Source organism: Moschus berezovskii, chromosome 23 (assembly GCF_049115385.1).
Source record: "Moschus berezovskii isolate FMDL1 chromosome 23, NW_MosBer_1.0, whole genome shotgun sequence".
Taxonomy (NCBI): domain Eukaryota; kingdom Metazoa; phylum Chordata; class Mammalia; order Artiodactyla; family Moschidae; genus Moschus; species Moschus berezovskii.
Genome location: NC_142482.1, coordinates 45,986,543 through 46,099,327, shown reverse-complemented (window position 1 = coordinate 46,099,327; position 112,785 = coordinate 45,986,543). Strand labels below are relative to the sequence as shown.

The 112,785-nt window shown below is 39.3% G+C and overlaps 1 protein-coding gene, 2 non-coding genes and 1 pseudogene across 3 annotated transcripts; 2 read left to right on the top strand and 2 right to left on the bottom strand.

Annotated features, from left to right (window-relative positions):
- Window positions 1-48,830: 48,830 nt before the first annotated feature.
- LOC129543400 (placental prolactin-related protein 3-like) lies at window positions 48,831-61,487 on the top strand. Its single transcript, XM_055406492.2, has 5 exons — window positions 48,831-48,885; window positions 56,261-56,442; window positions 58,629-58,736; window positions 60,488-60,667; window positions 61,299-61,487. The coding sequence occupies exons 1-5, from the start codon at window positions 48,831-48,833 to the stop codon at window positions 61,485-61,487; spliced, it is 714 nt and encodes a 237-aa protein (XP_055262467.2).
- On the bottom strand, window positions 53,574-53,682 carry LOC129543930 (U6 spliceosomal RNA). The gene has a single exon (XR_008683385.2). It is a non-coding gene; the product is annotated as a U6 spliceosomal RNA (small nuclear RNA).
- Window positions 61,488-90,060: 28,573 nt separating the features above from the next.
- LOC129543304 (placental prolactin-related protein 3-like) lies at window positions 90,061-101,434 on the top strand (annotated as a pseudogene).
- LOC129543916 (U6 spliceosomal RNA) lies at window positions 94,197-94,305 on the bottom strand. The gene has a single exon (XR_008683373.2). It is a non-coding gene; the product is annotated as a U6 spliceosomal RNA (small nuclear RNA).
- Window positions 101,435-112,785: the final 11,351 nt, after the last annotated feature.

The window sequence follows — 112,785 nt, the reverse complement described above, 5'->3', positions numbered from 1 at the left end:
TCCCATAACCATGGGAATCAGGACTTCATCATATGAAATTTCTGGGGACACAAAGTTTGAGGCCATAGCAGATACAAACGTCAACTGGCTCCATCCTCCTCCAGTGGCTGTCTTCACCCACACTCCACTGCATCCTCATTTCCTGCATCACCATGCAACCATTCCATACATTCTATCTCTCTGGGTTTCACAAATTCAGGTCAGTCAAGTGTCAACTCCACCTCGAATTCAGCCTATTCAATGTTTTCCTCTCTCCTGCTGAGGCCCAGGGAACCTACCAGGAAACATTGATGTGTCCATTTCTGCAAAGTTCCTTCTCTCTCCCTCTCTGGATCTTCATTCCTTGGGCCATGTTGGAACAGGGTACATGGTAACGAGATGGGAAAATTCTGACATCACTGACTTACATGGCGGTGTTGTAGCCTTCTCTTGGTCCAGATGGACTGGTCAGAAATTCTCCCTGACTAACAAGTGTTTCTCTTATGGGGTATCCTTGTGAATTTCCAGGACATTCACAAGTTGGGGATCCCCAACTACATAGTTTCTTTTTTAATCAGGGGAAATGTTCTGGAACCGACAGCTCACCACCTGCCGTATTCACCACAGCCTCTCTGTTTCCCTCACTCTGGAAGCACCATCTGGAGAAAATTAAGTAGCCCACAGTCAGCTGCCTACTAGCTGATCCACAGGAAACCCATGTATCATAAACACTCTGAACAATTGAATGGCAGAAATACTGGTGTGCATCTGTCCCCCACCTGAGGCCTCTGGACAATTGTCCAACTGGTCACATAGATACCGAGTAGATCAGAAAGTTGAATTCAAAAACACATTTATCTGAGAAGTGAGATACCATTCTCTCTTCCTTTTAGAGTAACTATCTTGTCATTAATTATATGGCCTTACAAACATGCCCTGGTGGGTCCCTGGATTATAAAATCCTCCAAATAGACCGAGTCTCTACTGAGACTGGAGGAATGTGGCTGGATTAGGGTTGCTCAGCTGGTTCAACAGCCTCCAAACAACCTGGGATGAGGGCCAGTCTCTTGACTGGCTCTCCTAAGAAGTCAGTGATGTTGCTGGGCTGGTTCTGCAGCATCTTTAGGGCTTTAGTAGTACTTCCTGGTAAACAGAAAATGGGAAATCAAAAGGTACAGGAAAAGGGGGATGAATAAGAGAGAAGGAAGAGAAAGACAGAAGGAAGGAAAAGCAGCAAAGGGAAAGTGAGTCAAGGACTTGGGTAGTGAAGCATGAAATGCTGTTAGAACTCTTTATTTTTAAGGACCTCAATAGATATGCTTTTTTAATACCCTAAGAGCAAATATCTCTTTGCTCCTCTTTTTTCAAAAATTTTCCTTTTAATTAGGAATATTTTTTTGTTGTTACTAAAGGCCATAGTTCTAGAGATGAACAAAGCTTCACATCTCTTCAGAGCAGAATTCATCCAAACTATTTCGTTACTTGCTCAACTTTCTTTCCTTCAATGTCTAGATATTTATAGCAGAGTGGATGGTATTTATTAGAGCGAAAATTTAGCAAGAAGAGAGACAATTCAATTGGAGGAAACATACAACGATAGACCACACACATCTTCATGTATTTGTCTCTTATAAAATTTATTTCAAGCATAAATTTAGGACTTTACATCAAGAACAGAGGTGGTGACATTGAGAGTGTTCCCCTTGCTTGACTGTGATGTTTAAAGTGCATATTTTAGACAATATTGAACAGTGCTATAGATATTCTATAGTCAGTCAGGTATAGCCAAAGAGGGGATATTTGGACAGGATTTAACAATCATTCCCTTGCCATCCAGAAAGCGTCAATTTCCCCCTCTTTTACAGGTTTCCATATAAGATTCAGTTCAGTTCAGTCGCTTAGTTGTGACCGACTCTTTGCGACCCCATGAATCACAGCATGCCAGTCCTCCCTGTCCAACACCAACTCCCGGAGTCCACTCAAATTCATGTCTACAGAGTCGGTGATGCCATCCAGCCATTTCATTCTCTGTCGTCCCCTTCTCCTCCCGCCCCCAATCCCTGCCAGCATCAGTCTTTTCCAGTGAGTCAACTTGTTGCATGAGGTGGCCAAAGTACTGGAGTTTCAGCTTCAGCATCATTCATTCCAATGTACACCCAGGATCGATTTCATTTAGAATGGACTGGTTGGATCTCCTTGCAGTCCAAGGGACTCTCAAGAGGCTTCTCCAGCACAGCACCACAGTTCAAAAGCATCAATTCTTCTTCAGCACTCAGCTTTCTTCACAGTCCAACTCTCACATCCATACGTGTCCACAGGAAAAACTATAGCCTTGACTAGACGGACCTTTGTTGGCAAAGTAATGTCTCTGTTTTTAATATGCTATCTAGATTGGTCATAACTTTCCTTCCAAAGAGTAAGCATCTTTTAATTTCATGGCTGCAATCACCATCTGCAGTGATTTTGGAGCCCAAAAAAATAAAGTCTGACACTGTTTCCACTGTTTCCCCATCTATTTCCCATGAAGTGCTGGGACCAGATGCCATGATCTTTACATTTGAAGAAATGGCCCTGCTATATCAAAAATAGCAACAGTGCTTACCGACTGGAAACAAACAAATGAAGAACCGTTGAAGTTCACTGACATTATAGATTAATAAGTCACACGTCATGAATACAATGAGGACTTAAAGTGAGGTTTAAAAAAGTCTCTGTTCTCCAGAAGTAGGCCCTCAAGTTTTGGAGAAGGAAGGGTGAAATAAACACACAAATTGCTATATTACAGGGTAGAGTGAAGAAGGATAAGATGCGATGCCAACACAGTGCTACAGTGGATTGAAGTAGAGCTATGATCCATCTGAGTGTGTCATAGGAGTGACGCCAATGGGATGGCTTTATGATGGAGTTTTGAAAGGTTGATGGGATATTGATGTGCAAAAATAGGAAAATAGTATATCTGTCAATTCATTTAGGATCATCTTATGAAGTAAGAATCTCTGACATCCTAGATCAAGGCAACTGAAATATTAATATGTATAGCATTGTAAGATATCAGTGAATAATCAAGTCTGACAAAAACACAAGAAATGTTCATGTTTACCATACATGTTGTATCTCTCATGATTATGCTCCCATGATATAATGTATATATTATCGTAGGGTTAGAATGGAGAAATACTTGTATGGATTTTTATGCATTAGGGAGAATCATATATTCCAATTTGGAGAGTTTGTTTTTATTCTACAAAGCAACAGGAAACCAAGAACTTTTAGTCCAAGAGAGCAGAATGTCCAGAATTAGAAAAGAGAAACTTTAATGTGGATTGAGGATTTGTGGCTGGTAGGGAAAGAGAAAAAAAACAGAAAGAGCTGAGAATATTATGACAGTAAAAATCAAAAAGGGCTCTAGCAAGTGAAAAGACTCTAAGGATGTTAGAGATACAGGAAATGAAATAGACTTTGACCACATGCAAGGAATGAGGCAGGCATAAGTGTCAAAAAAGGCATCCAACAATATGGAATGAGTTGAGTAAATAAATGACTGCAAAGTCAGAGAGAAGGGAGGAGATAAATTAAGGTTTTATCCAAAAGCATCTGAGCTCTATTTTCCTGTATTTCATCAACATAGGACCAGAAATCACCAAGAAATGTTAACTTTCTGCAGCAAATGATAGAAATAAGTACTCTAATGAGCCGCAAAATTGCACTCATCTCACACGGTAGTAAAATAATGCACAAAATTTTCCAAGCCAGGCTTCAGCAATACGTGAACCGTGAACTTCCAGATGTTCAAGCTGGTTTTAGAAAAGGCAGAAGAACCAGAGATCAAATTGCCAACATCTGCTGGATCATCGAAAAAGCAAGAGAGTTCCAGAATAATATCTATTTCTCCTTTATTGACTATGCCAAAGTCTTTGACTGTGTGGATCACAATAAACTGTGGAAAATTTTGAAAGAGATGGGAATACCAGTCCACCTGTCCTGCCTCTTGTGAAGCCTATATGCAGGTCAGGAAGCAACAGTTAGAACTGGACATGGAATAACAGACTGGTTCCAAATAGGAAAAGGAGTACATCAAGGCTGTATATTGTCACCATGCTTATTTAACTTATATGCAGTGTACATCATAAAAACACTGGGTTGGAAGAAGCACAAGCTGGAATCAAGATTGCCGGGAGAAATAACAATAACCTCAGATATGCAGATGACACCACCCTTATGGCAGAAAGTGAAGAGAAACTCAAAAGCCTCTTGATGAAAATGAAAGAGGAGAGTGAAAAATTTGGCTTAATCCTCAAAATTCAGAAAACTAAGACCATGGCATCTGGTCCCATCCCTTCATGGGAAATTGATGGGGTAACAGTGGAAACAGTGTTGGTTTTATTTTTTTGGTGCTCCAAAATCACTGCAGATGGTGATTGCAGCCATGGAATTAAAAGATGCTTACTCCTTGAAAGGAAAGTTATGACCAACCTAGTTAGAATATTAAAAAGCAGAGACATTACTTTGCCAACAAAGGTCCATCTAGTCAAGACTATGGTTTTTCCAGTGGTCATGTATGGATGTGAGAGTTGGACTGTGAAGAAAGCTGAGCACTGATGAATTGATGCTTTTGAACTGTGATGCTGGAGAAGCCTCTTGAGAGTCCCTTGGACTGCAAGGAGATCCAACCAGTCCATCCTAAAGGAGATCAGTCCTGGGTATTCATTGGAAGGACTGATGCTGAAGCTGAAACTCTGATACTTTGGCCACCTCATGGGAAGAATTGCTCATTGGAAAAGACCCTGATGCTGTGTGTGGTTGGGGGCAGGAGGAGACGGGGGCAAAGAGGATGAGATTCCTGGAAGGCATTACTGACTCAGTGGACATGAGTTTGGGTAAACTCCGGATTTTGGTGATGGACAGGGAGGCCTGGAGTGCTGCAATTCATGGGGTCGCAAAGAGTTGGATGACTGAGCGACTGAACTGAACTGAACTGCAGAGATCTTAGAAGTTCTCATCGCAAGAAGAAAATTGTAACTATTTCTAGTGACGGATGTTCACCAGACTTATTGTGGTGATCATTTTGCAATATATATCAAATAATTACGTTGTACACCTGAAACCAAAGTTTCATTATATGTCAATATTGTCTATGTATAATGATACCTGAAACTGAAATAGCATATTTGTCAGTGTGACCTATGTATAATGATCATATAATCATTATATTATATACATAACACATATGCATACCTTCAGTTCAGTTCAGTCACTTGGTCATATCCAATGCTTTGAGACCCCATGGACTCAGCACATCAGGCTCACCAGTCCTCCAAAATCTCCTGGAGCTTGCTCACACTTATGTCCATCAAGTCGGTGATGCCATACAACCATCTCATGCTCTGCCATCTCTTTCTACCCCTGCCATCAATCTTTCCCTCTTTGGTCTTTTCCAATGAGTCAGTTCTTTGCATCAGGTGGCCAAAGTATTGGAGCTTCAGCTTCAGTATCAGTCCTTTCAATGAATATTCAGGGCTGAGTTCCTTTAGTATTGACCAGTTTGATCTCTTTGCAGTCCAAGGAACTCTCAAGAGTCTTCTCCAACACCGCAGTTCAAAAGCATCAGTTCCTCCACGCTCAATTTCCTTTTGCTCCAGCTCTCACATCTATACTGACTACTGGAAAAACGATAGCTTTGACTAGATGGAATTTTATTTATATATATAAACATATATGTACACACACCTATGTAAGGAAAAGTTTTTGAAAAGGAATATAATTATATTTTGGATAAAGTAAAAAAATTAACTAGTATAATTTTTTTTTCCAAATGTGCATTTGGCTATCATGTTGGGTGTAAAACCTTATCTTCAAATGCAGTTTATGTTTATTTTGATAAAAGAAACAGAAATATGTCTTAACCTTGTAACATTAACTGCGGAATAGCTTGTTTACAATAGCTAATCTAAACCACAAAATTTTGAAATCTATAGGCCTGCCCAGTACTCTGCTGTTGGTCATTTAACCAATTGATCATTGACTTAATTCCTCCTTGTCTCAGAAACTCTTATAGGTGCTTAAAGTGAAAGTTAAGTCTCTCAGTTGTGTCCAACTCTTTGCGACCCCATGAACTGTAGCCCACCAGGCTCCTCCGTCCATGGGATTCTCCAGGCAAGAATACTGGAGTGGATTGCCATTTCCTTCTCCAGGGGATCTTCCCAACCCAGGGATCGAACCCAGGTCTCCTGCATTGCAAGCAGACACTTTAACCTCTGAGCCACCAGGGAAGACCAAATTCACATCAATAAACAAAGCAGCAGACACTTATCCTTATGGAACTGATATTCTAGCTGGGGAAAGACAGATAATCTGCAATAAACATGAATCCAAGGATATTATGTGGTATGTTAACAGGTGATCTGTACTATGGGAAAAGAAATAGTAAAGCAGAGGACGGGGTTTAGGGAATGAATGTGAAGAAAGGGAGGTGATTTAGAGAAAAACAATGTAGACCACACTGAGGGGAGCAAACATGCTTTCTTGCATTTAAGATTCAAGTTTTCTCCTGTCCAGTCAGGTCTCTTGGTCTTCTACACAACTTCAAAAATGTTTCCATCTCTGAGGCTCTATGCTAACTCACGCAAACATGGATATTCTGAACATTCTGCCTCTCTTCAGTTGAACTGGTTTCATAAAAAAAATTTTGGCAAACTCCCCCAAATTAAGTAACATTTTATGCAGGAAATTTTGATAATTTTTTGTTTCCTGAAGAACTAATCTCCAAATTATTTTCCATTTTTCAACACACTGTCAGTGACCTAATTATATTATGTAAAAATATTAAATATGCAATACTATTGTAATATATTATGACATTTAAAAATATACACAAAATATAAATTAAATGACAGTGAGATAAAAATAAATAGAAATGGAATTGCTATCATCTTCCCTAGGTGATGAGGACACACATCTTTATGTCCACTGGACTAATGCATTCTGAATGTACACACATAATTATATCAGTTGTTTAACTATCATAATAAAGTAATTTCTTTTATATATAGCTTCAATCAAAGTTCTCAGAATACCACAAGGGGTCAAGAATAAAATTATATGTGAATAACTCTCTTCATATGCATATATAAAATTTTGTGAGCTCAATAAAGTAAACATCTTTAGTTCTTTTGTATATCATCAATTCACCTACTGGTAAATAATCGAAACTCTACAATAGATTTCTTTTTTTCAGGGTTTATATCTCAAATCATAATAAAAGCAAAGCAATGGCCTTGAAAAAAAAATCCTAGTGAAAAATTTGGCTTAAAGCTCAACATTCAGAAAATTAAAATCATTGCATATAGTCACATTATTTCATGGCAAATAGTTGGGGAAACAGTGGAAACAGTGGCTGACTTTTTTTTCTGGGCTCCAAAATCACTGCAGATGGTGATTGCATCCATGAAATTAAAAGACACTTACTCCTTGGAAGGAAAGATATGACCAACCTAGACAGCATATTAAAAAGCAGAGACATTATTTTGTCAAAAAAGTCCATCCAGTGGTCATATATGGATGTGAGAGTTGGACTATAAAGAAAGCTGGGGACTGAAGAATTTATGCTTTTGATCTGTGGTATTGGAAAAGACTCCTGAGAGTCCCTTGAACTGCAAGGAGATCCAACCAGTCTATCCAAAAAGAGATCAGTCCTGGGTGTTCAGTGGAAGGACTGATGCTGAAGCTGAAACTCCAATACTTTGGCCATCTTATGAGAAGAGGTGACTCATTTGAAAACACCCTGATGCTGGGAAAGATTGAGGGCAGGAGGAGTAGGGGACTACAGAGGATGATATGGTTGGATGGCATCACCGACTCAGTGTAGATGGGTTTTGGTAGACTCCAAGAGTTGGTGATGGACAGGGATGCCTGGCGTGCTGCAGTTCATGGGGTCGCAAAGAGTCAGACATGACTGAGCAACTGAACCAAACTGAACTGAAAGGAAATGGCCTAGAAGAATAAATAAAATGTCTATGGATATCATTATATATATGCATTTGTAAAGAAAATTAATGAAAAAATACAGAAGACTTACAGTTTACTGAAAGAGAAAGTGTACTCACTCAGAGCTGAATATACATATCACCTAGAAAATATACTTTTTCAGCTTCTGATGACTTCTAAAGTAAAGGACTCCACGACTTCCATCTCCAGTCTACTGTGGACTTTTTCCACTTTCCTCCTCAACTTCCCTCCATGAAATCTCTTCCCTAGGTTATAAAACACACGTTGGGCTTCTGGTGCAGACAAGATGGCCTTGATCTCTTTGTGCCCACTCCTGTTTGTTCTGGAAATAAGAAGAGACCACTAAAGGAGACCTTGTATATTTGGCAAGAAGAAGGTGAACTGGATTAGGGCCTGAAGAATGGAAGAGCAACACAGCAGCAGCTAAGAGAAGACAACCCAGGCCCAGCATTCCTGACGTCCAACCTAGCATCAGAAGGCAGCCTGAGTAGGGCTGTTCCTCCCAAGGAATAAATGTGAAGGAACACCAGCTGGTGGTTTAGTTGCTAAGTTGTGTCTGACTCTTTGTGACCCCATGGACTGTAGCCCGCCAGGTTCCTCTGTCCATGGAATTCTCCAGGCAAGAATACGGATTCCCATGTCCTCCTCCAGGGGATCTTCCCAACCCAGGGGTTGAACCTGGGCCTTCACAAGGCAGGTGGATTCCTTATTGTCTTAGCCACAAGCAAAGCCCAAGAAAATCAATAATTGCATGGATATTTGGAAAATAAAAGGATAAAAACATATATTAATATTAGATAAAGTAAACTTTAGAGCAATGAAAATATCTAAGGACAAAGGAATACAAGGGCCTTTACATAAGGAAAAAAGTCAATTCAGCAAGAATTCATAATAATCCTAAATATGAATACACCCAGCAACATAATTTCAAATAACTTGAAGCAAAAATAGATACATCATCTGAATATTCCTATAAACTTTAATGAGATTGAAACTGTGACAGAAAACTTTTGAAAAAGAATTCATCACTCCCAGATAGTTTGACCAGAGAATTCTAACAAATATTTTAAAAATTAAGATCAATTTGACATAATCCCTTCAAGAAAATGAAATAGTAGGAAACCATTCCCAACTAATTATGTGGGGCCAATATTGCTCTATACAAAAATCAGACAAAGGCAGTATAAAAAGGAAATTTCAGACTGATGTCTCTCAAAAATTTGGAATTAAAAGTTTTCCCTCTCACACATACAAATCAACCAAATTAATTCAAAACAATGTATAAAACATCTCTTGATAGCTCCTGGTCCCTTCCTAACTCTGGTCACATTACCTGTCTCTTCAAAGTGTTTAAGTGAACCAAGGATACAGTCAGTTAGGATCCCAGGAATATTATCATACAATAAATACAGTGACAAATACTCGAGTCTAGGTCAAATGAGAAACTGACTTCTCCCATTAAAGTTAATCCTACCCAGTCATCCTAAATGTCTAGCAAAAATAACTACAACTATATTCATAAGATAAAGAAAACATATCTACTACATAGAAATGATGGGTGTGTTTTATATTCTTTATATGCCCCTGGGGAAACCTGTTGATCATTTTCTATTTTGATATGAACCTTTGGAGGCTGAGAAGACCAGACTTTATCCCTCTAGCTCTCCTGGCCTCTGACTTCTACTTGAGTTTGGCCAGTGGTGGACAAAAGAGATTGGTTAGTCAGTGGAGAAAGAGATTAGTAGATTGATTCTTTCCTCTGACTCCTTTCTTGCTGGGAAGTGGCCAAGTTTCTCCACTGAAGCCCAGAGCTCTGTCAGAGGCCCTGGCTTTTAGCTGCAGCTATGTACAAGACTCTTTAGAGACTGCAGTATCCATTCTCTACTTTGTCCTGTTGCCTAAAAGTGTTCATGCACCCATGTTCTTGCCTGTCTCAAAGAGTTTTGCTAGTCCTCTTAAGCCTTCATTAGCTCTGATACAGCTTCCATATCCTTAAAGTTCATTGTATGTTAGTCGCTCAGGCATGTCTGACTTTTTGTGATCCCCATGGACTGCGGCCTACCAGGCTTCTCTGTCCAAAGGGTTCTTCAGACAAGAATGCTGGAGTGGGTAACCATTCCCTCCTGCATGGATCTTCCCTGACCCAGGGGTGCAACCCAGGTCTCCCACTTTGCAGGTAGATTCTCTGCCATGTGTGAATATGTCACAGGTCACGTAAAAAATAAGTGCTGAGATATCAATGATTTAAGAATGAATTTGGTCAAAGTGCACAAACTTTAAGCTGTAAGATGATGAATCAGATCTGAGGATCTAACGTGTAACATGGTGACTATGGTCTGTAATGTGTCCTTGACATTTGTGGGGCTTCCCAGGTGGTGTTAGTGGTAAAGAACCCTCCTGCCAGTGCAGGATGCATAAGAGACGTGGGCTGAATCCCTGGGTCAGGAAGATCCCCTGGAGGAGGACACGGCAACTCACTCTAGCATTCTTTCCTGGAGAATCCCTATGGACAGAAGCCTGGCATTCTATATAGTCCATGAGTCACAAAGAGTTGGACATGATTAAAGTCACTTAGCACAGGTGTAAGAGAGGAAAACCTAAAATTTCTCACCAAAAAGATCTTTAAAGGTAAATATGTGAGGTGATATTAATAGATACATTAATGAAATCAATGAGGGAATCCATTAATCATGTATAACTATTTAAAATGTCATGTATACTCTAAATATCTTGCCATTTTTATTGGGAAAATCTATTTAAAAAAACTGAAAAAGGACAAAAAAAAAGAATTCAATGATTTTATATAATATTGGAGATATATCAGCCATTTAAAAGGTTTTTTTAATTCCAGATAATAACCAATGGGATTCACTGGATATTCAGAAAAGGAAGACACCTTGGAAATTATCTAGACAATCATTCCATGTTAAGGATATATAAATTAATCCAAGAATGATTAAGTCACTTACCTAAACTTATAAAACTCGATGCAAAAGTAGCAAATGAAACCAGGTTTCCTACGTTTAGGAGAATCTTTACCGAATTACCCGTCAAAAGGAAGTATCTCCTATACTCTGCAAAACTCGATTCTTATCTCTTTCACAGACTGATCATATTCTGCCTTATATTCACTGTCCAGTTTGCATAAGTTTTACCAAGTAAATTGAATTCCTGGAAGGTTCAATACTGACCTTTCTGTTCTTCTCACTCTATATTCTCACATATGGCTAAGGCTCTTTATCAATGCAATTTCTTCTCCCTGTGAGACCCTCGCTCTCTTACCTCATGACTCCCCTGACATCTTTCAGATCTCAGTAAAAACCACTTCCACAAAGCAGCCTTCCTGACTCTGACACAGCTCAGGTCTCCTTGTTATGTGGACACATGGCAGACTGTGCTTTTCCCTCTCGACACATGTCCCAATTGCTGGCACACATTTAACTTTGAAATTTACCTCTTTCTGCTTGTCTATTAAAATTTAAGTCCTAATTTACAAAGTCCACATTTGTGTTCTTCACTACTGTCCATTCTTTGCAGCTAACAGGCCTTCATTCTGTTTGTTCAATGAAACACTTTTACTCATGCAGAATAAAATTTCAATGAATTTTTGATGCTGCTCTCACAGCATACAGTGAAGTGAAACCATTGAGGTCTTTTCTTCTCCCCCCATAAACCCTCATACCCTGATTATACAGACATAATTATAGAACTAGAACTGTGGGGGCTTCCCTTGTGGCTCAGCTGGTAAAAAATCTGCCTGCAATGTGGGAGACCTGGTTTGATCCCTGGGATGGGAAGAGTCCCTGGAGAAGGGAAAGGCTACCCACTCCAGTATTCTCTGGAGAATTCCATGGACTGTATAGTCCATGGGATCACAAAGAGTATCACATGACTCAGCAACTTTCATTTTCACAAAACTGTGGATGCATTTGGTTTTGTTACCCTATTAGATGGAAAGTACTGGATGTTTGGTCTTTTATTCCACAGTTAAAGATACTTTATGGAGAGCCTACAAATCAAATCTTCTTACATTGTACACAAACACCTAATCTCTCTTCGAAGGTACAAAAGAAATTCACCTCCTTGATGAACTGTTAACTACTTTTCCTAGATCAAAGTACCATCTTCCTATTTATGGCTTCCTAATTTCATTCTCACCATTTTTATCTCACTGACCATATTCTGACTTATATTATAGTTAATTATTTGAACAACACCAATTCCCACTCCTTTAATGCAGTTCCATTGGGGCTACTAGGGTACGCCAACTGCCCTGAAGTTACTATTTATTGAGTATCAAACATGTCAGAAACTGGCCAGCCTTTTGTTCTTTCTGAGGTAAATATTATAATTAAGAGCAAATATCCAGCGTCTGGTATTTTGGATAAACTGATAACTGGACAAAATCTTAACTGTTACTCCTGATAAAAGTTCCTTTTGTGTTAATTTCTTTCTTTTAGAGAGAACTTGCATTCTAGATAGCGTTCTGGTAAATAGAAAGGGGGCTGATATGTTAGCTAGAAAAGAACCCACTGTTGCAGGAAACAGAAGTAGACAAATCACGCATCTTCTTTATATTTCAAGACCCATTTTATTAGGAGCTGGCAGCTCAGACAGTAAAGAATCCACCTGCATACAGGAGACCTGGGTTCCATCCCTGGTCAGAAAGATCCCTGGAAGAGGGCGTGTCAAACCACTCCAGTATTCTTGCTTAGTGAAACACCATGGACAGAGGAGCCTGGTGGGCGCAGTCCAAGGGTTCGTCAGTCCTTGGGGTCATAAAATGTTGGACACAACTGAGCAACTACACACAGAAAACTTCTCAAGGTGACATACTGACATTTAGAAACAGTTTCTGTCACTAGTGTGCTTAACTACAACTCTTGCTTTTCAGTGGAAGATCAAAGATAAAAGTACATTCCATAACAGTCAAGTAATTATTTCTATCAAGGATTTTTTCTTAAAGCTAAGCTAGAGAAATACATTGTGAGATAGAGCAGATAGTGAGAAGTATTAGAGATCCAAACAGGGAAGCTGCACAACCAATCAATAATTTTCTTTCAGGATAAAGAATAAAACCTCAGTTTGGAATTATGTTTTATACAAAGATTTGCATAATCTTTGGAAATGGAAGGATTTTCTACTCTAATTTTCCTTTTCCAGTTGAGAAAACCAAGCCCTAGAGAAGTGGAGATAAGTTTTTGAAGTCAAAGTGCAGTTATGTTAGGATTCTAAATAGAGCCCAGTGACAGGCCTTAGGGTCCAATTGCTTCATTTTAGGCTGATAGGCTAGAGATTGGGGTACCAGTAATGGTGTTGTCTTCAGGCTGAATTGCTTTTATTTTGAGAAACCTCTATCTTTGCTCTTTAAGCCCTCAACTGGTTGCATAAAATCCACAGTCTATTGGTGTAAATGTAAATTTCCTCTTGGAAAATACCTTCCCAGGTGAACATGTCAAAGAATTATAATTGGAAAGAAATGTACAGTTCTATGGAGTATGTTACCATGTGCCTCAGGAATTGAATATCTATGCTACCTGTTCCACATTAATGACCTAGGAAGGGAAAATAAGATTGGCAAATTTTTTTTTTCCCCATTTAATCATGTCCAGTTTTTAGTGCATGCAGGCTACTGTTACAAAATGCCAGAGGCTGGTTGGTTTATAAACCACATTGTTTATCGCAGTTCTGGAGGCTAGAAGTCCAAGATCAGGATGCCAGCATGATTGAGTGAGTGGGGGTCTCTTCTAGGACATATCCCTAAACAGAAGGGATGAGCAAGTATTTCAGGCCTCTTTCACAATAGCCCTAATCCCATCCATGTGGGCTCTGCCCTCATGACCTAATCATTTTCCAATGGTCCCACCTTCTAAAACCATCACTTTGGGAATTATGTTTTCAACACATGAATTTTGGGAGAAAAAAAGCATTTACACCATGGCACCCATCGAGGAGACTGATTTTTCTAAGCTAACCTAGTGCCTCATCCATTCTGAATGCTCTGTGGTACTGATAGGAAGACAAGGAATAAGAAAGCTTCATAAGGACCAGCAGCCCAGGTGGAGGGTTGAGATGGCAAATTCCTTGATGGATTTCACAACAATATAGGAGTGTCTCTAGGGTCTTCCTTGGTTATCCATCATTGTGCAATCCACTCCCCTCCTATACATGTTCCTATTTGAAATATGAGATAATTACTGAGTTCTTAGACAAAGTACCAGTTGACCAACATGGAAACATTACAGCTGTGCATATGAAGAAAAGGGCCTTTGACAGTTGCAAATTTCAGAGTGGAAAGTCCTCAAGACTGTATTTACTTCAAATAGCAATTACAAGTTTGGGGATCTCCCAAGACTATTCTTGGGTTCCATAATCAGCTAGGACTCCAAGAGCTCACTGAAAGCTGTTATACATGTGGTTATGCTTTATTCCAGATCTTGGATTTATTTTTAACTCATTTTTTATTTTTAGTGCAATGTAATTGGGGAAGACTCTTGAGAGTCCCTTGTACCGCAAGGAGATCCAACCAGTTCATTCTAAGGGAGATCGATCCTGGATGTTCATTGGAAGGACTGATGCTAAAGCTAAGACTGCAATACTTTGGCCACCTCATGCGACGAGTTGACTCACTGGAAAAGATTCTGATGCTGGGAAGGGTTGGGGGCGGGAGGAGAAGGGGAAGACCGGGGATGAGATGGCTGGATGGCATCACCGACTCTGTGGACTTGAGTCTGAGTGAACTCCGGAAGTTGGTGATGGACAGGGAGGCCTGGCGTGCTGTGATTCATGGGGTCGCGGAGAGTCGGACACCACTGAGTGACTGAACTGAACTGAATTGATTTACAATGCTATAAATGACAGTTTTTGTTGAACACTGAATAAGTTATGCATATACGTATATCCACTCTTTTTTAGATTCTTTTCTCATTAAGCAACAGACGGGTTCCAAATAGGAAGAGGAATATGTCAAGGTTGTATTTTGTCACCCTGCTTATTGAACTTATATGCAGAGTACATCATGAGAAACGATGAGCTGGATGAAGCACAAGCTGGAAACAAGATTGCCAGGAGAAATATCAATAACCTCAGATATGCAGATGACACCACCCTTATGACAGAAAGTGAAGAAGAGCTAAATAGCCTCTTGATGAAAGCGAGAGAGGAGAACTAAAAAGTTGGCTTAAAGTTCAACATTGAGAAAACGAAGATCATGGCATCCAGTCCCATCAATTCACGGCAAATAGATGGGGAAAATGGAAACAGTGGCTGACTTTATTTTTTGAGCTCCAAAATCACTTCAGATGGTGATTGCAGCCATGAAATTAAAAGATGCTTACTCCTCGGAAGGAAAGTTATGACCAACCTAGACAGCATATTAAAAAGCAGAGACATTATTTTGTCAATGAAGGTCCATCTAGCCAAGGCTATGGTTTTTTTCAGTAGTCATGTGTGGATGTGAGAGTTGGACTATAAAGAAAGCTGAAAGCTGAAGAATTGATGCTTTTGAACTGTGGTGTTGGAGAAGACTCTTGAGAGTCCCTTGGACTGCAAGGAGCTCCAACCAGTCCATCCTAAAGGAAATCAGTCCTGGTGTTCATTGGAAAGACTGATGTTGATGCTGAAACTGCAATATTTGGGCCACCTGATGCTAAGAGCTAACTCATTTGAAAAGACCCTGATGTTGGGAAAGGTTGAGAGCAGGAGAAGAAGGGGATGACAGAGGATGAGATGGTTAGGTGGCATCACCGACTCAATGGGCATGAGTTTGGGTAGACTCTGGGAGTTGGTGATGAACAGGGAAGCCTGGCATGCTGCGGTTCATGAGGTTGCAAAGAGTCGGACACAACTGAGTGACTGAACTCGTGTTGGTCATTACAGAGAGGTGAGTAGAGTTTCCTGTTCTATACAGTAGGTCCTGACTAGTTGTCTATCTTATATATATTAGTGTGTACCCGTCAATCCCAATGTCACAATTCATCCCTCCCTTCTTCCCGCTGGAACCATAAGATTATTTTCTACATTGTGACTCTCTTCCTGTTTGTAAATAAGTTCATTTGTACCATTTTTAAATATTCCACATATTAGTGATATAATATGCATTTGTCTTTCTCTGTTTGACTTACTTCACCTGGTATTACCATATACAGGTCCATCCATATTGCTTCTGATAGCATTATTTTGTTCCTTCTTATGGCTGAGTAACATTATATTGTATATCTGCACTGCATCTTCTTTGCCCATTTCTCTGTTGATGGACATTTAGGTTGCTTCCATATTCTGGCTATTGTAAACAGTGCTGCAATGAACACTATTGTGCTTAGTCATTCAGTCATGTCCGACTCTTTGTGACTCCATGGTTTGTAGTCTGCCAGGCACCTCTGTCCATGGGGATTGTCCCTGTGGACAATAATATGCAAGAAGATTGGAGTGGGTTGCCATCCCCTCCTCCTGGGGATCTTCCCAACCCAGGGATCAAACCCAAGTCTCCCACATTGCAGGTAGATTCTTTACCGCTGAAGCACCATGGAAGCCCTAATGAAGCAAGGAACACTGAGGTGCATGTATCTTTACAAAGTATGATTTTCTCCTTGTATATATCCAGGGGATTGCAGTTTTTTAAAAGATATATATAAAAAACTGCCCAGGAAAAAGGCATATAGGGCAGATTCAAAGAAAGTGTGAAACATGGAACTTTGGTTTCCTCTTCCCAGGGTGTCACGGGTAGTTTTGTGTTCCCAGCATCAATGTGCCAGCATTGAACACTTGCAGACACGGGAGCTCACTCCAGGCTCCGTTTTGAGAGATTTTTCTGGGGCACCATTGCCTAGGCATGATTGATGGTCCATACAGCTGATATCAGGCTCAAACTTCTCTAGAGGTGCAGCTGATACTGCATGACCAAAACTCCCATCCTGAATCACATCATTCTTGTGGCTGAAAGTTTTTACTCTAAATCACACTATTGACATCCCTATCAAGCTGGCCCAAGACCCTCACATAAACAATAGCACTTTTCTCAGTGTCAACCTAAGACACCTTTAGTCACCCTTTCTCAGAGGAAACAACCTAAGGGTTTAGAGAGGAGCTACCAGGAAACGAGGGCAAAGTCCAGACTTCCCTTTGGATGTGGCTGAGCCCTTCAGTACACAGCTGGGTGGCTGGCTTTGCTTGACAAGGCTCCCTCTTTGTAACTTCATGCAAAGAAAATGTGAAGTGACAAACATTGGTCAAGCATTTATCTTCTTCTGGTCTTTCTCTGAAATGTTTTTCTTGTGTTATCTTCTTTAATTCTCATGCAACTCCATGAAGAGGACACTAGTTTGAATGGCATTATGGAGAGAAGTAAATTAAGGCTGGCCTAAAGATTCAGAGTTAATGAGTGGTATAGTTGCAATATGTGCTAGAGCTCTCGGACTCCGAGGTTGATACTTTAAGCCACTATAATGCAAAGATACCAACATTTCTTTTTTTTAGCATTTTGATTTTTTTGGTTGTGTTGGGTCTTAATTATAGCATATCTGGATCTTCCAACTCTCTTGTGGCATGTGGGATCTAGATCCACAAGCAGGGATGGAACCCCAGGCTCCCTGCATTGAGAACATGGATTCTTAAGCCCTGGACAACCAGGGAAGTTCCAATACCATTTCCATTTGGAGTAAATGTCGACATGCAAGTGCACATCTGAAGAGGTTTGTTGAATCAATATTGTCCAGTCCTGTCATTCTCTTCCATAGTATATATGAATTAAGAATGTTACAATACTAACTCTTCTTGCTATCCATTTAGCAGAAATAAATAAAAGACAGAAAGACATGAAGACTTCCCATACACTCATGATGCCATGATCAAAGAAGGCTTAGGCTACAGGAACATTTCAAATGGTCTTTTTATCTGGCATCCCAGAAATCTATACAACCTGCAGCAACACGGAACAATAAGATTCCAGATAGTGAAAGGCATGCCTTTCTTTATCAAAAGGGCCAGGGCAATTCCAAAATGGGAGGTGGGAAAGAAGACCAGTATTTAAGCCTTCAGATACAAATGCTTTCTCAGAGAGCAAAATTAAGAAAAAAAATTCATGTGAATGTTTAGATTCTGAATATTGTTTCCCATAAAACTCTCCCCATGAGCATATAATGTGGAAAACTTCATGTACCCCAGAGTACCCTGGTTTGTTAGCACAGTCTGACTGATCCAGTATTATAATGATTTTCTTAATTTTGGGTGAAGCTTTCATTAACTCCCGTTGTGACCAATGGTGTTAATAATTGAGAAATCAATTGGAATGGGTTTCCTGAAAATGGAGTGGAGAGACGAGAAGTGTAATCTGAAGTCTAAGTGAAGGGAGTACTATACACAGAGGGAGAAAGGAATTTTAACTTTTCTGAGGAAACACCTTGTTTTTGACAAAGGAGGCAAGAATATACAATGGAGAAAAGACAATCTCTTTAACAAGTGGTACTGGGAAAACTGGTCAACCACCTGTAAAAGAATGAAACTAGAATACTTTCTAACACCTTACACACAAAAAAATCAAAATGGATTAAAGATCTATACATAAAACCAGAAACTATAAAACTCCTAGAGGAAAACATAGGCAAAACACTCTCCGACATATACCACAGCAGGATCCTCTATGACCCACCTCCCAGAATATTGGAAATAAAAGCAAAAATAAACAAATAGGACCTAATTAAAATTAAAAGCTTCTTCACAACAAAGGAAACTATAAGGTGAAAAGACAGCCTTCAGAATGGGAGAAAATAATAGCAAATGAAGCAAAGGACAAAGAATTAATCACAAAAATATACAAGCAATTCCTGCAGCTCAATACCAAAAAAGTAAAAGACCCAATCAAAAAGTGTGCCAAAGAACTAAACAGACATTTCTCCAAAGAAGACATATAGATAGCTAACAAACACATGAAAAGATGCTCAACGTCCCTCAGTATCAGAGAAATGCAAATCAAAACCGCAATGACGTACCATTTCATGCTAGTCAGAATGGCTGCTATCCAAAAGTCTATAAGCAATAAATGCTGGAGATGGTACGGAGAAAAGGGAACCCTCTTACACTGTTGGTGGGAATGCAAACTAGTACAGCCACTATGGAGAACAGTGTAGAGATTCCTTAAAAAATTGAAAATAGAACTGCCATATGACCCAGCAATCCCACTGCTGAGCATACACCCTGAGGAAACCAGAATCGAAAGAGACATGTGAACCCCAATGTTCTTCACAGCACTGTTTATAATAGCCGGGACATGGAAGCAACCTTGATGTCCATCAGCTGATGAATGGATAAGAAAGCAGTGGTACATATACACAATGGAATATTACTCAGCCATTAAAAAGAATACATTTGAATCAGTTCTAATGAGGTGGATGAAACTGGAGCCTATTATACAGAGTGAAGTAAGCCAGAAAGAAAAACATCAATACAGTATACTGATGCTGGGAAAAGTTGGGGGCGGGAGGAGAAGGGGACGACGGAGAATGAGATGGCTGGATGGCATCACCGACTCTGTGGACATGAGTTTGAGTGTACTCCAGGAGTTGGTGATGGGCAGGGAGGCCTGGCGTGCTATGATTCATGGGGTCGCGGAGAGTCGGACACGACTGAGCGACTGAACTGAACTGAACTGAACGCATATATATGGAATTTAGAAAGAAGATAACGATAACCATGTTTGTGAGACAACAAAAGAGACACAGATGTATAGAACAGTCTTTTAGACTCTGTGCGAGAGGGTGAGGGTGGGATGATTTGGGAGAATGGCACTGAAACATGTATATTGTCATATATGAAATGAATCGCCAGTCCAGGATTGATGCATGATACAGCGTGCTCGGGGCTGGTGCACTGGGATGACCCAGGGGGAGGAATGGGGAGGGAGATGGGAGCAGGGTTCAGGATGGGGAACACATGTACACTTATGGCTGATTCCTGTCAATGTATGACAAAACCAATACAATACTGTAAAGTAAAAAAAAAAAGTGTCCCCATATGGCTACTGCTCTTAAAGGCTCAAATAGCCATTCTTTCCTACAACCCAGAACTTTATTCAGTGCACATTTTTACATTTATTTATGGTTCTCTTCTTTTTCTCCAATGTCAGCTTTAACCACCTAATTTTTGTTTTAATTTTGTTCTCCTATTTTGTCATTTGCCACAGGATTTCTTAGTGAACATAGTAGGTTCAGTGTAAGTTTGAGTCATGTTCTATGTTAAAGAATACAACTTTGAGACATAAATCAGAATCATTAAAGAAACATGGTCATTGGTTAAAAAAAGTCAAAATGTGGTTATCCTGAGGCTATATGATTCTTTAGCCACATTTATTGTGATGAAAATTTTGAGTTTGGTATTTCATAGGCTTCTCATGTTTTACTTTCGTGGGCTCCATAATCAGTGCAGATGATGACTGCAGCCATGAAATTAAAAGACGCTCGCTCCTTGGAAGAAAAGCTATTAAAAAACTAGACATTATACTCAAAAGCAGAGACATTAGTTTGCCAAAAGAATGACTGTATATTCAAAGGTATGATTTTTCCTGTAGTCATGTACGGATATGAGTGTTCTACCGTAAAGAAGTCTGAGCACTGAAGAACTGATATTTTCGAACAGTGGTGCTGGAAGTACTCTTGAGAGTCCCTTGGATTAAAGGAGATGAAATTAGTCAATTCTAAAGGAAATCAACCTTGAATATTCAAAGGAAGTCTAATGCTGAAGCTCCAATATTTTGGCCACTCGATTCAAAGAGCTGACTCATTGTAAAAGACCCTGTGCTGGGAAAGATCAAGGGCAGGAGGAGAAGAGGCGACGGATGGTTGGATGGTATCACCGACCTGATGGACATGAGTTTGAGCAAACTCCAGGAGATAGTGAAGGTCAGGGAAGCCTGGTATGCTTCAGTCCATGGGGTCACAAATGTCAGATATGACTTAGTAAGTGAACAACAAGAAGAACAAGGCCTCACGTGTGAATATGGGTTTAATATTTATGAAATACAAGCAGTCTTACATTACACATAGAATAACCTCAGTAATGTGAGTTGTAATAAAGGTTAATCACAACACAATTAAAAGACCCAATGTAATCACAATTCTTTGATTTGTTGTTACTACCAGTTTCTAATTGTTGTTGCTGTTTAGTTGCTAAGTCGTGTCTGAATCTTTTGGGACCTGCTGGGCTGTAGCCCATCTGTTGGATTAGGTTGCCATTTCCTTCTCAGGGGATCTTACCTATAGCACCCAGTGCTCTCTCCCAAGGTCATGTGAGGAGGCTTGTCTCCAGGACAGACAGGAGTGGAGGATTCGCTTCTAGGCTCATGAGTCCATGTGTCTGCCCAGAAGTCCACTCATAGGACGGACACAACTACAGGGAACAAGTGAAGATGTGTGAGTCACAGGCTAGGGATCTTTTGCTGTTTTTGCCTGGCCCTCCCAAAGATAGGAGAGAGCTGATAGAATTCATCATCTTCCCCAAACCTGCAGTGCTCTTCGGATTTTATTTTATTATTATTATTATTTATTTGAGGGAATACAAGAAGATTTTAATTTTTGGAACTATTTACATTCCAAATAACTCTTTTTTTAAAATTTTAATTGGAGGTTAATTACTTTACAATATTGTATTGGTTTGGCCATTCATTGACAAACTCTTCAACCTTGAGTCCTGTCTCCTTCTACTCCTGGGGAGCTCCTCCAGATCCTATTTCACTTGCTTTTTGAAAATTCTTGTAACTTCTCCAAACAAATCAGCTCTTCTCTCCTTTGGGTTACTATGTTAAGTTTTACTTACATTCACCAAAGAAATGAATACAACTGGACTAATTATTTATTCACATATTTATCTCTTTCTCATTGAGCGACTTCACTTTCACTTTTCACTTTCACACATTGGAGAAGGAAATGGCAACCCATTCCAGTGTTCTTGCCTGGAGAATCCCAGGGACGGGGGAGCCTGGTGGGCTTCCATCTATGGGGTCACACAGAGTCGGACACGACTGAAGTGACTTAGCAGCAGCATGAAAATTTGGGGACCAGCAAGATTAAATTCAAACACCTTATAATATTTAATAAATGTATGTTGAGCAAATTCTCAAAATACATTATTTATTTATAAATTATAAATTATTTAGGGATTGGTATGGTCATTTCTCATGCCAAAATGCCTTAGGCTATGTTTCAGGATAGTATTAAATTTTTGTTAGTGTAAAGGAGTAACTTCAAAATCAGTTAAATATTTTGCAAATGTGAATAATTTCAAAAACTCATCTATAAATACAAATTCTTGAAAATATTGAGTTTTTATATTTAACATTCAAGGTAACTTTTTACTATTGATCCCAAGTGTGGCAAAAGGCAGAGTGTTTATCAGGAAAGTCTGGGGAATCTTATTTTCTGTTATCCAGGGTCAAATGCCTGTATAAGTATTACAACCTAGAATCTCTCTTTCCCCTCCTATGTCAGGAAAACTTCACAAGTCATCAAGTTTTTCAGGGCTATATCCTCCTAGATTCTTTTGTCAGTTAATAAAGGTGAAATAGGAATATGAAGGACTGTAGAGAAACATACTGTCAAAGTCTACCTCCACTTTTTTTTCCCAAGATATTTGTTTTTTTTTAATTGACATATAACACCATACACATTTTAGATATGCAACACAATGGTTTGATATTTGTATATATTGCAACATTTTTCACCACAGTTATTCTAGTGTTAATTTACTAGTGTGATCCATCATCACACACTGCTTCAAATTTTTCTTGTGGTGAGTACTTCGAGATCTCTCTCTTAGCAACTTTCAGGTATACAATACACTATTATTAACTATAGTCACCACACTCTGTATTATATCCCCGTGACTTATTTATAACTGGAAATCTGTATCCACTTCACCCATTCTGGCTCCCCCACCCAAACCCTGCCTCTGGAAACCACCAAACTGTTCTCTGTGTTTATATTTGTTCTTTGTGGTTATTGGTTTTTGATTCCTCATTTAAGTGAGCTCATATAGCATTTGTCTTTATCTGACTTATTTCGCATAGTATAATGCCCTCAAGGTTCATTCAAGCTATCACAGAGAGCAAGATTTCTTCATGGTAAATTCATAAATAATACATTAAGAGTACTTGTATAATCCTGAGAATAATGTTGGTTAGCTCCACACCCTTCTCACCCTTCATGGTGAACAAACTGTTGATAGTGGTGTAATTTGTGTAATTTACTCTTTAATTGTTCCCTGTCTGTTTACTTGACACCATTTTCCTACCTGCCCCTGCCTCCCTGGACCCAATTTCCCAATGTCCAGTGCAACAGGCCTGAGAGGTGGGGCATGGAACAGTTGCTATACTTTGGCAAAAACCATACCGATTATATAAAAATAAAACCGGAGTGAAGCAAATACAATTTTTGCTAGAGAAACTGTAAAATATATCGGTTTTTAAATCAGAAAAGCAATGCAATGACTAAATTTTGTGGATTTTAATGATTCACAATTGCTTACTATTTCTTTCCTTGGCCATTTCAGTTTATGTGAGAAAAATTATTTTAAGAAATGAATATATATCACTGTTTGTAAAAATATGATGCAAATCTATCCAAAATGCTATCCAACATGAAAAAATAAAGAGACACTAATAAAACTTAATTAAATCATTCAATATTTAAAATGAATTTTTAACTCTAGCTTATATAGTGGTTCCCTTTTATCTAGTTGAAGCCCTATGATAAAGTCTATACATAAAGAAAATTCAAAGGAAAAATCAATCTATTTAATGTATTCCTCTCAATCAAAAATTCAATTTCCTTTATCCTTCCTAAATTTAAATCACCTCAGAACACTACATCTCTATTTACATTTTGCTCATATCAGAAAACACATAATAAAATAGGGTTACAAATGCATCACTTGTAAAGTAGTTGCATCTTTAAATATAACTCATACATTTCACATGTTTCATTTCATTTCACTAATAATGTATAATAAATTGTCCAATTTAGAATGAATGTCAAATATATGGTAGATGAGATCATGGATATTTATGAACTCCATTTTTAACATCATTCACAACCAACTATATAGATATATATGACTTCAATATCCTTCAGAAATTATTTCTTACAGTGAGACATAGGAATTTTACTTTGTATACAAGACAGAATTAGAACATAATTATCTTCTTTGGTGAAAATGCAATATATTACCATATTACTACATGGAATTGTACACATCTATAAGGTAACCTCATCTCTTATACCACATATATTAAAATGCAAAAAAATTAATAAATAATATAAGTAATGAAACACATCACAGAATACATAGGATATTCGTGGGTTGCTTTACCCTAACTAAATAAGGGTGGAAAACTGAGTATTTCCTCATTTCTTGGCATATTCCCTGTGGCTCAGCTGGTAAAGAATCCGCCAGCATTGTGGGGGACCTGGATTCGATCCCTAGGTGTGGAAGATTCCCTGGAGAAGGGAACAGCTACCCACTCCAGTATTCTGTCCTAGAGAATACAGTCCATGGGGTCAAAAGAGTCAGAGATGACTGAGCGGCTTTCACTTTCATTTTTCACCACTGGGACAAAGGGCAGAGGGTTTATCAGTAAAATCTGGGGAGTTATTTTCTGCTTTCTAAAGTCAAATGCCTGATGAATATTAAAATACTTAGACTCTCTTCCTTTTCTCTCTTCTTGTCAGTAAAATTTCTCAAGTCATCATGTTATTCAGACTATGTGGGCATAGACTATTAGGTCGATGAATATAGGTGAAATAAGACCATAAGGAACATAGGAATGCATATGATCAAAGTCTCTCTCCTTTTTTTTCATGGTGTATTTTTTAGATTGAGGTATTAATATAATTGACATATAGCATCATACATGTTTTAGACGTACAACACAATGATTTGGTATCTGTATACACTGCAAATAGGGGCTTCCCTGGTGGCTCAGATGGAAAATAATCACCACAGTAAATCTAGTTAACATCCATCAGCACACATCGTTATGATTTCTTTCTTGTGGTGAGAACTTTTAAGATCTAAAGTCTTTGCAACTTTCAAGTGTGTGATACACTATTATTAGCTAGAGTCAGCACGCTCTGTGTTCCATCCCCATGACTTATACGTAGCTGTACATTTGGACCTTTGAACCCACTTCACCCATGCTGGCTGCCCACTCAAACCCCGCGTCTGGAAACCACCAATCTGTTCTCTGTGTTTATGTTTCTTCATCGTGGTTGTGTGATTCCACGTTTAAGTGTGATCATGTAGCATTTGTCTGACTTATTTCATATAGCATAATGCACTCAAGATTCATTCATGTTATTGCAAACAGCAAGATTTCTTTTTTTTTAAAGTTTTATTTATTTTTTTTCTCTCTCTTTCACTTTTTTTTTTTTAAATTTATTTTATTGGAGGCAAATTACCTTACATTAATATATTGGTTGGTTTTGCCATACATTGACATGAATCCGCCCCGGGTGTACATGTGTTCCCTTTCTTGAACCCCCCTCCCACCTCCCTCTTCGCCATATCCTCCCTCCATGTCATCCCCGTGCACCAGCCCCAGGCATCCTGTATCATGCGTCGAACCTGGACTGGTCACTTATGATAATATACATGCTACAATGCCGTTCTCCCCAATCATCCCACCTTCACCTTCTCCCACAGAGTCCCAAAGACTGTTCTATATGCCTATGTCTCTTTTGCAGTCTCGTATACAGGGTTCAGGTTACTATCTTTCTAAATTCCATATATATGCGTTAGGATACAGTATTCATGTTTTTCTTTCTGGCTTACTTCACTCTGTATAATTGTCTCCAGTTTCATCCACCTCATTAAAACTGATTCAAATGCATTCTTTTTGATGGCTGAAAAATACTCCATTGTGTATATGTACCAAAGCTTTCTTATCCATTCGTCTGCAGATGGACATCTAGGTTGCTTCCATGTCCTGGCTATTATAAACAGTGCTGCAATGAACATTGGAGTACATGTGTCTCTTTCAATTCTGGTTTCCTCGGTGTGTATGCCCAGGAGGGCGATTGCTGGATTATATGGCAGTTCTATTTCCAGTTTTTTGAGGAATCTCCACCCTGTTCTCCATAGTGGCTGAACTAGTTTGCATTCCCACCAACAGTGTAAGAGGGTTCCTTTCTCTCCACATCCTCTCCAGCATTTATTGCATGTAGACTTTTGGGTAGCAGTCATTCTGACTGGTGTGAAATGGTATCTCATTGTGGTTTTGGTTTGCATTTCTCTGATTATGAGGGATGTTGAGCATTTTTTCATGTGTTTGTTAGCCATCTTTATGTCTTCTTTGGAGAAATGTCTGTTTAGTTCTTTGGCCCATTTTTTGATTGGGTCACTTAGTTTTCTGGAATTGAGCTGTAGGAGCTGCTTGTATATTTTGGAGATTAATCCTTTATCCGTTGCTTCATTTGCAATTATTTTCTCCCATTCTGAAGGCTGTCTTTTCACCTTACTTATAGTTTCCTTTGCTGTGCAGAAGCTTTTGATTTTAATTAGGTCCCATTTGTTTATTTTTGCTTTTATTTCCAATATTCTGGGAGGTGGGTCATGGAGGATCCTGCTGTGATTTATGTCAGAGAGTGTTTTGCCTACGTTCTCCTCTGGGAGTTTTATAGTATCTGGTCTTACATTTAACTCTCTAATCCATTTTGAGTTTATTTTGCTGTATGGTGTTAGGAAGTGTTCTAGTTTCATTCTTTTACAAGTGGCTGACCAGTTTTCCCAGCAATACTTGTTAAAGAGACTGTCTTTTGTCCATTTTATATTCTTGCCTCCTTTGTCGAAGATAAGCTGTCCATAGGTGTGTGGATTTATCTCTGGGCTTTCTATTTTGTTCCATTGATCTATATTTCTGTCTTTATGCCAGTACCATACTGTCTTGATGACTGTGGCTTTGTAGTAGAGCCTTAAGTCTGGCAGGTTAATTACTCCAGTTCCATTTTTCTTCTTCAAGATTGCTTTGGCTATTCGAGGTTTTTTGTATTTCCATTCAAATTGTGAGATCATTTGTTCTAGTTCTGTGAAAAATATCGTTGGTAGCTTGATAGGGATTGCATTGAATGTATAAATTACTTTGGGTAGTATACTCATTTTTACAATATTTATTCTTCCAATCCACGAACATGGTATATTTCTCCATCTATTAGTGTCCTCTTTGATTACTTTCAGTAGTGTTTTATAGTTTTCTATGTACAAATCTTTTGTTTCCTTAGGTAGATATATTCCTAAGTATTTAATTCTTTTCGTTGCAACAGTGAATGGAATAGTTTCCTTAATTTCTCTATTTTCTCATTGTTAGTGTATAGAAATGCAAGGGATTTCTGTGTGTTGATTTTATATTCTGCAACTTTACTGTATTCATTGATTAGCTCTAGTAGTTTTCTGGTAGAGTCTTTAGGGTTTTCTGTGTAGAGGATCATGTCATCAGCGAACAGTGAAAGTTTTACTTCTTCTTTTCCAATTTGTATTCCTTTTATGTCTTTTTCTGCTCTGATTGCTGTAGCCAAAACTTCCAGAACTATGTTGAATAGTAGTGGTGAGAGTGGGCACCCTTGTCTTGTTCCTGACTTTAGGGGAAATGTTTTCAGTTTTTCACCATTGAGGATAATGTTTGCTGTGGGTTTGTTGTATATAGCTTTTATTATGTTGAGATATGTCCCTTCTATTCCCACTTTCTGGAGAGTTTTTATCATAAATGGATGTTGTATTTTGTCAAAGGCTTTCTCTGCATCTATTGAGATAATCATATGATTTTTATTTTTCAGTTTGTTAATGTTTTGTATTATGTTGATTGATTTGCGGATATTGAAGAATCCTTGCATTCCTGGGATAAAGCCCACTTGGTCATGATGTATGATCTCCTTAATGTGTTTTTGGATTCTGATTGCTAGAATTTTGTTAAGGATTTTTGCATCTATGTTCATCAGTGATATTGGCCTGTAGTTTTCTTTTTTTGTGGGATCTTTACCAGGTTTTGGGATTAGGGTGATGGTGGCCTCATAGAATGAGTTTGGAAGTTTCCCTTCCTCAGCAATTTTCTGGAAGAGTTTGAGTAGAATAGATGTTAGCTCTTCTCTAAATTTTTGGTAGAATTCAGCTGTGAAGCCGTCTGGAACTGGGCTTTTGTTTGCTGGAAGATTTCCGATTACTTCCTCCATTTCCGTGCTTGTGATGGGTCTGTTCAAATTTTCTATTTCTTCCTGGTTCAGTTTTGGCAAGGTGTACTTTTCTAGGAATTTGTCCATTTCTTCCAAGTTATTCATTTTATTGCCATATAATTGCTGATAGTATTCTCTAATAATCCTTTGTATTTCTGTGTTGTCAGTTGTGATCTCTCCATTTTTATTTCTAATTTTATTGATTTGGTTCTTCTCCCTTTGTTTCTTGATGAGTCTGGCTAGTGGTTTGTCAATTTTATTTACCTTCTCAAAGAACCAGCTTTTGGCTTTGTTGATTTTTCCTATGGTCTCTTTTGTTTCTTTTGCATTTATCTCTGCCCTAATTTTTACGATTTCTTTCCTTCTGCTAACCCTGGGGTTCTTCATTTCTTCTTTTTCTAGTTTCTTTAGATGTAGAGTTAGGTGATTTAGTTGACTTTTTTCTTGTTTCTTGAGGTGTGCCTGTATTGCTATGAACTTCCCCCTTAGCACTGCTTTTACAGTGTCCCAGAGGTTTTGGGTTGTTGTGTTTTCATTTTCATTCATTTCTATGCATATTTTGATTTCTCTTTTGATTTCTTCTATGATTTGTTCATTATTCAGCAGCGTGTTGTTCAGCCTCCATATGTTGGCATTTTTAATAGTTTTTCTCCCATAATTGAGATCTAATCTTACTGCATTGTGGTCAGAAAAGATGCTTGGAATGATTTCAATTTTTTTGAATTTACCAAGGCTAGATTTATGGCCCAGGATGTGATCTATCCTGGAAAAGGTTCTGTGTATGCTTGAGAAAAAGGTGAAATTCATTGTTTTGGGGTGAAATGTCCTATAGATATCTATTAGGTCTAACTGCTCTATTGTATCATTTAAAGTTTGTGTTTCCTTGTTAATTTTCTGTTTAGTTGATCTATCCATAGATGTAAGTGGGGTATTAAAGTCTCCCACTATTATTGTGTTATTGTTAATTTCCCCTTTCATACTTGTTAGTAATTGTCTTACATATTACGGTGCTCCTATGTTGGGTGCATAAATATTTAGAATTGTTATATCTTCTTCTTGGATTGATCCTTTGATCATTATGTAGTTTCCTTCTTTGTCTCTTTTCACAGCCTTTGTTTTAAAATCTATTTTATCTGATATGAGTATTGCTACTCCTGCTTTCTTTTGGTCTCTATATGCATGGAATATCTTTTTCCAGCCCTTCACTTTCAGTCTGTATGTGTCCCTCGATTTAAGGTGGGTCTCTTGTAGACAACATATATGGGGGTCTTGTTTTTGTATCCATTCAGCCAGCCTTTGTCTTTTGGTTGGGGCATTCAACCCATTTACGTTTAAGGTGATTATTGATAAGTATGATCCCGTTGCCATTTTCTTTATTGTTTTGGTTTCGAGTTTATATACCCTTTCTGTGTTTCCAGTCTAGAGAAGATCGTTTAGTATTTGTTGGAGAGCTGGCTTGGTGATGCTGAATTCTCTCAGCTTTTGCTTGTCTGTAAAGCTTTTGATTTTTCCTTCATATTTGAATGAGATCCTTGCTGGGTACAGTAATCTGGGCTGTAGGTTATTTTCTTTCATCACTTTAAGTATGTCTTGCCATTCCCTCCTGGCCTGTAGAGTTTCTGCTGAAAGATCTGCCGTTATCCTTATGGGGATCCCCTTGTGTGTTATTTGTTGTTTTTCCCTTGCTGCTTTTAATATTTTTTCTTTGTGTTTGATCTTTGTTAATTTGATTAATATGTCCCTTGGGGTATTTCGCCTTGGGTTTATCCTGTTAGGGATTCTGTGTTTCTTGGACTTGGGTGATTATTTCCTTCCCCATTTTAGGGAAATTTTCAACTATTATCTCCTCAAGTATTCTCTCATGGTCTTTCTTTTTGTCTTCTTCTTCTGGGACTCCTATGATTCGAATGTTGGGGTGTTTAATATTGTCCCATATGTCTCTAATATTGTCCTCATTTTTTAAAATTCTTTTTTCTTTTTCCATCTCTGTTTCATTTATTTCTACAATTCTATCTTCTAGTTCACTTATCCTGTCTTCTGCCTCCGTTATTCTACTGTTTGTGCCCTCGAGATTGTTTCTGATCTCATCTATTGTATTATTCATTGTATATTGACTCTTTTTTATTTCCTCAAATTCCTAATTGAACATTTCTTCCATCTTCTCAATCCTTTTCTCCAGTTTATTTATCTGTAACTCCATTTTGCTTTCCAGATTTTGAATCATTTTCACTATTAAAATTCGAAAATCTGTATCAGGTAGGTTCCCTATATCTTCCTCTTTTGTTTGTGTTGGTGGGCATTTATCCTGTTCCTTTACTTGTTGGGTATTTCTCTGCCTCTTCATCTTGCTTATATTGCAGTGTTCGGGGTGGCCTTTCCGTCTTCTGACAGTTTGTGGAGTTCTCTTTATTATGTAGTTACCTCGTTGTGTGTGGGGTTGGATGGGTGACTTGTCAAGGTTCCCTGGTTAGGGAAGCTTGAGTTGATGTTCTGGTGGGTGGAGCTGGATTTCTTCTCTCTGGAGTGCAATGAAGTGTCCAGTAATGAGTTTGAGATGTCAGTGGGTTTGGGGTGGCTTTGGGCAGCCTGTATATTGAAGCTCAGTGCTATTCTCCTGTGTTGCTGGATAGCTTGCGTAGTATGTCTTTCACTGAAACTTGTTGACACTTGGGTGGTGCCTGGTTTCAGTGTATGTATGGAGGCATTTGATGAGTACCTATCAATTAATGTTCTCTGGAACAGGAGATCTCTGGTGTTCTCAGGATTTGGCCTTAAGCCTCTGCCTCTGGTTTTCAGTCTTATTCTTGCGGGAGGCTCAAGGCTTCTCCCTCTGTTACTTCCAAGGCAGTTCCTTGAAAAAGCTCTTCTGTTTTCTGGTCTCCTCAGTGTCTAATTCCTGTCTTGACACCAGGATGCGGTGGTGGACACTTTTTTTCTTTTTTCCCCCGGCTCTCTTATTCAGTCCTGCTATGGGGAGGGAGGAACAGCTAACAAATATCCCTGGCATCTGTGGGGAATGCTCACGGTGTCTTGGCTACACTGGGAATGCTCCTGCTCGAGGCGTGTGTGCTTTCCCTGTTTATGCTGTTTAGGCTTTAGTTTGCTCTGCTGCGAGCTGTCCACGGCTGGCACTGGGTTGCCTGCACTTCCCAGGTCTGAGCGGCTCAGGTTCAGGTCCTCGGGTACTCAACAAAGGCGCAGACTTGGCTGGGCCTGCGTTTTGTTCCTTCCCCGGTCCTAGCAGCTCAGATGACCAGGTGTTTGGCGAGCGCGGTCGCTGCGACTTATCGCCTTCCCGGTCCCTGCTGCTGGGTTTTCTGGGAGTACAACCGGCGCACTTTCTCAGGCGGATATCGACCGGCCCGAACCCAAGAAGTCCTGGCCAGCAAGGAAGCCTGCCTGCAGCTTGGCACGGGAAGCCTCTCTGGGGTCGCGGCTGCCCCCTCCCCGGCGCGGGCTCCCCTCCCCGCCCGCGTTGGCGGGGGCTGGGGGAAGGGCCGCCCATTGCCGGCTCGCTCCGCTCCTCGCCCGGTTCTGTGGGCGGGGCAAGCTTGGGGCTTTTTGCAGGTTTTCCCAGCCCTCTCGCCCTTCAGCTGCAACCTCTGCTCTGGTATCTTAAGTTCGAGCCCTCAGTTTGCCCTGGGGCGTTCAAGCAAGTCCAGTTCTCCCTCTAAGCGCACAGCCGTTCTCCCTCTAAGCACCGCCGCGGCGCCTCCCTGCCCAGCCCCCGCCTGCTAGTGAGGGGCGCGGGCGTCTGCGCTGCTTCTCTGCTGAGAGTTTCCTCTGGGCACTTAGTCTGTGAGTTTTAATTATTTATATCTTTCGTCTCCCAGTTATGCGGCCCTCTGAGGTTCCACTCGCCAGTGTTTCCAGGTGTTTGGAAACTTCTCTCTCTCTCTTTTTTTTTTTAAGCCTCCCTTCCGGGATGGAGCTCCGTCCCTCTCTCTTTTGTCTCTCTTTTTATCTTTTTATCTATTCCTACCTCCTTTCATCGACTATGGGCTGCTTTTCTGAGTGCCTGATGTCCTCTGCTGGTATTCAGAAGTTTTTTTGTGGGATTTACTCAGCGTTCAAATGTTCTTTTGTTGATTTTGTGGGGGAGAAAGTGGCCGCCCCGTCCTATTCCTCCGCCATCTTCCCGTGCTTCAGCAAGATTTCTTTATGGTTAGTCCATAACCAATACATAAATAGTATCTGCATAATCCTGATGTATAAACTTGGGGTACCTCCACACCCTACACACACTTATAGTGAATAAATAGTTGGTAGTGGTAGGTATGCCTTATTTGCTCAGTTGTGTGCTGCTCCTTGTGACTCCATGGCCTGTAGCCCATCAGCCTCCTCCATCCATGGACTTCTCAGGGAAGAATACGGAAGTGGGTTACCATGCCCTCCTGCAGGAGATCTTCCCAACTCAGGGATCGAACTCAGGTCTCCTTCATTGCAAGTGGATTCTTTAACATCTGAGCCACCAGGGAAGCCCTTCAGTTCAGTTCAGTTCAGTCGCTCAGTCGTGTTCAACTCTGCGCGACCCCATGAATCACAGCATGCCAGGCCTCCCTGTCCATCACCAACTCCTGGAAGCCCTTAGAAGATGATAAAAAAAAAAAAAGAAACAAAACAAAAAATACTTTAAATTTTAACATAAAATTGAAGATGAAAATTAAAAGTAGTTAATGATAGATTTTACATGAACGTTCTAGATTATATAACTTTCTGAAACATGTAGAAATATCAATAAGCAGGCATCTATAATTTTCAAAATACTCTTTTAAAGTATATGTTCTATTATCACAAAGATCTTAGAACCATCCATTATATAAAACTGTATCCAAAATACTGTTCCAAGAACAGAAAACAGGAAACAATATAAATGAACCTTTCCAGTCACACCAGCCCTTCCCCAAGGTAGCAGTCAAATGGAGGAAAACTGGAGTCTTGATAAACACATGGGTTCTAAACCAGGTGTGGCCAGAGGTGTAACTTATATGACTCAGGGCAGGAGATTCAACCTCTCCAGTTTTCTGTTTTCTTAAAAATCTTTATGTATTTGACAACAGTTTACTGAATGCCTCCCCAGCACCAGATTCTACATTACAGAAAGAAAATATTTGATAAATGGGACAGGTGAGGTCACTGATTTCATTAAGATTATATTCTAGCGGAAAAGACAGGTATTTGAACAAGTAATGCAAGCACTAAGAGATGGGGAAACAGGAAGGATTCACACTGTGGGAGCAGAGAGCAAGGGAACTCGGCTCCTAGTCAAAAGGGTTAGGAGTCACTGTCCAAGGAACTGACGCAGAAGTTAAAAATCTAAAAGATACATGGGAGGAAGCTGAACAAACTATAGGAAAAAACGTTCTGGGCAGAGCAAAACAAGTCAAGGAAGATAGTGCAGGATCATGGTATGTTCAGGGAACTGATCAGGCCTATTGTAGCTGGACTGGAGAGAGGAGAGGACAGGGCAGGAGTGAAGCCTAAGCCCAGGCAAGGGCCAGACTAGGAGAGACCCAGGCACAGCGGGAAGAAAGGTAGGCTCTCTTCTAGGGAAAAGGGGTAGCCATACAAGGGTTTATGGAGCAGAGACACAAATATACTTGTATTTTTAAAACAAAGTCCCGCTGAAGAAAGGAGCCAGAATTAGAGGGGCAGAAGGGGATTCCAGGGATATTAATTTGGGGACTGCGGACTGGGGACTCCACGAGATTGATGAAGCAGTTTGTGGTACAAGGTCTGGAAAGAAAAGAAATCTTTGAAAGATTTAAGTAAAAGAATGTTTAAAACTTACAACAAAGTCTAATATGTAGGAGGGATAAACAAAGCAAGAGAGAAAAAAGTTCTCTAGCTATAAAATAACTACAGATCCATCCCTGCCATATATGATCGTGTGAATAAATATATAAATGTGGCAATGTCGACTACATTAAGCATCTCTTATACTGCCTAGTGCATAGAAGAAACTAACAAAAATGAAAATGGTTATCTTAGAGGGAAATAACAATTCACACTTCTTACAAGTGATGTGAGGCTGAATTTTTTTCTGGGTCAAATCCCTTATCTTTGCACTCTACCATTGGGTGCAAAGACTGCAGTTCACCAATGCAAATGGAAAGGATGTGGCAGGAGGTTGTACGTGGAAAGTGTCTCTCCACTGTGTCCTCCAGATTATGAATGCTCCACTTTTACATGCTGGCAGCCAATAAAAAATGTTATTTGAGAATATATCAATCAGTTTGGTGACATTTTTCTCTTAAATTTATAAAGACGATCAAAACCATGATCTTGTTTCTGTTCTTTTCCAGGGAGTCTGTTTTTACTCCTATGGATTATACCTTTCTGATGAAACCCTTTGGGATGGAATAAAATCTTGAGACTCTGCAGTTTGCACCTCCAATGGCCAAGACAAAGTTCTTGGCTTGGGTGCTATAGAACTGCTGTTGACCCACACACAAGGTACGCATAGATGGAGATGGCCACACACAGACCTCTCTGGTGGGCAGGGCACAGGTGAACCATCCCACAACAGAAGAAGCCTGTTTTACTTCCCTAACTATAGACACAGACCATCACTATCACCAAGGAGGAGGGTGGTGTTGCTGTACTATAGGTCAACACGCATACATTTAGACGTCATATCTACAAGGATGCAGTTCTAACAAAAGAACGGGAGTTGAACAGCCTTTTTTTCTGTATTTGTAAGACCTCCATATTTATACAGAATTATTTTCTCAGAATATTCTGAAAGACAGGGGAGTCTGCATGCTACAGTCTGTAGAGTTGCTAATAGTTGGCCATGATTTAAAACTGAATAACAACTACTCTAAATATTCTATTGTGCCATTACAATGGAGCTGTATCTTACTCAGGAATTAAATAAGTGGGGAAAATTTGTATGGAGAAAAACTTACTCTTGAACATTCTTTAAATCGCCTACAAAGAATGATATATATGGTTTTGTACGTACTTGTGGTCTTGCAATAAGCCTAACATGGTCAGGCCTTCTCAAGCATTTAGAGAAATTCCTACCTCTTTAGTGGAGAAACCAGATGAAACACTAGGCCTCAATTTAATGGTTAGTTTTTAAAAATAAATGATTGTCTGAATTCTGCTTTTTTAAAAAAAATATATATATACAATGTTTAAAGGTTGCTTTCTACTTGCATTAACTACAAAACGTTGGCTACATTATCCATTTGTACAAAACATCCTTCAGCCTTTCTTATATCCAGTAGTTTGTACACTTCCTAGCACTAAATAACCCCTAACCCACTACTAACCACTAGTTCATTCTCCACATCTGTGAGTCTACTTTTCTGGTTTTTTTTCTCAAGCACATGTTAGTTGAGCAAGTTAAAGCTATTCTACTCTACTGCATAAAAAGAAAAGTACTTTTCTAAATCTGTTTTCAAAGTCAGCACTCAAAGGCCTATTCTAATTTTTAAAATCAACTTTCAAGAATAACTTGAATCAGTTTATTGTCTAATTTAAATAATAAATTACCTAACTTTTTTGCAATGTCATTTGAAACAGTAAAACATTATTGGCCTAATTCGTCATGCTTTTGACGAACTGGAATATTAAATGTGCAGAAAAGAGGCGGGAGTAACGTAAGATTTCCCACCTCTTTTCTCACTCATATATGTACATTAATCCAAACGAATCCCAATGTCTTGTTCTTCTAGCCTTTTATTCATTCTCATTTAATTTTAGACCTGAAAAGCAAGTCCAAGATTATCTGACATGCCAGATACCTTCTCTTTGCCCTTCTGGATTTACTTTCTTCCTTCTTCACCATGTTTATGGCCTCTGTGGATGGCCTAGGGACCACATCAATAGGCCCCCTTACTCTCTGTCTTCCTGTTGGGATCAACAAATGGGAAGCCCTGGCAGCAGATGGATGGAAGGAAACAGAAGGAGATCAGTGAACTTATTCCCCTGGCTCCCTCCTCTTAAATTATCTCAAATACATTCACTGTTTCTTCAAGGTGTCTTCCTCTGCAAAACTCTGTTTAAGTTCCACAGATGCTCCCTTCTCCCATTTCTTTGGATCTAGACTGATAACCACTCATTTAATAGCACCCAACTCCCATAACTTGATAACACTCCTGAAATATTTTCATTTCTGTGTACTGTCTGTTTGATTTCTAAATGCTACAATTTAATTTTACACATGAAAACACTGAATCTGAAAAACTCGACTGTCATGTTCAAGGTAACACAACTACTAGCCAGCCAGTGAATGATGGTGGGAAGAAACTAGAACATTCCATCTCCAGGAAGAGAAGCTTCTGTGAGGAAAATTAAACAGATAAAAAGACGGAGATGTTCTTTGGACCACAGAGCAGGGAACATCAGTGGGACTGAGTTGGAGAATGGGAGGAGGAAGAGTCTAACCTTTATTATCAGGAATGTATCTCTTTTCTCCATCCCTCTCCTTAGCTCCAGGTTGACAGGCAGGTTGTCCCCACTGGACAAAAATGCAACTACCAGAAGCTGTAGCTTTACTCACCCCAAAAGTTTTAGCAAAGTCCCAGAGGCAAGTATAGTTAAGTTAGCCCTACTCACAAGCCCAACATGAACAAATTAGGTGAATCCTGAGTGCTCAGATCAAGACAGGTGGCCATCCCTGGAGTGAGGAAATAGGGTCAGCCCTACCACTAAAACAGACTCAGGTGGGGAATAGATGATTTCTAAGAGAAAGAGACGGCAGAAAGCAGAGGAAAGAAACATTCCCTAGAAATAGGAGTAGAAGGTTTGTAGAACCAACAGACAACTGGTATACCAAAGCAAGAACAAAATCAGTTATCTGAGCCTAATTCAATTTATGTTTCACTATGACACATACAGAAACCAAATAATCTGACCTAACCTAAATCTTATTCCATGGAACCTAAAGAAAATAATCAAACTTTGCATACCGATGATCAACATTAGTCTTATAGTTACAAGTCACAGAGAATTATCACATATATTATCTCATTTAATTCAGTTATTCCAGATTTAGAATTCCATATACTTTCCCTGTGGCCATTTTCAAGGTCAGACAAATGTTTGTGAACTTTGAGAATCCAAAGATTATTTATAAATGCTTCAATGGTGTTCACATGTGGTTAAGAAACTACAGTGTAAACATTTCAGAAGAACTCATGGTTGTCAGTTTTATTGTGTGAAGAATCAGTGTGGAAATTCAGCCAGAGACCCATTAGGGTATATTTCTGGGTCAAAGGCCAAAGTTTTTGGAATGGTCATGTCTTCTTTTCTACAATCTGCATTTTGCACAGGCCCCAGGGGGGTAAATCTAATACTAAATGCATAGCTTCCACACTCCCTGTGAAATCCACTGACCAAGGCTTTTGCCATAATATTACAGAAAAGCATGGATATATATGTTTACTTACCCAGAATGCATGGTTAGTATAAAAATCTCGAGCAAATGATCAAGAGGCCAAAGCTGGCAGACTCTCATGACGGTTTTGAGGCAAACTATGGGTTTCCTCTGGTGAAATTTAGAGGTCAGAAAATACATGAAGTTAATCCCATGATGAAGTATTTAATGAACTTGGGGAGAAAACAAACTTGGTGTGCTTCCACTCAATTAGAGTGAAAACTAGAACTTGATTCAGAAGGTTAAGAGGAAAGACCAAACACAATAGCATGAAAGAATGAATTTGTTTTGCCCTTTCTTGATACAGGTAAAAAGTACCTAATACAAATAACCTTCACAATTTATATATATATATATATATACATATAATCATATTTAAGTTTATATTCATAAATTATATCTGTATATAAAACAGTAAATAAAATTGCATATATACAGTTTCAGACATTTTTAAAATTTCTCAGTTATGACAACAGATGGATTGAAGATTCACAAAATTTGCAACTGAAAGTCACATCATGTGATATATTCAAATGTACTTTTCTAAATGGTGATGGCAACCACGGGTCAGCCCCAGTTGGCAGACATGAGGTCAGTAATCCCCATGTCAGAGTTTATTTGGTGCTGCTAGTTAGAAAAACTGAAGTTGATAAGTCTGTCAAAGCTCAAAACTATTTTCAGTGCATTTCAAATCAGAGGCAGGTGGAAACGCCCACTCTCTAGAGGAACTGTCAGAGAAAACTGGTGACAGATGTGATATGAGGACAGGAAAGAAGTCAGTAAGCAAAAGGTGACTCTAAAATCTTGAGCCTCTAGCTGTGTATTCACTCAACTGTGCTTACAGAGCCCTTTGCTTTTCTACTCACTACAAAATAGTAGGAAAGAAAACAGCTCAAGTCAGCCTGCTTTCTTACACCAGTCAGTCACTGAGCAATACAAGAAGGAACCATTTCATGGGATGCAATTTCATTCTGCAAAGTGTTGGGAAGTTCCCCTTAGTCTATAAACTGTGTCTAAGGGGATTAACTAAAAATAAATTCAAAAGAACCTGATCAAAATCTCTGAAGCACTTTCGGAGTTTAAGTAGAAATGAAATGCAGGTCTGATAACCAAGATTCAGTCACAGATGAGTCAGATCCAGAACCAGTTTAGACAAATACTGTGTATCATATCGGCTTAGTCTGGAGTCTCCCCATTTTCCAAACAAATGACTGTGTAGTATCATTTAAGATCCACAATTCAGTTTTCATCTCAGTCTACATATGAACTTTGACAGCACTGTGTTGGAAAGAGCATGCAAAGAAGTAGATTTATCAGAGGTTGAGAAGCAAAATAAGAGCTACTGTTGTGGAAGGAAAAATATTACCTTGCCTAAGCACTAGACATAATGTCTAATGGGTTAAGGCAAAGTTAAGGACCAGATCAGACCTCAGGATTCAATCTCTGAGTCTCCAGTATTGAGCTTTGCATTCTAAACATAGACTTTCACAATATTATAGTTCACCATCATCATTTCAAGAAAGAATATGGGGAAAGAAAGAGTTGTCAGGAGAGTTAATTTTCATCACAATATGGTTAATATTTAGTTTCTAGCAAATCAGAATGTATGCAAAGTACATATGTCAAGTAAGCACCGATATATTACGCTAAAACATTTGGATGCATAGATGCACACAGAAGACTTTTTCTACAGTTATCATAAAGCATGTAGAACATGCAAAGAAAAAAATAAAGAGCCCTATCTGAAAATGTTGTGTAAAGATACAATTATACTATACTTAGGAGAATGACTGACACCCAAACATGGGTAATCAACAAATATTATAACAAGAACAGAAAAAAATCCTATGAATACAACTAATTTTCTGGGACTAAATGCATCTAAAGGGCTAATCCACATTATCTCTGTTTCTCATTTTATATTCTTCCCTAAAATGTTATTCCTTTAATAAAGTGTAACTAATTTGCATTCCAAAAGTGTGAGATGGATAAAAGTTTGTCACTCTTGTAATCTAAGTATACACGATTTTCACAAGTACAGGGAATTAATAAGCAGATTGACCTACACCCAGAGTCCTTGGTGGCCCATCACTAGCAGTAAAGGGATAGTTGATATTTCATGTCAGTTACAAATAGAATTAGGCAGAGAAAGCTTATACACCCTGTTCTCATTTTCTCCATTTTCTTTTGAAATTGAGAACACACTTGAGTCACTTTGAAGTGATATAATTGACTTGCATAACATTTTTTATTTTTTTGCTGTGCAATGTGAATGTGCAGTTTTCAAATATCAAGGCTTTGATCTGAGTTGCTCTACCAGAACACTCTATAGAGGCTGGAAACCATTTTTATATAAGGGTTTGCTATGCTGAGAGGAAGACTACTCTAGCTTGGAAGAAGTTGGAAATATCCCATCTGAAAGCTCTTTTCAGTGTCCTCAGCCTAAACACTTTACTGAGAGAGGTCAAAAGTCACCAACTGCTAAAACAAAACCCAAATTGTGCAGTGCTTCCACAAGGAAGCTAAGCTAAGTGGAAACTAAGAGGTCGCCAACTGGACTCCTGGATGCAGCAAGGGTCAAACAGTAAAAATGACCTTAAAAAGCAACAGGCATATTCTCCTATGCTATTGATTTTAACAAGTTGTCCAATAAGTTTAGAAGACTAGCTTCTTAGGTATCAATGTAGAAACTATACTGAATTGTTCAAGAAGGAAGATGGAGTGGTAGCAGTAGTGGTGTGGTCAGTCCAAAATTTGAACTCTCAAAGCAGCCAGCCTGCAAACTACTAAGCACCAGATGTTTTTATAAACCTGAAGGTCCATAAATCTTTCCTTTAGTTTCCAAAAAAAAAGGGGGGGGGTTATTTTCTTTGTGGGATTGGTGAAAATTTTTGCCATTGGGTATCTGACTCTCCCCTCAGTCCCTAATAGCTTTTTAAGTTTTCTTGCTCTGCGTGCAGGAGACAAGCAGAGCAGAGCAGAGGCCAAGAGAAAGCTCAGAGCATAGCATCATCTGGCAGCTGTCTTGAGGGCTGAAGACAGCTTGAGAGAAGGCTGAGCTTCTATTTCTCAGTCTTCATTGCCTCACTGTCATCATCACAAAGTATGAAGTTTTAACATTTTAAAAATTCATGGACTGAGTTTACAGATTCCTCCTTCAATTGGAAAAGTAATACATATTTCTGATTTTCAATTGCAACTCCAAATCTCCAGTTTTCAAATCATATTCAGTAGTGGCCAGAAAGAGGGAAAGATGTGGGAAAGACTTCCCTGATTTTGTTATTTAGTCACTAATTTGTGCCTGATTCTTTTTCAACCCTATGGACCATAACCAACCAGGCTCCTCTGTCCATGGGATTTCCCTGGCATGAATACTGGAGTGGGTTGCCATTTCCTTGTCCAGGGGATCTTCACCAATCAGGATATCGAACCTGGGTCTCCTGCATTGGCAGGTGGGTTCTTTACTGCTGAACCAGCAGTGTAACTTTAATCTGTAACGGAGTCAACTTTATCCCTACAACTTTTAATGTATGTGTTTGAGCTATCCATTTCCCACATCCTACCCGGTAGAACATGCAGGAAGAGTACAGAAAATTGGAGGGAAAGAGGGGCAGACCAAAGAGCAATTGGCGGCCACAGTGCAAATCGGTTCATTTCACATGTCAAGGTCTGTGTACATACCTGTGTGCGGAGCATCTATGTGCCAAATTTGTCAGGATGAGATTCAATCAGGCAAGAGTCTGCAAAACATATGAGGCTTTGATTTTGCTGCAAAAATTAGTGAATCAAAAAAGGGCAACTGTTCTTGGCAGACCCACCTATCTTACATAGTTTGGCCACTGAAATACCTAAGCATCCCATTATTTCATGTTCTTACATCCATCTCCTGCTCTATTCAACCCTTCATTACACATCACTTTCACTTCCTTCCTCCCCAGATTTCTTTCTTCCCTAAGTGCATGAAACCCTTGTCTCCTTGTTTATCACAATGAGACAAAGACCAGAATGGATATAAAAATTGCTTTGTAAATTATGAAGCTTGAAACAATTTCAATCATGATTATTTATTCATATGCCAAAATATACAAAAGATAGAGTGTAAAGGAAGACATGAGAAATGCTAAATGCTGAAGATGGCTTTCCTTTAGGAATTTATGTTCAAGATCATTTAATAACCATATCAAGTGCATTCAAAATTATTAGATGAGAGAGGTTTCAAATTCCATGGAAAATGGAAAACAAAACATGGAATGACTTCAAGCTTCAAGGTACATATAATAGGAAATTTCAACAATCTGGGCTGTTGAGTCCTAGGGTGGATCATTAAAGGAGACTTGTGGACTGACTTCCCAGGAATTGTATAAGGAGCAGAATGGTCACCATCTGATGTGGTTCCCACTCTGTAACCAAGCAAAAGGACTGAGAGAAATCAGCTCACCCCAATCCTCTTTTCTAGTTCCAAAATTTGATCAAAGCATTAATTTTTTAAAACTCTTATGCAAAGTCCGCATAACTTTAATAACAAACACTCACATTTAAAAATGTAAAATTTCCTACAGAAAGGAAAAGTAGTCAAAAATTCCAGCTATTATGGTAACAAATAATAAAAATAGGTCTTTTCAAATGCAACACATGGACATTTTAACAGCAACCATTTCAAATAAGACTTCTGTTTATAAGACACCCCCAGGGGTTCAAAAATCAGAGGTGGTGATAGCAACACAAGAGCAAGTATCTCAGTTTTTGCGTGTAGCCCCACAAAGGCTTTATGATCTGAAGAGTCCAGAAGAAATAATGTATTTCAGCCACATAAAAATGTCAAACCTTTCAGTGACTGGTCATTATAAACACTGTCACAGACCTTCCATACCAAAGTTAATGACATCCTTGTTAGAAGATCCTTCAGCTACCCTTTATGTATATCTTTATGAACATATTGATGTCTATGTATTCATATTTGTTGAATATTTTTAAGAAAATGAAGGAGGAATGTAAAAATTCTCTTCTGATTTGAAGGTTTTGTGTGGGATTTTCACATTTTTTATTCACATTTTACTCTGCAAAGAAGAGAATTAGGGCGACAAGATCAGTCTAAATTTTTATCTTCAGTCACTGGAAAATGGGCAACTGACTTTCCTTTGCATGCCAGTCATTTATTATGTGCGGGGTCTGTGTGTGTGTGTGTGTGTGTGTGTGTGTGTCTGTGATGGGCATATGTATGCAAGCATAAGACAGCCACTGCTGCTCAAGCAGCCTGAAAAATTTCATACACCACCGATCTAGTCCTGACAAGAGGAGTCCAGCTTGGAAAACAAAACCTCTCCCTCAGAGCTACCCTCAGCCTTTTGGATCTCCCTAAAAACACAATTGATACAGGGGGAGGCTTTTATTCCACACAAGCTGTTTCAAGTGATAAGGGACTTTGTCACCTCTGGGGACTAGGCACCCAGTTATAGCATTTGCATGGAAGCTGACTTGTTAAATTTGCTCTCAAAGATAAGGAACCTACCAAAGCACTAGAAAGAGGAGAAGCAGGGTCCAGTTAAAAGTGAGGCCAGAGGCTGAGGGGCTATTCATCCACTGATAACTACTTAATTATTAATCCTTTTGCTTAAGTGATATTTAACCATCAAAAACTCTCCATTTTGCCTTTCTTAGTAGATACTGCAAAGTTTTTCTTTTTCCAACACCGACATATATAAATCAAATGACATAAATAGTGACTAGCAAGCAGAGTATTTTTTGAAACAGAATTAGCAAATAAAACTAAGATATTTAAAGTATATAACATGAGAATTTGATATATGTGTATATATTTTTAAAATTTACTTTTAATTGGAGTATAATTTCTTTACAATATGTTGGTTTCTGCTGTACAACGACATGAATCAGCCATAAGTATACATGTATCCCCTCCCTCTTGAGTCCCCCTACCACTCGCCCCATCCCACGTCTCTAGGTTGTCTCAGAGCACTGGGTAAGCTTCCTGTGCCACACAGCTTCTTCCCACTAGCAATCTATTAATACTTTACATATGGTGACGGACTATGTGTCAATGTTGCTCTCTCAATTCAACTTGCCCTCTTCCCCCATTGTATCCACAAACCTGTTCTCTGTCTGTCTCTCTTCCTGCCCTGAAAGCAGATTAACCAGTGCCATTTTTCTAGATTCCATATATACAGTAATATTCAATATTTGGTTTTCTCTTTCTCACTTACTTTACATAACAGGCTGTAGGTTCATCCACCTCAGCTCAAGTGACCCAAATTCACTTATTCTTAAGGTTAATTGAAATTACCTTGTATAGCTATACCACGACTTCTTTATCCATTCCTTTCTCAGTGCAGATCTAGATTGCTTCCATGTTCTGGCTATTGTAAATACTGTTGCAATGAATTTGGGGTACACGTGTCTGTTTGAATTATGGTTTTCTCAGGGTATGTGCCCAATAGTAGAATTTCTAGGTTAAATGGTAGTTTTGTTAGGACTTCCCTGATGGCTCAGCAGGTAAAGAATCTGACTGCAATGCAGGAGACACAGGAGATGGTTCAATCCCTAGGTCGGGAAGGTCTTCTGGAGGAGGAAAGGCATCCCACTCCACTATACTTGCCATTTCCACCCACACCTCTGCCATAGTGCTGACCCTCATTTACATATGTATTAGAAAAGACTTTCCCTTTCTATTAATTTAAGTAACATAGCTGTCATCTGACATGTTTACCTTTTATTATTTGAAGAGAACACAGGTAAGTTCCACTCTCTTAGACAGCATCAATTATAGAACTCAGTTTTATCAGTTATGGTCATCCTGGTATACATTAGATCCTCAAACCTTATAAATTTCATATGTTAAAATGTATAACCTTTAACAAACCCGTCCCTTTATCCCCCACTCTCCAAGCCTTCGCAATCCCTTACCTACACTGTTTCTGAGTTCCACTTTTTTTTCTTTTTAGATTCCTTACAATTGAGATCATACAGTAACTGTCTTTCTCTAACTTGTTTCACTTAGCATTAGGCCTTCCAATTTCAACCATGCTGTCACAAATGGAAGAATTTCTTTCTCAATGGCTAAATAAAATTCACATATATATGTGTGTATATGTGTATATATATATCAGACCACATTGTTTTAAACTCTTCACCTGCTGAAAGATATTTAGATTGTTCCTATAAAAAATTGTTTTAGGCTACTGTGAATGAACATGGGAGGACAGATTTCTCTTTGAGATAATTATTTCATTTCCTTTGAATATATATTCAGAAATGAATATATATCCAGAAGTGGGATTAATGGTCACATAACAGTTCTTTGTGAAATTTCATGAGAAACTTCCAAAAGGTATTTTTGGGAGTTGCACCAATATACATTCCTACCAATAATCCATTAAGACCTCCATGTCCTGCACATGCTCAGCCACACTTATTTCTGACTTTTAGGTAAAAGCCATTTAAACAGGAATGAGGTGGTATACGTTGTACTTGATTTGCACTCCCTGATAGTGATGTTGAGCATCTTGTCATATACTTCCTGGGCATTCTATATGTCTTCTTTGGGGGGAAAATTGTCTATTCTGTAAAAAATAGCATGCAATTTGTATACTTTATTTGAATATATAAAACTCAGTTACCTATCCATACACCAAAGCAAATTACAGAAATACAAATAATCCCATTTACAATTTAGAAATAAATTTCAGCAAGGTGTTGAAAGATCTATGTAGGAAAACATTCAAGACACTCATGAAAGAAATGTTTAAAAGACACAAAAGGAAACATATTTCATATTTATTGACTGGAAGAATTAATAATGTTAATACATCCATACTACCCAAAGCTATCTACATAGTCACTGCAGTCTCTTTCAAAATTCCAAGGCATTTTTCACAAAACAGAAAAAAAAAAATTCTACAACTTGTATAAAGCTGTTGTTCAGTTGCCAGGTCATGCCTGACTCTGTGACTCCATAGACTGCAACTCGCCAGACTTCCCTGTCCCTTACCATCTCCTAGAATTTGCCCAAGTTCACGCCCATTGAATTGATGATACCATCCAACCATCTCATCCTCTGTCACCCTCTTTTTCTTCTGCGTTCAACCTTTCCCAGCATCAGCGTCTTTTCCGATGAGTCAGCTATTCACACTACGTGGCCAAAGTATTGGAGCTTCAGCTTTAGCATCAGTCCTTCCGAAGTGTATTTGGGGTTGATTTCCTTTAAGGTTGTCTGGTTTTGATCTCCTTGGTGCCCAAGGGATTCTCGAGTCTTCTTCAGCACCACAGTTTGAAAAGATCAGTTCTTCAGCACTCTGCCTTCTTTAATGTCTGTCCAGCTCTTACATGTGTACATGACTACTGGAAAGAGCATAGTGTTGAGTGTACAGACCTCTGTCGGCAAAGTGATGTTTTTGCTTTTAACATGCTGTCTAGGTTTGTCATAGCTTTCCTACCAAGAATTAATCGTCTTCTAATTTTGTGGCTATAGTCACCAACCACAGTGATTTTAGAGCCCAAGAACAGGAAATCTGTTCCTGCTTCCACCTTTTCCCCTTCTATTTGCCGTGTAAGTGATGGGACCAGATGCCATGATCTTACCTTTTTTGATATTGAGTTTTAAGCCGGCTTTTTCACTCTCCTTACTCACCCTCATCAAGAGGCTCTTTAGTTCCTCTTTGTTTTCTGCCATTAGAGTGGTATAATTCACATATCTGAGGTTGTTGATATTTCTCCCAGCAATCTTGATTCCAGCTTTTGGGACTCATCCAGTCCAGCATTTCACATGGCATGCTCTGCATATAAGTTAAATCAGCAGGATGACAATATTCAGCCTTCACGGACTCCTTCACTAATTTTGAACCAGTTTATTGTTCCTTGTCTGCTTCTAAATATTGCTTTTTGAAATGCATACAGGTTTCTCAGAAGACGGGTAAGGTTGGTCTGGTATGCCCATCTCCTTAAGAATTTTCTACTTTGTTGTGAACAACACAGTTTGGTGAGGTCAAAGAAGGAGATGTTTTTTTTCTGGAATTCCCTTGCTTTCTCTATGTTCCAACAAATGTTGGCAATTTGGTCTCTGGTTCCTCTGCTTTTCTAAATGCAGCTTTAACATCTGGAATTTCTGAGTGCACATGATGCTGAACCCTAGCCTGGAGGATTTTGAGCATAACCTTACTAGCATTGGAGATAGGTACAACTGTTCAGTGGCTTGAACATTCTTTAGTACTGCCCTTCTTGGGAATTGGGATGAGGATTGACTTCTTCCTGTCCTCTGGCCACTGCTGGCTTTTCCAAATTTTCTGACATATTGCATGATGCACTTTCATAGCATCATCTTTTAGGATTTAAAATAGCTTTGCTGGAATTCAATCACCTCCACTAGCTTTACGGGCAGCTGTGCTTTTTAAGACCACTTAATTTCACATTCCAGAATGTCTGGCTCTGAGTGAGAAACTACACAATTGTGATTATCTTGGTCATTAAGATATTTTACTGTGTAGTTGTTCTGTGTACTTTTTCCATCTCTTCTTGGTCTAGTCTGCTATATTAAATCACAAAACACTAAAGAGTCAAAGTGATCTTGGGAAAGAAGAACAGAGTTTGAGACTAGGGTTGCTCATTTCCAATTGTATTAGAAAACTATAGTAATCAAAACAGAATGATTTGCTTCTAACATGAAAACAGACACATAGATCAACAGAGCAGACCAGAGAAGCTAGAAAGAAATGCACACCCATATATTGTCGGTTAGCTTATGAAAAAGGAGCCAAGAATATTGAGTGGGGAAAGGACAAGCTTTTCAAATATGGCACTGGGAAACCTGGATAGTCCTATGAAAAAATGAAACTGTGCCCCTGTCTTTTACCATACACAAAAATCAACTAAAAAGGGATGAAATAGTTGAACATAAGACTTTAAGCGAATATACCCCTAGGAGAAAACATTGAGGTAATCTTCTTGCCATCGGTCTCTGCAACCAGTTTTTGGGTTTCATACCAAAAGCAAAGGCAACAACTGCAAAAACAAACAAGTGAGACCATGTCAAACTCCAAACAAAGGAACATCAACAAAATCAAGTGGCAATTTACAGATTGAAGGAAGGTGTTGCCAAATCGTATATTTGATAAGGGCTTGATATCCAAAAATACATGAGACATACAACTCAAGGGCAAAAATCCCAAATAATCCAACTTTTTAATGGAGTGTAAGAAAGTAAGAGTTTCAATAAATCTGATGATTAGTCTGTAGATGAGAGACACAGCAAGGCTTTCCTTCTAGAACGACAAAAGCCTGTGCCTTCCTGGCGTTACTTTCTTCATCTGCACTCACTTGTTTGACAATTACAGTTCACAGTGTCCATTCTTCAGCCAATAGCAATCGCCCCACAGTGAGCTATGATATGTACTAAGACAGCCCCACTGGGAGGAAAAGAAAAACAACTAATATTTGCATACTTACTAATGAGATATATCAAAAGGAAGGTTATTTCCAGAGTTTACCACTCCATTGCTTTCTATATTTCATTTCAAAATTGAGCCCCCTAGTAAAGAAAATGAGTTAAGAGAACTCAATAATATAGATAGAACATCAGTTTTAAATGGGAGCATTAATGGATTATAATTTGGGCGTAATTTATTACTACTGTTGTAACTGTATTCCATTTGATTCTCGACTGCATCAGGTTAATAATTTATTATAAATATTAATACCAACAGAGGGACACATACTACTAAAGTTATAGTGAATAGAGAAAGACATAGAATATATTACTCAAGAAGTGAAAGAAAGGGAAGTTAGCAATGGTAGTAAAGTAAAGGGCAGTATTGCCTTGAGAGGAAGGAAGGTTCTCAAAGTTTCTTGAAACAGTGAGAACAAGCCAGATGTGAGGAATTAGCTTAATCTGTAAACCAGAAACTCTACCAGTAGAAATTTAAGTTCATAAAAGCATTATGATGCTAAAACCCAAAATTTAGACAGAGAATAGTGTAGGTAGGGGATACGGACATTCAAAATTCTCCATTGCTTAGTGCATCAGGCACTCAAGGACCACCCTCACTGAGGTCTTTCTCTATTGCCCAACCTACAGGTACCAGCATGGAGAAAGAGATAGCTCTACTCCACAGGCAGTTGAACCCTACTTTTATGGCCTCATGGCTCTTCTTAAGAGGCATCCCTGCAGCAGATTTCCTCCATCCCATCCCATCGGGCTGACTCCCCACGGTCAACAGGAGTCCTCACCCTGGGATCATTCCACAATCCCCATGGCTCCAGCTCCCAGCTCCCGTGGACACCAGTGGACTTACAACCCTGTCCGAGGTATGAAAGGCTGCAGCATGGCTTGTCTCTGTGGTTCTCTCTCCGTTCAGACTGTCACAGATTAGTTAGTTCACTCCCCAACCGCTTCAAATGACTCCCCCATCCCAGTGGACGGCCATGGACGCGGGGATCTCTCCCCTGCTCTTCAGCTCCCTCTCCCCCGGGTGCAGGCTGGTCCCACTTGCTCTGCCCCTTCTTTCCCCTTCCTCCTTGTCCCCTTTCCTTTGTCCTACTGAGCTCTATGGATCCGGATATTCCTTCTCAGTATTCAGGGAGTCCTGCCAGTGTTCACCTGGTCTTCTGTGAGAACTGTTGCATCTTTAGATGTTCTAGATTCATCGGTGGAGAGAGGTGTACCCCACTTCCACCTACCCGTCCATCATCTTGTCCACCCCCATTTGTGCATGTATTAGAAACGAGTCTCCCTTTGTATTAAGTAACACTGCCATCACCACACATGTTTAACTTATGCTTTTTGAGGAGAACACAGGTGAGTTCCACTGTCTTCAGTTCAGTCAGTCATTCAGTCCCGTCCCAATCTTTGTGACCCCATGGACTGGGGCAACCCAGGCTTCCCTGTCCATAACCAACTCCCAGAGCTTGTTCAACCTCATGATTCGATCCCATGATTAGATCATGATGCTCAAACTTAGATCCTCAGAACTTATTAATTTTTTATACATGAAAATATGTAACTTTTAAAAATCTTTCCTTATTTGTACTACCCTCCAGTCTTTGGCAATGATTTTCTACTCTGAGTTCCATCGTTTTTTGTTTTTTTCTTCTGAGATTCCTTATAATTCACTGACTTAGTTCACTTAGCATAATGCCCTCCAGTTTCATCCATGTAGCCACAAATGGAAGTATTTCTTTCTTTTTCTAATGGCTAAATAATATTTACCTATATATGTGACATCACATTGTTTTAATCCGTTCACCTGTTGAAAAATTGTTGTTTCTGTACCAAGGCTACTGTGAATAATGCTGCAATAAACCTGGGAACACTGATCTCTCTTTGAGACAATGATTTTATTTCCTTTGACTATGTATCAAGAAGTGGGATAATGGATCACATAACCATTCTCTTTTAAATTTATTGAGGAAACTCCACAGTATGTTTCCATGGGACTTGCACAGGTATACATTCCTACCAAGAGTGCATCAGTTCAGTTCAGTTCAGTTCAGTCGCTCAGTCGTGTCCAACTCTTTGCGACCCCATGAATCACAGCACGCCAGGCCTCCCTGTCCATCACCAACTCCCAGAGTTCACTCAAACTCATGTCCATCGAGTCGGTGATGCCATCCAGCCATCTCATTCTCTGCCGTCCCCGTCTCCTCCCACCCCCAATCCTTCCCAGCATCAGACTCTTTTCCAGTGAGTCAACTCGTCGCATGAGGTGGCCAAAGTATTGGAGTTTCAGCTTTAGCATCAGTCCTTCCAATAAACACCCAGGATTGATCTCCTATAGAATGGACTGGTTGGATCTCCTTGCAGTCCAAGGGACTCTCAAGAGTCTTCTCCAGCACCACAGTTCAAAAGCATTAATTCTTTGGCGATCAGCTTTCTTCACAGTCCAACTCTCACATCCATACACCAAGAGTGCATAAGCACTCCTTTTTCTCCACATCCTCAATAACATTTGCCATTTCTGAAACTTTTGGTACTAGCCTTTCAAACAGGTATGAAGTGATATCTCTTGTGCTTTTGATCTGGATTTCCTTTGATTACTAGTGATACTGAACATCTTGTCATATACCTCTTGATCATCTGTATGTCTTATTTGTGGGAAAATGTCTACTCTTTAAAGATGCAGCATACATTTTGTTAACTATATTCTAATATACGAAACTCAGTTGCTTACCTATATATCAACAACGAACTGCCAGAAATTGGAATAAAGAAAATAATCCCATTTACTATTGCATCACAATAAGATAAAACACTTAGAAATAAACTTAAGGAAGGTGTTGAAAGATTTTTTGCAAAACCTTTAAGACATTGAAAAGAGAAATTTAAAAAGAGTTAAAGATATGTAAAGTAAGGAAGTCTATTCAATGTGTTTCTTGAGGTAGGATTTGTATTACTATAAACTTCCCTCTTAAAACTGCTTTTGTTCCATCCTCTAGGTTTTAGATCATCATGTTTTCATTGTTCTTTGTTTCTAGGAATGTTTTGATTTCCTTTATTTCTTCAGTAACCTGTTCATTATTTTAAAAAGTGTTGTTTAATCACCATGTGTTTGTGTTTTTTAAAGTTTTTTTCTTCCCCTATAGTCGATATCTAGTCACATAGTGTTGTGGTCAGAGAAAATGCTTCATATAATTTCAATTTCCTTAAATTTACTGAGGTTTGATTTGTGACCTAAGATGAGGAAAATGTTCCATGTACACTTGAGAAGAAAGTTATTCTTCTGCATTTGGAAGGATGTGTTGAAGATATCAATTAAGTCTGTTTGCTCTAATATTTCCTTTTAATTTATGTTTCCTTATTAATTTTCTGTTTTGTTGACCTGTCCATTGGTATAGGTGTGGTGTTAACATATCTTGTTATTATTGTGTTCCTGCCAATTTCCCCTTTTATGTTTACCTTATGTATTGAGGTGCTCTTATGTTGGGTACATAAATAGTTAAAATTGTTATGTCTTTTTCTTGGACTGGTCCCTTGATCATTTGCTAGTGTCCTTCTTTATCTCTTATAAGAGTTTTGATTTTAAGGTCTATTTTTTCTGATATAAGAATCGCCAATCCGGCTTTCTTTTTTTTTTTTTTTTCCATTTGCATGGAATATCTTTTTCCTCCTGTCACTTTCAGTCTGTATGTGTCCCTAGGACTGAAGTGGGTCTCTTGTAGACAGCATATATATGGGTCTTGTTTTGTATCCATTCAGCCAGTCTGTGTCTTTTGGTAATAATGGGAGAAGATAATAGCAAATAAAACAACTGATAAAGGATTGCTTTCTAAAATACAAGCAGCTCATACGACTCAATCATCAAAAGCAAAGGCAAGAACTGCAAAATTAAACTAGTGAGTCCACATCAAACTCAAAACTTACTGCATAGAAAAGAAGCCATCAATACAATGAAATGGCAACCTATGGAATGAAAAAAAATATTTGCAAATCACATATTTGGTAAGGGCTTCATATCCAAGTATATATAAGAGACTCATGCAACTCAGTAGGAAAAGAAATCAAACAACCCAAATTATTAAATGAGCAAATGAAAAGTAAGTGTTTTGAAAAATCTGAAGATTAGCTTGTAGATGACAGACGTTGTAAGTTTTTCCTTCCAAAACAGGAGCCGGTGTCTTCCTGGTATTGCATTCTTTATCTCCAATCACCTGTGTTGTGACTGCAGTTCACAGTATACCTCCTTCACTCCATAGCAATCACCCGACACTGAGCTATATGTGCTAAGAATACCCGACTAACTCTAACAAACTAATAATTGCATACTTAATCTTGAGGCATCTAAACTCCAAGGTGATTTTCAGAATTTCCACTCCATTGTTTTCTACATTCTATTTCAAAACTGAAACAACTAGTAAGGAAAATGAGTAGGGGACCTCAATAATACATGCATAGAAAGTCATTTAAAAGTGGGAGCATTACTGGATTATAATTTGGGGGAATGTATTATTACTAACACTATTGTAATTTTATTCCCTTTACTTCTCAGGTACCCTAGGTTGCTATTTATTTAAAATAGTGATACCAACATAAAGACAATAGTACTCAAGTTACAGTAAATTGAGAAAGACAAAGCTTATGAGGCAGAAAGTGAAATCACAGAAAATTAGCAATGGTATCAAAACAAGGGGCACTGCCGCCTAGAAGGAAGCAGAGTTCTCTAATGTTTGGAGACAACACGGACAAGCTGGATGTGAGCCATCAGCTTAAGCTGTGCACCAGACACTGCACCAGAAGGGACAGGACGTTCATGAAAATATGCCGACGCCAAACGCCAAAATCCAGACAGTAAGAGAGTAGGGTGGGGTATATGTAGATACTGATAAATACTCAGAGAGGTAGACATGGAAGCAAATACACTAAAGAGTGTCAGAAAACTCAAAGCACAAAAGGGTCTGAAAAATAAATCGTAAAGAGACTTGGTACTCTGATCAAAAGAATAAGAGATTAAAATTAGAAAACCAGAATATAAAGACTTGTGCATGTGATGGAACCAGAGAATGCTCAGGGGAAAACATTTCGGACTTAGTGGACCAGAGGACAGAAGCCTCCAGCATCAGGAACAAAAACCCCGGGCAGGACTCATGACTGTGCGCTCCCGGGAACAGCCTCCGTCTCAACGTTTGGACACTATACCACCTAAAAGCAAATGCGGACAAGGATTATAGCTCGCTATGACACTGAATCAGGGCAATAGTGTTTGTTAGCTTACTTTTCTCAGTCAACTATAAAGTTAATGAATCACATGATCATTGACACCATCAGTTTCCAGTCAGATCCTCTTTAGTCACACAATGGATATCTGAACCTGTTATATGATCCCCAATAACAGTTTTAATCATTGAATTTATTGACTTTTAATTGAAAGGAATTGCTCTACAAGAATGTACTGCTTTCGGCCAATCATCAACATGAATCATCCATAGGTATACCTATGTCCCCTCGCTCTTGAACCTCCTTCCCACCTTCCTTCCCGTCTCAGCCCTCGAAGTTGTTACAGAAAAATATGGAAAGATTGACAAATTTGTGTGTCATCCTTTGGCTGGGGCTGTGCTAATCTGCTCAGTATATTTCCAATTTTTTAATATTTGTGCTACCAAAGCAAACACACCTATAACAATTTAACAGAAAACAAATCATATAGTTAGTCATCGACCATCAAATGATCATTTACATTAGGAATTAGGGTATTCTGCTATATTTACTGCCTCTTATAAAATAGAATTCTATAAGGTCCGAGGTTCCATGAAGGAATTAAGCATATATTTATGCATAACACACGTATACATGAACAGAAATATATGTACACAAATACGTCTATGTTATACAAGCTAATATTCTCCTTGCCTGTCACAATAAGCTCTTTAGCTGATGAGAGATATAGTCCCAAATTTCTCCAACTTATATGTCTTCCTTTTGAGAACCACTGCTTTTATTTTCATCACCTATTTTAAATAACCATTTTATTCTTAGATACTATGCCCCTTTAAACTAACTAAGAGCAGAGAAAACCTAGTATATGCCGATATCTTATCCTTAATTAAATTACCACTGTTCTGGAAAATTGGAAGAGAATCATGTTCAGATCTCATTTAGGAGGATAAAATCCCTATTTTATCAGTTCTCTTGTCCAAACTCAATTCTTGCTTCAGTTCAGTTGCTCAGTCGTGTCCGACTCTCCGTGACCCCATGAATCAGCATGCCAGGCCTCCCTGTCCATCACCAACTCCCAGAGTTCACTCAAACTCATGTCCATCGAGTCAGTGATGCCATCCAGCCATCTCATTCTCTGTCGTCCCCTTCTCCTCCCGCCCCCAACCTTTCCCAGCATCAGAGTCTTTTCTAGTGAGTCAACTCGTCGCATGAGGTGGCCAAAGTATTGCAGTTTCAGCTTTAGCATCAGTCCTTCCAATGAACATCCAGGATTGATCTCCTTTAGAATGGACTGGTTGGATCTCCTTGCAGTACAAGGGACTCTCAAGAGTCTTCTCCAACACCACAGTTCAAAAGCATCAATTCTTCGGTGATCAGCTTTCTTCACAGTCCAACTCTCACATCCATACATGACCACGGGAAAAACCATAGCCTTGACTAGACGGACCTTGGTTGACAAAGTAATGTCTCTGCTTCTTAATATACTATCGAGGTTGGTCATAACTTTCCTTCCAAGGAGTAAGCATGTTTTAATTTCATGGCTGCAATCAGCATCTGCAGTGATTTTGGAGCCCCCAAAAATAAAGTCTGACATTACTTCAGTCTTAAATTCTGTGTACTTACAAAGGACAGACAGGAAAAGAAATATTAAAATCAGCTTGCAAGAGTCTACAATTTTATGCTTCTGTTGGCCAAAGGGAGGACCAGGAACAATTTCTGAAATATTACAATACATCGTGGAAGCATGAAGGTCTAATTCTACTATCAAATAGGAGATGTTTGGAGATGATTCGAAAACTAAGCCCCATGGGTTGTCAGGATGTACTCCAGACCAGACAGATAAATTTTCTCCCTAAAAAGTCAAAGTCACAAAGGGCAGGCCTTGTTTGCAGAACCAATGATGTTGTCTTGGGTGGTGACTAGGTAATATTCTTGTATTACCATTTAGAGATTTATTTGCTCTTTTCTCGAAGAAACAAATGTTAAACGAGAAGATTAAAGATGTATAAAAGTAGAAGAGCTGTCAAGGTGCCAAGAAGAATGGCTAGCCAGGAGAACCAGGCCCTCACCCTGATAACGGTCAAAGACTTTAACAGTGAGTGTTTTATAGACAGAGCAGAACAAGTGGATAAAACCAGTGTTCTAGGGTCACTGCTGCTTTGCAGTCAAAAGACAAAATATTTTTCTCTTTAAGCAGAGTCATCACAGGTCCTGATGTGGTCCTGGTTACACGCATGCTGACAGAGAGCCCACAGGCATGTGTGATGACATCAGGACAGATAGTGTATTGGAGCCCAGTCACCTGCATCTGCTAATAATGGGACCTGGGGAAAATCACTTGCTCTCTCCAAGTCATCGCATCTTCATTATCACAACTTGATGATCATAGTGAAGGTTAAGACTATCTCACAAGGTTACTATGAAACACAAATTTTAAGATGTTTTAAAGCTTTTGGGAAAGTATCAAAGACATGCATGGGGTTACTAAGGTGAGTTAGCAGATCCAACGTACAGTATCCTTTTTCTCTTAGTGTTCTCTCTATACTCAATAGTAGCGGTCAGTCAGTCATGTGTTCACTCTTACCCAGAGTGATGGTAAACCACACAGATCAACTGGACTTTTCATGTCATTTCAGTGTCTAAAATCAAGCATTAGTCAATGTAGAGTGAAAAAATTGCAAACTCCAGAGGGCCTCCCTGCCAGAGTCTGCAGAGTCCCAACATTAGACTGTCTTAAAAGAATGTCCTAAACATTCTGGCTCAGAATTAAGTTCCAAATGTTTGCAGAGCACAGAAGTACTTCTGGGAGCAATACAAAAATACAGGGAGTAACTTACTTGTGCAACTATCTGTGCAAATAACATTATCCATCTAAATTTACACAGAAGGCACTTTTTCTTCCCCACCCCAGCTGCTACAGCACCAACTCCTGGTCAGAAAATAGGGAAAGAGAAGGCTTCCCTCCACAGGATAGATTTGATAAGCTCAGGTGAAAAGATCATCTCAGAATGGCTTATGTTTTTGTTTAAACAGGGTCCTGCCTGCTCCTGCTGCTGGTCATGTCAAATCTGCTCCTGTGCCAAGGCCAAAAATGCCTGTCCTGCTGTCCTGACGTGTTTGACATCCCCCTGCAGTCCCTTATGGAACTGTTTCTCAAAGCCACCATGCTGTCCAATGTCATTCTTAACCATTCCACAATAATGTTCAATGAGTTTGTAAGTACTGTGGTGGTGGTTGTTTGATTGCCAAGTCGTGCCCGACTCTTGCGACCCCATGGACTGTAGCCTGTCAGGTTCCCAGATGGAACCTTGGCATAAGTGACTGAGCTATACTATCCTGTAAACAAGAAGGCTGTATCAGCCTAACTTCAAGTAACACAGACTCTGGGTCAAAGAAGCCGTCAGCTAATAAGATGTGGAAACTGAAGAATATTCAGTTTTGTGAAATCTCAAAGATTGCTAAGAAGTGCAATAACTTTTTCAATTTCCTTTCATTAATTTTCTTTTGCAAATTTCCAAAATAAATGATTTTTTATTTGTCACCCAAGAATGCCATAAAAGAATACAATAGACTCAGCGGAATAAACAACAGAAATTTATTTCCTCACAGTTCTGGGGTTAGAAGTCCCAGATCAGGGTGCCAGCAAGGTCAGGTTCTGGTAAGAATTCTTTCCTCCCAGGCTGGATTCGCCGTGCGTCATCACACAGGGTGGGCGGTGGGGAAGAGAGACAGAAGAAAAGACGCAGAGATGCAGAGACAAGGAGAAAACTCTCTGGTGTTTTGCTTCATGAAACACTAAACCTATTAGATCAGTGTTTCCCCCTAAGAGCTCATTTAACCTTAATGGGCTTCGCTGGTGGCTCAGATGGGAAAGAACCTGCCTGAAATGTGGGAGACTTGGGTTCTATCTCTGGGTCTGGAAGATTCCCTGGAGAAGGGATCAGCAAGCCACTACAGTATACTTGCCTGAGAAATCCCATGGACAGAAGAGTCTGGTGGGCTACAGTCCATGGGGTCCCAAAAAGCCGGAACCCTTTTCAAAACAAAGTACTTTGGCAGTTAGGGCTCTAACACATGAGTCTGAAGAACACACATTCATTCCATAACACTGCCTGACATAAACACTTTTAGGTGGGACTGGGGAAAAGGAAGCATGTTGCTTTTCTGGTCCTTCACTGTCTCTCTGGGCTTTCTTCTCCAGGCTCAGAGTAAATAGCCAATAAATGAGAACTGCTCTGCAGTGAACTGGGTGCACGGAACATGTTAAACAAAGCTGAATGCCGTTCACAAAAACAAATGATGGTAGTTTTTTTTAATGCTACAAATTATTGTTTTAAGATTTGCAGTGAATAGGTTTAGAGCTATAGTAGAAGGGGAGTTTACATTTGAAAACAGTTATTCTCTTTCTGAGGAAGGTATAAAGTTGTATGTTAATTCTTTTAGGTCAATCAAGGAACCCATGGTAGAGCAGAAGCTAATAAAACACGGTGCTAAAGGCTTCACAAAATTCATGCAGTTCTTTTTACTCACTTGTTTTTGTTTCATCCTCCATGTTTGACTGTCCATTTTTTTCCAACTCTTCCAAGTAATCTCTTGAAATGTTCATAACTTTTGCTAAAGGTCATTTTTTCTCTATCAATGTGTTAGCTAGATTTTTCTACTCTTATTATTCACAGTCTGTTGCTTAGTATTTCCTTTAACTTTATGCCATGTTTTTCTGACATACCATTTTGTCACCATAAACAACATTGTATTCTGTACCTGGGTTGAACACTAAGCTTTTTGATGTGCGGATTCAGAGATAAGACAAAGTCAAAATTTGATAACTCCTTATAATGGAATATATTGGCTCTGAACCACTGTAAACTAGGGACTAAGTGGTGAAATACAGGTACATGCATGCATTCTAAGTCAATTCAGTTGTGTTCAACTCTTTGCAACCCTACTGTTTGTAGCCCAGCAGGCTACTCTGTCCATAGGATTCGCCAGGCAAGAAACTGGAGTATGCTGCTATACCCTCTTGCAAGGGATGCTCCTCACCTAGGGATCAAACCTGAGTCTTCTTATATCGCCTGCATTGGCAGGAATGTTCTTTACCACTACCTTCACCTGGGAAGCACCAAGAATTGGTACAATAGTACTATATTGGTTCAAATACTAAAAAGTAAAAAATAAAAGATAATAATAAAATAGAGAAGGGAAAAGGTTGAACTTTGAAAAGTTAGATGTAAAATCATTTTTATAGAAACAATGTATAGAAAAATAGGAAAAGAATGACTTTCAAATTTTGTGATACTCCCCATTAAACAAATTACACGACTGTCAAACAAGTTAATGTTCTGGTAATGGGTTCATCTACCGAATTCCCAACAACCCTAACTAATTGCCTGATCACTTTCAGGATGAAAAATATGCCCAGGGCAAACCGTACTATATCAATGCCACCAACAGCTGCCACACCAATTCCCTCTATACTGCTGAAGAAAGAGAAAAAGCCTTACAGAAGAACGTGAGTCTTTCACCTGGGTTTTTCACCAGATCAAATGAGACAGTATGTGGGTTACCAGGCTTCAGATTATTAGAGGTAATGGCAACTGTACATGCAGAAAAAGGTGGAGGAGCAGTAAACCATTGAAGAGAAATTCTATTATGCAGTTGGTGAAGCATGAGTGAAATCAAGGGAAGGCTAAAGATTATTAGTAGTAAAAGAAATAACAGATCTGTAAATTGTCCATGCAGACAACTTTAGTTCAACCAATGCATTAGACACAGGATTGAAGCTATTATACTGTACAAAAACGAGAAATGAATGGGAACGTACATGTGTAAAATATAAGATTGCAAAACTCATGAATATGTAAGAAACACCCAGTTTGGAGTACTCCTGTTACTAGTATCTCGTATGTGGGAGTCCTATACTGCACCATCTAAGCCATTGCGTCTGCCTTTCAGGGCTCTCTTGATTCTGCTTCTACTTCTTTGACACCTCCTTCATTCGTCATTCTCAATGACCCTTCTCTCACCTTTTATTATTAATTTGCAAGTCTCTCCCACAATGATCTATAAAACATTGCTTTGCTTCTCATGGCCACAACAATTACCTCCGTTCTGAGGACAACATTACGTATCACGCCTCAATCATTTATGGCAGCTCCAGATTTTCACCGTTATAATCTCTCCTTTCTGATTTCCTGCATTATCCTTCGTACTAACATTATTTAAAATATTTCCACATGCACCCCCCCAAAATACTATCTTCTCTCTCTACAACTTTCTTAGTGATACCAGCATTCTTTTCCCCTGTTCAGCTCATTAATAATGAGGATGATCAAGTAAAGGGAAAAGGTCAAAGAGGAAGAAGAGGAGGAGTTTTTCAAAAAGCTTAAATTTAAAGTTTATTGAGAGTTACTGTACGGACATAAATTTAATTTGCACATTATGTGCATTACTATATTTAATCCTATTCAGAGCTCTGTTCTTTACCAGTAAAACAGTTCATGGATGTAAAGAAATCAAGCATATTAACTAGAGATCTTCAGCCCCTGGGATGTCCATGCTCAATTCTGCTAGTAGTAGTGAACTAGGGGGGAAAACACTCCATTGTGAATCCCACTGATGCTGTTACTAAAGACAACGCTGTGCCATTGTCTGCCCACACACATGTCAACAAAACAGACTCTTCTGATATCAGCATGGGGCCCGGTATTGGGGTTAACTGAGGAAAGAAAGTCTGTTAGGAATGTCATGTCTTCTTCATTGTCCCTTTGTTGTAATATCATAAAACAATTACCGATCAAAAATCAATACGAATGACTCATCTGATTCATTAATACGGATGAATCACTGGGTGACAGTGATGCGGGCACAGGTGGAATCCCTCGTTCCTGGGTCAGGAACTGCAGGCACACACTGACTTGCCATAAATACTTAGATTTCTCTCACGCAAAGATACAAACATAAAGGAACTCACTGAGTGCTGGTAGAATTTCAGAGGAAAAAAGAATATTCTTCATGTTGTATATTAGAACTCATCAGAAGAATTACTTCCCAAAATAACATAGATTTTTCATAATTCAGCGAAGTGGGATCTAACAGTTTACATTTTATACTTTTGCAACTTTTATTACCTTCAAAAATCTCTGCATACACACAGGAATAACCAAATGTTTTTTAGGTCAGCTGCTCTGAACAAAGATCACATGTTACCCAAACCACTGAATTCTGATTATTTTAATGAGACCGTTTCTCATGGTTGCTTAGAATGAAGACCTTAGTAAGTGGATACTCTTGTTACTGTACTCCTGGAATAGACCTCTGCAGCATCTAGTTACGGATCTGAGGAATATGAAAGAAGTCTCAGATACTATACTATCAAGTGCCAGAGAGAATGTGAAAAAAGTGCAAGAACTTAAAGAATTCATAGAGAGGCAATTCAACCAGGTGAGCATCCTGCAGAGAGGGCTTTCTTGCTTTGTTCATGAATGAAAGAAGTGACCTCTGTAATGCATAAGGTGTTTGGAAATATCTCTTTGTAAGAAAAAGGTTCATGACTTCTATGTGCTAGACTGCTACTACATAAAGCAGAAGCCTAGTCATTCACAGTGATAGATTCTACTGTAAAAGAATCAGCATTTCACTGCAGTTTTTGGCATGTGCAGCCTTCCCTGAATTGCACACAATTCCACCAAAAGCTCGCCTCTTCCTGGGCACTGGTGGCTGAAATGTTTTCAAGAGTCAGAGAACTAGAGAACAGAATTTACAAGACCAGCGTTTTCTTCAAAGTATCCCAGGCCATCTGCTATTGAAGTTTCACTTGTCTTCTTTCTCTGTTCTCCTCAAATCAAAGGAGGAGAGTGGGAAGGAAGAAAAGGAGAAAGTTAAAACTTAACTTGAGTTATGTTTCTACTTTTTAGATTCCTAACAGTTTTATCATAGGCTGGCTCCAAAATCCATATCTAGAGAAGTTTATATTGGTATGTCTTCCCCAAATCTAAATTTGATAATTAGAAGCAAAAAAGATAAACAAATACTAATAAAATACATAAGAAGTCATTATCTTTTGGGTATTCAGATTATTTTTCCAGTAAGGCGGATGACCGAGGCTCACATTACCTGGTCAGGACTCCCATCCCTGGTGTCCAGCGATGAAGAGATTCGTCATTCTGCATTTTATAACCTGTTCAAGTGCCTGCACAGGGATTCAAGTAAACTTGACATGTACACCAAGATCCTGCTGTGTCGAATCCACAAATCGTGCTGAATCCACATCGATCCCATTCAGCTCTGAGGTGGTCGTAATGATCTACCCATAGCAGGCTTCGTAAAATGTACAGCTTTTAATGCATGCTCTGTGAAACGGGTCTCCTCTTAAAAAAATAAACACAGACTCTGTAGAGATGTCAAATCTAAGAGGGCAATTTGTTAACATTTCTTATCTTCATTTAATAGAAAATCAAAAGAAAATCCTACAATCCACCCCTACAATTGAGAGAATGAAGCTCCTATTAAAATTAGTTGCAAATAGCAGAAGCTGAATTACAAAGACCTTTAAGAGATTACTTAAGAATCACAGCCAATTATTTTGGGTCAAGTTATTAGAATCAAAGACTTAGACAATTCTTCATGGTTCTGGTCGTGTTATCAAGAAGACTGAATTCTCAGGATTCCTCATGAAATCCAGCCATGAACTGTCAGCCAAATATCACAGTGTTATACCAGGCAATATAAGTGCTTCGCACCTTTGTATAAATAGCATGAGGTTTACTGAACTGTCTAAAGAGTGTTAGGATGCTGTCTTAGTCCTTTTGTGTTGCGATAACAAAATATCGCAGGCTTAAAAACAATGGAAATGGAGTTCCACAGCGTGGTCACGCAGGGTCCTCTCTGGTCACACACTTCTTACTGCATCCTCACACGGGAGAGGGCTCTGTGTATCTCTTATATATAAAAGCACTGATCTCACTGTCAAGGCTCTATCATTATAATACCATCACCTCACAAAGGCCCCACCTATGGATACCAGAACCATGGGAATAAGGATTTCATGATAAGAAACTTCTGGAAGACACAAATGTTGAGACCATCACAGATACAAACATGAAATGGCTCCATCAACCTCCAGTGGCTGTCTTCACCCACACTCCACTGCATCCTCATTTTCTGCAACCATTCCATACATTCTGTCACTCTGGGTTTCACAAGTCCAGGTCAGTCAAGTGTCAACTCCATCTCATATTCAGCCTATTCAACGTTTCCTTCTTCCCTGCTGAGGCCCAGGGGACCTACCAGGAAACATAGATGTGTCCATTTCTGCAGGGTTTCTTCTCTCTACCTCTCTGGATCTTCTTTCCTTGGTCCATGTTGGAACTGGGTACATGGTAACGAGATGGGAAAGTTCTGACATCACTGACTTACATGGTGGTGTGGTAGCCTTCTCTTGGTCCAGATGGACTTGTCAGAAATTCCCCCTGACTGACAAGTGTTTCTCTTGTGGGGTATCCCTGTGATTTTCCAGGACATTCACAAGTTGTGGATTCCCAACTTCATAGTTTCCTTTTTAATCAGGGGCAATGTTCTGGTACCCACAGCTCCACACCTGCAGTATTCACCCCAGCCTGTTTCCCTCACTCTGGAAGCACCATAGGGAGAAAATTAAGTAGCCCACAGTCAGCTGCCTACTAGCTGACCCACAGGAAACCCATGTATCATAAACACTCTGAATAATTTAATGGCAGAAATACTGGTGTGCATCTGTCCCCTGCCTGAGGCCTCTGGACAATTGTCCAACTGGTCACATAGACACCAAGTAGATCAGAAAGCTGGATTCAAAAACACATTTATCTGAGAAGCGAGATACCATTCTCTCTTCCTTTTAGAGTAACTATCTTGTCATTCCCAGACCACCTGACCTGCCTCTTGAGAAACCTGTATGCAGGTCAGGAAGCAACAGTTAGAACCGGTCATGGAACAACAGACTGGTTCCAAATAGGAAAAGGAGTGCGTCAAGGTTGTATATTGTCACCTTACTTATTTAACTTATATGCAGAGTACATCATGAGGAACGCTGGGCTGGAAGAAGCACAAGCTGGAATCAAGATTGCTGGGAGAAATATCAATAACCTCAGATATGCAGATGACACTACCCTTATGGCAGAAAGTGAAGAGGAACTCAAAAGCCTCTTGATGAAAGTGAAAGAGGAGAGTGAAAAGGTTGGCTTGAAGCTCAACATTCAGAAAACAAAGATCATGGCATCTGGTCCCATCACTTCATGGGAAATAGATGGAAAAACAGTGGAAACAGTGTCAGACTTTGTTTTTTTGGGCTCCAAAATCACTGCAGATGCTGATTGCAGCCATGAAATTAAAAGACGCTTGCTCCTTGGAAGGAAAGTTATGACCAACCTTGATAGTATATTAAAAAGCAGAGACATTACTTTGCCGACCAAGGTCCGTCTAGTCAAGGCAATGGTTTTTCCCGTGGTCATGTATGGATGTGAGAGTTGGACTGTGAAGAAAGCTGATCGCCGAAGAATCGATGCTTTTGAACTGTGGTGTTGGAGAAGACTCTTGAGAGTCCCTTATACTGCAAGGAGATCCAACCAGTCCATTCTAAAGGAGATCAATCCTGGATGTTCATTGGAGGGACTGATGCTAAAGCTGAAACTCCAATACTTTGGCCACCTCATGAGACGAGTTGACTCACTGGAAAAGACTCTGATGCTGGGAAAGGTTGGGGGCGGGAGGAGAAGGGGACGACGGAGAATGAGATGGCTGGATGGCATCACCGACTCTGTGGACATGAGTTTGAGTGTACTCCGGGAGTTGGTGATGGACAGGGAGGCCTGGCGTGCTGTGATTCATGGGGTCGCGGAGAGTCGGACACGACTGAGCGACTGAACTGAACTGAACTGAACTGATCTTGTCATTAATTATTTGGCCTTACAAACATGCCCTAGTAGGTACCTGAATTATAAAATCCTCCAAATAGACTGATTCTCTACTGAGACTGGAGGAATGTGACTGGATTAGGGTTGCTCAGCTGGTTCAACAGCCTCCAAACAACTTGGGGTGAGGGCCAGTCTCTTGACTGGCTCTCCTAAGAAGTCAGTGATGTTGCTGGGCTGGTTCTGCAGCATCTTTAGGGCTTTAGCAGTAATTCCTAGTAAACAGAAAATGGGAAATCAAAACATAGAAGGGAAAGGGAGATGGATAAGAGAGAAGGAAGAGAAAGACAGAAGGAAGGAAAAGCAGCAAAGGGAAAGTGAGTCAAGGACTTGAGTAGTGAAGGATGAACTGCTATTAGAACACTTTATTTTTAACCCAAGTATATTTGCTTTTTTTAGTATCCTAAGAGCAAATATCTCAAACTCCCTTTCATTTCCATTTTGTCTTTCCCCTATTTTTTCTGAAATTGTCCTTTATATTAGCAGTATTCTTTTGTTGTTACTAAAGGCCATAGTTCTAGAGATGAACAGAGCTTGGCAGCTCTTCAGGGCAAAATCTAGCTAAATTATCTTCTTTTAGGCAACAACAACTTTGACTCACATACAGGAACACTGTCCAAAGAAACCAACCTCTTCCCTCATAGGCAGGGTTATTCTTGGCTGAGTCCTGCTCCTGCCTCTACCTGGGATGACCCAAACCATTCAGAACATGACAGAATACTCTGCCCCAAACCAATCTATCAGTCCCTCCTTTAGCCCCTCCATGCATGTGAAGTGTCAGCCTTCTTGTATTTTCACTTTCTTATTCCGAAAGGTAAAAGATCATGAAAAAAAAACCCTGTAAGCACTTTCTAAGTCACTTACTGCCCCCAAACATCTAATTCTATTCATTACTTGCTTAACTTTCTTTACTTCAATCTCTAGGTATTTCCAGCAGAAAGGCTGGTATTTATCAGAAGGAAAATTTGACAATAAGGTGGACAATGCAATTGGAAGAAACGTACACTCACCAATAGACCACACATATCTTCATGTATTTTACTCTTATAAAATTTATTTCAAGCATTAATTTAGGACTTTACATCAAGAACAGAGGTGGTGACATTGAGAGCTCTCCCTTGCTTGACTGTGACATGTAAAGTTAATACTGTAAATTTCAGAAAATATTGAACAGATCCATAGATATTCTATAAAGTCAGTCAGGAATAACCTAGAGGGGATGTTTGGACAGGATTTAACAATCACACCCTTGCCATCCAGAAAGTGTCGATTTTTCCCTCTTTTACAGGTTTCCATGTAAGATTACATTTGAAGAAATGGCCCTGCTATATCAAAAATAGTAGCAGTGGTTACCGAATGGAAACAAACAAAAGAAGAATCTTTAAATTCACTGACCTTATAGATAGTAAATCACATGTCATGGATACAGTGAGGACTTAAACTGAGGTTTAAAAAGTCTCTATTTTCCAGAAGAAGGGCCCACAACTTGTGGAGAAGGAGAGGGTGATATAAACACACGAACTGCTATATTACAGGGTAGAGTGAAGAAGGGTAAGATGTGATGCAAACACAGTGCTACAGTGGATTGAAGTAAAGCTAGAGCCATCTGAGTGTATCATAGGAGTGACACAGATGAGATGGCTTTATGATGGAGTTTTGAAAGGTTGATGGGATATTGATTGTCAAAAATAGGAAAACAGTGTATCAGTCAATTCATTTAGGATCATCTTATGAAGCAAGGATCTCCGAAATCCTAGATCAAGGCAACTGAGATAGTAATACGTATAGCATTATAAGGTATCAGTGAATCATCAAGTCTGACAAAAACACAAAAAATGTTCATTATTTACCATATATGTTGTATCTCTCATGATTATGCCCCCATGATAAATTGTATATATTATTGTAAGGTAAGAATGGAGAAATACTTGTATGGATTTTTATGTATTAGGGAGAATCACATATGCCTATTGGGAGAGTTTGTCTTTATTCTACAGAGGAAACAGGAAACCAAGAACATTTAGTCCAAGAGAGCAAATTATCCACAATTAAAGAAGAGAAACTTTAATGTGGATTGAGGAGTTGTGGCTGTTGGGGCTGGTAGAGAAAGAGAAAGAGACCAGAAAGAGCTGGGAATATTATGACACTAAAAATCAAAGAGGGCTCTGCCAAGTGAAAAGATGCAAAGGATGTGAGAGATACAGGAAATGAAGTAGACCTTGACCACATGCAAGGAATGAGGCAGACATCAGAGTCAGAAAAGGTATCCAACAATATGGGACTAGTTGAGTCAATAAATGACTGAAAAGTCAGAGAGAAGGGAGGAGATCAAATAAGGGTTTATCCAAAAGCATCTGAGCTCTTTTTTTTTTTTTTGTATTTCATCAATTTAGTACCAGAAATGACCAAAAAATGTTAAGGTTCTGCAGCAAATGATAGAAATAAGCACTCTACGGAGTCTCTGCTAGGCCCTATGGTATACCAGAATCAAAGCACAACTACCCAGTGATAACAAGCAGTAAGTTACTAGTCACTTTCAACACTTAAATAAGACATACATTGTAAAGCATAGAGGATGAATGGAAATAAAATGGAAACAACCCATACGTTTACAGAGCCAGCCTAAACAAAACCTAAACCTCAACCAAATAGAGGTAATGTTCTCCTTAATCATGTGTCTACTTTCTCCAAGAGTTTCTCCTTCCTTTTGCCTGAATCCTCCCTTGCTTCCTATCCCTTCATTGCCTTACTCTCAGCAGATGGTCAGCTAATCACTAATCAAATAAATAATTAAACAGTGTTCACTTCTGAGATATATTTGTATTGATGGAGTTTTCAAACTGAAAAGCTTTCTAATCCCCTGAAATTAAAACTCCAAAACTGGAAGGACTCCTTCCTAGCCTCTTTCCAAAATGCCCAGTGGGCAGCAATTGCAAGTCTAGCTACTTAGATGTCTTCTGCCATAATTATAACCTGTTTGGATAGTGAAGACAGGAGACGGATGAATCGAGAAAGAAATGCATGCTGCTGCTGCTAAGTCACTTCAGTCGTGTCCGACTCTGTGTGACCCCATAGACGGAAGCCCACCAGGCTCCCCCGTCCCTGGGATTCTCCAGGCAAGAACGCTGGAGTGGGTTGCCATTTCCTTCTCCAATGTGTGAAAGTGAAAAGTGAAAGTGAAGTTGCTCAGTCGTGTCCGACCCATAGCGACCCCACGGACTGCAGCCTACCAGGCTCCTCCATCCGTGGGATTTTCTAGGCAAGAGTACTGGAGTGGCTTGCCATTGCCTTCTCCGACAAGAAATGCATGGACAAGTGGAAAAGATAGCATAAGCCTTAAACACCAATATATGCCTGCACACCATACCATGTGTGATGGGAGCCTGGTGGGCCTAATCAGGGATGGATTTTTCAAGAAAGCTCTGTATGAGTTGGCACTGAGAAGTTTGATTCAACTCAACTGTTTCAACATTAATCTTTGATTCTAAGACTCAAAGCGACTTGTCTCATTTAAGTGCACTAAGTCAAAACGGGAATATACTTATTGCCAGTTTGAACACTGCCAAGAGATCATAAAAGTTCTCATTGCAAGAAAATTGTAATTGTATCTAGTGACGGATGTTCACCAGAGTTACTGCGGTGATCATTTTGCAATATATATAAAATAATTATATTGTACACCTGAAACCAAAATAACATTATATGTCAACATTATCTGTGTATAATGATACCTGAAGTTAAAATAACATATTTGCCAATGTGACCTATGTATAATGATCATACAATCATTATGTTATATATATAACATATATGCATGCCTTCAGTTAAGTTCAGTTACTCAGTCATATCCACTCTTTGAGACCCCATGGACTGCAGCACATGGTTTCCCTGTTTTCCAACATCTCCTAGAGCTTGCTCAAACTCATGTTCCTCAATTCACTTATGCCACCCAACCATCTATGCTCTGCCATCTCCTTCTCCTCCTGGCATCCATCTTTCCCAGCATCAGGGATTTTTCCACTGAGTCAGTTCTTTGCATCAGGTGGCCAAAGTATTGGAGCTTCAGCTTCAATATACGTCCTTTCAATGAATATTCAGGCCTGATTTCCTTTAGTATTTACTAGTTTGATCTCCTTGCAGTCCATGGCACTCTCAAGAGTCTTCTCCAACACCACAGCTCAAAAGCGTCAGTTCCTCAGTGCTCAGTTTCCTTATGGTCCAGCTAGCACATCCATACTGACTACTGGAAAAAGCATAGCTTTGACTAGATGGAATTTTATTTATACATATAAACATATATGTACACACAATTATGTAAGGAAAAGTTTTGAAAAGGAATATAGTTCTATTTTGGATGAATAAAACAAATCAACTAGTACATTTTTTTTTCAAATGTGCATTTTAGCTATCATGTTGGGTCTAAAACCTTGTCTTCAAATGTAGTTTATGTTTATGCTGATAAAAGAAACAGAATCGTGTCTTAACCTTGTAACAGTAACTGCAGAACTGTTTGTTTACAATAGCTAATCGAAACCACAATATTTTGAAACGTATAGGCCTGCCCAGTTCAGTTCAGTTCAGTTCAGTTGCTCAGTTGTGTCCGACTCTCCACGACCCCATGAAGCACAGCACGCCGGGCCTCCCTATCCGTCACCAACTCCCAGAGTTCACTCAAACTCATGTCCATCGAGTCGGTGATGCCATCCAGCCATCTCATTCTCTGTCGTCCCCTTCTCCTCCCGCCACCAACCTTTCCTAGCATCAGAGTCTTTTCCAGTGAGCCAACTCGTCGCATGAGGTGGCCAAAGTATTGCAGTTTCAGCTTTAGCATCAGTCCTTCCAATGAACACCCAGGATTGATCTCCTTTAGAATGGACTGGTTGGATCTCCTCGCAGTCCAAGAGTCTTCTCCAGCACCACAGTTGAAAAGCATCAATTCTTCAGCGATCAGCTTTCTTCACAGTCCAACTCTCACATCCATACATGACCACGGGAAAAACCATAGCCTTGACTAGACGGACCTTGGTTGGCAAAGTAATGTCTCTGCCTTTTAATATACTATCAAGGTTGGTCATAACTTTCCTTCCAAGGAGTAAGCGTCTTTTAATTTCATGGCTGCAATCAGCATCTGCAGTGATTTTGGAGCCCCCAAAAATAAAGTCTGACACTGTTTCCACTGTTTTTCCAAATATGTCCCATGAAGTGATGGGACCAGATGCCATGATCTTTGTTTTCTGAATGTTGAGCTTCAAGCCAACCTTCTCACTCTGTTCTTTCAGTTTCATCAAGAGGCTTTTGAGTTCCTCTTCACTTTCTGCCATAAGGGTAGTGTCATCTGCATATCTGAGGTTATTGATATTTCTCCTGGCAATCTTGATTCCAGCTTGTGCTTCTTCCAGCCCAGCGTTCCTCATGATGTACTCTGCATATAAGTTACATAAGCAAGGTGACAATATACAGCCTTGACATACTCCTTTTCCTATTTGGAACCAGTCTGTTGTTCCATGTACAGTTCTGACTGTTGCTTCCTGACCGGCATACAGGTTTCTCAAGAGGCAGGTCAGGTGGTCTGGTATTCCCATCTCTTTCAGAAGGTTCCACAGTTTATTGTGATTACACAGTCAAAGGCTTTGGCATAGTCAATGAAGCAGAAATAGATGTTTTTCTGGAACTCTCTTGCTTTCTCCATGATCCAGAAGATGTTGGCAATTTGATCTCTGGTGCCTCTGTCTTTTCTAAAACCTGCTTGAACATCTGGGAGTTCATAGTTCACATATTGCTGAACCCTGGCTTGGATAATTTTGAGCATGACTTTACTAGCGTGTGAGATGAGTGCAATTGTGCGGTAGTTTGAGCATTCTTTAGGCCTGCCCAGTACTCTGTAATTGGTCATTTAACCAATTGATCATTGGCTTAATTCCTCCTTGACTCAGAAACTGTTATAGGTGCTTTGTTTACCTCAGTAACCAAAGCAGGCAGACACTTATCCTCATGGAGATGATATTCTAGCTGGAGGAAGACAGATAATCTGCAATAAACTTGAATCCAAGGACATTATTTGGTATGTTAACAGGTGATCTGTACTATGGGAAAAGAAATAGTAAAGCAGAGGATGGGGTTTAGGGAATAAAGGTGAAGAAAGGAAGGTGATTTAAAGAAAAACAACTTAGACCACACAGAGAGGAGCAAATATGCTTTATTGCATTCAAGATTCAAGTTTTCCCCTGTCCAGTCAGGTCTCTTGGTTTCTACCCAACTTCAAAAATGTTTCCATCTCTGAGGCTCTGTGTAAACTCACCTGGAAAAAATATTTTCTCAGTTTCTGATGCTTTCTAAATAAAGGGATTCCATAACTTTCATCTCCAGCCTGCTATGGACTCCTTTCCACTTTCCTCCTCAACTTCCCCACATGAAATCTCTTCCATAGGTTATAAAAGACCCCTTGGGCTTCTGGTGCAGACAAGATGGCCTTGATCTCTTTGTGCCCACTCCTCTGTTCTGGAAATAAGAAGAGACCACTAAAGGAGACCTTGTATATTTGGCAAGAAGAAGGTGAACTAGATTAGGGCCTGAAGAATGGAAGAGCAACACAGCAGCACCTAAAAAAAGACAACCCAGGCCCAGCATTCCTGACGTCCAACCTAGCATCAGAAGGCAGCCTGAGTAGGGCTGTTCCTCCCAAGGAATAAATATGAAGGAATAAATATGAAGGAATAGCAGTTTAGTTGCTAAGTTGTGTCTGACTCTTTGTGACGCCGTGGACTGTAGCCCACCAGGTTCCTCTGTCCATGGAATTCTCCAGGCAAGAATATGGATTCCCAAGTCCTCCTCCAGGGGATCTTCCCAACCCAGGGACTGAATCTAGGTCTTCACAAGGCAAATGGATTCCTTACTGTCTGAGCCACCAGGAAAGCCCAAGATACTCAATAATTGCATGGATATTTGGAAAATAAAATGTTAAAAACATATGTTAATATTAGATAATGTAGGCTTTAGAGCAAAGAAAATATCTAAGGACAAAGGAATCGAAGGGCATTACATAAGGAAAAAAGAGTAAATCCAGCAGGAATACGTAATAATCCTAAATATGTATACACCAAACAACATAATATCAAAATACTTGAAGCAAAAATAGATACATCATCTGAATACTCCTATAAACTTTAATGAGATTGAAACTATGACATAATACTTTTGAAAAAGAAATTATCAATCTCAGATACTTGACCAGAGAATTCTAATAAATATTTTAAAAATTAAGTTCAATTTGACACAATCTCTTCAAGAAAATGAAACAGTAGGAAACCATTCCCAACTAATTACATGGGGCCAGTATTGCTCTATATCAAAATCAGACAAAGGCAATACAAAAAGGAAACTTCAGACTAACGTCTCTCACAAATTTGGAATTAAAAGCTTTTACTCTCACACATACAAATGAACTAAATGAATTCAACAATGTATAAAAACATCTCTTGATAATTTCTGGTCCCTTCCTAAGTCTGGTCACATTACCTATCTCTTCAAAGGGTTTAAGTGAATCAAGGATACAGTCAGGGTCCCAGTAATAATATTATGATACCAGAAATACAGTGACAAAACTTGAGTCTAGGTCAAATCAGAAACTGATTTCCAGCATTAAAGTTAATCCTACCAGTCATGCTAAATGTCTAGCAAAAATAACTATAACTAGATTCATAAGATAAAGAAAACATATCTACTACATAGAAATGGTGGGTGTGTTTGATATTCTTTATATGCCCCTGGGGAAATCTGTTGATCATTTTCTATTATGTTATGAACCTTTGGAGGCTGAGAAGACTAGACTTTATCCCTCTAGCTCTCCTGGCCTCTGACTTCTACTTGAGTTTGTTCAGGGGTGGACAAAAGAGATTGGTGATCAGTGGAGAAAGGGATTAGTGGATTGATTCTTTCCTCTGACTCCTTTCTTGCTGGGCAGTGGCCAAATTTCTCCACTGAAGCCCAGAGCTCTGGTCAGAGAACCTTGCTTTCAGCTGCAGCTATGTACAAGACTCTTTAGAGATTGCAATATCCATTTTCTTCCTTTGCCCTGTTGGCCTAAAAGTGTTCATGCACCCATGTTCTTTCCTGTCACAAAGAGTTTGCTTTTCCTCTTAAGCCTTCCTTAGCTCTGATACAGCTCCCAAATCCTTAAAGATAATTGTGTGTTAGTCGCTCAGGCATGTCTGATTTTTGTGATCCCCATGGACTGTAGCCTACCAGACTTCTCTGTCCAAAGGATTCTTCAGATAAGAATGCTGGAGTGGGTAACCATTCTGTTCTGCATGGATCTTCCCTGACCCAGGGGTGCAACCCAGGTCTCTCACTTTGCAGGCAGATTCTCTACCATTTGAGCCACCAGGGAAGCCAGTTTTCTTTATTTTCCTTATCTGTATAAATCATCTTGATTTCTGACAATGGTAGGGGTGGCTATGGAGCTGCTAGATAAAGACGGTCCCTCAAAAGTCTAACGCTAAAATGCTTACAAGAGGGGGACATCTTTTTTCCTGACTCCAAAATCATAAATACAAGAACATGTCACAGGTCATGTAAAAATAAGTGCTGAGAAATCAGTGTTTTAGGAATGGATTTGGTCAAAGTGCACAAACTTTAAGCTGTAAGATGATGAATAAGTTCTGAGGATCTAACGTGTAACATGGTGACTATGGTCTGTAATGTGTTCTTGACATTTGTGGGGCTTCCCAGGTGGTGTTAGTGGTTAAGAACCCTCTGCCAGTGCAGGATGCATAAGAGATGTGCGTTGAATCCCTGGGTCAGGAAGATCCCCTGGAGGAGGGCATGGCAACCCACTCTAGTATTCTTTCCTAAAGAATCCCATGGACAGAGGAGCCTGGCAGTTTATACTGTCCATGGAGTCACAAAGAGTTGGACATGACTGAAGTTACTTAGCACACATGTAGGAAAGGAAAACTTAAAAGTCCTCACCAAAAAGATCTTTAAAGGTAAATATGTAAGGTGATATTAATAGATATGTTAATTAAATCAATGAGGGAATCCATTAATCATGTATACCTATTTAAATTGTAGTGTATACATTTAATATCTTGCCATTTTATCTGGAAATCATATTTTAAAAACTGAAAAAAGAAAAAAATCCAAGAATCTCAATACTTTTTATATCATATTATAGATATTTCAGCCATTACTCTTGGTATGTAAAAGGATATTTTTTATTCTAGATAATAACCAGTGGGATTCAATGGATATTCAGAAAAGGAAGAAACCTTGGAAATTATCTAGAAAATCCTCCCATATTAAGGATATATAAGTAAATCCAAGAATGATTAAGTCACTTATCTAAACTTATAAAACTCAATTCAAAAGTAGCAATAGAATCCAGGTTTCCTGGGTTTAGGTGAATCTTTACCGAATTACCAGGCCAAAGGAAATATCTCCTATGCTCTGCAAAACTTGATTCTTATCTCTTCACAGAACTGATCATATTCCACCTTGTATTCACTGTCCAGTTTGCATAAGTTTACCAAGTAAATTGAATTCCTTGAAGGTTCAATCCTGGCATGTCTGTTCTTCTCACTCTATATTCTCACGTATGGCTAACGCTTTTTATCAATGCCATTTCTTCTCCCGGTGAGACCCTCGCTCTCTTACCTCTGGACTCCCCTGACATCTTTCAGATCTCAGTAAAAACCACTTCCACAAAGCAGCCTCCTGACTCTGACACAGCTCAGGTCTCCCTGTTATGTGCACACATGGCATTCTGGGCTTTCCCTCTCGACATGTGTCCCAATTGCTGTGCAACATACAACTTTGAAATTTACCTCATTTCTGTTTTTCTATTAAAATTTAAGTCCTAATTTACAGAGTCCACATGTTTGCTCTTGCTGTCCATTCTTTGCATCCAACAGGCCTTCGTTAGGTGTTTGTCCAATGAAACACTTTTGTTCGTGCAGAAAAAAATCTCAATGAATTTTTGATGCTTCTCTCATAGCACACAGTGAACTAAAACCACTGAGGTCTTTTCTCCCCAGCCCAAACCCTCATACCCTGATTATTTAGACATAGTTACAGAACTAGAACTGTGGGGGCTTCCCTTTTGGCTTAGCTGTTAAAAAATCGGCCTGCAATGTGGGAGGCCTGGGTTTGATCCCTGGGATGGGAAGATTCCCTTGAGAAGGAAAAGGCTATCCACTCCAGTATTCTGACCTGTAGAATTCCATGGACTGTATAGTCCATGGGTTCACAAAGAGTCAGACACCACTGAGAAACTTTCATTTTCAGAGAACTGTGGATGCATTTGGTTTTAATTGTTACCCTATTAGATGGAAACCACTGGATTTTCAGTCTTTTATTCCACATACACTAGGCCTCACAGATTCATGTCTTAAGATAATGTGATAATCCAGTCACTGACTAAAAGGCTGAATAGGACAGAACTAGAGACACTGCTCTGAACCTGCCACTTGAGTCTACTTTTTACCATAGGATTCTCAACTTCGCTAGAGGAGTTCAGTTTCTTAGCTGTATTCTCTGATCATGAAAAATAAAAATACTTTAAGGAGAGCCTACAAGTCAAATATTCTTACATTGTACACAAACACCTAATTTATCTTTGAAGGTACAAAAGAAATTCACCTCCTTGTAGAATCGTTACCTACTTTTCCCAGATGAAAGTACCATCTTCCTCCTTATGGCTTCCTAATTTCATTTTCACCATTTTTATCTCACTGACCACATTCTGTCTTATAGTTAATTATCTGAACAACACAAATTCCTAGTGTTTTAATTCAGTTCCACTGGGGCTACAGGGGTATGCCAATTGCCCTGAAGTTACTATTTATTGAGTATCAAACATGGCAGAAACTGGCCAGCCATTTGTTCTTTCTGAGGTAAATATTGCGATTAAAAGCAAATACCCAGCCTCTGGTATTTTGGATAAACGGACAACTGGACAAAATCTTAACTGCTATTCCAGATAAAAGTTCCTTTTGTGTTGATTTTTTTCTTTTAAAAAGAGATTGCATTCTAGATAGCGTTCAGGTAAATAGAAATGGGTCTGATATATTAGCTGGAAAAGAACCCACTGTTGCAGGAGACAAAAGTAGACAGATCACACATCTTCTGTATACTTCAAGACCCATTTTATTAGGAACTGGCAGCTCAGACAGTAAAGAGTCCACCTGTATACAGGAGACCTGGGTTCTAATCCCTGTTCAGGAAGATCCCTGGAAGAGGGTATTTCAAATCACTCCAGTATTCTTGCCTAGAGAATCCCCATGGACAGAGGAGCCTGGCGGGCTGCAATCCAAGGGGTCATCAGTTCATAGGGTCATAAAGTGTTGGACACGATTGAACAACTACGCACAGCAAACTTCTCAAGGTGAAATACTGACATTTAGAAACAGTTTCTCTCATTAGTGTGCTTAACTGAAACTCCTGCTTTTCAGTGGAAGATCAAAGATAAAAGTAACATTCCGTAACAGTCAAGTAATTATTTCTATCAAGGATTTTTTTCTTAAAGCTATTTAGAGAAATACACTGTGAGATAGAGCAGATAATGAGAAGTATAAGGGATCCTAACATGGAAGCTGCACAACCAACCGATGATTTTCTTTTCTGGAAAAAGAATACAACCTCAGTTTGGAATCATGTTTTATACAGAGATTTGCATAATCTTTGGAAATGTAAAGGATTTTCTTCTCTAATTTTCCTTTAACAGTTGAGAAAACCAAGCCCTAGAGAAGTGAAGATAAGTTTTCGAAGTCAAAGAGCTGTTATGTTAGGGTTCTGATAGTCCAGTGACAGGCTTTAGGGTCCAGTTGCTTCATCTTTAGGCTGACGGGCTGGTGATTGGGGTACCAGTAATGGTGCTGTCTTCAGGCTGAATTGTTTTTATTTTGGGAAACCTCTATCTTTCCTCTTAACACCTTCAACTGATCTCATAAAATCCACAATCTATTGGTTTAAATGTTAATTACCTCTAAGAAAATATGTTCCCAGGTGAGCATGTCAAAGAACTACAATTTTAAAGAAATGTACAATATGGAGTATGTTACCATGTGCCTCAGGAATTGAATATCTATGCCACCTGTTCTACATTCATGACCTTGGAAGGGAAAACAAGATTAACAATTTTTTTTTTCCCATTTAATAATGTCCAGTGTTTTAGTGCATGCAGGCTGCTGTTACAAAATGCCAGAGTCTGGGTGGTTTATAAACCATGTTATTTATCACAGTTCTTTGGCAAGAAGTCAAAAATCAGGGTGCCAGCATGGCTGAGTGAATGAGGGCCTCTTCCAGTACATATCCCTAAATATAAGGGATGAACAACTATTTCAGGCCTCTTTCACAAGAGACCTAATCCCATTCATTGGGCCCTGCCATCATAACCTAATCATATTCCGATGGTCCCACTTCCTAAAATCATCACTTTGGAGATTAGGTTTTCAACATATGAATTTTGGGAGAACACAAGCATTTAGACCATGGCACCCAATGAGGAGACTGACTTGTCTAAGGTAACCCAATGCCTTGTCCACACTGAACGCTCTGTGGTGCTGATAGGAAGCCAAGGACCGAGGAAGTTGAATAAGGACCAGCAGCCCCAGGTGGAGGGTCTGAGACGGCAAACTCCTTGATGGACTTCACAACAGTATACGGGTGTCTCCAGGGTCTTCCTTGGTTATCAGTCATTGAGAAATCCCCCCTGCTATACATGTTCCTGTTTGAAATATGAGTTAATTACTGAGTTCTTAGACAAAGTACCAGTTGACCAACACAGAAACATCATGGCTATGCATATGAAAAAAAGGGCCTTAGACAGATGCAAATTTCAGAATGGAAAGTCCTCAAGACTTTATTCACTTCAGATAGCAGTTACAAGTTTAGGGATCTCCCAAGACCATTCTTGAGTTCCAAAATCAGCTAGGACTCCAAGAGCTCATTTAGAACTGCTATACACATTGTTATGCTTTATTCCAGATCTTTGATTTATTTTTAATTCATTTTTTTGTGCAGTATAATTGATTTACAATGCTATAAATGTCAGTTTTTGTTGAACTGCGAATAAATTATATATATATACATATATCCACTCTTATTTAGATTCTTTTCCCATGGAGCAACAGATGGGTTCGAAATAGGCAAAGGAATATGTCAAAGCTGTATATTGTCACCCTGCTTATTTAACTTATATGCAAAGTACATCATGAGAAACGCTGGGCTGGATCAAGCACAAGCTGGAATCAAGACTGCCGGGAGAAATATCGATAGCCTCAGATATGCAGATGATACCACCCTTATGGCAGAAAGTGAAGAAGAACTAAAGAGCCTCTTGATGAAAGTGAAAGAGGAGAGTGAAAAAGTTGGCTTAAAGCTCAACTTTTAGAAAACTAAAATCATGGCATCCGGTCCCATCACTTCATGGCAAATAGATGGGGCAACTGGAAACAGTGGCTGACTTTACTTTTTTCAGCTCCAAAATCACTGCAGATGGTGATTGTGCCATGAAATTAAAAGACTCTTACTCCTCAGAAGGAAAGTTATGACCAATCTAGACAGCACATTCAAAAGCAGAGACATTACTTTGTCAATGAAAGTCCATCTAGCCAAGGCTATGGTTTTCTCAGTAGTCATGTGTGGATGTGAGATTTGGAATATAAAGAGCTGAGGGCCAAAGAATTGATGCTTTTGAACTGTGGTGTTGGAGAAGAATCTTGAGAGTCCCTTGGACTGCAGGAGATCCAACAGTCCATCCTAAAGGAGATCAGTCCTGGGTGTTCACTGGAAGGACTGATGTTGACACTGAAACTCCAATATTTTGGCCACCTGATGCTAAGAGCTGACTCATTTGAAAAGACCCTGATGTTGGGAAAGATTGAGGGCAGGAGAAAAAGGGGATGACAGAGGATGAGATGGTTAGGTGGCATCACCGACTCAATGGGCATGAGTTTGGGTAGACTCTGGGAGTTGGGATGAACAGGGAAGCCTGGCGTGCTGCGGTTCATGAGGTCGCAAAGAGTTGGACACGACTGAGTGACTGAACTCATGTTGGTCATTACAGAGAGGTGAGTAGAGTTTCCTGTTCTATACAGTAGGTCCTGACTAGTTGTCTATCTTATATATATTAGTGTGTACCCGTCAATCCCAATGTCACAATTCATCCCTCCCTTCTTCCCACTGGAATCATAAGATTATTTTCTACATTGTGACTCTCTTCCTGTTTGTAAATAAGTTCACTTGTACCATTTTTAAATATTCCACATATTAGTGATATAATATACATTTGTCTTTCTCTGTCTGACTTACTTCACCTGGTATGACCATATACAGGTCCATCCGTATTGCTTCTGATAGCATTATTTTATTCCTTCTTATGGCTGAGTAACATTATATTGTATATCTGCACTGCATCTTCTTTGTCCATTTCTCTGTTGATCGACATTTAGGTTGCTTCCATATCCTGGCTATTGTAAACAGTGCTGCAATGAACATTGCTGTGTTTATTCGCTCACTCTTGTCTATTTGCAACCCCATAGATTGTACTCATGGATTGTAGGCATATAGGACAGAGTAAAAGAAAGTGTGAAACACGGAACTTTTATTTCCTCTTCCCAGGGTGTCATGGGCAGCTTTGTGTTCCTAGCACCGATGTGCCGGTAGTGAGTACTTGCAGACATGGGAGCTCCCTCCAGGCTCTGTGTCGAGCTTTTTCTGGGGCACCATTGCCTAGGCATAATTGATGGTCCATACAGCTGATCTCAGGCTCAAACCTCTCGAGAGGTGCAGCTGATACTGCATGACCAAAAACCCCATCTGAATCAAATCATTCTTGTGGCCCAAAGTTTTTACTCTAAATCACACTGTTGACATCCCTATCAGACTGGCCCAAGACCCTCACATAAACAATAGCACTATTCTCAGTGTCAACCTTTGACACCTTTAGTCACCATTTCCCAGAGGAAACAACCTAAGGGTTTAGAGAGGAGCTCCCAGGAAACAAGGGCAAAGTCCAGACTTCCCTTTGGATGAGGCTGAGCCCTTTACTACACATCCGTGAGGCTGGTGTTGCTTGACAAGGCTCCATCGTTGTAACTTCACAAATAAGAAAATGTGAAATGACAAACATTGGTCAAGCATTTATCTTCTTCTGGTCTTTCTCTGAAATTTTTTTCTTGCATTATCTTCATTAATTCTCATGCAACTACATGAAGTGGACACTAGTTTGAATGGCATTATGGAGAGAAGGAAAATAAGGCTTGCCTATCATCGATTCTGTGGACATGAGTTTGAGTGAACTCCGGGAGTTGGTGATGGACGGGGAGGCCTGGCGTGCTGTGATTCATGGGGTCGTGGAGAGTCGGACACGACTGAGCGGCTGAACTGAACTGAAAGATTCAGAGTTAGTGAGTGTTGGAGTGGGAGTATGTACAAGGGTTACAGGACCCCAAGGTTCATACTGAAAGCCACTATGTTTCAAAGATACCAACATTTCTTTTTTTAGCATTTCTATTTACTTGGTTGTGTTGTGTCTTAATTGTAGCACATCCGGATTTTAGGAAAGAAAATAGCCCAGGTCAGCCTGCTTTCTTACACAAATCAGTTACTGAGCAATACAACAAGTAACCATTTTAGGGGATGCAATTTCATTCTGCAAAGTTTTGGGAGGTTCTGCTTAGTCTATAAACTGTGTCAAAGGTGACTAACTAAAAGTACATTCAAAAGAACCTGATCAAAATCTCCGAAGCACTTTCGGAATTTAAGTAGAAATGAAATGCAGGTCTGTTAACCAAGATTCAGTTACAGATGAGTCAGATCCAGAACCAGTTTAGACAAATATCTGTATATCATAACTGCTCAATCTGGAGTCTCCCCATTTTCCAAACATATGACTGAAAGAGGGAATGATGGGGAAAGACTTCCCTGATTTTGTTATTTAGTCACTAGTTTGTGCCTGATTCTTTTGCAACCCTACAGACCATAACCATTGGCTCCTCTGTCCATGGGATTTCCCTGGCATGAATACTGGAGTGGGTTGCCATTTCTTTGTCCAGGGGATCTTCACCAATCAGAATATCGAACCTGGGTCTCCTGCATTGGCAAATGGGTTCTTTACTGCTGAACCAGCAGTGTAACTTTAATCTGTAACGGAGTCAACTTTATCCCTACAACTTTTAATGTATGTGTTTGAGCTATCCATTTCCCACTTCCTACCCGGTAGAACATGCAGGAAGAGTACAGAAAATTGGAGGGAAAGAGGGGCAGACCAAAGAGCCTTTGGTGGCCACAGTGCAAATCGGTTCATTTCACTTGTCAAGGTCTGTGTACAAACCTGTGTGCGGAGCATCTGTGTGCCAGGTTTGCCAGGATGGGATTCATCAGGCAAGAGTCTGCAAAACATATGAGGCTTTGATTTTGCTACAAAAATTAGTGAATCAGAAAAAGGCAACTGTTCTTGGCAGGACTACCTATCTTACATAGTTTGGCCACTGAAATACCTAAGCATCCCATTATTTCACGTTCTTACATCCATCTCCTGCTCTATTCAACCCTTCATTACACATCACTTTCACTTCCTTCCTTCCCAGATTTCTTTCTTCCCTAAGTGCATGAAACCCTTGTCTCCTTGTTTATCACAATGAGACAAAGACCACAATGGATATAAAAATTGCTTTGTAAATTATGAAGCTTTGAAACAATTTCAAACATGATTAGTTATTCATATTCCAAAATATACAAAAGATAGAGTGCAAAGGAAGACATGAGAAATGCTAAATGCTTAAGATGTCTTACCTTTAGAAAATTATGTTCCAGATCATTTAATAATCACATCAAAGTGTATTAAGAATTATTAAACTAGAGAAGTTTCAAATTCCATGGAAAATGGAAAACAAAACATGGAGAGACTTCAAGATTCAAGGTTTATATAATAGGATATTTCAACAATCTGGGCTGTTGAGTCCTGGGGTGGATCATTAAAGGAGACTGTGGACTGACTTCCTAGGAATTGTATAAGGAGCAGAATGGTCACCATCTGATGTGGTTCCCACTCTGTAACCAAGCAAAAGGACTGAGAGAAATCAGGTCACCCCAATCCTCTTTTCTAGTTCCAAAATTTGATCAACGCATTAATTTTTTAAAACTCTTATGCAAAGTCCCTACAACTTTAATACAAGCACTCACATTTAAAAATGTAAAATTACCTATAGAAAGGAAAAGTAGTCAAAAATTCCAGCTATTATGGTAACAAATAATAAAAATATCTTTTCAGATGCAGCACATGGGCGTTTTAACAGCAGCCATTTCAGATGAGATTTCTAAGACACCCACAGAGGTTCAAAAATCAGAGGTGGTGATAGCAACATAAGAGCAAGTTCTTGGTTTTGCGGGTAGCCCCACAAAGGCTTTATGATCTGAGGGGTCCAGAAGAAATAATGTATTTCAGCCACATAAAAATGTTCAAACCTTTCAGTGACTGGTCATCATAAACACTGTCAGAGACCTTTCACACCAAAGTTAATGACATCCTTGTTAGAAGATCCTTCAGCTACCCGTTATGTATATCTGTATGAATATACTGATGTCTATGTATTTATATTTTTTGAATATTTTTATTTTAAGAAAATTAGGAGGAATGTAAAGATTCTCTTCTGATTTGAAGGTTTTGTGTGGGATTGTCACATTTTTTATTCACATTTTACTCTGCAAAGAAGAGAATTAGGGTGACAAGATCAGTCTAAACTTTATTTCAGTCACTGGAAAATGGGAACCTGACTTTCCTTTGCATGCCAGTCATTTATTATGTTCGGGGTGTGTGTGTGTGTGTGTGTGTGATGGGCATATGTATGCAAGCATAAGACAGCCTCTGATGCTCAAGCGTCCTGAAAATTTCTTACACCACCGATCTAGTCCAGACAAGAGGAGTCCAGCTTGGAAAACAAAACCTCTCCCTCAGTGCTACCCTCAGCATTTTGCATCTCCATACAAACACAAATGATACGGGGGGAGGCTTTTATTCCACACAAGCAGTTTCAAGTGATAAGGGACTTTGTCACCTCTGGGGACTAAGCACCCAGTTATAGCATTTGCATGGAAGCTGACTTGTTAAATTTGCTCTCAAAGATAAGGAACCTACCAAAGCACTAGAAAGAGGAGAAGCAGGGTCCAGTTAAAAGTGAGGCCAGAGGCTGAGGGGCTATTATTCCACTGATAACTTCTTAATTTTTAATCTTTTTGCTTAAGTGATATTTAAGCATCGAAAAAGTCTCCATTTTGCCTTTCTCACGTGATACTACAAAGTTTTTTTTTTCTTTTTCCTATGTAGACAACAACATATATAAATCAATTGTCATTAATAATGACTAGCAAGCAGAGTATTTTTTGAGACAGAATTGGCAAATAAAACTGTAAGATATTTAAATTATATAACATGATAATTTGATATATGTATGTATTATTTTTTAAATTTACTTTTAATTGGAGTATTTTTGCTTTACAATATGTTGGTTTCTGCTGGACAAGGATATGAATCAGTCGTAAGTATACATGTATCCCCTCCCTCTTGAGTCCCCCCTCCACGCACCCCATCCCCCATCTCTAGGTTGTCTCAGAGCACTGGGTAAGCTTCCTGTGCCACACAGAGACTGCCCACTAGCAATCTATTAATACTTTACATATGGTGATGGACTATGTATCAATGCTACTCAATTCAACTTGCCCTCTCCTTCCCCCGTTGCATCCACAAAGCTGTTCTCTGTCTGTCTCTCTTCCTGCCCTGAAAACAGGTGAACCAGTGCCATTTTTCTAGATTCCATATATATGCATTAATATCCAATATTTGGTTTTCTCTTTCTCACTTACTTCACTCTACATAACAGGCTGTAGGTTCATCCACCTCACCTCAAGTGACCCAAATTCACTTCTTTTTAAGGTTAATTGATATTCCTTTGTACCACAACTTCTTTATCCATTCCTTTTTCATTGCAGATAGAGATTGCTTCCATGTCCTGGCTATTGTAAACACTGTTGCAATGAATTTTGGGGTACACGTGTCTTTTTGAAATGGTTTTCTCAGGGTATATGCCCAATAGTAGAATTTCTAGATCACATGTTAGTTTTGTTAGAACTGCCCTGATGGCTCAGCAGGTAAAGAATCTGCCTGCAATGCAGGAGACACAGGAGATGGTTCAATCCCTAGGTTGGGAAGCTCTTCTGGAGGTGGAAATGGCATCCCACTCCAGTATACTTGCCATTACCACCTACCCTTCTGCCATAGTGCTGACCCTCATTTACATACGTATTAGAAAAGATTTTCCCTTTCTATTAACTTAAGTAACGTAGCTGTCATCTGACATGTTTACCTTTTATTGTTTGAAGAGAACACAGGTAAGTTCCACTCTCTTAGACAGCATCAATTATACAACACAGTTTTATCAGTTATAGTCATCATGCTCTACATTAGATCCTCAGACCTTATAATTTTCATATGTTAAAATGTATAACCTTTAACAAACCCGTCCCTATTTCCCCTACTCTCCAAGCCTTGGCAATCACTTACCTACACTGTTTCTGAGTTCCACTTTTTTTTTTTTGATTCCTTATAATTGAGATCATATAGTATCTGTCTTTCTCTAACTTATTTCACTTAGAATTAGGCCCTCCTAATTCATCCATGCTGCCACAAATAGAAGAATTTCTTTCTTTTTTTAATGGCTAAATATAATTCACACACACACACACACATATATGTATCACATCGCATGGTTTTAATCTCTTCACTTGCTGACAGATACTTAGATTGTTCCTATAATAGGTTGTTTCTAGGCTACACTGAATATTGATGCAATGAACATGGGAGTACATATTTCTCTTTGAGATGATTTTTTCATTTCCTTTGAATATATATTCAGAAATGAATATATATCCAGAAGTGGGATTAATGGCCGCATAACTGTTCTTTGTGAAATTTTGTGAGAAACTTCCAGAAGGTTTTCCATGGGAGTTGCACAAATATAGATTCCTACCAATAATATTTCTTATTTTTTGGTAAAAACCTTTTAACCAGGAATGAGGTGGTATGTGTTGTACTTTTGATTTACACTTTCCTGATAGTGATGAAGATCATCTTGTCATATACTTCTTGGGCATTCTGTATGTCTTATTTGGAGGGGAAATTGTCTATCCTGTAAAAAATAGCATGCATTTTATATACTGTATTTCAATATATAAAACTCAGTTAACCATACACCAAAACAAATTACAGAAATACAAATAATCCCATTTACCATTGCATCAAAAAAAATAAAATACTTAGAAATAAATTTAAGCAATTGTGTAAAGATCTATGTATGAAAACATTCAAGACACTCATGAAAGAAATGTTTAAAAGACACAAAAGGAAGCATATTTCATATTTACTGACTGGAAGAATTAATATTGTTAATACATACATACTACCCAAAGCTATCCACATATTCACTGCAGTCTCTTTCAAAATTCCAAGGCATTTTTCACAAAACAGAAAAAAAAATTCTACGACTTGTATAAAACTGTCGTTGTTGTTCATTGCAGCGTCATGTCTGACTCTTACTAACTCCACAGACTGCAGCACGCCAGATTTTCCTGTCCCTTTCCATCTCCTAGAATTTGCCCAAATTCATGCCCACTGAATTGGTGATGCCATCCAACCATCTCATCCTCTGTCACCCTCCTTTTCTTCTGCGTTCAACCTTTCCCATCATCAGGGTCTTTTCCAATGAGTCGGCTATTCACACTACATGACCAAAGTATTGGAACTTCAGCTTCACTTGAGTACTTCAAAAGAGTATTTCAGGATGGCTTCCTTTAAGGGTGACTACTTTTGATCTCCTTGGTGCCCAAGGGATTCTTGAGTCATCTTCAGCACCACAGTTTGAAAACATCAGTTCTTCAGCACTCTGCCTTCTTTATTGTCTGTCCAGCTCTTACATGTGTACATGACTACTGGAAAGAACATAGCCTTGACTAAACAGAACTCTGTCGGCAAAGTGATGTTTTTGCTTTTAACACGCTGTCTAGGTTTGTCATAACTTTCCTGCCAAGAAGCAAACGCTTTCTAATTTCATGGCTGCAGTCACCATCCACAGTGATTTTAGAGCCCAAGAAGAGGAAATTTGTCACTGCTTCCACCTTTTCCCCTTCTATTTGCCATGTAAGTGATGGGACCAGATGCCATGATCTTACCTTTTTTGATATTGAGTTTTAAGCCAGATTTTTCACTCTCCTCTTTCACTGTCATCGGAGGCTGTTTAGTTCCTCTTCGCATTCTGCCATTAGCATGGTATCATTCACATATCTGAGGTTGTTGATATTTCTCCCAGCGAGCTTGATTCCAGCTTTTAGGACTCATTCAGTCCAGCATTTCGCATGGCATGCTCAGCATATAAGTTAAATCAGCAGGGTGACAATATTCAGCCTTGACGGACTCTTTCACTAATTTTGAACCAGTTTATTGTTCCTTGTCTGCTTCTAACTGTTGCTTTTGTACTGCATACAGGTTTCTCAGAGGACGGGTAAGGTTTGTCTGGTATGCCTGTCTCCTTAAGAATTTTCCACTTTGCTGTGATCCACACAGTTTGGTGAGGTCAATGAAACAGATGTTTTTTCTGGAATTCCCTTGCTTTCTCTATGTTCCAGCAAATGTTGCCAATTTGATCTCTGGTTCCTCTGCCTTTTCTAAATGCAGCTTGAACATCTGGAATTTCTGCGTTCACATAATGCTGAAGCCTAACCTCGAGGAATTTGAGCACAACCTTACTAGCATTGGAGATGAGTGCTCCTGTTCAGTGGCTTGAACATTCTTTAGTACTGCCTTTCTTGGGAACTGGGACTAGGATTGACCTCTTCCTGTCCTCTGGCCACTGCTGGCTTTTCCAAATTTTCTGACATATTGAGTGGAGCACTTTATTTTATTTTATTTTTTTATTGTTTTCTGTTTTATTTATTTATTATTACTTTTTTAAATATATTGGTTGGTTTTGCTATACATTGACATGAATCCGCCCTGGGTGTACATGTGTTCTCCCTCCCGAACCCCCCTCACACCTCCCTCCTCCCCATATCCTCCCTCCATGTCATCCCCGTGCACCAGCCCCAAGCATCCTGTATCATGCGTCGAACCTGGACTGGTCACTTATGATAATATACATGCTACAATGCCATTCTCCCCAATCATCCCACCTTCACCCTCTCCCACAGAGTCCCAAAGACTGTTCTGTATGCCTATGTCTCTTTTGCAGTTTCGTATACAGGGTTCAGGTTACCATCTTTCTAAATTCCATATATATGCGTTAGTATACTGTATTGATGTTTTCTTTCTGGCTTACTTCACTCTGTATAATTGTCTCCAATTTCATCCACCTCATTAAAACTGATTCAAATGCATTCTTTTTGATGGCTGAAAAATACTCCATTGTGTATATGTACCAAAGCTTTCTTATCCATTCATCTGCAGATGGACATCTAGGTTGCTTCTATGTCCTGGCTATTATAAACAGTGCTGCAATGAACATTGGAGTACATGTGTCTCTTTCCATTCTGGTTTCCTCGGTGTGTATGCCCAGGAGGGTGATTGCTGGATCATATGGCAGTTCTATTTCCAGTTTTTTGAGGAATCTCCACCCTGTTCTCCATAGTGGCTGAACTAGTTTGCATTCCCACCAACAGTGTAAGAGGGTTCCCTTCTCTCCACACCCTCTCCAGCATTTATTGCATGTAGACTTTTGGATAGCAGCCATTCTGACTGGTGTGAAATGGTATCTCATTGTGGTTTTGATTTGCGTTTCTCTGATTATGAGGGATGTTGAGCATTTTTTCATGTGTTTGTTAGCCATCTGTATGTCTTCTTTGGAGAAATGTCTGTTTAGTTCTTTGGCCCATTTTTTGATTGGGTCACTTAGTTTTCTGGAATTGAGCTGCAGGAGCTGCTTGTATATTTTGGAGATTAATCCTTTATCAGTTGCTTCATTTGCTATTATTTTCTCCCATTCTGCAGGCTTTAATAGCATCATATTTTAGGATTATAAATAGCTCTGCTGGAATTCCATCAGCCCCACTAGCTTTATGGGCAGCAGTGCTTCTTAAGACCCACTTGACTTCACATTCCAGAATGTCTGGCTCTGAGTGTTAAACTACACCATTGTGATTAGGTGGGTCATTAAGATATTTTTGTATAGTTGTTTGTAATATTTCCATCTCTTCTTGGTTTATTCTGCTGTATTAAATCACAAAACACCAAAGAGTCAAAGTGATATTGAGAAAGAAGAACAAAGTTTGAGACTATGGTGGCTGATTTCAAATTGTATTAGAAAACTTCAGTGATCAAAACAGAATGATTTGCTTCTGTAACAAAAACAGACACATAGAGCAACAGAGCAGAACAGTGAAGCCAGAAAGAAATGCACACCCATATATTGTCTGTTAGCTTATGAAAAAGGAGCCAAGAATATCCAGGGGGAAAAGGACAAGCTTTTCAATAATAATACTGGGAAAACTGGATAGTCCTATAAAAAAATGAAACTGTGCTCCTCTCTTTTACCATCAGCAAAAATCAACTATAAAGGGATGAAAACATTGACATAAGACTGTAAGTGAATAAACCCCTAGAAGAAAACATTGAGGTACTCTTCTTGCCGTCGGTCTTTGCAACGAGTTTTTGGATTTCACACCAAAAGCAAAGGCAACAACTGCAAAAACAAACAAGTGGGACCACATCAAACTCCAAACAAAGGAACATCAACAAAATCAAATGGCAATTTACAGATTGACAGAAGATATTGCCAAATCATATATTTGATAAGGGCTTGATATCCAAAAATACATGAGACATACAACTCAAGGGCAAAAATCCCAAATAATCCAAATTTTTAATGGAGTGTAAGAAAGTAAGAGTTTCAATAAATCTGAAGATTAGTCTGTAGACGAGAGACACAGCGAGGTTTTCCTTCTAGAACAACAAAAGCCTGTGCCTTCCTGGCATTACTTTCTTCATCTCCACTCACTTGTTTGACAATTGCAGTTCACAGTGTCCATTCTTCAGTCAATAGCAATCGCCCCACAGTGAGCTATGATATGTACTAAGACAGCCCCATGGGAGGGGGGAGGGAAACACTAATATTTGCATACTTACCAATGAGGCATATCAAAAGGAAGGTAATTTCCAAAGTTTACCACTCCATTGTTTTCTATATTTCATTTCCTACTTGAGCCACCTAGAAAGGAAAATGAATTAACATACCTCAATAATAAATAGATAGAAAATCAGTTTTAAATGGGAGCATTAATGGATTATAATTTGGGCGTAATTTATTACTACTGTTATAACTGTTGTCCTTTTGATTCTCTACTGCATCCATTAATAATTTATTATAAATATTAATACCAACACAGTGATACATACTACTAAAGTTAAAGTGAATAGAGAAAGACATAGAATATATTACGCAAGAAGTGAAAGTATGGGAAGTCAGCAACTGTAGCAAAGTAAAGGTCAGTATTGCCTTCAGAGGAAGGAAGGTTCTCAAAGTTTCTTGAAACATCATGAATGAGCCAGATGTGAGGAATTAGCTTAATCTGTAAACCAGAAACTCTACCAGCAGAAATTTAAGTTCATAAAAACATCACGATGCTAAAACCCAAAATTTAGCCAGAGAATAGGGTAGGGTAGGGTAGGGGTTCAGTTCAGTTCAGCCATTCAGTCGTGTCCGACTCTTTGCGACCCCATGAATCACAGCACGCCAGGCCTCCCTGTCCATCACCAACTCCCGGAGTTCAATCAAACTCATGTCCACAGAGTCAGTGATGTCATCCAGCCATCTCATTCTCGGTCGTCCCCGTCTCCTCCCGCCCCCAACCTTTCCCAGCGTCAGAGTCTTTTCCAGTGAGTCAACTCTTCGCATGAGGTGGCCAAAGTATTGCAGTTTCAGCTTTAGCATCAGTCCTTCCAATGAACACCCAGGGTTGATCTCCTTTAGAATGGACTGGTTGGATCTCCTTGCAGTCCAAGGGGCTCTCAAGAGTCTTCTCCAGCACCACAGTTGAAAAGCATCAATTCTTCGGCGATCAGCTTTCTTCATAGTCCAACTCTCACATCCATACATGACCACAGGAAAAACCATAGCCTTGACTAGACGGACCTTGGTTGGCAAAGTAAAGTCTCTGCTTTTTAATATACTATCTAGGTTGGTCATAACTTTCCTTCCAAGGAGTAAGCGTCTTTTAATTACCTGGCTGCAATCAGCATCTGCAGTGATTTTGGAGCCCCAAAAAATAAAGTCTGACACTGTTTCCACTGTTTTTCCATCTATTTCCCATGAAGAGATGGGATCAGATGCCATGATCTTTGTTTTCTGAATGTTGAGCTTCAAGCCAACCTTTTCACTCTCCTCTTTCACTTTCATCAAGAGGCTTTTGAGGGTAGGGGTAGGGTATATAAATTCTCCATTCCTTAGTGCATCAGGCACTCAAGGACCACCCTCACTGAAGTCTTTCTCTATTGCTCAACCTACAGGTACCAGCATGGAGAAAGAGATATCTTTATTCCACAGGCAGTTGAAGCCTACTTTTATGACCTCATGGCTTTCCTTAAGAAGCATCCATGCAGCAGATTTCCTCCATCCCATCCCATCAGGCTGACTCCCCACAGTCAACAGGAGTCCACACCCTGGGATCATTCCGCAATCCCCATGGCTCCAGCTCCCAGCTCCCGTGGACACCAGTGGACTTACAGCCCTGTCCGAGGTATGAAAGGCTGCAGCATGGCTTGTCTCTGTGGTTTTCTCTCCGTTCAGACTGTCACAGATTAGTTAGTTCACTCCCCAACCGCTTCAAATGACTCCCCCGTCCCAGTGGACGGCCATGGACGCGGGGGTCTCTCCCCTGCGCTTCAGCTCCCTCTCCCCCGGGTGCAGGCTGGTCCCACTTGCTCTGCCCCTTCTTTCCCCTTCCTCCTTGTCCCCTCTTTCCTTTGTCCTACTGAGCTCTGTATGGATCCGGACATTCCTTCTCAGTATTCAGGGAGTCCTGCCAGTGTTCACCTGGTATTCTGTGAGAACTGTTGCATTCTAGAAGCATCGGTGGAGATAGGTGTACCCCACTTCCACCTACCCGTCCATCATCTTGTCCACCCCCATTTGTACATGTATTAGAAACGAGTCTCCCTTTAAGTAACACTGCCATCACCACACATGTTTAACTTTTGCTTTTTGAGGAGAACACAGGTGAGTTCCACTGTCTTCAGTTTGGTCAGTCATTCGGTCATGTCCGACTCTTTGTGACCACGTGGACTGTGGCTGCCCAGGCTTCCCTGTCCATAACCAACTCCCAGAGCTTGTTCAACCTCATGATTAGATCCCATGATTAGATCGTGAAGCTCAAATATTAAAACCTCAGACCTTATTAATATTTTATGCATGAAAATATACAACCTTTAAAAATCTCTCCCTATTTGTCCTACCCTCCGGTCTTTGGCAATCATTTTTCTACCTTGAGTTCCATCATTTTTTTTTTTTTCTGTGAATCCTTATAGTTGAGATCATGTGGTATTTGTCGTTCTCTGACTTAGCGTAATGCCCTCCAGTTTCATTCATGTTGCCACAAATGGAAGGATTTCTTTTTCAAATGACTAAATAATATTTACCTATATATGTGACATCACATTGTTTTAATCCATTCACCTGTTTGATGATACTCAGGTTGTTCCTATACCAAGGCTACTGTGAATAATGCTGCAATGAACATGGGAATATAGATCTCTCTTTGAGACAATGATTTCATTTTCTTTGACTATGTATCCAGAAGGGGGATAATGGATCACATAACCATTCTCTTTTTAATTTCTTGAGGAACCTCCACAGTATGTTTCCATGGGACTTGCACTGGTATACAGCCCTGCCAACAGTGCATAAGCACTCCTTTTTCTCCCCATCCTCAATAACATTTGTCATTTCTTACACTTTTGGTACTAGCCATTCAAACAGGTATGAAGTGATATATTTGTGCTTTTGATCTGCATTTCCTTTGATTATTAGAGATGCTGAGCATCTTGTCATATACCTCTTGATCATCTATATGTCTTATTTGTGGGAAAATGTCTGTTCTTTATAGATGTAACATACATTATGTTTACTATATTCCAGTATATGAAACTCAGTTGCCTACCTATATATCAATAACGAACTATCAGAAAGTGGAATAAAGAAAACAATCTTATTTACTATTGCATCAGAAAAAGATAAAACACTTAGAAATAAACTTAAGCAAGGTGTTGAAAGATTTTATGCAAAACCTTTAAGTCATTAATAAGAGAAATTTAGAAAGAGTTAAATATATGTAAAGTTATGTGGTTGATTCAATGTGTTTCTTGAGGTAGGATTTGTATTACTATAAATTTCCATCTTAGAAGTGCTTTTGTTGCATCCTCTAGGTTTTAGATCATCATGTTTTCGTTGTTCTTTGTTTCTAGGAATGTTTTTATTTCCCTAATTTCATTAACATCTTCATTATTTAGAAAAGTGTTGTATAATCTCCATTTGTTTGTGTTCTTTACAGTTGTTTTTTTTTTTTCCCCTATAATCGATATCTAGTCTCATAGTATTGTGGTCAGAGAAAATGCTTGATATAATTTCATTCTCCTTAAATTACTGAGGTTTGATTTCTGACCCAGGATGAGGAAATGTTCCATGCGCACTCGAGATGAAAGTGTATTCTTCTGCATTTGGATGGAATGTGCTGAAGATATCAATTAGGTTTGTTTGCTCTAATATTTCCTTTAAGGCTTATATTTCCTTATTTATTTTCTGTTTTGATGATCTGTCCATTGGTATAGGTGTGGTGTCAACATTCCCTACTATTATTATGTTACTGTCAATTTCCCTTTTTATGTCAGATAGTGTTTACCTTATGTATTGAGGTGCTCCTATGTTGGGTACCTAAATAGTTAAAATTGCTATGTATTTTCTTGGACTGATCCCTTGATCATTTGCTAGTGTCCTTCTATATCTCTTATAATAGTTTTGATTTTAAGGTCTATTTTTTCTGTTACAAGAATTGCCAATCTGGCTTTCTTTTTTTTCCATTTGTATGGAATATCTTTTTCCATCCTCTCACTTTCCAACCGCATGTGCCTCTAGGACTGAAGTGGGTCTCTTACAGATAGCATGCATATGGGTTTGTTTTTTTATCCATTCAGTCAGTGTCTTTTGGTAAGTATGGGAGAAGACAATACAAATAAAACGACAGATAAAGGATTGCTTTCCAAAATACAAGCAGCTCAAACAACTCAGTCATCTTAAACAAAGGCAAGAACTGCAAAAATAAACTAGTGAGACCACATCAAACTCAAGCCTTCCGCACAGAAAAGAAGCCATCAATACAATGAAATGACAACTTAAGGAATGAAACAAAATATTTGCAAATCACACACTTGGTAAGGGCTTCATATCCAGGTATATATAAGAAACTCATGCAACTCAGTAGGAAAAGAAATCAAACAACCCATATTATTAAATAGACAAAGGATGAGTAAGTGTTTTGAAAAATCTGAAGATTAGACTGTAGATGAAGACGCTGTAAGTTTTTCCTTCCAAAATAGAAGTCTGTGTCTTCCTGGCATTGCGTTCTTTATCTCCAATCACCTGTGAGGTGATTGCAGTTCAAAGTATACCTTCTTCACTCAATAGCAATCACCTTACCCTGAGCTATATGAGCCTGGAATAGCCCTACTAACTATAAAAATCTAATAATTACATACTTAATCTTGAGGCATCTAAAATCCAAGATGATTTTCAGAATTTCCACTCCATTGTTTTCTACATTCTATTTCAACATTGAAACACCTAGTAAGGAAAAATGTTAGGGGACCTCAATAAAACGTGCATAGAAAGTCATTTAAAACTATGAGCATTACTGGATTATAATTTGTGGGAATGTATTATTACTAACACTATTGAAATTTTATTCCCTTTAATTCTCAGGTACACTGGGTTGATATTTTTTAAAAATAGTGATACCATCATAGAGACACAGAGTACTCAAGTTACAGTATATTGAAAAAGACATAGCTTATGAAGCAGGAAGTGAAATCACAGAAAATTAGCAATGGTATCAAAACAAGGGGAAGTATTGCTGAGAAATAAAGCACAGTTCTTTAATTTTTGGAGACAACACGAAGAAGCCAGATATGAGCCAACCAGCTTAAGCTGTGTACCAGAAACAGCACCAGAAGGAAAATGAAGTTCATAAAAATATGCTGATGCTAAACGCCAAAATCCAGAGAGTAAGAGAATAGGGTAGGGTATATGTAGATACTGAAAACTACTCAGAGAGGTAGACATGGAAGCAAATACACTAATGAGCGTCAGAAAACTCAAAGCACTAAAGGGTCTGAAAAATAAATCTTACAGAGACTTGGTACTCTGATCAAAAGAATAAGAGAATCAAACTAGAAAACCAGACTATAAAGATTTGTGCACATGATAGAACCAGAGAATGCTCAGGGGAGAAAATTTCAGACATAGTGGACCAGCGAACAGAAGCCTCCAGCATCAGGAACAAAAACCCCGGGCAGGACTCATGACTGTGCGCTCCCGGGAACAGCCTCCGTCTCAACGTTTGGGCACTATACCACCTAAAAGCGAACGCGGACAAGAATTATAGCTTGCTATGACACTGAATCAAGACAATAGTGTTTGTTAGCTTACTTTTCTCAGTCAACTATAAAGTTAATGAATCACTAACCAATGATCATTGGCACCATCAGTTTCCAGTCAGATCCTCTTTAGTATACAATAGATATCTGAACCTGTCATATGAGCCCCAATAACAGTTTTATTAATTAAATTTATTGATGTTTAATTGAAGGGTAATTGCTTTACAATACTGTACTGCTTTCGGCCAAACATCAACATGAAACAGCCATAGGTATATCTATGTCCCCTCTCTCCTGAACCTCCTTCCCACCTTTCTTTCCGTCCCACCCCTCGAAGTTGTTACAGAAAAATATGGAAGGTTTCACAAATGTGTGTGTCATCCTTGGGCAGGGGCCATGCTGATCTTCTCAGTATTATTCCAATTTTTTAATATATGTGCTACCATAGCAAACACATGAAAAACAATTTAACAGAAAAAAAATCATATAGTTAGTCACCTAGCAATAAATAATCAATTACATTGGGAATTAGGGTATTCTGCCATATTTACTGCCTCTTATAAAATCAAATTTTATGAGGTCCAAAGTTCCGTGTAGGAGTTAGGCATATATTTATGCATAACACATGTATACATGACATAAATATATGCACACAAATACGTCTATATTACATAAGCTATTATTTTCCTTGCCTGTTGCAATAAGCTCTTCAGCTGATGAGATAGTCCCAAATTTCTCCAACTTATATGTCTCCTTCTTGAGAACCACTTCTTTTATTTTCATCACCTAATTTTAAATAACCATTTTATTCTTAGATATCATGCCCCTTTAAACTAACTAAGAGCAGAGAAAACCTAGTAAATGCTGATATCTTATCCTTAATTAAATTACCACTCTTCTGGTAAATTGGAAAAAGAATCATGTTCAGATCTCATTCAGAAGGGTAAAATCTCTATTTTATCAGTTCTCTTGTACAAACTAAATTCTTGCTCAGTTCAGTCTTAAATTCTGCTTACTTACAAAGGACGGACAGGAAAAGTAATATTAAAATAACGCTTGCAAGAGTCTATGATTTTATTCTACTGTTGGCCAAAGGTGGGGCAAGGAATATTTCTGAAAAAAAACCCCGCCAGTACAGGTTCGATGAATGATACAGGATGCTCGGGGCTGGTGTACTGGGATGAACCAGAGGGATGGGATGGGGAGGGAAGTGGGAGGGGGGTTCAAGATAGGGAACACATGTACACCTGGGGCAGATTCATGTCGATGTATGGCAAAACCAATGCAATAATGTAAAGTAATTAGCCTCCAATTAAAATAAATAAATTGATAAAAATTAAAAAAAAAAAAAAACATCATGGAAGCATGAAGGTCTACTTCTAATATCAAAGAGGAGATGTTTAGAGATGGTTCAAAAACTAATCTCCATGGGTTGTCAAGATGTACTCCTGACCATACAGATAAATTTTGTCCCTAAAAAGTCAAAGTCAGGAAAGGGCAGGCCTTGTTCACAGAGTCAATGATGTTGTCTTGGGTGCTGACCAGGTAATATTCTTGTATTAGAACTGAACTGAACCATTTGGAGACTTATTTGCTATTTTCTTGAAGAAACAAACGTAATGTGAAGATTAAAGATGCATAAAAGTAGAAGAGCTGTCAAGGTGCCTAGAAGAAAGGCTAGCCAGGAACCAGGCTCCCACCCCGATCCTCACACAGGGTTGGGGGCGGGGATGAGAGACAGAGGAAAAGACACAGAGACACAGAGAAAATTCTCAGGTATTTCGCTTCATGAAACACTAAACCTATTGGATCAGTGTTCCACCCTAAGAGCTCATTTAACCTTAACGGGCTTCGCTGGTGGCTCAGATGGGAAAGAACCTGCCTGAAATATGAGAGATCTGGATTCTATCCCTGGGTCTGGATGAGTCCCTGGATAAGAGAACGGCAAGCCACTCCAGTATACTTGCCTGAGAGATCCCATAGACAGAGGAGTCTGGTGGGCTACAGTCCATGGGGTCCCAAAAAGTCGGAACCCTTTTCAAAACACAGTACTTTGGCAGTTAGGGCTCTAACACATGAGTTTGAAGAATACACATTCAGTCCATAACACTGCCTGACATAAAGCACTTTTAGGTGGGACTGGGGAAAAGGAAGCATGTTGCTTTTCTGGTCCTTCACTGTCTCTCTGGGCTTTCTTCTCCAGGCTCAGAGTAAATAGCCAATAAATGAGAACTGCTCTGCAGTGAAATGGGTGGATGGAACATGTTAAACAAAGCTGAATGCCGTTCACAAAAACGAATAATGGTAGTTTTTTTAATGCTACAAATTATTGTTTTAAGATTTGCAGTGAATAGGTTTAGAGCTACAGTAGAAGGAGAGTTTACATTTGGAAACAGTTATTCTCTTTCTGATGAAAGTATTTGAAAGTTGTATGTTAATTCTTTTAGGTCAATCAAGGAGCCCACGGTAGAGCAAAAGTTAATAAAAGGCAAAGCTAAACGTTCCACTAAACTGAACTGAACTGAAACGTTCCACTAAAATCACGCAGTTCTTTTTCAGTTCGGTCAGTACAGTTCAGTTTCTCAGTCGTGTCCGACTCTCCGCGACCCCATGAATCACAGCACGCCAGGCCTCCCTGTCCATCACCAACTCCCGGAGTTCACTCAAACTCATGTCCACAGAGTTGGTGATGCCATCCAGCCATCTTATTCTCTGTCGTCCCCTTCTCCTCCCACCCCCAACCTTTCCCAGCATCAGAGTCTTTTCCAGTGAGTCAACTCGTCGCATGAGGTGGCCAAAGTATTGCAGTTTCAGCCCCAGCATCAGTCCTTCCAATGAACACCCAGGATCGATCTCCCTTAGAATGGACTGGTTGGATCTCCTTGCGGTACAAGGGACTCTCAAGAGTCTTCTCCAACACCACAGTTCAAAAGCATCAATTCTTCGGCGATCAGCTTTCTTCACAGTCCAACTCTCACATCCATACATGATCACGGGAAATACCATAGCCTTGACTAGACAGACCTTGGTTGGCAAAGTAATGTCTCTGCTTTTTAATATACTGTCAAGGTTGGTCATAACTTTCCTTCCAAGGAGTAAGCGTCTTTTAATTTCCTGGATGCAATCAGCATCTGCAGTGATTTTGGAGCCCAAAAAAAATAAAGTCTGACACTGTTTCCACTGTTTTTCCATCTATTTCCCATGAAGTGATGGGACCAGATGCCATGATCTTTGTTTTCTGAATGTTGAGCTTCAAGCCAACCTTTTCACTCTCCTCTTTCACTTTCATCAAGAGGCTTTTGAGTTCCTCTTCACTTTGTGCCATAAGGGTAGTGTCATCTGCATATCTGAGATTATTGATATTTCTCCCGGCAATCTTGATTCCAGCTTGTGCTTCTTCTAGCCCAGCGTGCCTCATGATGTACTCTGCATATAAGTTACATAAGCAAGGTGACAATATACAACCTTGACGTACACGTTTTCCTATTTGGAACCAGTCTGTTGTTCCATGTACAGTTCTAACTGTTGCTTCCTGACCTGCATACAGGTTTCTCAAGAGGCAGGTCAGGTGGTCTGGGATTCCCATCTCTTTCACTCACTTGTTTTTGTTTCATCCTCCATGTTTGACTGTCCATTTTTTTTTTTCCAACTCTTCCAAGTAATCTCTTTAAATGTTACTTGCTGCTGCTAAGTCGCTTCAGTTGTATCAGACTCTGTGCGACCCCATAAACGGCAGCCCACCAGACTTCCCCGTCCCTGGGATTCTCCAGGCAACAATACTGGAGTGGGTTGCCATTTCCTTCACCAATGCATGATTGTGAAAGTGAAGTAGCTCAGTCATGTCCGACTCCTCGCAACCCGTGGACTGCAGCCTACCAGGCTCCTCCATTCATGGGATTTTCCAGGCAAGATTACTGGAGTGGGTTGCCATTTCCTTCTCCATTAAATGTTCATAACTTTTGCTAAAGATACGTTTTTCTCTATCAATGTGTTAGCTAGATTTTTCTACTCTTATTATTCTCAGACCACTGCTTAGTATTTCCTATAACTTTATGCCATGTTTTTCTGATGTACCATTTTGTCACCATAAACAACATTGTATTCTGCACCTGGGATGAACACTAAGCTTTTTGGTGTGTGGATTCAGAGATAAGTCAAAGTCATAACTGTATAACTCCTTTTAAGGTAATATATTGGCTCTAACCCACAGTAAACAAGAGATTATGGTTAAATATAGGTGCATACATGCATTCTGAGTCACTTCAACTGTGTCCAACTCTTTGCAATCCAACTGACTGTAGCCCAACAGGCTCCTCTGTCCATAGGATTCACCAGGCAAGAATCCTGGAGTATGCTGCTGTACCCTCTTGCAAGGGATGCTCCTCACCTAGGGATCAAACCTGAGTCTTCTTATATCTCCTGCATTGGCAGGATGATTCTTTACCACTACCTTCACCTGGGAAGCACCAACTATTGGTACATATGTATAATATTTGGTTCAAATACTGAAAAAAAAAGATAATAATAAAACAGAGAAGGGAAAAGGATAAACTTAGAAAAGTTAGATGTAAATTCATTCGTATAGAGACAATGTATAGAAAAAGTATGAAAAGAATGAATTTCAAATTTTGTGATGCCCCCCTGTTAAAAAAATTACACGTCTATCAAACATGTTAATGTTCTGGTAATGAATTAATCTTCTGAATGCCCAACAACCCTAACTAATTGCCTGATCCCTTTCAGGATGAAAAATATGCCCAGGGATAACAGTACTGTATCAGTGCCACGAACAGCTGCCATACCGATTCCCTCTATACTCCTGAAGAAAGAGAAGAAGCCCAACAGATGAACGTGAGTCTTTCACCTGGGTTTTTCACTGGATCAAATGAGACAGTATGTAGCTTAGCAGGCTTCAGACTATTAGAGGTAATGGTAACGGTACATGCAGTAAAAGTTGGAGGGACAGTAAGCAATTGAAGAAAAATGCAGTTGATGAAGAATGAACAAAATCAAGGGATGAATAAAGATCTATAATAGTAACATAAATAACAGATCTATAAATTGTCCATGCGGAGAATTTTAGTTCAACCCATGCATTTGACACAGGATTGCAGCTATTATTCTGTATGAAAATAGGAAATGAATGGGAACTTCCATGTGTAAAATATAAGATTGCAAAAGTCATGAATATGTAAGAAGCACACCCAGTTTCCATTACTCCCTGTTATTGGTGACTCCTACGTGGGTGTCCTATACTGCAACACCCAAGCCATCCCGTCTGCCTTTCAAGGCTCTGCTGATTCTGCTTCTACTTCTCTGACACCAACTTCACTTGTCATTCTCAATGACTCTTCTGTCACCTTTTATTCTTAATTTGTAACTTTCCCCCACAATGGCCTATAAAACATTGCTTTGCTTCTCATGGCTGCAACAATTGCCTCTGTTCTGAGGGTAACACAGTTTACATGTCAAGCCTCAATCATTTATAGCAGCTCCAAATTTTCATCGCTATAATCTCTCCTTTCTGATTTCATTCATTATCCTCGTCCTAATATTATTTAAAATATTTTAACATACATTCCCCCTTAAAACACTGTCTTCTCTCTCTATGACTTTCTTAATGATACCAACATTCTTTTCCTCTTTTAAGCTCATTAATAATGCAGGTGATCAAGTAAAGGAAAAAGGTCAAGGAGGAGGAGGAGTAGCGATTTTTCAATAAGCTTAAATTTAAAGTTTATTGAGAGTTACTACATAGACATACATTTTACTAAGCACTTTATGTGCATTAGTATATTTTATCCTATTCAGTTCTCTGTTCTTTACCACTAAAAAGTTCATGGCTTTAAAGAAATCAAGCATATTAACTAGAGATCTTCAGCCCCTGGGATTTTCATGCTCAATTCTGCAAGTAGTAGTGAACTAGGGGGCAAAACCCTCCATTGTGAATCCCATTGATGCTGTTACTAAAGACAATGCTGTGCCATTTTCTGCCAGGACACATGTCAACAAAACAGACTGTCTTGATATCAGCTAGGGGGCTGGTGTTGGGATCAACTGAGGAAAGAAAGCCTTTTTAGGAATGTCATGTCTTCTTTGTTGTCCCTTTGTTGTGATATCATAAAACAATTGCCAATCAAAAATCAACACGAATGACTCATCTGATTCATTAATATGAATGAATCACTGGGTGACAATGATGCGGGCACAGGTGGAATCCCTCGTTCCTGGGTCAGGAACTGCAGGCACACATTGACTTGCCATAAAATACTTAGATTTCTCTCACGCAAATATACAAACTTTGAGTGGTAGAATTTCAGAGGAAAAAAATATTCTTCATGCTATAAATTAGAACGCATCAGAAGAATTAGTTCCTAAAATAATCAAGATTTTTAATAATTCAGCGAAGTGGGAATTAATAGCTTACATTTTATGTTTTTGCAAATTTTACTACCTTCAAAAATCTCTGCATACACACAGGAATAACCAAAAGTTTTTTAGGTCAGCTGCTCTGAACAAAGATCGCATGTTACCAAAACCACTGAATTCTGATTATTTTAATGAGACCGTTTCTTATGGTTGCTTAGAATGAAGACCTTGGTAAGTCGATACTCATGTTACTGTACTCCTGGAATAGACCTCTGCATCATCTAGTCACAGACCTGCGGAGTTTGAAAGAAGTCTCAGATGTTATCCTATCAAGCGCCAGAGAGAATGAGAAAATGTCAGACAAACTTCAAGGATTCATAGAAAGGCAATTCAGCCAAGTGAGCATCCTACTGAGGGCTTTCTTGCTTTGTTCATGAATAAAAGATGTCACCTCTGTAATACGTAAGGAGTTTGGAAATATCTCATTTTGTAAGAAAAAGATTCATGACTTCTATATTCTAGACTGTTACTACATACAGCAGGAGCTTAGTCATTCATAGTGATAGATTGTACTGTAAATGAATCTGAATCTCACTGCAATTTTTGACATGTTCAGCCTTCCCTGCATTGCACACAATTCCACCAAAAGCTTGCCTCTTCCTGGGCACAGGTGGTTGAAATATTTTCAAGAGTAAGAGACTAGAGAACAGAATTTCCAAGATCAGCATTTTCTTCAAAGTAACCCAGGACATCTGCTATTGAAGTTTCACTTGTCTTCTTTCTCTGTTCTCAAATCAAAGGATGTGAGTAGGAAGAAAAAAAGGAGAAAGTTAAAATTAAACTTGTGTTATGTTTCTACCTTTTAGATTCCTAATAGTTTTCTCATAGGTTGGCTCCAAAATCCATATCTAGGGAGTTTTAAATTAGTTTGTATTCCCCAAATTATAATTTGATAATTAGAAGGGACAAAATAAGCAAACACTAATAAAAGTCATAAGAAGTCACTATCTATTGGGTATTCTGATGATTTTTCGAGTCAGGCTGAAGATATACGAGGCGCGCATTTACTGGTCAGGACTCCCTTCCCTGACATCCAGTGATGAAGACAGGCGTCATTCTGAATTTTATAACCTGTTCCAGTGCCTGAGTGGTGATTCATAGAAAGTTGACATGTACACCAAGATCCTGGCATGCCAAATCCACAAAACGTGCTAAATCCACATCCATCCTGTCCAGCTCTGAGATGGTCATAATGATCTATCCCATAGCAAGTTTCTTTGAAATTTACACCTTTTTAATGCTTGCTCTGTGAAATGGGTCTTCTCTTAAAAAAAAACAAAAAAAAAACACAGACTCTGTAGAGATGTCAAAATCTAAGAGGGCAATTTGCTAACATTTCTTGTCTTCATTTAATAGAAAATCAAAAGAAAATCCACAGCTACAATTGAGAGAATGAAGCGCCTATTAAAATAAGTCACAAATAAGAGAAGCTGGCATTACAAAGAAGACCATTAAGAGATTACATAAGAATCACAGTCAGTTTATTCTGGGTCAAGTAATTAGAATTAAAGAATTAGACAGTTGTTCATGGTTCTGGTCATGCTACCAAGAAGACTGAATTCTCAGGATTCTTTATGAAAGCCAGCCACAAATTATCAGCCAAATATCACAGTGTTACACCAGACAATGTAAGTGCTTCGCACCTTTGTATAAATAGCATGAGGTTTACTGAACTCTCTAAAGGTTGTCAGGTTGGTCTCTTAGTCCTTCTGGGTTGCTATAACAAAATATCACAGGCTAAAAAAACAATGGAAATGGAGTTCCACAGCGTGGTCATGCAGGGTCCTCTCTGGTCACACACTTCTTACTGTATCCTCATACGGGGGGAGGGCTCAGGAGCTCTGTGTCTCTCTTATGTAAAAAGCACTTATCTCAATGAAGAGGCTCCATCCTTATAACTCCATCACCTCACAAAGGCACCACCTATGGATACCATAACCATGGGAATCAGGACTTCATCATATGAAATTTCTGGGGGACACAAAGTTTGAGACCGTAGCAGATACAAACGTGAACTGGCTCCATCCTCCTCCAGTGGCTGTCTTCGCCCATACTCCACTGCATACTCATTTTCTGCATCACCATGCAACCATTCCATACATTCTGTCACTCTGGGTTTCACAAGTCCGGGTCAGTCAAGTGTCAACTCCATCTCATATTCAGCCTATTCAATGTTTCCCTCTCCCTGCTGAAACCCAAAGAACCTACAAGGAAACATTGATGTGTCCATTTCTGCAAGGTTCCTTCTCTCTCCCTCTCTGGATCTTCATTCGTTGGGCTGTGTTGAAACAGGGTATATGGTAACAAGATGGGAAAGTTCTCACATCACTGACTTACATGGTGTTGTTGTAGCCTTCTCTTGGTCCAGACGGACTGGTCTGAAATTCCCCTTGACTGGCAAGTGTTTCCCTTGTGGGGTATCCTTGTGATTTTCCAGGACATTCACAAGTTGTGGATCCCCAACTTCATAGTTTCCTTTTTTAATCAGGGGAAATGTTCTGGTACGCATAGCTCCCCACCTGCAGTATTCACCCGTCTGTTTCCCTCACTCTGGAAGCACCATAGGGAGAAAATTAAGTAGCCCACAGTCAGCCTCCTATTGGTGACCCACAGGAAACCCATGTATCATAAACACTCTGAACAATTGAATGGCAGAAATACTGGTGTGCATCTTCCCCTGCCTTAGGCCTCTGGACAGTTTTTGAAATGCTCACATAGACAGGGAGTAGATCAGAAAGCTGGATTCAAAAACACATTTATCTGAGAAGTGAGATACCATTCTCTCTTCCTTTTAGAGTAACTATCCTTGTCACTAATTATTTGGCCTTACAAACATGTCCTAGTAGATCCCCAAATTATAAATCCCTCCAGGTAAACTGAGTCTCTACCAAGATTGGAGGAATGTGGCTGGATTAGGATTGCTCAGCTTGTTCAACAGCCTCCAAACAACCTGGGGTGAGGGCCAGTCTCTTGACTGGCTCTCCTAAGAAGTCAGTGATGTTGCTGGGCTGGTTCTGAAGCATCATTAGGGCTTTAGCAGTACTTCCTGGTAAACAGAAAATGGGAAATCAAAAGGTAGAAGGGAAAAAGGGATGAATAAAAGAGAAGGAAGAGAAAGACAGAAGGAAGGAAAAGCAGCAAAGGGAAAGTGAGTCAAGGACTTGGGCAGTGAAGGATGAAATGCTATTGGAACACTTTATTTTTAAGGAACCAAATATATATGCTTTTATAATATCCCAAGAGCAAATATCTCACATTCCCTTTTATTTCCATTTTCTCTTCACTCCTCTTTTTTCTGAAATTGTCCTTTATATTAGGAGATTCTATTCTTGTTATTGAAGGCCATAGTTCTATAGTTGAACAAAACTTGGCAACCCTTCAGGGCAGAATTCAGCCAAATTATCTTCTTTTAGGCAAAGACACCTTTCACCCACGTACAGGAACACTGTCCAGCAAAACCAACCTCTTCCCTCATAGGCAGGGTTATTCTTGCCTGAGTCCTGTTCCTGCCTCTCCCTGGGATGACCCAAATCTTTCAGAACATGACAGAATACTCTGCCCCAAACCAAGCTATCAATCCCTCCACTGGCTCCTTCATGCATGTAAAGTGTCAGCTTTCTTGTACTGTAACTTTCTTCTTCCAAGATGTAAAAACCATGAAAAAATCCTGTAAGCACTTTCTAAGTCATTTACTGCCCCAAACATCTAATTCCTTTGTGTTAATTGCTCAACTTTCTTTCATTCAATGTCTAGATATTTTGAACAGTGTGAATGGTATTTATTAGAGGGGAAAATTTGTCACTAAGGCGGACAATGCAGTTGGAGCTAACCTACATTCACCAATAGACTTCACACATCTTCATGTATGTCTCTTATAAAATTTATTTAAAGCATAAATTTTGGACTTTACATCAAGAACAGAGGTGGTGACACTGAGAGCTCTCTCCTTGCTTGACTGTGACAATTAAACTGAATACAGTAGATTTCAGATAATATTGAACAGAACCATAGATATTCTATAAAGTCAGTCAGGAATATCCAAAAAGGGCATATTTGGACAGGATTTAACAATCACTCCCTTGCCATTCAGAAAGCATTCATTTTACCCTCTTTTACAGGTTTCCATGTAAGATTACATTTGAAGAAATAGCCCTGCTATATCAAGAATAGTAGCAGTGGTTACCGAATGGAAACAAACAAATGAAGAACCTTTGAAATTCACTGACCTTATAGATTAGTAAATCACATGTCATGAATACACTGAGGACTTAAACTGAGTTTTAAAAAAAAATCTCTATTTTCCAGAGCAGGCCCTCAAGTTGTGGAGAAGGAGAGGGTGAAATAAACACACAAATTGCTATATTACAGGGTAGAGTGAAGAAGAATAAGATGTGATGCCAACAGTGAAACAGTGGATTGAAGTAGAGCTAGGAGCCATCTGAGTGTGTCATAGGAGTGACGCAGATAAGATGGCTTTATGATGGAGTTTTGAAAGGTTGATGGGATATTGATGTTCAAAAATAAGAAAACAGTATATCTGTCAGTTTAGGATTATTTTATGAAGTAAGCACATTGACATCGTAAATCAAGGCAACTGAGATATTAATATGTATTATAAGGCATGAGTGAATCATCAAGTCTGACAAAAACACAAGAAATGTTCATGTTTTACCATATACGTGTATCTCTCATGATTATGCTCCTATGATATACTGTATATATTGTTGTAGGGTTAGAATGGAGAAATACTCGTATGGATTTTTGTGCATTAGGGAGAATCATATATGCCAATTTGGAGAGTTTGTCTATATTCTACAAAGCAACAGGAAACCAAGAATATTTAGTCCAAGAGAGCAGTATGTCCAGAGTTAGAAAAGAGAAACTTTAATGTGGATTGAGGAGTTGTGGCTGTTGGGGCAGGTAGAGAAAGAGAAAGAGACCAGAAAGAGCTGGGAATATTATGACACTAAAAATCAAAGAGGGCTCTGCCAAGTGAAAAGACGCAAAGGATGGGAGAGATACAGGAAATGAAATAGACCTTGACCACATGCAAGGAATGAGGCAGACATGAGGGTCAAAAAAGGCATCCAACAATATGGGACTAGCTGAGTCAATAAATGACTGAAAAGTCAGAGAGAAGGGAGGAGATAAATTAAGGTTTTATCCAAAAAAACCTGAGCACTGTTTTCCTGTATTTCATCAACTTAGTACCAGAAATCACCAAAAGATGTTAAGGTTCTGCAGCAAATGATAGAAATAAGTACACTAAGATGCCTATGCTAGACCTTATGGAATAGCAGAACCATAGCACGACTACTGCAGATGCTGATTGCAGCCATGAAATTAAAAGACGCTTACTCCTTGGAAGGAAAGTTATGACCAACCTTGATAGTATATTAAAAAGCAGAGACATTACTTTGCCAACCAAGGTCTGTCTAGTCAAGGCAATGGTTTTTCCCGTGGTCATGTATGGATGTGAGAGTTGGACTGTGAGGAAAGCTGATTGCCGAAGAATCGATGCTTTTGAACTGTGGTGTTGGAGAAGACTCTTGAGAGTCCCTTATACTGCAAGGAGATCCAACCAGTCCATTCTAAAGGAGATCAATCCTGGATGTTCATTGGAGGGACTGATGCTAAAGCTGAAACTGCAATACTTTGGCCACCTCATGCAACAAGTTGACTCACTGGAAAAGACTCTGATGCTGGGAAAGGTTGGGGGCGGGAGGAGAAGGGGACGACTGAGAATGAGATGGCTGGATGGCATCACCGACTCTGTGGACGTGGGTTTGAGTGTACTCCGGGAGTTGGTGATGGACAGGGAGGCCTGGCGTGCTGTGATTCATGGGGTCGCGGAGAGTCGGACATGACTGAGCGACTGAACTGAACTGAACTGAGCACGACTACACAGTGAGAGCAAGCAGAAGTCTCTATTCACTGTCAACACTTAAGTAAGACGTACATTGTAAAGCATAGACGATGAATGGAAATAATATGGAAACAACTCATTCCTTTACAGAGCCAGCCTAAACAAAACCGAAACCTCAACCAAATAGAGGTAATGGTCTCCTTAAACATGTGTCCACTTTCTCCCAGAGTTTCTCCTTCTTTTTGCCTGAATCCTCCATTGCTTACTAACCCTTCATTGTCTTACTCTCAGCAGATGGTCAGCTAATGACTAATCAAATAAATAATTAAATAGTGTTCACTCCTGAGATATATTTGTATTGATGGAGTCTTCAAACTGAAAAGCTTTCTAATCCTCTGAAAGTAAAACGTGGTACTGGAAGGACTCATTCCCAGCCTCTTTCCAAAATGCCCAGTGGGCAGCAATTGCAAGTCTAGCTACTTAAACATCTTCTGCTGTAATTATAACCTGTTTGGAAAGTGAAGAGAGGAGATGGATGAAGCACTGAAACGTGTCGAGAAAGAAATGCATGGACAAGTGGAAAAGACAGCAGAAGCCTTAAACACTGATCTCTGCCTGCGCACCATACCAGGTGTGATGGGAGCCTGGTGGGTCTAATCATGGATGGATTTTTCAAAAACCTCTATATGAGTTGGCACTGAGAAGTTTGACAACTCAACTGTTTCAACATAATTTTTTTATTTTAAGACTCAAGACCACTGGTCTCATTTAAGTGCACTTAGTCAAAAAGGGAATATACTTATTGCCTATTTGAACACTGCTAAGAGATCTTAAAAGTTTTCATTACAAGAAGAAAATTGTAACTATTTCTAGTGACTGATGTTCACCAGACTTATTGCGGTGATCATTTTTAAATATATTTCAGACAATTACGTTGTACACCTGAAACCAAAATAACATTATATGTCAACATTATCTATGTATAATGATACCTGAAGCTAAAATAGCATATTTGTCAATGTGACCTATGTATAATTATCATATAATCATTATGTTATATACATAACACATATGCATATACCTTGAGTTAAGTTCAGTCACTCAGTCACATCCACTCTTTCAGACCCCAGGGACTACAGCACATCAGGCTCCTGTGTCCTCCACCATATCCTGAAGCTTGCTCAAACTCATGTCCATCGAATCGGTGATGCCATCCAACCATCTCATGCTCTGCCATCTCCTTCTCCTCCTGCCATCAATCTTTCCAAGCATCAGGGTCTTTTCCAATGAGTCAGTTCTTTGCATCAGGTGGCCAAAGTATTGGAGCTTCAGCTTCTGTACCAGTCCTTTCAATGAATATTCAGGGCTGATTTCCTTTAGTATTGACAGGTTTGACCTCCTTGCAGTCCAGGGGACTCTCAAGAGTCTTCTCCAACACCGCAGTTCAAAAGTCAATTTCTCAGTGCTGTTTCCTTATGATCCAGCTCTCACATCCATACTGACTACTGGGAAAACCATAGGTTTGACTAAATGGAATTATATTTATACATATGAACATGCATGTACACACACCTATGTGATGAAAAGTTTGGAAAGGAATATAATTATATTTTTGATAAAGAAAACAAATCACTTAGTATAATTTTCTTTTCAAATGTGCATTTTGGCTATCATGTTGGGTCTGAAACCTTATCTTCAAGTGTAGTTTATGTTTATGCTCATAAAAGAAACAAAATCGTGTCTTAACCTTGTAACAGTAACTGCAGAACAGCTTGTTTACAACAGCTAATCAAAACCACAAAAGTTTGAAACCTATAGGCCTGCCCAGTACTCTGCTATTGGTCATTTAACCAATTGATCATTGACTTTATTCCTCCATGATTCAGAAACTCTTATAGGTGCTTAGTTTACATCAATAAACAAAGCAGCAGACACTTATCCTCATGGAACTGATGGTCTAGCTGGGGGAATACAGATAATCTGCCATAAGCATGACCAAGTACATATATGGTATGTTAACAGGTGATCTATACTATTGGAAAAGAAATAGTAAAGCAGAGGACGGGGTTTCGGGAATGAATGTGAAGAAAGGGAGGTGATTTAAAGAAAAACAACTATACCACACTGAGGGCAGCAAGCATGCTTTCTTGCATTCAAGATTCAAGTTTTCCCCCATCCAGTCAGGTCTCTTGGTCTTCTGCCCACCTTCAAAAATGTTTCCATTTCTGAGGCTCTATGCAAACTCATGCAAACATGGATGTTCTGAACATTCTGCCTCTCTTCAGTTGAACTGCTTTCATAAAAATTTTTGGTAGATTACTCAAATTAAGTAACATTTTATGTAGCAAATTTTGATAATTTGTTGTTTCCTGAAGAACTAATCTCCAAATTATTTTTCAGTTTTCAACACACTGTCAGTGACCTAATTATATTATGGAACAATATTATATATGCATTGCTATTCTAATATATTATGACATTTTAAAAGTATATACAAAATATAAATGAAATGACAGTGAGATAAAAATAAATAAAATTGGAATTGCTAAAATTTTCTTCCCAAGGGGATGAGGACACTCATTTTTATGGCCAGGGGACTAATGGATTCTGAATGTACACACATAATTTTATGATTTGTTTTACTATCATAATAAAGTAATTTCTTTTACATATAGTTTCAATGAAAGTTCTCAGAATACCACAGGGGCCAAGAATACAATTAATAACTCTTCAAATGCATATATAAAATTTTGTGAGCTCAATTAAGTAATCATCTTTAGTTGTTTTATTGTTCCATCAATGCATCTATTGGTAAATAATCCAAACTCCACAATAGATATCTTTTTTTCAGATTTTAAATCTCAAGGCATAATAAAAGCAGAGCAATGTTCTTGAAGAATGAATAAAATGTCATATAGATATCATTATATATATGCATTTGTAAAGAAAATTAATAAAAAAATACAGAAGACTTACAGTTGCTGAAACAGAAAGTGTACTCACTCAGAGCTGAATATACATATCACTTAGAAAAAATACTTTCTCAGCTTCTGATGACTTCTAAAGAAGGGGACTCCATGACTTCCATCTCCAGTCTGCTGTGGACTCCTTTCCACTTTCCTCCTCAACTTCCCTCCATGAAATCTCTTCCCTAGGTTATAAACTATACCTTGGCCTTCTGGTGCAGACAAGATGGCCTTGATCTGTTTGTGCCCACTCCTCTGTTTGTTCTAGAAATAAGAAGAGACCACTAAAGGAGACCTTGTATATTTGACAAGAAAAAGGTGAACATGTTTAGGGCCCAAAGAATAGAAAAGAAACACAGCAGCAGCTAAGAGAAGACAACCCAGGCCCAGAATTCCTGACCTCCAACCTAGCGTCAGAAGGCAGCCTGTGTAGGGCTGTTCCTCCCAAGGAATGTGAAAGAAGGCAGATGGTGTTTTAGTTGCTAAGTTGTGTCTGACTCTTTGTGACCCCATGGATTGTAGCCCACCAGGTTCCCCTATCAGTAGAATTCTCCAGGCAAGAATACGGATTCCCATGTCCCCTTCCAGGGGATCATCCCAACGCAGGGATTGAATCCACGTCTTCAAAGGCAAGTGGATTCCTTACTGTATGAGCTACCAGGAAATCCCAAGAAACTCAATAATGGCATGGATATTTGGAAAATTAAAGGATAAAAGCATACGTTAATATTAGACATAGTAGATTTTAGGGCAAAGAAAAATTTGAAAGACCAAGGAATACAAGGATATTACATAAGGAAAAAAGAGTTAAATGCCTAGTTCAGGAAGATCCCCTGGAGGAGGGCATGGCAATGCACTCTAGTATTCTTTCCTGGAGAATCCCCATGGACAGAGGAGCCTGGCAGTCTATATAGTCCATGGGGTCACAAAGAGTTGGACATGACTGAAGTCACTTAGCACACATGTAAGAGAGTAAAACTTAAAAATCCTCACCAAAAAGATCTTGAAAGGTAAATATGTGAGGTGATATTAATAGATATCTTAATTAAATCAATGAAGGAATCCATTAATCATGTATACCTATTTAAATTGTCATGTGTACTTTACATATCTTGCCATTTTATCTGGAAGTTATATTTTTAAAAAACTGAACAAAGAAAAAAAGCAAGAATTTCAATGTTTTTTATATAACTTTGTAGGTATTTCAGATATTACACTTGGTATGTAAAAGCGTTTTTTTCTTTTATTCAAGATAGTAACCAGTGGGATTAACTGGATAGTCAGGAAAGGAAGAAACCTTGGAAATCATCTAGACAATCCTCCCATATCAAGGATATATAAGTAAATCCAAGAATGGTTAAGTCACTTATCTAACCTTATAAAACTAGATGCAAAAGTAGCAACAAAAACCAGGTTCCTAGGTTTAGGTGAATCTTTAGCGAATTACCCAGCAAATGGAAATAACTCCTATGCGCTGCAAAACTTGATTCTTATCTCTTTCACAGACTGATCATATTCCACCTTGTATTCACTGTCCAGTTAGCATAAGTTTACCAACTGAATTAAATTCCTTGAGGGTTCAGTCCTGGCATATCTGTTCTTCTCACTCTATATTCTCACGTATGGCTAAAGCTCTTTATCAATGCCATTTCTTCTCCCTGGAAGACCCTCGCTCTTTTACTTCATGACTCCCCTGACATCTTTCAGATCTCAGTAAAAACCGCTTCCACAAAGCAGCCTCTCCTGACTCTGACACAGCTGAGGTCTCCATGTTATGTGGACACATGGCATTCTGTGCTATTCCCTCTCAACACGTGTCTCAATTGCGGTGCAACATTTAACTTTGAAATTTACCTCTTTCTGTTTTTCTATTAAAATTTAAGTCCTAATGCACAAAGTCCACATGTGTGCTCTTCACTGCTGTCCATTCTTTGCATCCAAAAGGACTTTGTTAGGTGTTTGTTCAATGAAACACTTTTATTGGTGCAGAATAAAATTTCAATGAATCTTTGATGCCGCTCTCACAGCATACAGTGAACTAAAACCGCTGAGGTCTTTTCTCCCCACCCAAACCCTCATACCCTGATTATTTGGACATAATTACAAAACTAAGACTGTAGGGGCTTCCCTTGTGGCTCAGATGGTAAAAAATCCACCTTCAATGTTTGAAGCCTGGGTTTGATCCCTGGGATGGGAAGATTCCCTGGAGAAGGGAAAGGCTACCCACTCCAGTTTTCTGGCCTGGAGAAATCATGGACTGTATAGTCCATGGGGGTCACAAAGAGTGGGTCACGACTCAGCGACTTTCACTTTCACAGAACTGTGGATGCATTTGCTTTTAATTGTTATCCTATTGGATGGAAACCATTGGATGTTTGGTCTTTTGTTCCATATACACTAGCCCTTGAAGGTCGTGTCCTAAGATAATGTGATAATCGAGTCACTGACTAAAAGGTTGAATAGGACAGAACTAGAGACAGTGCTCTGAACCTGCCACTTGAGTCTACTTTTTACCATAGGATTCTCAACTTCACTAGAGGAGTTCAGTTTCTTCACTGTACACTCTGATCATGACAGATAAAAATACTTTAAGGAGAGTCTGCTGCTGCTGCTGCTGCTGCTAAGTCACTTCAGTCGTGTCCGACTCTGTGTGACCCCATAGACGGAAGCCCACCAGGCTCCGCCCGTCCCTGGGATTCTCCAGGCAAGAACACTGGAGTGGGTTGCCATTTCCTTCTCCAATGTGTGAAAGTGAAAAGTGAAAGTGAAGTCGCTCAGTCTACAAATCAAATATTCTTACATTGTACACAAACACCTAACCTCTTTGGAAGGTTCAAAAGAAATTCACCTCCTTGATGAAATGTTACCTACTTTTCTCAGATGAAAGTACCATCTTCCTCCTTATGGCTTCCTAATTTCATTCTCACCTTTTTTATCTCACTGACCACATTCTGACGTATTATAGTTAATTATCTGAACAACACCAATTCCCACTGCTTTCATTCAGTTCCCTTGGGCCTACAAAGGCTGCACCAACTACTCTGAAGTTACTATTTACTGAGTACCAACCATGGCAGAAATGGATATTTTTCACAGACCAGCTTATTTGTTCCTCTTGAGGTAAATATTACAATTAAAAGCAAATACTCAGCCTCTGGTATTTTGAATAAACTGACAACTAGATAAAATCTTAACTGCTATTCCAAATAAAAGTTCCTTTTATGTTTTGTTTTTTTTTTCTTGCAGAAAGAACTTGAATTCTAGATAGATTTCAGGTGAATAAAAATGGGACTGATATGTTAACTGGGAAAAACCACTGTTGCAGGAAACAAAAGTAGACAAATCATGAATCTTCTGTATATGTCAAGACGCATTTCATTGGGAGCTATTGGCTCAGACAGTAAAGAATCTGCCTGCAGTACAGGAGACCTATAGTCCATCCCTAGTCAGGAAGATCCCTGAAAGAGGGCATGTCAAACCACTCTAGTATCCTTTCCTAGAGAATCCCCATGGACAGAGGAGCCTAGCGGGCTGCAGTCCATGGGGTCGTCAGACCATGGAGTCGTAAAGCGTTGGACTCAACTGAGCAACAATGCATAGTAAAATTCCTTAAGGTGACATACTGACATTTAGAAACAGCTTCTCTCACTAGTGTGCTTAACTACAACTCCTGC

What these genes read in the sequence shown, in the direction of transcription:
- LOC129543400 (XM_055406492.2), top strand. Translation starts at nt 48,831, where the DNA reads ATGGCTCCAGCTCCCAGCTCCCGTGGACACCAGTGGACTTACAACCCT. An exon ending in GACTTACAACCCTGTCCGAG is followed by an intron (nt 48,886 to 56,260) that starts GTATGAAAGGCT and finishes TTGTTTAAACAG; the next exon opens with GGTCCTGCCTGCTCCTGCTG. An exon ending in CAATAATGTTCAATGAGTTT is followed by an intron (nt 56,443 to 58,628) that starts GTAAGTACTGTG and finishes GATCACTTTCAG; the next exon opens with GATGAAAAATATGCCCAGGG.